General features: G+C 38.6%; 1 protein-coding gene across 9 annotated transcripts; it reads left to right on the top strand.

The window, feature by feature from the left end:
* The first annotated feature begins 1,444 nt into the window (after positions 1-1,444).
* Positions 1,445-65,391, top strand: ECT2 (epithelial cell transforming 2). Of its 9 annotated transcripts, none has more exons than XM_079922953.1 (26): positions 1,445-1,509; positions 5,149-5,300; positions 5,686-5,765; positions 5,878-5,970; positions 7,491-7,673; positions 9,150-9,239; positions 10,092-10,199; positions 11,159-11,232; positions 11,947-12,077; positions 12,218-12,333; positions 12,434-12,496; positions 13,801-14,023; positions 18,259-18,395; positions 23,238-23,357; positions 31,359-31,427; positions 32,574-32,684; positions 33,332-33,428; positions 35,498-35,579; positions 38,307-38,385; positions 38,780-38,899; positions 48,568-48,706; positions 50,220-50,374; positions 59,877-59,984; positions 60,983-61,129; positions 62,591-62,858; positions 64,100-64,218. In XM_079922953.1, the coding sequence occupies exons 2-25, from the start codon at positions 5,171-5,173 to the stop codon at positions 62,855-62,857; spliced, it is 2,922 nt and encodes a 973-aa protein (XP_079779079.1). In that variant the 5' UTR covers positions 1,445-1,509; positions 5,149-5,170; the 3' UTR covers position 62,858; positions 64,100-64,218. The 9 variants fall into 9 exon arrangements, with proteins under 9 accessions (XP_079779079.1, XP_079779078.1, XP_079779080.1 ...); XM_079922952.1 differs by having other exon boundaries at positions 1,458-1,564; XM_079922954.1 differs by having other exon boundaries at positions 1,458-1,564; positions 5,689-5,765.
* Positions 65,392-135,329: the final 69,938 nt, after the last annotated feature.

Genomic DNA, 135,329 nt, shown 5'->3' on the forward strand with positions numbered 1-135,329 from the left:
TTAGAAGACTGTATTGCCCGTTTATTTGCTAGTCAGACTGCCATATAACCCTTAAAAGGAATCAAGTATAGCTTTCGTTAGGCTAGCATACAATTTGTGTAGTCATACTGTGTAGGCAATCAATAGATTTGGGTGCAAAGCCTAACAGGGAGCAATGCACAGAGGAAACAGGTTGCTTTCTTCACTAGCTTAATGTATTTTCAGTGAGGAGACCTTTTGGAATGCTGGGCACACCCTAGTTTAAGTATGCAAGCACATTCCAAAGTGAAATTTCAATTACTGTTTTTCTTTGCTTTCTCCCTAACGGTTATCATAGCATTAAATGAAGGGCAGACTGTAAATATTCTTCAATTATTAACAGGGAAACCAATAATTACCAGACTGGTTCACTCATTTTGTGGAATGCATTACAAACTTTTCAGGCATTCTAAGGTAGCCTGACAAAGTTAGGAAAAATTCCAAATCCTGACGACCTGTTTGAGACGTTCAGAAGTGTTCCATTCCAAAGTACAAGTTCTCCTCCTCTTGTTGAAATTTAAGGTTTCAGCAGCGGATTCTCCTTTCTTCCTTTATTTAAACCAGCGATCAGGTGGGAACTATGCAAAACTCACCTTCGGGAGGTGTCTTTTTAAGAGGTTGTGTGACAGGATATTATATTTAGAAAACGAAGAAAATAAAAGATTTTCATAACAATCGTAATTATAGGAAAACCGATAAATTCTTGGCTAGACTTCAGAGGAAAGCAGCAAAAGACCTCGGGGAAGGGGGGGAGGGGCGGGTGCAGCAGCTAACAATTTACTTTGGCTCCAGAAGAGTCTAGAATCTCGTGACATATTTTTACATTTGTTCAAATGCAAGCTTATATATGTTTTTAAAAAGGCTTAGAAACACTAAGAATTTATTCTAATCATCCGTGAAATTCCCTAGACCAGAGCACAGTGCTTTACATACGTCAGGATTTAAATAAGAGGCTGCTGATTTGAAGTCCATCTGGAGAGACTCCGAGTTCCCGTGTCCTGGGCCCCGCTGCGCCAACAAAACCACCAAACCCCAAACCCCTTAACCCAACTTTAAATTCCTAAAGCTCAGGCAGAAAAATCTTACAGCTCACAGGAATCACTGGAGAAAAATTCATCTGTCAAGGCACTGATTACGTTTAAAGGATTTGGTGGCGGGGAAAAAAAAAAGCCGAGGGGACGAAGAATCCACTCAAACTTTCCTTAGGAAACGGGATGTTTACTGAGTAAACAAGCGGTAGTCACAGACACACCTGCTACTCCCACAGAACCCCAGGAGCCATTACCACCACCTCCTGGTAACATCCGGGCACTTCTCTACAAATTCGGGACGTTCTGACGTCGGAGCCGTTGGGTTTATTTGAAACACACGCACAACCAATCGGTTGGCACCTGCGGGGAGGTGGGCGGAGAGCGGCGGCCAATCACCGCCCCTCTGCGGGTCACTTTTTGAATTGGCTGCGGCCGCCGGAGGCGAGGAATGGCGGTAAAAGTGAGAAGGGTCGGTTCTTGAAAAGGTGGAACTTCCAGGGCGTCTTTTGAGAGTGGTGAGGGCTCTGTGGGTGCGGGTGGCGGAGGTGGGAGAGGGCCGGCGTCCCTGGAGCAGTGGGCCGCTCTGCTTGTGTCCCACGGCCCCGCCCCGGTGACCGCGAATTCCGGAGCTCCCAGCCTTGGCTTCCCGGCTCTGGGAACCACACCGCCGCGTTCCCAACATCGGGGCCGGGATGCGGAGTGGGAGCCCGAGGTCCGCCTGGCTGCTGTGCGTCGTCACCGCTCACCTGGTTGAATATTTCTTCCGAAAGAGTTTCTGGGCAAAGTGGGGAGTTGTCGGGAAAGGGGTCTTGGCAAACCGCAGTGGGCTCTGCGGCTCTGGGGGCCGGCAGCTGCGCCCTTTGGGGGCTTATCTCAGATTACTTAGTGGTTTCACCCTTGGATTCTTCTTGGCGTCTTCTCTTTAGTTTTTAGTATTTAAGATAAAACGCCCGCTCATTCCAGCGCCCCACCCCGCGTACAGACGGGTATGGCTTAACGGTTAAAAGCGCAGCCTCTGGAATCAGACCGGATTTGAACCCTTGTTTTGCCACTAACAACACTCTGACCTGGGGGGGAATTAATCTCTCCGCTCTAGGTTTCTTTACCTGTAAGAGGAATATGATAATAGTACCTGCCTCTTAGGATTGTTGCAAAGATTAAATGAATACAAGTAAAAGGTTTAGAACAATGTCTAAAAGTTTAGAATAATGCCGCATATTAAGCGTTAAATAAATATTGTTAGTCACAGTGTTATGTAATGTTAGCAGTGTTATTGTAACACCACCAACATACCCAGGAAGGCGTTTAGCTCCTCCACCCTGAAAGATGATTGCCTAAAAAAATAAGTAAAAGAAAACTTGTTTAAATGACAAATTTTATCTTTGTGATGAAAAAAGGCATGAGTTATATTTAGTTAGAAGCTCCTTGAGTATGTTCTCAGATGAGAAGTAATCTGTATGGGTTTATGAACACTGATCCTTTTGTGTTTGTTATAAAAACTTACAGAATACATAAATGTGAAAAAGTGATTAGTGTATTTCAGTTTGTAATCAGACTGTTGATATGTGATGAGTTTAGCATGCAGCTTTTTTCTAAATTTTAAAACTGTTTTGGCAGTAAATTGATCACATACAGTGTCATCAGTCAATTTTAATTTTTAATCACCTACCTTTTTTTTTTTTGGCTGCGTGGGATCTTAGTTGTGGCATGCAGGATATTCGTTGCCCCAGGATCTTCGTTGTGCAGGATCTTCGTTGGGGTCACATGGGATCTTTAGTTGCGGCATGCGAACTCTTAGCTGCAACATATGGGATCTAGTTCCCTGACCAGGGATCGAACCTGGGCCCCCTGCATTGGGAGCGCAGTCTTAGCCCCTGGACCACCAGGGAAGTCCCAATCACCTACCTGTTTTGATGGTCTTTAAACAGAGAGGCATAGGTGAAAAATGTAAACTCATGGTGTTTTTGATTTATTAAAGTCTCCCTTCTCCTACATTCCTTAAGGCAGATTAATTCATCTCTTGGTTTTTCTTTTTTTTTTTTTAAGGATATTAATTAATTTATTTTTGCTGTGTTGGGTCTTCGTTTCTGTGTGAGGGCTTTCTCTAGTTGTGGCAAGCGGGGGCCACTCTTCATCGCGGTGCGCGGGCCTCTCACTATCGTGGTCTCTCCCCTTGCGGAGCACAGGCTCCAGATGCACAGGCTCAGTAGTTGTGGCTCATGGGCCCAGTCGCTCCGCGGCACGCGGGATCCTCCCAGACCAGGGCCTGAACCCGTGTCCCCTGCAGGCAGACTCTCAACCACTGCACCACCAGGGAAGCCCCGGTTTTTCTTTTTAACATTCTTTTAAGGGGACTTTAAATGAAAGCCTGTTTAGATAGAGCCTTTCTTTTTCACTGGAAACATTTAAGTGTGAGACTTAACAAAAAAAATAAGGGCTGGATAGCATTTATCATTGATTCTAGGTAAAGGCTCTTATTAACAACTATTGGAGCACTCCTTTGGAGAGCCTTAGAATAATGATTGCCGTGGATGTTTGGTAAGACAATGAGAAATGTCCACATTGTGAGTATATATGAGAATGAATAATCGTCACTCATTTAGAGACATCATCTATTCAGTTTTTATCACAATTGGATTTGAGTTGTGCTATTATTTCTTTTCCTGATGTGGAAGCTGAGGCTTAACCTACTAAGTGCAGAGCTGAGACAGGAAGCTGAGTTGCTTGTCTTTGAAGTGTGCACCTAATAATTGCGCTTAGGTCTGTTGTTATTAGTATGTACATATTTACACTATTTGACATCACCATGCCGAAATGCTGCTAATGATACCTGAAACTATTACTTTGCTAAAAATCTGGTGGAAGTTATTTGTATATTTTATTATTCTGAAAAAGTAGGAAAGAGATCAGGCATAGACCTCCAGATAAGATTGGGCTTTCTCTTTATATTTGCCCAATATTCTGGAAATTTACTTCAAGATAATAAACTTATGTAAAAACCCCAATTTAAATTGATGAAGATCTATTCAACTTTTTCTTTGTTCCCTGCTTGCTTAACTTTTCAACTCTTTAAGTCCTGGAAATTTAAAAACAAAGATTTTCTTTAATAGTCCAGAGTCTTATTGACATGTGTTAATTGTCTCGTGAAATCTTTTAGACATTTGTAAAGTAATATAAAAATACAAGTAAGGGAGCAGTCCAGTTATACATGAGAGGTTTGGAGGAATCTACAGAGGATAAGTCAAGAGTGGTGGGTCAGGGGTTGAAAGACATGATAGGTGGAGAATTGAGCACTATTAAATACAAGTAGGTGTGGAGTAAATTATGATCTGTATTTGAAAAATGCTGGGAAATGCTTTGTGGCTGGAGCATACAGTCAATGTGGACTGGGGGAAATACAGGAGATGAGGCTAAATAGGTAGGCTAGGACTAAAGTGTAAAGTGGATGGTGAATTTGAACTTGATCTGATAGGGAGCGGTGCTCATGGAAGTTCTAAGTAGCGAAATAATGTGGTCACATTTGTTTTTAGGAGCATACCCTGAAAACCATGTGGAAAGTGACCGCTGAAGAAACTGGTGATAAAGTTGTTTGGAACTGTTGTATTTGACCAAGTGGCCACTGTGACATTGGCCACAGAAAGGGGGGCTGGGTCCCAGAGATACAGAGATGCTTTGGGGCAGGGCGAATGAGGCAGATGAAAGAGTATGGCTGGATCGTGTTTTTGACTGGGATTATTTGGGGGATGATGGTATTATAAATGAACACAGGAAGAGAAATAGTGTGGTTGAGGGCAAAGGTATGGAGTGGAGAGGTAGCATAGTATTTATGAGTACCTTTGTGAGTACTTTTTGACTGTCAGGTAATATCTGAGTACTTTCGGTACATTGTTATTTTTACTGTGTCCCTGTGAGTCAGTTATTAGTATCTTTATTTTACAGAAGAGCAAACTGAGGCTCAGAGAAGTTGAGTGACTTTGTTTGGTTCAGTATTAAAAAAAAAAAGGGTAGTGATACTTTTTATAAGTTCTAGGTATAATGCTTGTTTTTGCCCAGTAATTGTTTGTTTCATGTAATTTTATTCAAATTTTGTTTTTTTCAGCCATTGCAGAAGAGTACAAATAATGGCTGAAAATAGTGCATTAACATCCACTACTGGGAGTACAAGCTTGGCAGACTCTTCCATTTTTGATTCTAAAGTTACTGAAACTTCTAAGGAAAACTTATTTATTGGATCTACTTCATATGTTGAAGGTAAACATGTTATCTGCTTTAAAATATCAAATCACTATTTTAATCCTAAACTTACTGACTAGTAACTTTCTTATGATTTAACTGTAAAACTGTTAAGCTAGGCTACAGGTATTCAGTAAAAATTTGTTAACAGAAACTCTTTACACTAGATTTTTATTATTGTTTGGATAAATGCTTCCCAAATTTGAAGGTGAAAGCATCTTGTTGGATATTGCTTTTTCCGTATGTGAGGGCAGTCTAGCTGCAACATTGTTCTCCTGGTCAGGAGAAGAGCCAGTTCTTCCTTTTTCACTGTATAAATGGATCTTTCCTAAAGTTGCATGTGCTGTTGATTTTGATGTTAGTGAATAAAAATGTTTTACTTAAACATTTTTAATTTTAATAGAAGAAATGCCTCAGATTGAAACAAGAATAATATTAGTTCAAGAAGCTGGAAAACAAGAAGAACTTATAAAAGCCTTAAAGGTATGGGAATTTAGTTTTTAGATTTTTGGGTTTTTTTAAATATTTTTCTTCCATCTGTGTATAAATAAATTTATAGTTTTCTTAACCTCATACTTAAGTCTCTTTTCCACAGACTATTAAAATAATGGAAGTCCCTGTTATAAAGATAAAAGAAAGTTGTCCTGGAAAATCGGATGAAAAATTTATAAAAAGTATTGTTAATATGGTAGGTCAAGCATTTCATTGCATGTGGCATGCTGCACTTCCTTTGATTGTATTTGTAGAGTCCACTCATGGTGATTGGACCTAAATTAGGCACAAGTTATACTCTGAGCACTCTGAAGCTAGATTAATAGAAACTATTACATTTATTTTAAAATTTGGGTGTTTCCGAAACCCAAAAATGTAATGTTTCATAAATAATGAAATCCTTATAAAGTAATTTGGCATTGTTAGATTTAAATGACCTTCCATTTATGTATTTATGAAGATGACACTTTAAACTCTTTAGCTTCTTTTTTCTCAATAATTTTATATTTATTCTAAATTCTTGCTTTATTTCCAGAATTACAAATCACAATAATTGACAGTCATCAGGGAATTTACCTCAGCATGTGAAATATATCTAACTCTCTATACCAGTTATACTAGATTGTGAGGGCCTCCATGTCAAAATACCACAGACTGGGCAACTTAAACAATGTGAGAAATGTATTTTCTCACTTTCCTGGAGACTAAAAGTCCAAGATCAAGGTGTCAGCAGGTTTGATTTCTCTTGAGGCCTCTCTCCTTGGTTTGTAGATGGCTGCCACCTTCTTCATATATCTTCACACAGCCTTCTGTGCATGCACATCTCTGCTCTTTCGTGTGTCCAAATTTCCTCCTCTTATAATGACACCAATCCACCACTAAGCCAATCTGACTAGGATCCACCCTTGTGACTTCATTTAACCTTAATTACATGTTGAAAGGCCATATTTCCAGATAGTCACATTCTAAGGTATCCCTATAGGACCTCAGCATGAGTTTTGGATATACACAATTCAGCCCTACACATCAGCCTAGCAAATAAATCCCAAATAATTTACTGACCCATTTGAATTTTCTTTTAAATGGTTCTGTTCTTTAAAAACGGGAGGCATATAGATACCGAAATATCTTCATTCTTTTTCATAGATCTACAGTATAAAGTGTTAAACACTAACTTGCCTTTTTATATCCTGTGTTTGCCATGCTGCAACTGCCTACATATTTCATATATTTCTCTTACTTCCCTTGTATATACTGAAATCATTAACTCCATCCTTTTTGTAGATGTTGCATGTCATAGTATTTTTTCTATTTTTCTGAAAACAGTTTGTGCAGGAAGAACTATATGCGTGGCATCATTTTCTTGATCAGAATAAAGAGCAGTAGTGGATATCTTTCTAATGCATCTTACTATAAATACGTGTACTTAAAAATTCATCATCTTTATTTTGTATGCATACTAGATGCTTTATAATGACTACCTTTATAATAATCTTCAAAATTTAAGATCTTAATATGGATGGAGATACGTTTATATAAAAACATAAGTAAAGAAATATGACTGTCCACTATTAAGTATAATGCTTATTGTGTGATTTTAAACTTCTACAAATATAAAAATGTTGATATTGAATTGATTTTTAGGTCTTATTTAGAGAGACACATGAATTAATTTTATAATATTTTATTTCTAATAACTCCGTGAAAAAAATCAAGGAAATTAAAGTGCCATTTGTGAAGATGGAATCAGTTGAAGAATTTAAAAGTTTGGATTCTCCAGAATTTGAAAATGTATTCATAGTCATGGACTTCCAGGATTCTGTCTTTAATGAGTTATACAAGACTGACTGTAGAGTTATTGGACCACCAGTTGTATTAAACTATGCACAAAAAGGAGAGGTAAGAAAGAATATACGCTTATTATAACTTCTCAAGGTTACATTTTTATTAAAGAATTTTTATGCAGAAAAATTTCATTAATTGTTGAGAATGTGAATATTTAGGATAGGAATAGTAGTGGCTACTCTAATATAGTCCTGTAATTCTAAACAATATTATTTACATATATTTAGTCTCAATACCTGCAGTATCTTGGGAAGTAGTAGTTTGCTTAAACTTGAGTTCTAAAGATGTGTACATATACATAAACTTTAATTTTCCTTCACACAGAACTGGTACCACAATTCCATTTTTATCAGTTTCTGCATGATTTAAAATTAGGGAAATTACTTTAGCTATTTATTTATTTATTTATTCATTCATTCATTTATGACTGTGTTGGGTCTTCGTTGCTGCGTGCAGGCTTTCTCTATTTGCGGCGAGGGGGGCTACTCTTCGTTGCGGCGCGCGGGCTTCTCATTGTGGTGGCTCCTCTTGTTGCGGAGCACAGGCTCTAGGCACGCGGGCTTCAGTAGTTGTGGCACGTGGGCTCAGTAATTGTGGCTTGCTGGCTCTAGAGCGCAGGCTCAGTAGTTGTGGCGCACGGGCTTAGTTGCTCTGCGGCATGTGGGCTCTTCCCAGACCAGGGCTTGAACCCATGTCCCCTGCATTGGCAGGCAGATTCTTAACCACTGCACCACCAGGGAAGTCCTACTTTAGCTTTTTGTTTTTAAATAGCATTTCAATGTAAGAGTTGTAGTAAATACCTATTCTTTGGTTTTTATTGCTCTGTTTTGGCATTCTTAAGCTTGCCTTAACTTTAAATTGCTTGGGTCTTTGTGCTTCTTTTGTTATAGATACTAGTAATGAGCACATGATAATCTTTGATTCTCTGTTTTGATTCAGAAGTGTTGCTTTCAGAAACCACATAAACTTTTTAAAGGCCACAATTATGGAAAAGAACATTCCTGTATAATAGTGGAAATTAAATATATATTTTTAACCATTTTCTTTCATGTATAGATAGATAGATAAAACCATTTGTTAAATTGTTTATTATCTCCATTTTTTAGCTCAAAAATTGGAATCATATTTGGTTCAAGTGTATGTATTATTAGTATTTATTAGAAACTATTTTTGACTTCTTTTAACTTTAATTTGAAGCATTTACAGTAACGTATGGAAATCTTTCCATATAATACTTCATCTGTGTCAAAGTACATTTTGGAAATAAAGGTTTGGGTATGAATATTTATGTTTTATTTGCCAGTAGTAAAGTGTGTCTAGATGATATGTATCAAATACGATATGGGAATCATGGGAAATTTTTATTGTGAAACTGGGTTTTTGCTATTTGTTGCATATTGAAAGATGGAAGTATATCTTTGGATTGGGAAAGTTAATTGGCAAGAGAGGGAAATACGTTTAGCTTGAGAAAGATGTGTTCTATTTTTACTGTAAAGAAGCTCACAGATTTAAAATTGTTGTATCCTTCAGCCTTTGCCATTTTCATGTCGCCCACTCTATTGTACAAGCATGATGAATCTAGTACTATGTTTTACTGGATTCAGGAAGAAAGAAGAACTAGTAAGTATTTTAAAACATTCTATTCAAAGAATATTTTTTCTAGCAAAATAAATTTAAATTAGCTTTTTTTTTGGTAGTTATATCATGGTTTTATTTTTAAAACATTGAAGGAGAAATTACTATGAATATACTAGGTCTTAAACTTTGTGAAGAAATACTCTGAAGAGCCTTGTAAAGAAACAGATATTTCATCTAGGATAGCTGGTATGTGAATTAGAAAAATTTCATGACTGTCTAATCTGTTTAAACTGTCTTTTTGTTAAGTATCACATCAGCCACATTATTTGAAGTTTTTGTTTACGCATTGTGATTTTTTGTTATGCAGGTCCAGCCTTAAAGCATTCTCGTTGCTCTAGAGAATTCATAGAAACTTCTTTCTTTGACCCATAAAATTTTTTATGTTGGAGCTAATGGGGTATTACTCTAATTTTGTGGGAAGAATCTTGGTGTGATGGCAACCTGGTTTTAAAAAAATAATGTACTGGGACACACAGTTTTTCCAGGCATGAGCCCGATACATCCCCCTTTGCTTGGCAAAGCAATAATGCTATTCTTTTCTACTTCACCCCCCTCCAAAAAGTAATATATTTACTTTCTTACTTGTGTAAAAGCCAGTTGTTAATTAACTTAGTTTTGTGTGATCATCTTTACTAGCTTATCTCTGTATAATTTTGCCTGTGCCAGTAAGGCAAATGAACCTTTAATTTTTTTGACATAAAATTTATCTTTATAAAAATTCACATATGTACCTTATAAATAGGAAGTATTCAGTAAATGCTAAATGAATTATAAACATAGTTTAAAATTTTGTTCAAATTAATGATAAAGTCAATGTTTACATTTTCTTTTGAGGTCAGATTGGTGACATTGGTTCATCACATGGGTGGAGTTATTCGAAAAGACTTTAATTCAAAAGTTACACATTTGGTGGCAAATTGTACACAAGGAGAAAAATTCAGGGTATGTAGACTTCGGTATTTTTGTATATTTCAATATAGCACTGTTTGAGGATGGATTTAACAGTAGTGCTCTTATCCTGTCTATTTCCCCCATAATTTATTGAGGATCAGAAATTCAATTTTTGCTCTAGGAACATTTAGTAAAAATTTTAAATCATAGGAGTGTGGCCCCTGAGGTTTGAAGGAGGCAGTGGAACTTGAGTTAGGTCTTAAAAGATGATGGGGATTGTGGAGGTTGGTAGGTGGATAACAGTTTAGGCAGATGAATAATATTAGCAAAGATTACTATGAGCAGTGGTGAATAAGGAAGTCAGAAGGTCATGAGGGCAGATATTTCTCTCTTATCTAAAGCAGAACTTTGTTCTTATAAAATGGTTCCAAGATTTAACTTGTGAAAATTATAAAAGAATGGGAGAAAATACTTTCATTGGGATTAAAGTCTTAGTTTAAGATTGCACTTGAATATGTTAGGAAGAGTTTATCACTTTGTTCCCACCCTCCATCAGTGTATTTATGTAGCAAATGGTAATTTTAGGGTATTGTTGAATTCCTGGGAGGTATACTTACAATTCATATCTAAGGTTTTAATGACTTAATCGGAAATTTTCTCTTACTCTTACTGCTGTCTTGGGGGTTAGTACTTCCAAGGAGGTAAACACAAAGAGAAATAGAAATGTAATAAAGATGAACTTAATTAACTTCACAGATGTATTTATTTAAAATACAGTGAAACAGTTTGGACATCATGGAACTTGTTTCAAAGTTATTTTAACCTAAATTGTATGATGGAAAGATAGTTTTTTCTGTTAATTTTTCTTTACATTTTGTTACAAAGCAGATGAACAATGATCTAAGACTGTGTAAAATGTATGTATATAATTGCTTATAACTTGCATGAATGCAGTTATTTAAGGTAAAAATTCACCATATAATTAATGATAAACATGTTTATGTTTTTAGATAGCTGTGAGCCTGGGTACTCCAATTATGAAACCAGAATGGATATATAAAGCTTGGGAAAGGCGGAATGAACAGTAAGTGTTTAGAAATTCAGTGGTTAATTATGTGAATCAGTCACGTTGTGTCATGAAGATAAACCCACATGCCCAAAATTCATAGATTAGTATATAAAAAATTAAGTCAGTCTTTGTGAAGCTTAGGGAATAAAGTCTAGGAGGAGCAAAGTTTTGTTTATAAAAAATTGAAAATGGCAAGACATCTATGATATCTTTGAACTTCACTTTGTGAAATAATTTAATAACCATTAAGAACATTCTAAAATTATCAGGTAATAGCTTAATGCATCTGGATGTTTGGGATGTGCCATATTTTTTCTTATTTTCTGTTTGTCTGGTTACATTTTAAGTGGTGATTGCATTTCGTAACCTTGTTAAGCTTTACAATCTCATAATTCCTTGCTATTGTACTTCATTATTACTTAAGATTTTATGAAACTATAGAACTCCTGGAATGCATATAAAATTTCATGTACAGAGCAGAGATTTGCATCTTGTAAAGATTACCCGTGATTAAACTTTGTGAGATGTTGTTACTTCTGGGATGACTGAGGACACGTCAATTTTTTTTCTAACTGAGGTTTTTATGAACATTTCAGGACCAAATGTAAAATATTTTCAGTAAATAGGTTATGCTAAAACCTTGAGAATTACCGTAGATTTATAAATTAATCTGCCTAACTTATTGAATTTCAGTTGAGCTGGTTTTAGAAGAGTGTGTTTTGTTTTTAGGGATTTCTGTGCATCATTTGATGAATTTAGAAATGAATTTAAAGTTCCTCCATTTCAAGATTGCATTTTAAGTTTCCTGGGATTTTCAGATGAAGAGAAAACCAATATGGAAGAAATGACTGAAATGCAAGGTAGAATTTAGCATAATTTAGAAGTTATATGTATTTTATTGCTTACTCCTGCTGATCAGGAGGTGAATATGCCTCTTTAAAAATTTGGGCCTGGGGCTAAATAGTTGGGCTTATGTATGCTTGTATGCTTTCCTCTTTAGGAGGAAACTATTTACCTGTTGGAGATGAAAGATGCACTCACCTTATAGTTGAAGAAAATATAGTAAAAGAACTTCCATTTGAACCTTCAAAGAAACTTTATGTTGTCAAGCAAGAGGCAAGTAATTCTAGAATGAGATTGGTTTTTAAAAAGCATTGGTAATATTGATAGCTTATCTGATGAGATAAATTCTTAATTAAAATGTTCTTTCCCCTAGTGGTTCTGGGGAAGCATTCAGATGGATGCCCGAGCTGGAGAAACTATGTATTTATATGAAAAGGTATGCTTTTTGTCCCTTTTGTCATTTATTCTGTGAATTTGATTGTATAAAGATGACACTTTTTTATCCCAAAAGAGCATAGTATAATTAGCACACAGGTCATCTTTTTTGTCATATTTAGGGGTTTCAGAATAATTAAACAGTTGGATATTGAGTAATAGTCTATGTAGATTTTCATTCTGTGCAAATTCTTGGTAATACCATCATGAACAGTAACATCCCTATCTTCAAAAACTTAGAACCTTAAAGGAAAGAGAGACGTGCAGAAATGTGCTCTAATTGAGTAATGTATGTATTCTAACTAGCTTCACTCTGAGAGACTCAGGCGCAATTGAAAGAGCAAATAAATATGAGCCAGCTTCCTAGGCTAACCTGTTAAGGACATTCATGTTAGATAGCAGGTGGGAGAGGGAATGAAAACTTGAAAGTACATTAAAATAGCAAGTAGTTTAGTATGGCTTTGGAAAAGAGTGTGGGAAAGAAGGCCAACAGATAAAGCTGACTAGATAGGCAGAATCAAGTTTTTAATATGTTAAAGGGTTTGGATTTGTCCTGTACATATTGGAACCACTGAAGAATATTAAGGGGAGAGATGGCATTTTAAAAATGACTGTAGTAGAAGGAATATAGGCAAGGAAAAATCCAGCCTGGATGCTGGATCTTGGTGAAAAGTAGTATCATTCACCAAAATGTGACATGAAGGTATAGAAGCAGGCTTTAAGGAAAATTTACTTCAGTTCGAGATTTAATAATTTTGAATGGAATATTTGAAAGTGAAGGTGTGGATTTATTGTGTTTCTATAAAATCTAAATATGTACTCTGTTGTGTTCTCTTTGGACTCTTTTATTCTCAATGTAAGGTTCCTGACATAAAGTTTAAAAAATATGCCTTAGATTTCAGAAGAGAACTCCTAAAATCAAGTGGTATTCGACAAATATTGGCGAGCACTATGTCCAAGCATTGTGCTAAATGCCAGAGATACGGTGAATGAAATATGAATGGTCTCTGTCTTCCTGGAGTTTATGGCCTAATGGGGAGTAGACAATAAAGACGCTTACAGATGAATATGTAATAGTAATAGTGCTATGGAGAAAAAGCATTAGGTGTTAAGGGTTAGATAATTACAATGCTCCTTTGATTATTATGTTTCATGAGGCTTCTGAATTACATGGAAGAGTATATAGATGTACAGTTCTTGTGCAAAACCCCGATTTTGTCAGACTCGTAAATATATTTTTCTTTTGTTCCTGTCTCAGTAAAGAACCACTGAAGTAAAATCGAGCTTTTGTGCTTTTGATTGCAGGCTAATACACCTGAGCTCAAGAAATCAGTATCACTGCTTTCTCTAAATACCCCAAACAGCAATCGCAAAAGACGTCGTTTAAAGGAGACACTTGCTCAGCTTTCAAGAGAGACAGACATGTCACCTTTCCCTCCCCGTAAGCGCCCGTCAGCTGAACATTCCCTTTCTATAGGGTCACTCCTAGATATCTCCAACACACCAGAATCTAGCATTAACTACGGAGGTAATTCACATTTTAAAAAATTGATGTTTAAATTTAGTGGAATAGAATAATTATTAGAATATAGATAGATAAATTCCTACTACAGTGAATATGAAAGGCTCTTTGTTTTACATTAATTAATTAATTTAAGTTTGGCTGCGTTGGGTCTTCGTTGCTGCACGCGGGCTTTCTTTAGTTGTGGCGAGCGGGGGCTACTCTTCGTTTCGGTGTGCGGGGGCTACTCTTCATTTCGGTGTGCGGGCTTCTCCTTGCGGTGGCTTCTCTTGTTGCGGAGCACAGGCTCTAGGCACGCGGACTTCAGTACTTGTGGCACACGGGTTCAGTAGTTGTCGCTCTCGGGCTGTAGAGCGCAGGGTCAGTAGTTGTGGCACACAGGCTTAGTTGCTCCGCGGCATGTGGGATCTTCCTGGACCAGGGCTCGAACCTGTCTCCCCTGCATTGGCAGGCGGATTCTTAACCACTGAGCCACCAGGGAAGTCCCAGAAAGGCTCTGTTTTTAATGACCTTTGTTCTGTCTGAGGAGAAAAGGCACACGAAAATGCTTACATTTAATAGTTGCTTGCTATATACTAACTGTTTATGTGTTTTGTATATTTATAAGATAGGTTTTATTGTCCCTGTTTTACAGATGACTAGATTGAGGTTAGAGAAGGAAAACTTGTCTGGGGTCACACACCTAGAAATTGATAGAACTGTTCAAAGAGCAGGTTCTTAACACACAGGAATCATAGAAGATGTCACATAGATTATAGAGAAAATAGGTACAGTGAAGTCAGAGGAAGGTGAATTTACTTTGTTCTCAGCTGATATAGGAAGCCACCTATAATTAGCTCTTCTCTCTTGATCTTCAGTTTTTCCCCTCTGTTTTTTTTAGTCTGCACACAAATTTGTTGTGTTTTCTAATTTATGAAACAATCAAAACCTTCCCTGGACTCTGTAATACTTTCCACTTACTGTCCCATTTCCCTCTTCCCTTTCATATAGGTACTCTTGAAGGAATCACCTTGATCCATTGTCTCATTTCCTTGCTTTTTATTTTCCTTTCAATTCATTCCAATTGAATTTCATTCATTCCAGTTGCTCTTGCTGGGGGTGCTGACAGTTTTTGTGTAATCAGCAGCATTCAACACATTAGCAGCTACTCCTTCCTGGACACATTTTTTAATTTTGGCTTTTGCATATCATTCGTTTCACATTCTCCTTGACCTAACTTCTCTCTCTAACTCTAAATGTGGAATATTATTCCTGAGTCGTTTCTTCTCCATTGAATTCTTCCTAAATTTTCTCATTTAATTCCATGGCTTTTCTATATGCTGTTGACTCCCAAATTTGAGGTTTTCCCTGTCCAACAATATACTTGACACCTCCTTGTTCATGTCTAATACACATCCTAAACTTAACATAATCAAATTAGAACTCTTGATTCTCTCTGCCACTCCAACTCTGTTCCTTTGTTACACTTCCTTTATCAACCTTTTCTGTAAAAATGGTCTCTCTTAGACAATTGCAGTGGTCCCCAAGTGGTCTCCCTGTACTCATTTTTGCCTTTCTACATGCAGACTAACCAGTCTCTAAAAACGTATAAATTAGTTCATGCCACTCCTCTGCATGAAGTCATTCAATGGCTTTGTATTACCGTAGCTTTCAGGTTCCTATGTAATCTTTCTTCACCTACTTCTAACCTCATGTGCTTTTGTCCTCCACTAATCCTCTCTGGGTGTCAGTCATGATATCTTTATTATTATTCAGATTTTTCTACTACAACCATACCTCAGGAACTTTATATTTGCTCTCCCTGTCTTAAATCTTATCGGGGTTCTCTTTAAAGTTAAGTCTCTGTCCCACTACTCCTTCCTACCAACCCGTTACCTGGTTGTTGCCTTCAGTAGTAGTTATCACTGTTAGAAATTGTTTGTTTACTGCTTTATTTTACTTGCTTCACCAGAATGTAAGCTGGAAGAGAACAAGAACCTTGTCTAGCTTCTCTGCTTTATTCCCAGTGCCTAGGATAGAGTAGGTACTCACTAAATATTCATGGAAGGAATTGAAAGTCAATTTAAGGTAGGCCCAGAAAACTGAGGTGGATTTGAGATTATAAGAGGAGCAAGAATACAGGTAACAGCGTACAAAATGAGTTTTTAGGGAAAAGTGAATAGGTCAGTTTGATTGGAGGATGGAGGAGTAAGAGTCACATTAGAAAAAGGTTAATTGGGGCCTAATATTAGAGAACTTTGAGATCAGACTGGCATGTCTGATCTGTATATTGTCATCAGCAAGGAACTTTAGAAACTTGAGCAGCAGTGATTCATTGAGTAAGTAATTTGTAGTGGATTATTCTTACATTATTACTTACATTGAGATTATTCTTACATTATTACTTACATTGAGTAAGTAATTTGTAGTGGATTATTCTGAAGCATGATTAGAAGTAAGGCAGTTTAGAGATAGCCTGACCATGAAGTAATCTCTAGAGACTTGGGCCGCAAGGTAATAAGGCCCTAAACCAGGGTTGATGATGTTTGGAAAGAAAAGTAAGAAGCACTGGGGAAATATTGATAGAATGGAGTGATGGGGAGGAAGAGGAGAAGATGGCAAAGTATTAAATGGAAGAAATTCTTCCTTAGCAAAAATAGAAAGTTTATATTTTGGAGGAAAGAGTGTAGTTTGAGAGAAAATCCAGGTTAAATTGAGGTAGAAATGTCCAGTAGGCATTTGGAAAAGCTGAACCAGGTGCTTGGGTGGGGGATTATGATTAGATATGTAGATCTAAGAATTTACTGGTTCTGTGATCATGGTGGACCTAATGGGCATGAGATGGTAAGAGATGAACATAAAGGACTGAAGCTTGAATATGAAGTTGAGGGGACAGAAGAAAATGAACCACTAAAGAAAACAGACATGACAACTGTTATGTATTAGGTATTCTGAATAATAGAATACCCAGTTTGTAGATCACTGCTTAGACACAATAATTAAATTAGATCAGTGTATGTCAGTTTTTTTCCCCCTAAAGTATACCGTAATGGCAGAGACTCCTGGGTCTGGTGAGTGTAGCCCAAAATAATATATGGCAAGTGGGAAATTCTTTGAAGTCTGTTTTTTTGTTTTTTTTTAAACATTCAGAACTCCACAGTATGCATGATTGTTTAAATTAATGCTTAAGATTATTTATCATTGAGTAAATTTGATATGCTGGGACTATATATTGTCTTCTTTCATGTCATTCTATTATGTGTTATACATTCCTTTTCCTATTGAGAACTTGCTATTAGGAGATTCTGTATATAATGTTTAAGTATTCTAACCATATTGATAGTAAGAAAATGTATTTTAAGCTTTCATGAAATTTCATTAAAAATTTTTTCTTGAGATACATATAAAATATACTAATGCATCCTCCCTCCAATTTGGGTTAGACTGAATATCTTATGTTAAGATACTTTAACAGAGAATTTAGTTAATGTTGGGTTTGTTTTTTTTTTTTTTAAGGGAGTCTTTCTCCATATATATATGAAAAGTTTTCCATTATTTTGACTGTGTAATCGTAACAACCTTTTCCTTCTTTTTTAACTTAAATATCTTTATATATTGCTGTAAAGATTCAGATTTCCTAAATGGAAATATTCTGCCATATTTGCTTTAGTATTCATTCATTCATTCTCTCTCTCTCTCTCTCTTTTTTTACATACACGTGTATTTTTTATATCTGTGCTGTTTTGAGAGAAAGTTGGAGATATGATGTGCCTCTACCTCTAAATACTTAATTGTGTATTTCCCAAAATACAGGAACATTTCTTACATAAGTACAGTATAAGTATTATAATTAGGAAATTAACATTTAATACTATGATCTACTCTATAGACCTTCAAATTTTACCAGTTATTCCACTAATGTCCTAATGTGCTTTTAAGCAAAAGAAAAAAGTTTTTTCTGGCTTAGGATCCAATCCATGATCACAGGTTGTTGTGTTATCTTTCTCTAGTTTCTTCTTATCTGGAACAGTTCTTTTTTTCAATCAATCTTTGTTTTTAATGACCTCGATAATTTTGAAGAGTACATGACCATTATTTTTTTCTGCCCTTATTCTAGGAGGAAATTCTACTTTAATGAAAATGTGTATGGTGGTATATTTATAGGAGTAGATATCTTTCCCTTTTTTCCTATTAAATTTGTACAGTGTTTGGTACTTACATCTGACTTCCATTTTAAATCTTTCCTCCTTTATACCTTTTAGAAACACCAAAGTCTTGTACTAAGTCATCTAAAAATTCTACTCCAGTTCCTTCAAAGCAGTCAGCCAGGTGGCAAGTTGCAAGAGAGCTCTATCAGACTGAAAGTAATTACGTAAATATATTGGCCACAATTATTCAGGTAAGAGTTGGGAAAAATGTTCTCTGTTCCAGTGTTTATAAGTAAAAAAAATCTAAGTGGTATTATTTTTTATAAGAAAATTATATAAGCATAGAATTTGAACAGATATTAAAAATGAAAATGTATGACAAAAACTGCTCTTAGGGAAATGACATAACTGTAAGAGTAGCGTTTTATTCATGCAGAAATAGCATCTTTTTTTAATAGTGACTTTAAAGAGAGAAGGATCCTCAATAGACAGTCTCAGAGGGGACTGTTTAATTCAGAATTTAGCAGCTTCCATGTCAAGATACTGCATTTATATTTGGAAGTGGTAGCTTTTTCTGATAATGTGTATTCTAGAGTCACTGCTTTATTTAGTACTGTATATATATGGAAAAGCAATTAGCAATGAAGCATAACAATATGGTTGTCATTTTTTTTAGTAATCCTTTACTGTGTCGAGTTTTCTTAAATTACGCAGTAGTCAAATGTTGATTCATTGCTTACTAATATTAAAACGTACTATGAAGTTATTTCTGAAGAAAAACAATTCTAATGAATCCTTGTAGGTTGAAATTGAAGAAGATATTAAGGAATAAATCAAAATTCAAGGTTCTGAAAGACACAATAATAGGACATTATTTTGGAATCTGTAGAAAGAAGGAATAACTTTGTGGTAATGAAGGAAATAGTTTGTCAGGAAAATAAGGTTGATACCACCAAGCTTGACTTTGAATAGAAAAATATAGGGAGTTTCTGATTTGGGTTTAATTTTTAACTGATCTCTATTTGAAATCTTAATATATCTCATTAAGGTCCAATATAATGGCCTTTAGTTGCTTGTACCATTGATAAAATGCATGAATAAGAAATGAAAAGACTTCTTTCTTGGTATTCACAGAGAGATTATTCTTCACAGTTAATTTGTTTAGCAGTAGTCAGGGTTTTATGAGGCCCTCTGCTATATTAAACTTCACTTGTTTTAAGTCAGCTCTGCTCTTCTTCCTCAAGGGAAATCATCCTAGATGAGTTTCTTGTTGAAGTTTTTATAGTCAGCCAAAATGTGGTTGAGTAGCAGAAAATCCCTTTGGCATATACTGTTCATGTACTTTGGTAGCATTTATTACCTAGAAATGTAAATCCTTTCAGGCTGTGGTAAAGGCACTGGAGTTTCAGAATTTTAATTTGCATATCAATTAAATTCACTAAAACTTCTTTTTCAAAAGCACTTGTAATTATTACACTGTAGACAGACTTTCATACCACTGTGCTTAGTATAAACTCACCTAAGTTTATTTAAAAGATTGTGGTCTAAATTCATGATAGTGTTCTTTTTAAGCTTTTTTTTTTAGGACTAATGTGTCTTTTTTTTTTTTTTTTTTTTAGTTTGGATTTGGAATAGCTTAATTTTAACTTAGCTCCCAAATTAAGTGACTATCCAGCAGCTTGATGTATTCCAAATAATACTTAGGTACCTATTAATATAAAGTTTTGTGACAAGTGTTAAAGAGGGTTCCTGTTTTAAAGGAACTTAGACTGGAAGAGGAGTTAAAACATACACACCTATTATAATACCAAGTGGAAGGTTATGAACTTCATGAGGGAGGTTTAGTTAAGGTATTTGGAGATTTGTATGGTGAGAATTTTGCTCCTCTTCCAGCTTAGGGAAGGTTTGGTCTGGAATTTTCAGTGGTTGAACATTGGGAGAAGTATCATAAAGAAGATACAAATTGAAGTGAGTGTTAAAGCATAATTATGATTGGTGCATGCAAAGAGTATGGAAGGAAGTGTATTTGAGATTATTCCAACAGTACAAACTGAAGATATGTATCATTCAAGGTATTACAGAGTAGTCTAGGGGGATTAGAGTTGAGGGTGGGTTAAGTGGACTGGGATAGGGGTTGGAGTATGGATACAGTGAGAGTTAAGACTGCTTATGCCAGACTGGAGACGGCCTTTGTACAGTGTGTCACGTGTAATTATAGAAGAATTTTTGATGGGAGGAGGGATGATATCACTTGACTTGTATTTTAGAAGGGAACTTGGTTCACTTTGAAGGAGGTATTGAAGAAGGGGAAATTGTGGAGGCAAGGAAATCTACTTGGAGGTTATTTTGGCAGTCTTGGTTAGAGATTTTGAGAACCTGAACTTCTTAAGACAGTATCAGTGAGAATGAAAAGAGGATAGATTTGAGAAATATTGGAAAGGTAGAATCAATAGTATTTTGGCTAACTAATTTTATATGAGTGATTAAAACAAATAGTAGAACTGTTTTAAGGTATTGTGTCTTAAGAATACTGAGAAGTTTTAATGAATCTTGATGTATTTTGGTGTCTGAATATTTTTGTTTAGGAATTGCTTATAAATGGTTACAGATATCTTTGCATCCTCTATTGTGTTTTTTCCCAATTCCATTTCTTTCCCCTCTCTCAGCAATAACTGTAATCTGGAATTTTGTGCTTATCATTTTCCTTATAGATCTATCACATATGTGTAGAACATCAAATGTAACAGTATATATTTTCTAGTGAATTGCTTTTTTCACTTGATAGAAATGTTCTTGAAACACATCTGTGTCACTGCATGTAGTAGTAATTCATTTTCCTGTATGAATATTTCAACTTTAACTTTTATTTTTAATAGACATTGAGATTTGTTTTAGTGTTTCGTTGCTGACATTGAAATTTGTTTTAGTGTTCCGTTGCTGTTTGTTTTTACTATTACTAGTAGTGCTGCTGTGAATATTCTTATTCATGGCTCCTTGAGAACATATTCCGGGCAAAAACCTGGAATTTCTGGATCATTGGTTAAACACACTTAATTTTACTGGAAGTTGTTAGTATGTTGGAAACTAGGTTTTGTGTTGGTCTCCTGTTCCCACTGAGGCTTTTATAGGTGAAGCTTAACTTTCATCAGTTTAGGCAAATGTCTTTGGGGCAAAAGGTGATTTAGTACTCAACTTTCTACTTTCACTTAGATTTTGGCCTCCGAAGGTACCTCACTTTCTTGTCAGCTTATTGCTGTATTTAGAAAGAGGTTTTTCTTCAGTATTTTGTTTTCAGCAGGTAGCTTTCACCATACTTACAGAAATGGAAAGCCTGAATATATATATATATGTGTATATATATATTTATATGTGTGTGTGTGTGTATATATATACACACATTTTTTTAAGGGGGGATAAACTGTTGTAGAATTGTAGTCGTTCTTAAAAATAGGAACAATTCATAATCTTAATGAAGTTTCTTACTATTTAGAATGTACTTTCTTCCCCCCTTCCTTCAATCCCCTCCTGCCCTTTGTGCTGTTGTCATTCATTTTACTTCCACATATGTTAAGAACACAATAATACATTATTATTTTTACTTTGAATAGTCAATGAACATTTTATTTTTTTATTTTTATTTTTTTTTAGTCAATGAACATTTTAAAATTTAAGTCAAATTTTATTAATTATAGAGTAAAATTGACTCTTTCTTTGATGTACATTTCCATGAATTTTAACACATGTGAAAATTTGTTTAACCACCACTACAATGAGGATACAGAATATTTCCATACCCCAAAAAAACTCCTGGTACTATTCCTTTATGTCACACCCTTTTCTCCTTCCACCTCCTGGTAACCACTGATCTATTCTCCATTTTTATAATTCTGTGGTTTTTGAAAATGTCATAAAATGGAATCATATAATACAGTAGTCCCCAACCTTTTTGGCACCAGGGGCCGGTTTTCTGGAAGACAATTATTCCACATATGGTGGGGGTGCGGGGGATGGTTTCGGGATGATTCAAGGGCATTACATTATTGTGCACTTTATTTCTATTATTATTACATTGTAATATATAATGAAAAAATTATACAACTCACCATAATGCAGAATTAGTGGGAGCCCTGAGCTTGTTTTTTTTTTTTTTTTTTTTTCCTGAGCTTCTTTTCACTTGCCACTTCTGACAGGGTTTTGATATGAGTCTGCAAGCAATTGATTTATTATGGTCTCTGTGCAGTCACACCTCTCTGCTAATGATAATCTATATTTGCAGCCGCTCCCCTGTGCTAGCATCACTGCCTCAGCTCCACCTTAGATCAACATGGTTATAGACAGGTCTTCTAGCTTCACATCCAGTCTTTTCCCCCTAAACCAAGTTTTTTGCTATCATTTAAAAACATTTAGTACTTACATTAAGTGTATGACTGCTTATTGCTTTGTTCCTTACTTACTTGAATAAAAAAAGTAGAAATTACTGTGAATCCTACTAACAATTTTAATGATTTATAGAATTGTGATAAACTTTTACTAGATTCTAATGTAACATTTTATTTTATTTTTTTAAATTTATTTATTTATTTATTTTTGGCTGTGTTGGGTCTTCGTTTCTGTGCAAGGGCTTTCTCTAGTTGCGGCAAGCAGGGGCCACTCTTCATCGTGGTGCGCAGGCCTCTCACTATCGCGGCCTCTCTTGTTGCGGAGCACAGGCTCCAGACACTCAGAGGCTCAGTAGTTGTGGCTCACTGGCCTAGTTGCTCCATGGCATGTGGGATCTTCCCAGAGCAGGGCTCAAACCCGTGTCCCCTGCATTGGCAGGCAGATTCTCAACCACTGCGCCACCAGGGAAGCCCTAATGTAACATTTTATTACAAGATTGTATATACACACAGAGATGAATAAATAAATAGGATAAAACAGACTAGAAAATGTTATGAGAAAAGGTCTCAAATTTAGGGAGAAGTATTTTTTTTCAACTTTTTTTTCTTTTCCATTAACATCATAGCTCTCCTTTATCACTGTCTGTATGTTAGATTTTTAATTTTTTTTCCTTTTTCCACAATCGACCTAAACTAATCTTTTTTACCTTTTAGCTATTTCAAGTGCCTTTGGAAGAGGAAGGACAACGAGGTGGGCCTATCCTTGCACCAGAAGAGATTAAGACTATTTTTGGTAGTATTCCAGATATCTTTGATGTGCACACTAAGATAAAGGTAAATTTGTATGTGTTAGTGTAGTAGTAATTCTTTTTTCATTGTATATATTTAGTACAATTTTTCAGGTGCTTCTGACTAGCTAAATAAGTTTTGTATTTAAAATTGCTTAATCCCTCATTTATTCCTTTGAATCATTTGTCCCTTTGCTCCAGTGCCTTATTAATATTTGCTGTTTGCCTGTGTTTTGATTTTGATTAATTTGAAAATAAGGAATTTAGACCTTATGAAGTCTTTTCTATAGAGACATGTTTGCTAGTACTATTTTTCTTATTTTCCTGCTGTTTTTCATCCTAAGTTGTATGTTTTTGTTTTGCTTTGGTTTATTTGAAAAACTGTGAAGTTGGAAGGGACTCGAGATCATTTCTTTCATTTCTCTCTATCTTTATGGTCAGATAAATGCCAAAACCGTGTAAGACAATGCTATCCTCTTTTTAATGATTTTCTCTTGATAAAGGGTCCATGAATTCCAGGTATCAATCTCTCATAGTAAAGTAATTTTGGGGCAGGTTTAGCTGAACCCTTAAAAGTAGTTTAGCATTATTTCCTCTTAGTTTACCTATGTGATGCCTGAGCAAAATTTATCAGTTTTCCTCTCAAAACAACCCATATTAATGTCTCTTCCAGCTTTGTGCAGTGGCAGTATCATACCCAATGAGGTTTATCTGAGGCGTGCTATTATTGCTCATTGAAAACTTTTCCCTAAATGTTTATTCTATATTACAATAAAAAGATCAATCTGAATTACAGAATGTTTTCAAACAAAAACATTAACTAACTTTTGATTTTACTGCACGTTGTGGACAAAAATATAAAAGACTTATAAGTTAATAAAAATGCAATTTATCAAATGCTTGTATTGTATATTTTATCAATATTCTTGACCATATTTCACTTATTTCTAGATTTACAAGTAATTTTGAAGGAGAGTCTGTCTTTTCTTAAAAAGCTATAGAATCGGGCTTCCCTGGTGGCGCAGTGGTTGAGAGTCCGCCTGCTGATGCAGGGAACACGGGTTTGTGCCCTGGTCCGGGAGGATCCCGCATGCTGCAGAGCAGCTGGGCCCGTGAGCCATGGCCACTGAGCCTGCACGTCCGGAGCCTGTGCTCCGCAACGGGAGAGGCCACAGCAGTGAGAGGCCCGCGTACCGCAAAAAAAAAAAAACTATAGAATCTCAGGCTAGTTTCTCATTATTTCCAGTTAGGATTCTGAATATTTGAAGAGTAAAATTTTCTTGGAATGGTTTTTTTTTTTTTTTTTTTCATAAACACTGAGAGGCATAAAGGTAGAGTGGAAAGGCAAGCAGGTTTTCATCTTGGTGTTTTACTACTAATTTGTGGATCACTTTGTGTTAGTCATTTAGCCAGTTTGGGTGTGCAAGTTCCCATCCAATATAAAATGTTACATACTTTTATGTGTATAGGATCATAATCTCAATTCAGAAAATCATGTTCTCTGATTGACTGGATCTTTTTAAAAAAAAATTTCTTTTTTACTAGATGAAAGAGTCTTTAAATTCTATAGTGCTTTACAGTTTTCAAAAGTTTCATATACATAATGTCATCTAATCCCATAATAACCCTCTTTTTCCACACTACCCTTAAATTGCCCTCCTTGCTTCCATCTTCCCACCAGTAACCACTAGTTTGTTCTCTATATCTGTGAGTCTGCTTTTTTGTTTCATTCACTAGTGAGTCACTGGAGCTTTGAAAACGATGGTCACCCTTTAGTTTTCTAATGTGTAACATAATTTTTTAAGCTTTTATAAACTTGGATTACCAGTATTTCAACTAGTAGTTGTTTTTTAGCTGATTACAGGTTTGTCATACGTTTAAAATTTTAAAGCCTATGTTTTTTCCTACAGTGACGGCAATGTGTGCTGTCAAACATTTATTTGTAAAATAAAGGAAAAAGGAGTAGAAAAAACCTATAATCCCATAACCCAAATACTCCTAAAATTTTGTTGTATTTTCTTTCTGGTTTTTTTATGCATAACATTTTTTTCTTCTTTTGAATGTAGCCTACCATTTATCAAGTATTGTCACATCTATTGAACATTACCAAGAAGTTGATATTATAATTGTCCACTTTTACAGATGTGAAACTGCTACATACAGAGATTAAATAATTTTTATAAAGTCAGTCATATAATAAATGCTGGACACTGAATTTGAACCCTTTTTTGTCTCAGTCTGTTCTCCTAGACCCTAATGTTGTCTTGCCCCCACTTCTAATGAGATAAAATTGACATATAGCATTGTATTAGTTTTTGGTGTACAACATAATGGATTGATATATGTATTGCAAAATGGTCAGCACAATAAGTTTAGTTAACATCTGCCACCACACATAGTTGTTTTTTTTTCCTTTGTGATGAGAACTTTTAAGATCTACTCCCTTAGCAACTTTCAGATATACAAAACAGTATTGTTAACTATAGTCACTATGCTCTACATTACAGCCTAAGGACTTATTTTTCTTATAACTGGAAGTTTGCACCTTTTGACCACCTTTACGCATTTCACCCACTCCTCCCCCTGCCTCTGGCAACTACCAATCTGTTTTCTGTATCTATGAGGTTTTTTTTTTAAATATTCCACATGTAAGTGAGATCATATAGTATTTGTTTTCTCTGACTTATCTCACGTAGCATAATGCCTTCAAGGTCCATCCATGTTGTCACAGATTGCAGGATAACCTTCTTTTCATGGCTGAATAATATTTCATTGTATATACCACATTTTCTTTATCCATTGATTCATTTATGGACACTTAGTTTCTTTCCATGTCCTGACTATTACTAATGCTGTATTGCTTCTTGATTATCATGCTGTAGATTTATTCTTTTAATATGTAAATGAATAAACCGTGTAAATGTGGCTTAAGTTTGTACAGTTTTTCATATCATCTTATTGGTATGGTATTCCTGAGAAGCACTGGTATCTATTTTATAGCATTGCATAGTGGTTTCAGATATGGACTGTGGAATAAAGTAGATTTGGGTTTGAAGTAAGGTAACTTTAATTGCTTCAGTTTTCTTATCTGTAAAATGGGGATAGTAGTATCTGAATCATGGGTGGTTGTGAAATTTTTATTCTCAGTTTTTACATTTTTATGTCACTAAGCATAGTGCCTAACACTGAGCATTCAATAAATAACAATAGCAATTCATATTACCAATAAACTAAATTCAGAAGGCAAGTAAACTAATGTTTAGATGTTTTGTGAAGGACTAAAATCATTTTTTACCCACTGTGTTTACAACCACTGTCTGGCACTTAGATTTCTATCAGTAGATATTTGCTGAACATTGGTCATGCTACTTTTAAATGTCCAAATTAGGACTGGAACTTAGTGTATTTTGTCATCCTAGATATCATGTGGATACCTTTAGCCTTATTCTTAATTTGCCTCCAACTTTTAGCATGCTAATATTTAGATTAAGTTGAGAATTTTTGAGATTGTTATGAACACCTCTTTTCCTATGTGTGAATTTTTCCTTTTCAGGGCTAATCACCATTGGTCCTTCTGCAAATGCCTGCTTTTGTATGGAACTATGATGAAACCAAAGAGAAAGGAAAGGGTTGGAGGGAGAATGTTTTCTTTCTGTGTTTGTTATTTGTTAATTTAGTGTAAGTCCTAAGGTACCTTGTACTTGTTTCAGGAACGGGTGTATACTGGGAAATCTGCTAATTTGGAGTATTGTGAGCTAAGCAAAAGAGAAACCTATCTTGTATAAAAATAGATGGTAACAGGACAGAAGAAATCTTAGCGAGGAAGAAGAGAAGGAAGGAGCTTAGCTTTCTTAATCCCATCTGCTTACAACTTCCTCTACTTTTGCAATACACTTTGGGAGCTATGCTCTATGTCTTAGAACTATAGAGTTCTCCTTTCTTATGGCCAGGAGGTAACTTTGGGAGCATCCGATGGAGAATTGTGTAATGGACAAGGAGGAGACATGTCCCAGGGTCTGTCCGAAACTGAGTCAAGCATATTCCTACAGAAACATTGTAAGAAATGGTGGCACTATGAATAATGCTGTTTGGGGCTCGCCTGCCCACCTGACTCCCCGTTTCTGATGGGGAGAACTGTGGTATAGATCAAGTAGAATGACATAGAATCAGGAGTCAGACAAGCCTGAGTATGAATACTCGTTCACAACTGTGTGATTTGGGACAAATTAATGTCTCTAAGCCTTAGTTTCTTTACTTAGTCCCTGAGCTAACAGTTGATTAGGGCAGAGATCTTTATTTAATCAACAAGCATGAGGATTTAAAGGTTAACCAGAAACAGTAGACTATTTTTCGGATCCCCTAGAGATTATTTTGCTCTTTGGTAACAGTATTCTTATATAAGTATATGCAGCCATCCTGTAATTTTTTACACTTTAAAAATGTACCACTAGATTATATTGGCAGTGCTATAAGGTGGTTTTTTTTTTTGCATCACAGTTTTCCAGATATCTCCCTTATTTATGTTAAATACATAGGAAAATATAGTTAATAATAGCTTATTGAGCACTACTATAGGGTTAGGGTTAGGGTTTCTTCTAAGTGCTAATCAAGTATTAACTAATTTAATCCTTTATGAGATAGGAGTCATTACTATCCTCATTTTTCATAATAGAAAATTGAGGCACTTTAAGGTTAAGTAACTTGCCTAACAGCACAAAACTAACAGGCTCTAGAACCAGTATTTAAAACTAACTAGTCAGTGCCAGAATTCACTACATTATATTGTTCCAAGATTAGTCTTATTTATAATCTTTTTCTTTTGTTTCTTTCAAGTGCAGTTTTAAACAGTTAAATCTTTGTTCTTGACACTGTGAGCTGTTAAATTATTCTTGGCTTGAGTTCACCTTTTTGCTATTGGAAGTAAATTTTTTCCCTTTTGGCTTTTCTGAATCTCCAGAATATAGGGTAGTGGTTCTTAAATTATTTGGTCTCAGGGTCCCTTTTCATTCTTAAAAATGACTGAGGAACTTATGTTTATATGGTTTTGTTATTTTTGGGTTTTTTTGGCGGTACACGGGCCTCTCACTGTTGTGGCCTCTCCCGTTGCGGAGCACAGGCTCTGGACGCACAGGCTCAGCGGCCATGGCTTACGGGCCCAGCTGCTCCGCAGCATGTGGGATCTTCCCGGACCGGGGCACGAACCCGTGTCCTCTGCATCAGCAGGCGGACTCTCATCCACTGCGCCACCAGGGAAGCCCTATATGGGTTTTATCTATTGGTATTAACTGTTTTTGAAATTAAAACAAAAATCTAATAGTATTTTTAAAGATGCATCAGTTTTTTTTAACAGCTTTATTGAGGTACATTTTACATCTTTAAATTCAACCTTTTTAAAATATATGATTCAATGATTTTAATAACTTTACCACGTCATGCAACCACCACCATAAATCCATTTTAGAGCATTTCACCTTCCCCATTAAGATCCTTCATACCCATTTGTAGTAAACCCCATTCCTAGGCCCTGGTCCAGGCAACCACTAATCTACTTTCTTATGAATTTGCCTTTTCTAGAAACTTCATATAAATATGAATATATAATATGTGGTGTCTTATGTCTGGCTTCTTTCACTTAGCATATTTTTGAATTTCATCTATGATTTAGTACGTTAGTAGTTTGTTCCTTTGTGTGGCCAGATAATAGTCTATTATAGGGCTATCCTACATTTCTTTATCCATTCACCAACTGATGGAAATTTAGCTTGTTTTCAGTTTTTGGCTGTTATGAATAATGCTGATACGAACATTATGTGCAAATCTTCGTTTGAGCATGCTTTCATTCTCTTCCGTAGATACTTAGGAGTAGTAGAATTGTTAGGTCATATTGGTAGACTTATATTTAAAATTTTTGAGAAACTGCCAGGTTTTTACATCATTTTATATTCTCACCAGTAATCTATAAGAGTTCAGATTTCTACACATTCTTGCCAATACTTATCCTTTTTCTTTTATAGCCATTCTGGGATGTGAAGTTATTTTGATTTACATTTCCCTAATGATTAATGATGTTGAGCATCTTTTCATGTTCTTGTTAACCATTCATATATTACCTTTGTGAAATGTGTGCTTAGATCTGGTGCCCATTTTTTGGTTGGGTTGTTTGTTGTCTTACTGAGTTGTAAGAGTTCTCTGTAAACTATAGATACAAGTCCTTTATCAGCTATGTGTTTTGCAGAAATTTCCTCCCACCCTGTCATTGCTTGTCATTTCATTTATTTAGTGGTGTCTTTTGAAGTACCAAAATTTTTAATTTTGATGAAGTTCTATTTATCCATTTTTGAAAATGTAATGTGCTTTTGGTGTCATATCTAAGAAATTTTTTCCTAACCCAAGGTTTTGAAGATTTTCTCCTATATTTTCTTCTAGAGGTTGTATTGTTTTAGCTCTTACAATTAGGTCTAGAACCTATCTTGAGTTCATTTTTGGCTGAGGTGAGGGTTTAAGTTCATCTTTTTTAGTGTGGATATCCAATTTTTAAAACATACATTAATAAATTTAAAGTAATAATGACTCATTATATGATAGATAAATAACGTGTTCTTTTTAAAAAATAACTAATTTCCAAAACAAATAGTGAGGAGCGATGTTGATTTATGTTTTTTTTTCTGTCTGGCTTAATAGAATACTATTTCTCCTGCCTACTTCTTAATTCATTCTGTTGCAGTATCACACATCATATATATAGCCTCTAGAAAACTCTTATGAGAGAATTAGAATAAAAAAGTCAAATAATGCCTTAGTAGTGTAGTAAAAATAGTTTAATCTCGTGGATCCCACTAAAAAAGTGTGTTTTGGGGGGGTCTGCATATAACACTTTGAAAAGCTCTTGTATAAGTTTATTGATTAATTTCTACTTTAAAGTCACTTTTAGGATTTCAATTAGGGCATGTCATTTCTTGGTATCTCATTTTATCATCTGATTTGTGTTTTGTTTTATTATCCTAGAAAGCTTTTAGGGTGTCTTCTAAATTTTTGAAAATATATAGTATTTTAGGATGATGATTGAGAAATTTTATAGGCCAGGGATTAGCAAACTGTAGTCAGTGGACCAAATCCAGCCAATTTAGGATTTTGGTAAAGTTTTGCTTGTTTTGGTAAGGGAAGTTTTATTGATACACAGCCACACACAATCATTTATGTATTATCTATGGCTCCTTCCACTCTACAAGGACAGAGTTGAGGACGTGTGACAGAAACCATGTGGCCTGCAAGCCTTAAAATACTTACCTTCTGGCCCTTTAAGTAAAGTTTGCTGACCCCTTTATAGATTACAGTTTCTAATGGCTGATGTTTCAGCAGCAAGATCGAAAGTAGTTTTCTATAATTAATTAATTCTATAATTAATCACACCATCAGCTTTATAGTTAATAATTAGAAAAGATACTGAACTACCACATCATACTGGGAAGTTAGACTTAGTCTTCTTTTTTTTTTTTAAATAAATTTATTTATTTGTTTTTGCCTGCATTGGGTCTTTGCTGCCGTGCACGGGCTTTTTCCTAGTTGCGGGAAGTGGGGGCTACTCTTCATTGCAGTGCGCGGGCTTCTCATTGCAGTGGCTTCTCTTATTGCGGAGCATGGGCCCTAGGTGCGTGGGCTTCAGTAATTGTGGTGCGTGGGCTCAGTAGTTGCGGCTCACGGGCTTAGTTGCTCCACAGCATGCGGGATCTTACCGGACCAGGGCTCGAACCCTTGTCCCCTGCATTGGCAGGTGGATTTTTAACCACTGCGCCACCCAGGGAAGTCCCTAGACTTAAATCTTATTGACTTGACATTCTTTATATTTTCTTAATTATTTTTCAAAGGATATTTTCCTCATAGTCAAAAAGTTAATTTCTTGTTGAGGAGAAAGAATGTTATTAATTGTTATACACATCAAATTAAGATACATTGTAAAGTGCATCTTTCAAACGAATATCTTAAATATAAAAAGATGTTAAAGAGATTGTCAAAATCAATCTCCTTGTCCCATTTTGTGTTTTTTCAGGATGATCTTGAAGACCTTATTGTTAATTGGGATGAGAGCAAAAGTATTGGTGATATCTTTCTTAAATATGTAAGTATTTTATTTCCTTTTTAAGTTTTCAGATTAAAGTATCATCTCAACAAGGACTGACAGGGAATGAAAGTTACCTGTTTAAATGTGAGAGCTTTTTAAACACTTTGACATAGTTGTGTTTGTAAAATATATTGCAAGTGTTCTTCTCTTCTGAAACATGCCTTCTCTATACAGTCTAACACTTTCTTGATAGCTCAAGGTCATCATTAGGAACACTAATTGTTGTATTGTGCTACAAACATTTTACTATATATATGTTATTTGCCTCTTATAAATAGCCACAGATTAATGATTTTTTTGGAATTTTCAGTAATCGAGTTTTAGTCATTTCTTTCCTTAGTTGATAGCAGTTTTTACTGTCTTTGTGTCTGCATAAAAGTTTCTAATGAACTGTTTCTTCTCTAAGATAAGAACAACATAGTTTATCAAATAAAGTATATTAATTTTGGATGAGATGCTGTGAATAGGATTTATAAATTTCTTTCAGTCTCTTTGGATATGATTTGTAAGTTTCACTGCCTTGGATTCTTGCCCATTTACTTTTGTTTTCCGAGGTCTCCTAACTTTGATCTTTACCCTATATCCCTTAGATGTTTTTTTTCTGGTTGGTTGAGAATTCCAAATATGCAAATTATCGTCCCATATCTTTTTGATACCTGTTAGTCTCAATTAGTCAAGACATTTTCCTTTTTTTTGTTTTCATTTTACCTAAAAATTACCCAGTACAGTTGGTCTTTTAATGGTGGTTTGGATCCTTCAGTAGATAATAGCATGTTCTTGGATTCTGTGTAGATCAACTATAATTACTATATTCTGAACTTATAGAAGTTTTAAAACTTTGTCATGTTTATATCAATACTATAAGCTTTAATATACTTCTTTTTCTTTTTGAGTCTTTATTTGCTTTTTAGGCTTTAGGCTCTGGGTACCAATTGATGCATTTTGTTTAGCAGTTAACACAGTAGTTAGTGAAAAGTTTATAAAATAAATTCCTGTATTTAACTTGAGAAGAAACTTACTTTAAACTTTTATTTTGGGTCCAGTGTGTCAGATTTTGACTATTGATTATTCAACTTTAAGTTTCATTGACTAAGGGTAACATCCATTACCAATTAATGTGTTGTTTTTTTTAATTATTGCTAGTCAAAAGATTTGGTAAAAACGTACCCTCCATTTGTGAACTTCTTTGAAATGAGCAAGGAAACAATTATTAAATGTGAAAAACAGAAACCAAGATTTCATGCTTTTCTGAAGGTAATGTGCATTTCTTTCAAATAAAAATCTAATGAGTTCATTAAAATTATACCTTTAGTAAAAATGTATCCATGTAAGAACACCTTAATGTTATCTGTTAACTTTAGCTTTACCTGAGAGTGGCAGTGATGTTTGGCTTCACAAGTTTTGACATGCTACAAGCAGGATCCAAGAGGCAGCTGAATGAATATGAATGTTGTCTGTGGTTTTTTTTTTTTTAATTTATTCATGTTTTAGTTCTCAAACACCTCTAAAAAATTTCCAATGAGTTTTGTTTTGCTTTTAATGATTTTTTTTTCTTACCAGTGCCTTACTTTGTTTATCCAAATGGTATCAGCATAATTAATATTTTAAATTTGTTTTTTTTCTTTTGAATGGTGTAGATGTAAGAGAAACTCAAATGAAATGTATAAGAGTGCTTAGAGAACTCACTCTCTGTTTAAGGTGTTAATCCTTGGCTTGCCAGGAGGCCATTTCAGGCCTTGGGGGATTATTTAGCCACAGTAATCTGCCAGAGAACAACTGCCACCCTACTTCTGTTAGTTCTTATCAGGGCACAAATGATAAAAGTGTAATCTAGTAAATGTAATGTCTAATCTTTGCAGAAAACCTTTTAAATAATTATTGAATAAATTAATTCCTTTCAGATAAACCAAGCTAAACCAGAATGTGGGCGGCAAAGCCTTGTTGAACTTCTCATCCGACCAGTACAGAGGTTACCCAGTGTTGCATTACTTTTAAATGGTACTTGTCTGATCTGTTTCCAGACAATTTTGGATGTTTCTATGCAATTGTTTTGTTCTAAAAAATTTGAAAAATTTCTCATTTTCAAAATTCTCTTAGGTTTCAACTTTAAAGCTTATATCTTTTACATAGGAAATATCTTTATGGATAATCTGAATAATCACTGGTGCTACAAAAATTCACTCTGGCCTAAAATGCTTTATTTGTTGTGATATCAATTATATTGACTAGTATTGTACTTTTTGTCTGTCTACTAAAAGTCGTTTTATATTTCATGGTGCATCACTAATTTCACGATCAGTTTACATCCACACGAAATTCACCCACAAAATTACAAGATCAGAGATGATTAATATGTCTCAAGTGATTTAGTCTTTTTCTGAATCTTAGTAAAAGTTCTTTCTGCTTCATTTTATGCTTTTTTTTCTTACATTGTGCAGAACACTCTTGAAACATAACATCCGTTTATTCTAAAACTTAAACTACAGATATAAATGAAAGGGATTTTTATAGCAGAGTTAATTTTTATGAATAAATATGAATAAATTATGCCTGCATGAAAAGAAAGGCATATTTATATGCTTTTATATTACCTGACTAAAGTAGTGAATAGTTTTAGGACAGTCAATTTTTTTTTTATTACTTTTAATTATTATTATTTTTTTTGCGGTACGCGGGCCTCTCACTGTTGTGGCCTCTCCAGTTGCGGAGCACAGGCTCCAGACGCACAGGCTCAGCGGCCATGGCTCACGGGCCCAGCTGCTCCGCGGCATGTGGGATCCTCCCGGACCGGGGCACGAACCCATGTCCCCTGCATTGGCAGGTGGACTCTCAACCACTGCGCCACCAGGGAAGCCCAATTTTTATATTTTTTAAATTTAAGTATGAAAATTAAATTACAAATAGGAATAAGTATAATAAAGCATTTTGGTCCCCAAACCTTAACTACAGTAGTGTGTGTAGCAGATAAGGAGGCTAAGTTTGTGACTGTTTAATCTATTGTCTTTAAAGTATATTGGTTAAACTATGAGTTATGGTTGTAACTACAAAAATTGATCATTTTTATTCTCTTTGAGGTTATCTAATGTAGTTTAGAATTACTAACATATAAGATGATTTCCCCAGTCTTTAAAAGCTATCCTGTTTTACAGATTATAAGAAGAATATATGAACACATGAACTTTTAACTTTACAAAGCAGGGTATTTTTTAAATTTATCTTCATTATTGTTTCCTTAAGTACTTATAGGAATTCCATCAAATGTTGTCATGACTAAAATGAACTTGATTTCTAAGCCTTTCTTCTATCATTCCACTTAAAAGATTAGGTGGGCCTGGTATTGGGGAACAAACAGTTAGATGGAACATTATAAGCAACTTGGGTAAGAAGAGTCAAAGTGTAAGCATCTCATGAACCTACAAACTAAACAAAACCATCTCTTGAGGACACCAACTGCTTTCTGTGATGGAGCCATGGACCCCGCTATGAAATATGGCATATGTAATGATTTCTTAGCTAATTGAGAATCATGTGTTTTCCTTCAGCACTATGGAGAGAGTTTGAAGAATCTAGGAGTCCTCAAGCTTTACTAGAAGGGAATTGAAATAGTGTAAGAAAATCTGTTACATATTCTGGAAATTTAGTCAATGAAAAAACATGGCAACTTTAATACATTTAAGAAGAGAGCTCTTAAAAGGGAACATTGCATAAAACATTTTTTTTTTTTTTTTTTTTTTTGCGATACGCGGGCCTCTCACTGTTGTGGCCTCTCCCATTGCGGAGCACAGGCTCCGGACGTGCAGGCTCAGTGGCCATGGCTCACAGGGCTCAGCCGCTCCGCAGCATGTGGTATCTTCCTGGACCGGGGCACGAACCCGTGTCCCCTGCATCGGCAGGCGGACTCTCAACCACTGCAACACCAGGGAAGCCTGCATAAAACAAGTAAAAGTTAGATATTATTTTTTAAAAATTAATCAACCTGTATCTATCAAAATGGACAGCATTTTTAAGTCATAGTTGGAGAACCAATGAATTTTTTTAATCATAGAGAAAACATTTTATCATTACAGATCTTAAGAAGCATACAGCTGAAGAAAATCCTGACAAAAGCACTCTAGAAAAAGCTATTGGATCACTAAAGGAAGTAATGACGTAAGTACATTATTTCAATTTTTTATTGCTCCTTAGATTTAGAATGGAATTGGTAGAACAACTAGAATCATAAATGGTGAGAAAAATATCAGTAGCATAATTCTGTAATAGTATCTAAATTATTTTATAGTAGTGTAGTCACACATTAAAATGTTAGAAGTACTGTTAAGCATACAATAATTAATTTAAAACATATTTCTGAAGGTATTGAACTATTATGCAGAGAGTAACAATGGTTTAGAAATTTGAAAATTGTAAAAAATACACTAGTAGACATTTTCTTCATATACCTCCAGTCTTAGCTTGTTTTTGTCTTCATATTCTTATAAACTACCCAAATGGAAATTGGGAATTTGACCATGATGTAAAGAAGAAGTTTATAATACTTTTTTCACATTAGCTTTGACTTTTTGTTTCTTACTTTGAATTCTATGGAATTAAATTGATACCGTTTGTTGGAGATGTATTAGAAGTATAAACTCAAAGAAATTTACTAGGGAACTTGATTGTTAAACTTAAGCTGTTTACTGTAGGTTTAACTTGAAGACATAGTATTGATCAGAAATGATTTTTTCCTGACTAATATGATCAAAATTGAAAACTCTGTTGCTGTTAATTGTTTTGCTTCATGAAGGGCAAGGGCATTTCACTTCTTTGAGCTTTACATAATAAACATATTCAATAGATTTAAATGATTTCTGAGATTCCATGAGGTGCTTCTATGTGAAATAGCGTTTCTTAAAAATACTTGCAAAGGAGCTCCTAGAGAGAAAGATTACTATCTCTAGTGAAAGGATCCAGCAGTGGCATAATGCTCAAATTAATGAATACCAGCTTCTGTTGCTGCTGAAAGCATTATGCATATTTTGGCTTTTGCTTATGTTTGTATATTATATGTTAATCAGCCAGCCTTCATGCTTTTGCTTTGTTATTTTGCGATCAGGATAATAGTGTTTTTCAACACTTTGTGGTTTAACGTACTCACACGTTATTTAACTTGATCCTTTCTACAAACTACGAATTAAGCAGTGAGTGTTAACGTATTTTCATAAAAGAAAAAAGCTTTTAGTTTTGTTGATTTTTTTTCTATTCTCTATTTCATTCATTTTCACTCTGATCTTTATGATTTCTTTTTTCCTGCTTGCTTTAGATTTAGCTTGCTCTTTTTTCCTCCCCAGTGTCTTACAGTAGAAGGTTAGGAAACTGATCTGAGATCTTTTTCTTTTTCTTTTGCTGTACGCGGGCCTCTCACTGTTGCGGCCTTTCCCGTTGTGGAGCACAGGCTCCGGACGCACAGGCTCAGCGGCCATGGCTCACAGGCCTAGCCGCTCCGCGGCATGTGGGATCTTCCCGGACTGGGGCACGAACCCGTGTCCCCTGCATCGGCAGGCAGACTCTCAACCACTGCGCCACCAGGGAAGCCCCGAGATCAATTTTTTAATTGTACACTTTTTTTTTTCACTTCTTTAAATTTATTTATTTATTTGTTTTTGGCTGCACTGGGTCTTCATTGTTGTCTTCTTTGCTGTGCGGGGGCTTTCTCTAGTTGCGGTGAGCAGGGGCTACTCTTCATTGCGGTGTGCGGGCTTCTCATTGTGGTGGCTTCTCCTGTTGTGGAGCACAGGCTCTAGACGTGCAGGCTTCAGTAGTCGTGGCACGTGGGCTCTAGAGCGCAGGCTCAGAAGCTGTGGCGCACAGGCTTAGTTGCTCCGTGGCATGTGGGATCTTCCTGAACCAGGGCTCAAACCCATGTCTCCTGCATTGGCAGGCAGATTCTCAACCACTGCGCCACCAGGGAAGCCCCTAATTGTACACTTTTATAGCTATAAATTTCCCTTTAAGCATTGCTTTAGTCATATTCCATAAATTTTGTGTTTTTGTTTATCTGAAAGTATTTTCTAATTTCCCTTGTGATTACTTCTTGACCCATTGGTTGTGTAGGAGTGTTTTGGCTAATTCCCACATATTTGTGAATTTTCAAAGTTTCCTTTTGTTATCAGTTTCTGATTTTACTTCATTGTTTATGGAAAATATACTTTGTATTATTTCAGTCCTTTCAAACTTTTTGAGGCCTATTTTATGGCTTAACCTGGAGAATGTTCCATGTACACTTGAGGAGAATATATTGTGCTCTTTTTCATCATTTTACTTTCAGTCTATTTATGTCTTTGTATGTAAAGTGTATCTTTTGTATACAGTATATAATTGGCCTTGCATTGTTTCCTGTCTCACAGGAATTGACTTCCAGTGACTTGAGAACCCTGTTTCGTTATACTTTGATTGTTTTTATTTTTTTAGTTGTTTCAGGCAGAGTATATTTTTTTCCTCCTTATTCCATCTTGTCCATTAGTCTTAATTTTTATTTCAGTGAAATGATTAGCATATGACTTAGGAATGATTTGCATAAAACCTTACCTGAACTTACACTTAGATTATGAGAACCTGAAGTTTATACCATTGTAACGTATTTTAGGAAGTGAGTGAGTATAGTGAGTATAATTTTTAAAAAAGACACAATATTGTAAGGACTAAAGCAAAATATACTTCTCTGAAGGGTTGTATGAAATTTTTTTTAATGTAGTGGGATACTTTTAGGGAATATTTTAACTGATACAGGTATCAAAATTAAGATAGACTCACATGGAAGGATTTTTGTTTGTGACACGAGATGTATGTATATACAGTTTTTATAGTCTTGTTCTAAAAGTAACCTTATTAATTTTTCAGCCATATTAATGAGGATAAGAGAAAAACAGAAGCTCAAAAGCAAATTTTCGATGTTGTTTATGAAGTAGATGGATGTCCAGTAGGTATTCATTTTTGATGATTGTCAACTTATTTTCTTTTTCTTGTTAACAGTTGACCCTTGAACAACTGGGTGTTAAGGGCATCCGCCCCACCAGTGCAGTAGAAAATCTGCATGTAACTTTATAGTTGGCCCTTTGTTTCTTTGGTTCTGTATTCATGGATTCAACCAATCATGGATCGTGTAGTACTGTAGTACTTATTTATTGAAAAAAAAAAAAACTGTATAAGTGGACCAACACAGTTCAAACCTGTGTTGTTAAAGGCTCAACTGTATTTAGATTCTGCAGTTATAATATAAACAGAATCTCAGCACAACTTTCTTTTAAATTATAACTTTTACAAATTATTTGCTATAAAGTAATCTTTTTTATTAATATTTTCAATCTATTCAGGCTAATCTTTTATCTTCTCACCGAAGCTTAGTTCAGCGAGTTGAAACAATTTCTCTAGGTGAGCACCCCTGTGACAGAGGAGAACAAGTAACCCTCTTCCTCTTCAATGACTGCCTAGAGGTAAAGTTGTCCTTAATACAGTATAATAACACTGCTGTTTTGTGTGACTTCACTGAATGTTTAAAACCAAACTTTGATTTAATTACAGTAACTTTAAATTAATTTAATTAAGTGATTAAAGTAAATAGCTTAAAGTGAACTTAATCACATTTTTTTGATGAGACTGGTTGTTGACTTAATACTATTAATTGAATGCTTTTAGGAGAAGGCCTAATATTAAGAAATGTGATGATTTTTTATGACTTCAGATCCAAGTCACAATGAAAATTTAGTTTATTTCCATGCAAATAAATGCTTAGGTGAAGAATTTTAGGAACTTCTTATATCTATGTATATTTCTTCAAGATTTACAAAATAATTATGAGTTCTTTTTGAAATTTAAGTAGATTTTTCTAGCAAAGAAATCAGTATTTTGTTGAAGAAGGAGATAAGTGGATTATTTAATACAATGAATTTATAATCCCCTGATTTCTTCCTTAAGTCTCCAGGTTTTAGAGTGAGTTAAGGTCAGTTTATCAGATGCGGTGCAATGATTCTAATTCTAAAATTCTTATCTATCCAAGTTAAATTTTTTCCCCATATTACTCCTACAGGCAGATTGAATTATATTTATGTGCTTTTTCAACCCCTTTCTTTCATTCTTTTATTTGTGTATTTTTAATCAACTAAACAGTCTAATTGGGGGATATAAAGGAATGTATTTTCCTTCATCTCAAAAAATAGAACACATTCTATCTTCTAATGATAAAGTCATTAACCAGGAGACTCATTTGACATTTGTGTTATTGGGTAACTTTTTGTTGCATTCATTGAAGTGATTTTGATGAGTTGCCTTTTTCTTTAAAATTTATACTTCTTCCTTTTATTCCTTTCTACTTCATTTCTTATCTAGTGCTACCCTCTTGTATCATGCACATTAGTATTTTTTTTTTAACATCTTTATTAGAGTCTAATTTTTTTTTTTTTTTGCGGTACGCGGGCCTCTCACTGTTGTGGCCTCTCCCGTTGCGGACCACAGGCCCAGCGGCCATAGCTCACGGGCCAAGCCACTCCGCAGCATGTGGGATCCTTTCGGACCCGGGCACGAACCCGTGTCCCCTGCATTGGCAGGCGGACTCTCAACCACTGCGCCACCAGGGAAGCCCTGGAGTATAATTGATTTACAATGGTGTGTTAGTTTCTGCTTTATAACAAAATGAATCAGCTATACATATACATATATCCCGATATCTCCTCCCGCTTGCATCTCCCTCCCACCATCCCTATCCCACCCCACTAGGTGGTCACAAAGCACCAAGCTGATCTCCCTATGCTATGTGGCTTCTTTCCACTAGCTATCTGTTTTACATTTGGTAGTGTATATATGTTCATGCCAGTCTCTCACTTCATCCCAGCTTACCCTTCCCCCTTTCCGTGTCCGCAAGTCCATTCTCTACGTCTGCTTCTTTATTCCTGTCCTGCCCCTAGGTTCTTCAGAACCTTTTTTTTTTTGTTTTCCATATATATGTGTTACCATATGGTGTTTGTTTTTATCTTTCTGACTTAACTTCACTCTGTATGACAGACTCTAGGTCCATCCACCTCACTACAAATAACTCAGTTTTGTTCTTTTTATGGCTGAGTAATATTCCATTGTATATATGTGCCACATCTTCTTTATCCATTCATCTGTTGATGGACAGACACTTAGGTTGCTTCCATGTCCTGGCTATTATAAATAGAGCTGGAATGAACATTGTGGCACATGACTCTTTGTTTTTTAGGGTTTTTGAGTTTTTTTTTTTAATTTTTCAATTTTATTTTATTTATTTTTTTATACAGCAGGTTCTTATTAGTTACCCATTTTATACATATTAGTGTATATATGTCAATCCCAATCTCCCAATTCATCACACCACCATTCTCCCCCTTGGTGTCCATAACATTTCTTCTCTACATATTTGTTTCTATTTCTGCCCTGCAAACTGGTTCATCTGTACCATTTTTCTAGGCTCCACATATATGCATTAATATACAATATTTTTCTCTTTCTTACTTACTTCACTCTGTATGACAGTCTCTAGATCCATCCACATCTCTACAATGACCCAATTTTGTTCCTTTTTATGGCTGAGTAACATTCCATTGTATATATGTACCACATCTTCTTCATCCATTCATCTGTCAATGGGCATTTGTGTGTATTGAAGAATCCTTGCATTCCTGGGATAAACCCCACTTGATCATGGTGTATGATCCTTTTAATGTGCTGTTGGATTCTGTTTGCTAGTATTTTGTTGAGGAATTTTGAATCTATGTTCATCAGTGATATTGGCCTGTAGTTTTCTTTCTTTGTGACATCTTTGTCTAGTTTTGGTATCATGGTGATGGTGGTCTCGTAGAATGAGTTTGGGTGTGTTCCTCCCTCTGCTATATTTTGGAAGAGTTTGAGAAGGATAGGTGTTAGCTCTTCTCTAAACGTTTGATAGAATTCACCTGTGAAGCCATCTGATCCTAGGCTTTTGTTTGTTGGAATATTTTTTATTTTATTTTATTATTTTTTGTTGTTGTTGGAATATTTTTAATCATAGTTTCAAATGCAGTGCTTGTGATTGGTCTGTTCATATTTTCTATTTCTTCCTGGTTCAGTCTTGGAAGGTTGTGCATTTCTAAGAATTTGTCCATTTCTTCCAGGTTGTCCATTTTATTGGCATATAGTTGCTTGCAATAGTTTCTCATAATCCTTTGTATTTTCTGCATTGTCAGTTGTTACTTTTCCTATTTCTTTTCTAATTCTATTGATTTGAGTCTTCTCCCTTTTTTTCTTGATGAGCCTGACTAATGGTTTATCAATATGGTTTATTTTCTCAAAGAACCAGCTTTTAGTTTTATTGATCTTTGCTATTGTTTCCTTCATTTCTTTTACATTTATTTCTGATCTGATCTTTATGACTTCTTTCCTTCTGCTAACTTTGGGGTTTTTTTGTTCTTCTTTCTCTAATTGCTTTAGGTGTAAGGTTAGGTTGTTTATTTGAGATGTTTCTTGTTTCTTGAGGTAGGATTGTATTGCTATAAAGTTCCCTCTTAGAACTGCTTCTGCTGCATCCCATGGGTTTTGGGTCATCGTGTTTTCCTTGTCATTTGTTTCTAGGTTTTTGTTTTGTTTTGTTTTGTTTTTTTTGTGGTACATGGGCCTCTCACTGCTATGGCCTCTCCCGTTGTGGAGCACAGGCTCCGGACGCGCAGGCTCAGCAGCCATGGCTCACGGTCCCAGCCGCTCCGTGGCATGTGGGATCCTCCCAGACCAGGGCACGAACCCCCATCCCCTGCATCAGCAGGCGAACTCTCAACCACTGCGCCACCAGGGAAGCTCTCTAGGTATTTTTTGATTTCCTCTTTGATTTCTTCAATGATCTCTTGGTTCTCACTAGTGTACTGTTTAGCCTCCATATGTTTGTATTTTTTCCTGTAATTGATATCTAGTCTGATAGCGTTGTGGTTAGAAAAGAAACTTGATATGATTTCAGTTTTCTTAAATTTACCAAAGCTTGATTTGTGACCCAAGATATGATCTCTCCTGGGGAATGTTCTATAAGCACTTGAGAAGAAAGTGTATTCTATTGTTTTTGGATAGAATGTCCTATAACTATCAATTAAGTCCGTCTTGTTTAATGTATCATTTAAAGCTTGTGTTTCCTTATTTATTTTCATTTTGGATGATCTGTCCATTGTTGAAAGTGGGGAATTAAAGTCCCCTAATATGAATTTGTTACTGTCGATTTCTCCTTTTATGGCTGTTAGCATTTGCCTTATGTGCTCCTATGTTGGATGCATAAATATTTACAATTGTTATATCTTCTTAGATTGATCCCTTGATCATTATGTAGTGTCCATATTTGTCTCTTGTAATAGTCTTTGTTTTAAAGTCTGTTTTGTCTGATATGAGAATTGCTACTCCAGCTTTTTTTTTTTTTTTTTTTTTTGTGATACGCGGGCCTCTCACTGCTGCAGCCTCTTCCGTCACGGAGCACAGGCTCCGGACGTGCAGGTGCAGCGGCCATGGCTCATGGGCCCAGCCACTCCGCGGCACGCGGGACCCTCCCGGACTGGGGCACGAACCCGTATCCCCTGCATTGGCAGGCAGACTCCCAACCACTGCGCCACCAGGGAAGCCCTCCAGCTTTCTTTTGATTTCCTTTTGCTTGGAATATCTTTTTCCATCCCTTCACTTTCAGTCTGTATGTGTCCCTAGGTCTGGAGTGGGTCCCTTGTAGACAGCATATGTACGGGTCTTGTTTTTGTATCCGTTCACCCAGTCTGTGTCTTTTGGTTGGAACACTTAATCCATTTACATTTAAGGTAGTTATCGATATGTATGTTCCTATTACCATTTTCTTAATTGTTTTGGGTTTGTTATTGTAGTTCTTTTCCTTCTTTTGTTTTTCCTGCCTAGAGAAGTTCCTTTAGCATTTGTTGTAAAGCTGGTTTGGTGGTGCCGAATTCTCTTAGCTTTTGCTTGTCTGTAAAGGTTTTAATTTCTCCATCGAATCTGAATGAGATCCTTGCTGGGTAGAGTAATCTTGGTGGTAGGTTTTTCCCTTTCATCACTTTAAATATTTCCTGCTACTCCCATCTGGCTTGCAGAGTTTCTGCTGAAGGATCAGCTGTTAACCTTATGGGGATTCCCTTGTATGTTATTTGTTGTTTTTCCCTTGCTGCTTTTAATATTTTTTCTTTGTATTTAATTTTTAGTAGTTTGATTAATTTGTGTCTTGGCGTGTTTCTCCTTGGATTTATCCTGTATGGGACTCTCTTTGCTTCCTGGATTTGATTGACTATTTCCTTTCCCATATTAGGGAAGTTTTCAAGTATAATCTCTTCAAATATTTTCTCAGTCCCTTTCTTTTTCTCTTCATCTTCTGGGACCCCTATAATTCGAATGTTGGTATGTTTAATGTTGTCCCAGAGGTCTCTGAGACAGTCCTCAGTTCTTTTCATTCTTTTTTTCTTTATTCTGCTCTGCGGTAGTTATTTCCACTATGGTATCTTCCAAGTCACTTATCCGTTCTTCTTTCTCAGTTATTCTGCTATTGATTCCTTCTAGAGAATTTTTAATTTCATTTATTGTGCTGTTCATCATTGTTTGTTTGCTCTTTAGTTCTTCTAGGTCCGTGTTAAACACTTCTTGTATTTCCTCCATTCTATTTCCAAGATTTTGGATCATCTTTACCATCATTACTCTGAATTTGTTTTCAGGTACACTGCCTATTTCCTCTTCATTTGTTTGGTCTGGTGGGTTTTTACCTTGCTCCTTCATCTGCTGTGTGTTTCTCTGTCTTCTCATTGTTCTTAACTTACTGTGTTTGGGGTTTCCTTTTCGCAGGCTGCAGGTTCGTAGTTCCCATTGATTTTGGTGTCTGGCCCAGTGGCTAAAGTTGGTTCAGTGGGTTGTGTAGGCTTCCTGGTGGAGGGGACTGGTGCCTGTGTTCTGGTGGATGAGGCTGGATCTTGTCTTTCTGGTGGACATGACTGCATCCGGTGGTGTGTTTTGTGGTTTTGTGGTGTCTGTGACCTTATTATGATTTTAGGCAGCCTCTCTGCTCATGGGTAGCATTGTGTTCCTGTCTTGTTAGTTGTTTGGGATAAGGTATCCAGCACTGTAGCTTGCTGGTTGTTGAGTGGAGCTGGGTCTTAGCTTTGAGATGCAGATCTCTGGGAGAGCTTTCGCCGTTTGATATTACATGGAGTCGGGAGTTCTCTGGTAGACCAGTATCCTGAACTTGGCTCTCCCACGTCAGAGGCACAGGCCTGACACCTGGCTGGAGCACCAAGACCCTGTTAGCCACATGGCTCAGAAGAAAAGGGAGAAACAAAGACATAAAGAAAGAAAGAAAAATAAATAAAATGAAGTTATTAAAATAAAAAATAAAAACGTCATTAAAAATAAAAAAATAAGAAGTAATTTAAAAAAAGAAAAGAAAGAGAGAAGAGAACGACCAAAGCAAAAAACAGATCCACCAATGATCACAAGCGCCAAAAACTATACTAAAAAAAAAAAGCAGACAGACAGAGCCTTAGGACAAATGGTAAAAGCAACGCTATACAGACAGAATCACACAAAGAAGCACACACATACACATTCACAAAAAGAGAAAAAGGGGGAAAAAATCTATGTATTAAAAAAAAAAATAGGAAGAGAGCAACCAAAGCAATAAACAAATCTACCAATGATAATAAACTCTAAATACTAAACTAAGATAAACATAAGACCAGACACAAATGAGATGCAGAAAGCAAACCCCAAGTCTACAGTTGCTCCCAAAGTCCACCTCCTCAATTTGGAATGATTCGTTGTCTATTCAGGTATTCCACAGATGCAGGGTACATCAGGGCGACTGTGGAGATTTCATCCGCTGCTCCTGAAGCTGCAGGGAGAGATTTCCTTTCTCTTTGTTCCCACAGCTCCTGGGGTTCAGCTTTAGATTTGGCCGTGACTCTGCATGTAGGTCGCCTGAGCGCATCTGTTCCCACCCAGACAGGACGGGGTTAAAGGAGCAGCTGATTAGGGGGCTCTGGCTCACTCAGGCTGGGGGGAGGGAGGGGTATAGAATGTGGGGCCGAGCCTGCGGCGGCAGAGGCCCACATGACGTTGCAACAGCCTGAGGTGCGCCATGTGTTCTCCCGGGGAAGTTGTCCCTGGATCACAGGACCCTGGCAGTGGCGGGCAGCACAGGCTCCCAGGAGGGGAGGTGTGAGTAGTGACCTGTGCTTGCACACAGGCTTCTTGGTGGCTGCAGCAGCAGCCTTGGTGTCTCATGCCCGTCTCTCGTGTCCGTGCTGATAGCCGCGACTTGCACCCGTCTCTGGACCTCATTTAGGCGGTGCTCTGAATCCCCTCTCCTCATGCACCCCAAAACAATGATCTCTTGCCTTTTTGGCAGCTCCATATTTTTACCCGGACTCTCTCCCGACTAGCTGTGGTGCACTAGCCCCTTCAGAGTGTGTTCACGCTGCCAACCCCATTCCTCTCCCTGGGATCTGACCGAAGCCCAAGCCTCAGCTCCCAGCCCCCGCCCGCCCCGGCAGCTGAGTAGACAATCCTCTTGGGCTGGTGAGTGCTTGTCGGCACCGATCCTCTGTGTGGGAATCTCTCCACTTTGCCCTCTGCACCCCTGTTGCTGCGCTCTCCTCCATGGCACTGAAGTTTCCCCCCAACCCACCCCCCTGTCCCCACCAGTGAACGGGCTTCGTAATGTGTGGAAACCTTTCCTCCTTCACAGCTCCCTCCCACTGGTTCAGGTCCCATCCCTATCCTTTTGTCTCTGTTTATTCTTTTTTCTTTTGCCCTACCCAGGTACGTGGGGGAGTTTCTTGCCTTTTGGGAGGTCTGAGGTCTTCTGCCAGCGTTCAGTAGGTGTTCTGTAGGAGTTGTTCCACATGCAGATGTATTTCTGATGTATTTGTGGGGAGGAAGATGATCTCCGTGTCTTACTCCTCCGCCATCTTGAAGGTCTCCTGCACATTAGTTTTTAAAGTATAAATACAACGGAATCTTAGAGAACAAGCCAGGTACAGTTACAGGTGCAATAAAATCTCACCAAAAATTTACTTGTGTTAAAGAGTTTTGTTGTTGTGAGGTTAGTGGAAAATGGTATTTTCATTTGGTCAGTACTGTCACAAAACACAGAAGTAAAGGCAGTGAAAATACTGTACACAATTGACCTTACCCTGAACTGAGAAAGTTATAAAAAATCATGAGGCAGATAATTCTGAACTACTTGTCTCCCCTGTAATGAGAGCTTTAGCCTGCTCTGCTTTTGAGAACAGGGACTAGGTAGAGTCAATTTTTGATCATATTTTATTTGAATCTGCAGTATCATGCTCACTGAGTACCATGTAGCTGCTTAGTAGTTCTGTTTGTTTGCTTTCATTAAAGCTTTTGTAAGTTTTTCCTGTTGACGTTCATAGGTCAGCTGGCTCCATTCATCTAATAGGTTAGGTTATCTGTACTTCCTTTGCTAATCCATTCTGGTCTTTATCCTCTTAATCCTTAGATAGTTGAGACTTACTTTAAATTTTACATCCCCTTCAATTTTTGTGAAGTCTTCTACAACTGGCTCATTGACTTACCTTCCATTTTAATTCCTGCCATTGGTCATTCCTTGTAGCCTCCAAGTCTGTTATCTGATACCCTGGTTTCTCACTTCCTTCATCTTCCTGAATTCAGTGACTTTTTGTTCTACTCTCTCTTAGTCTCCATGTCAGAATCACATTAACTGTAACATTTCTATTTCTAACATTAAATTTGAACTCCAAATTTATAATTTGGACTTTTAGATTTATAAACTCTTATTCTTTAGCTTGTTTAAAAAAAAAAAAACAAAACTTTGAGCAAATTTGGAATGAAGAGAATGATAAAAGTTAGAAGCATTTAAAATAGATAAGATCTAAACTGACTTCACTTAAACATGACAGGTGATGTATCTATATTTTGAGTTTTTACCTTGATGGACTAGCATTTGTATCATCAATATTAGCACTTGTCATTGTTTTTCCTTTTTAAAAATGAAACTTAAAATTATTTATTTTGCTTAGCTAAATTAAAAGTATATTCAAATAGTACAGTGGAAATAATTATTTAAAGAATCAGCTTTTTTCATATATTAATGTAAATGGGCCTTTAATATTTGATATGTATCATAGATCTGTGTCATATTTCTGCATCAATGTGAATATGATACTGACTGCCTTTTGATCTTTTCTCATTAGCCAACACAAGCTATCAACAGTACATTTTTCAGCCTTACTTTGTCATATTCATGATGATGACCAGTCAATCTCAATTCATTAAGTAACTTAATCTAAATCATTTTGTGTTAATGTCTTTCAGTTGATGATTATAACCCTCAAAGAAATGTTCTTTTAAAAAGGCAAAATAATATACTAGGATTTCATGGAAATGAAAACAATAAATTTAAAGACCTTATAAAATTCACAGAACTCAAATACATCATGAGTCCCAGGGTCCTTTCTGATTTTGCTCCTGTCTTCTCCAGCATTACTTTACCTGTCTTCCTTTGCATGAGTTCCCAGTTTAGGTAAAGTTATATCTTAACATAGCACCTTGACTTTATAATTTGTATCAATTTTTAATGTATTATTTAGTTACTCTAATTTTCCTGTTTGTCAATAGTATGTAGGTATCATGAGAGCCAGAACCATTTCTGTATTATTCACTCCTTTATCCTCAGTGCCTTGCAAAGCATCTGAGATAATTGTGTATTCTGCTCTTACACTGAAATCAATTATCTTTTGAACCCAAGGCAGCAATCCCAGAGCAACTATTCCCCTTTCCGAATTCAAGGCCTTTTATTGAAGGTTCCTTCATCCTTTGATCCTGTTACTTCTCACAGTGCTTCTAAGTTCTTTCACACCTCTGGGGTCTTTTCCATATATCCTGTTTTCCTGACTTTTGAGCTCTTCTCATATAAACATGAGCATTCCTGCTACATAGTTACATGTATGAATTTGTCACATAGTAACTATGCTTATCAGATAATAATTTTGGAATGACTGGTAGTTAAATAAGCTGCATATAGATTTATGTGATTAGTGCCATTTAACTTTTAAGCATTTGGTGTTTGTTTTTATGTTACTCACGATGACTTTTTTTTTTTTTCTATAATCAGATAGCAAGAAAACGACACAAGGTTATTGGCACTTTTAGGAGTCCTCATGGCCAGACCCGACCCCCAGCTTCTCTTAAGCATATTCATCTAATGCCTCTTTCTCAGATTAAGAAGGTGCTAGACATACGAGAGACAGAAGGTATGGTCATTGGATAAACTATTGGCTAGATAAAAATAGTTTATATTCATTGAAAGTTTGATTCCCTTATATATATTTTTTAAGCTGGTATATTATCTTTAAATATTGTTGGTTAGTTCTGGCAAAGTAATTGTTCTTATACTTCAACTACATCTCTAGGAACTGGGAGGTTTTTAGTTCAAATGAAAATACTATCTCAGTCTGAAGGATATCTTCATCTCTTAAGGGACAGAGAGCTTTTAAGTGGTTACATGTCAAAATAGAGCCCATTCCCACACTAAAACTTATTTTTATTCCTTCAGAATCCAAAGACAATTGTAGTCTATTACCTGTGCCCCACAGCTTATAACCTTCCCTGTTGCCAATGGCTGTATTGTTAGGGATACACTTAGGATATGACAGGAATAGATGTGCATGAGTAAGTACACCTAAAGTAACTATGGTAGACTCAACATGGGCTCAAATGTGTATTAAGGAAAGCTTTTACTCTATACTTTGGGAGTGTTAGAGAGGATTCTTTGAAGGCCTGAAATTGGGAAAAGTTTATACCTACTGGCGCAGTATCAGTTTTTAAAATAGTACCTAGTGATGTGCATGCCTGGCAATATTTTGCTTGTTTAGGCATATATTTTTACAGTGTAAACTGGTTCCATTACTGATCCCATCCTCAAATGATGGAAAGCTTTTAATTTAAGAGAAACAATAAAAAAACCCTTGAATGGCAACTTACATTGCTATCTTTACTCAATTGTCAAATTCTGGATTTATTAAAGGTTACATAGAACATTCACTTAAATGATCTCTATATTTTTGGATTATAATTAGGGAAGACTTCATTGTTTAAAATAGGTTCTGTTTTAGCATCTTGGTCATAAAACATTTTGTAACAATTTGAGTATTTTATTTATTTGAACTTGATTTAAATAGGTTGAATTATTGAATTATTCTTACAATGTCACTTTATTTTAAAACTTAAATTCTAGAATTCTAAGAAATGATATAATCTAATTTTTTAAAACTCCATCAAAGAAAATATGAAATGTCATGGAAAATACTGCTTACTTAACAATATCATTGTTGGTTCCTCACATGGTACATACTATTATAATTCTTTCCAGTGTTTCAACTTAATATGATGCTATTCTTTGTCCAGTTAAAAACAGAGGGGAGGGCTTCCCTGGTGGCACAGTGGTTGAGAGTCCGCCAGCCGATGCAGGGGACACGGGTTTGTGCCCTGGTCTGGGAAGATGCCACGTGCTGCGGAGCGGCTAGGCCCGTGAGCTGTGGCCCCTGAGCCTGTGCGTCCAGAGCCTATGCTCCGCAACGGGAGAGGCCGCAACAGTGAGAGGCCCGTGTAACGCAAAAAAAAAAAAAAAAAAAAAAAAGCAGAGGGGACAGAAAAGGTAGAGAAGAGATAATTTTTTGGAGTTTCATTGCTCTGAGGGAACTTGTGTTAAGTCTGTCATTTTCCAAGGAGTAACATTTAATGTTTGTGATTATTCTGGAACCCTAGATTGCCATAATGCTTTTGCCTTGCTTGTGAGGCCACCTACAGAGCAGGCAAATGTGCTGCTCAGTTTCCAGATGACATCAGAGGAACCTCCAAAAGAAAACTGGCTAAAGATGCTGTGTCGACATGTAGCCAACACCATTTGTAAAGCAGATGCTGTAAGTTCTTAAACCACTATTATAATGAAAGTTTAAACTCCATGGTAATATACAGACTAAACGTCTACGTTTCTAATGACTTGTTAATTATGGATGAAGGAGAGTTTGTGTTGTGTTTATTGAGGAAAACTGATTTAAAAGTTGCTTTGGAGGAAATTTTTAAAAATATAGACACATGAAACATTTCTTTGAGTCCCTAGCTTACAGACAGGGCCTCATATATAAGGCCTCATAGCCTTACAGCTCCTTTGACTCTGCTGTAGTGAAGCTTTTGGGACTTATAATGTATTTTCATTAGTGCTCTTTGACTTGGCTATCTGTGAGAGAGTATTTTGTTCTATTGTTCTTTTATCTTATTGAGATCAATAGGTGAATTGTAGCAAGTTGTTTTTCCTGTCAGGCAAGTTGCCAATGCAGTTTTCTTAGTCCAGTCTCTTAAAATCAAATGCCATTATGAATATATAACCATTTTTATCCTGTACAGATTAAAGTGAAGATATATGAGAAAATCAAATTCTTGAAGTTAAATGACTCACCAGAAATCAGGTAGCTTGTAGTAGATCTTGGATGAAATCTAGGTCCATTAAAAGATAATTTGGGGGCTTCCCTGGTGGCGCAGTGGTTGAGAGTCCACCTGCTGATGCAGGGGACACGGGTTCGTACCCCTGTCCAGGAAGATCCCACATGCCGCGGAGCGGCTAGGCCCGTGAGCCATGGCCGCTGAGCCTGCACGTCCGGAGCCTGTGCTCCGCAAACGGGAGAGGCCACAACAGTGAGAGGCCCACATACCGCAAAAAAAAAAGAAAAAAAAGATAATTTGATTTCTTCATTATATATGGGAGAGACATGTGATAGATATAGATCCCTTCATCTTTGCACAAATGACATAGATGGAGGAGAATGTATAGACAGATAACCTTTTTCAGTATAGTACTTGGACATTTCCTGTGGGAATAAAACATACAGTTTATTATAGTTAAATCTGATCTTAAAGACATTGAGGTATAATTATTATTGCTTATAAAGTAAATACTTTATTAAAAGTATTTACCTAACTGTTTAGAAAAATTAACAGACTTTTAAATTTTATGTTTTTTAATTGAAGTATAGTTGATTTACAGCATTGTGTTACTTTCTGGTGTACAGCAAAGTGATTCAGTCATACATATATATATACACACATATTCTTTTTCATTATGGTTTATTATAGGATACTGAATATAGTTCCCTGTGCTATACAGTAGGACCTTGTTGTTTATCTATTTTATATATAGTAGTTTGTATCTGCTGATCCCAAACTCCTAGTTTATCCCTCTCCCACCCCTGTTCCCCTTTGGTAACCATAAGTTTTTACATTTTCTATGTCTGTGAGTCTGTTTCTTTTTCGTAAATAAGTTCATTTATGTCCTATTTTAGATTCCACATATAAGTGGTATCATATGGTATTTGTCTTTTCTCTTTGTGATTTACTTCATTTAGTATGATAATCTCTAGGTCCATCCATGTTGCTGCATGGCATACTTTCATTCTTTTTCATGGCTGAGGGGTAGTCAGTCCATTTTTTTAAACTTTTTTTCTTTTTAAATTAATTAATTATTTATTTTTGGCTGCATTGGGTCTTTGCTGCTGCGCACGGGCTTTTTTCCTAGCTGTGGCGAATGGGGGCTACTCTTCGTTGCTGTGCGCAGGCTTCTCGTTGTGGTGGCTTCTCGTTGCAGAGCATGGGCTCTAGGCACGTGGGCTTCAGTAGTTGTAGCTCGCCACCAGAGAAGTCCCTATTCCATTTTGTATATATACCACATCTTCTTTATCCATTCATCTGTCAGTGGACATTTAGGTTGCTTCCATGTCTCAGCAATTGTAAATTGTGCTGCTGTGGACATTGGGGTGCATGTATTTTTGAATTATAGTTTTCTCTGGATATATACCCAGGAGTGGGATTCCTAGGTCATACGATAACTCTATTTTTAGTTTTTTTAAGGAACCTCCATACTGTTTTCATAGTGGCTGCACCAGTTTACGTTCCAACCAACAGTGTAGGAGGGTTCCCTTTTTCTCCACACCCTCTCTGGGATTTGTTATTTGTAGAGTTTTTAATGATGGCCATTCTGACTGGTGTGAGGGGTACCTCATTGTAGGTTTGATTTTCATTTCTCTAATAATTAGTGATGTTGAGCATCTTTCCATGTGCCTCTTGGCCATCTGTATGTCTTCTTTGGAGAAATGTTTATTTAGGTCTTCTGCCCAGTTATTGATTGGGTTGTTTTCTTGTTATAGAGTTGTATGAACTATTTGTATATTTTGGAAGTTAATCCCTTGTTGATTGAATCGTTTGCAAATATTTTCTCCCCTTTTGTAGGTTGTCTTTTCTTTATATGGTTTCCTTCCTGTGCAAACGCTTATAAGTTTGATTAGGTCCAATTTGTTTATTTTTGCCTTTATTTCTATTGCCTTGGAAGACGGACCTAAGAAAACGTTGGTACAATTTATGTCAGAATGTTTTGCCTGTGTTCTCTTCTAGGAGTTTTATGGTGTCTTGTCTTATATTTAATTCTTTACCATTTTGAGTTTATTTTTATGTATGGCGTGAGGGTGTCTTCTCACTTCATTGATTTACATACAGCTGTCCAGCTTTCCCAGCACCAGTTGCTGAAGAGAGTGTCTTTTCTCCATTGTATATTCTTGCCTCCTTTGTCAAAGGTTAATTGACTGTAGGTATGTTGGTTTATTTCTGGTCTCTCTGTTCTGTTCCATTGATCCATATGTCTGTTTGGGGGCCAATACAACACTGTTTTGATTACTGTAGCTTTGTAGTATTCTCTCAAGTCTGAGAGGGTTATGCCTCCAGCCTTGTTATTTTTCCTCAGGATTGCTTTGGTAATTCTGTTTTTTTTATGGTTCCATATAAATATGAGAACTATTTGTTTTAGTTCTGTGAAAAATGTCATGAGTAACTTGATAGGGATTGCATTAAATCTGTAGATTGCTTTGGGTAGTATGGCTGTTTTAACAATATTAATTCTTCCAATCAAGAGCATGATTTCATTTCTTTGAATCATCTTCAGTTTCCTTTAACAATTTTCTAGTGTTCTCAGCATATAAATCTTTGACCTCCTTGGTCAGGTTTATTCCTAAATATTTTGTGTGTGTATGATGTAGTTTTAAAAGGGATTTTTTCTTTTTTTTTTTTTTAACTTTCTGATATTTCATTGTTAGTGTAAAGAAATACAACAGATTTCTGTATGTTAATCTTGTATCATTACCTTGCTGAATTTATCAGTTCTAATAGTTTTTGTGTGGAGTCTATAGGGTTTTCTATATTTAGTGTCATGTCATCTGCATGTAATGACAGTTTTACCTCTTTTCCAATTTTGATACCTTTTATTCCTTTTTCTTGTCCATTGCTGTGGCTCAGACTTCCAATCCTATATTGAATAGAAGTGGTGAGAGTGGGCACCCTTGTCTTGTTCCAGATTTTCGCGGGGAGGCTTTCAGCTTTTCAACATTGAGTATTATCTTGGCTGGGGGTTTGTCAAAACAGCTTTTATTATGTTGCAATATGTTCCCTCTATACCCGCTTTGGTAAGAGTTTTTATCATGAATGGACATTGAATTTTATCAGATGCTTTTCCTGCATCTATTGAGATGATCATGTGTTTTTTGTCTTTTCTTTTGTTGATGTGGTGTTATCACACTGATATTTGTATGTCGAACCATCTTTGTGACCCTGGGATGAATCCAACTTGATTGTGGTATATGATCTTGTTTTTATGTGTTGTTGGATTTGGTTTGCTAATATTTTGTTGAGAATTTTTTCACTTATATTCATCAAAGATATTGGCCTTTAATTTTCTTTTTTGGTATTGTTTTTGGTTTTGGTATCAGGGTGATGGTGGCTTTTAGAACGCCTTTGGGAGTGTCCCCTTTTCAATCTTTTGGTGGAAGAGCTTGGGGAGGGTTTTTATAAGTTCTTCTTTGTATGCTTGGCAGAATTCCTCAGTGAAGCCATGTGGTCCTGACTTCGGTTTGCAGGGAGTTTTTTCATTACATATTGTATTTCACTTCTAGTGAATGGTCTGTTCAAATTTTCTTTCTTCTTCATTCAGTTTTGGTGGGTTGTATGTTTCTAGAAAATTGTACATTTTTTCTAGGTTGTTGAATTTGTTGGCATATAATTGTTCATAGTATTGTCTTGTGGTTTTTTAAATTTCTGTTGTACTGGTTGTTATTTCTCCTCTTTCATTTCTTATTTTATTTGGTTTCTCTGTTCTTGATGAGCCTGAAGAGAGGTTTGTTGATTTTGTTTACCATTTCAAAGAACCAGCTCTTTTCTTTTGTTTTTTAATCTATATTTTATTTATTTTCTCTCTGATCTTTATTATTTCCTTCCTTATAAGAACTTCTTTTGCTGCATGCCATAGATTTTGTATGGTTGTGTTTTTATGTCATATGTTTCAAGGTATCTTCTGATTTCCTCTTTGATCGCATCATCAACCCATTGGTTTTTGTAGCATGTTTTTTAGTCTCCATGTAATCATTTTTTTCTCATTTCTCTTTTTGTGGTTGATTTCTAGTTTCACACCTTTGTGGTCAGAAAAGATGCTTGAAATAATTTCTATCCTCTTAAATTTGTTCAGGCTTGTTTTTTGTCCTAGTATGTGGTTTGTCCTAGAGATTATTCCATGTGCACTTAAAAAGAATGTGTATTCTGGTTTTTTGGGATGTAATGTCCTGAAAATAGCAATTAAGTCTAACTGTTCTGTTGTATCATTTAGGATCTCTCTTGCCTTACTGATTTTTATATCTGGAAGATCTGTCCATTGGTGTGAGTGAGGTGTTAAAGTCTCTTACTATTGTATTCCTGTCAATTTCTCCCTTTATGTCTGTTACCATTTGCTTTTTGTATTTAGGTGCTCCTATACTGCATATGTTAACAAGTGTTATGTTAACGAGTGTAATAGCCTCTTCTTGTATTGACCCTTTTATCATTATAGAGTGTCCTTTATTATCTTTATTACATTAGTTTTAGAGTCTGTTTTTGTCTGATAGGAGTATTGCTAGACCCACTTTCTTGTCATTTCTGTTTGCATGAAATATCTTTTTCCATCTCATCACTTTCAATCTATGTGTGTCCTTCGCCCTAAAGTGGGTCCCTTGTAGGCAGCATATTGTAAGCTTCTGTTTTTTTATTCAACCTTCCACTCTGTGTCTTTTTATTAGAGAATTTAGTCCATTGACATTTTAGGTAATTATTGGTAGATATGTATTTATTGCCATTTTAAACCTTGTTTTCCAGTTGATTTTGTATTTCTTCTTTGTTCCTTTCTTTTTGTTTTTCATTTTGTAGTTTGATGGTTTTCTTTTGTATTACGCTTTTGTTCTGTTCTTTTTGGTTTTTGTGAATCTGTTGTATATTTTTCATACTCACCTCCCCCACATTTTATGATTTTGATGTCTTCTTTTACATCTTCATGTTTATTCTTTAGGTGTTCATTGTAGTTATCATTGCTTTCACAAAAATTTATTTTTTTAATCTGTATACTGGCTTATTTAAGTGATTTACTTTCCAGTTGAGATATTTCTCTTTCCTCTAGATTCTTGCTTCTTTTCTATTTAAAGAAGACCTTTCAATACTCCTATTAAGATAGGTTTAATATTACTGTATTCTTTTAGTTTTTGCTTGTCTGAGAAATTCTTTATCTCTCCTTCTATCCTAAGTGATAATCTTGCTGGCTAGAGTATCCTGGGTTGCAGCTTCTTCCCTTTCAAGACTTTGAATATATCTTGCCACTCCCTTCTGGTCTTCAATGTTTCTGTAGAGAAATCAGCTGATAGCCTTATGTGGTTTCCCTTGTAATTAACGCTTTGTTTTTCTCTTGCTGCCTTTAGAATCCTCATATCTTTTAACTTCTGTCATTTTAATTATAATATGTCTTGGTGTAGGTCTGTTTGGGTTCTTCTTGTTTGGGGCCCTCTGTGCTTCCTGTACCTGGGTATCTGTTTCCTTCTTTATATTTGGGAAGTCATCAGCCATAATTTCTTCAAATACATTTTTTTTTTTTTTCCAGTACGCGGGCCTCTCACTGTTGTGGCCTCTCCCGTTGCGGAGCACAGGCTCCGGACGCGCAGGCTCGGTGGCCATGGCTCACGGGCCCAGCCGCTCCGTGGCATGTGGGATCTTCCTGGACTGGGGCACGAACCCATGTCCGCTGCATCGGCAGGCAGACTCTCAAACACTACGCCACCAGGGAAGCTCCAAATAAATTTTTGATCCCCTTTTCTCTTTGTTTTCCTTCTGGGATCCCTATTATGCATAGATCTGGATACTTTATATTATCCCATAGGTCTCGTTTATTGCTTTCCTTTTTTTTTTTTCATTTGTGTTTCTGTCTGCTGTTCTGATTGGGTGATTTCCATTATTCTATCTTCCAGATCACTTATAAGTTCTTTTGCATTATCCAGTTTGTTGTTGATTGCCTCGAGTTCAGCTTTTGTTTTGGGAAATGATTTTTCTAATTTAATTGCCTCCTTTTTATAGTTTTTAGTTCCTTTTTACAGTAATGTGCATTTCTATTGATAGACTTGCTTAATTACTTCAGTATTTTCATTACCTCCTTTTTGGACTCGGATCTGCTAGACTGCAGATGTCTGTTTCATTGTTCTTTCAGGGGAATTCTCTTGGTCTTTTAATTGGGAGTGTTTCCTCTGCTTCATTTTACTTCTGTTTCTCTGACTCTGAATTAAGGAGAAATAGTTATCTGCTGTGGTCTTGAAGGGCTGTTTTTTGTGTTTCCCTGTGTAGCCCTCGTGAGTGTAATATTTTTGTTCAAGGGCTGTTTTTATTATGGATGTCTGCCACATTTTTCTTTAGTGTGTGTTAGCTGTTATCCCCTTGATAGGGGGTATGATTGTTACCGTGATGACCAGAGCCTGCACTGATGTTGAGTGTGGCCTCCTCTTTGCTCTTTGGTTGTCACAGCTCTGTCAGGGGCAGGGTCTGCACCCCAGTTGTTGGAGTAGATGCCACCAGCTCTGTTTCTGGACTGGTGTGAGGTAGTTGGGCTTGAATGCCCCTGCTGGGAGAGGAACCCCTGATTATTCCTCTGCAGAAGCTGTCTACTGGGAAGTCGCTCTGTGGTTTTGCTTGTTACCTGTCGTGTTGGCTCACCAATGTATACTGTCTTTGGCACTGCCCTCAGTCCCACCTCAACCATGGGAATTCAGACAGTAAGCTGGGGTATCTCTCAGGTGCTGTGCTCACAAAGCCACTAGCATAGATCTTTTGACATGGAACCACTGAGTTCAAGCACTGGTATACCATGGTCGTGCACCTGGACTGGGTCAAGCATCTGGACCCACCGTAGGAGCTACTGAGTCAGCCCAGACCCCGGCCCCGGCTCTGTGTGTGAGCGCCAGCAGAGCCTGCTATCGCCAGACCTGCCCCAGCCACAGGAGCGCCAATAATCTACGCCGATGTCCTGCAGGCACTGGGTTTACAAAACTGTCTCAGATGCACAAATCCGCAGATATCACAGCTGCTGGAACACTCAGATTTCAACCCTGCTTCTGAAGTTGTGCGGCCGCTGGCCATAGGCTAGGGTTTCAGCCCTGCCTCCATGTGTGGGCAGCTCACCCAAGCTTGCTCGCTCCCAAATCACAGAGGCAGAGCCTCACCCTCTGAGCACACCGAGAATGAGGCTGCTGTTCCAGGCCCCGCCCCTCCCTTTGAGCTTGCGGGTTAACAATGGGACATCAGTGACAGATCTGGACTCCTTCTTGTGCATGCCCCTGTTTGCAGCTGTGGACCACACCAGCCCCTTCAGGCTGTCTCCATGCAGCCAATGCCAGTCTTCTCAGGTCTGTCCTCTGAAGCCCAAGTTTTAGCACTAGCCCCTGTGTGTACCAGCAGATGTGGGTCCTAGGCTGGGGATTGCAGTGAGATGGCCAGGGCCTTCTGTGCAGGTCTATGTTCTTCTTGTTGCACACTGGCTGCAGCACTCTCCTCCAAGTTTCTGAAGCTCCCTTTCTCTCCCCACTGATCTCCCCTGCTGGTAAAGCGGCTTCCCATGGTGAGGGAACCTTTCCTCTTTCACAGCACCCTCCCAGGGGCACAGATCCCATCCCAATTCCCGTTTTCTTTCTTTCACCCTACCTGTTAGGTGGTCATCTTTCTTGGTTTTATGAGATCTTCTGCTGGCATTTAGCAGGTATACTATAAGAATTATTCCACATGTAGATGTATTTGTGGTATATTTGTGGGAAGAGGTGAGTTCCACTTCCTTCTATTCCACCACCTCCTCTGGCCCTTGATTTGTTCTTTAAAAATTTCTGTGGGGGGCTTCCCTGGTGGCGCAGTGGTTGAGAGTCCGCCTGCCGATGCAGGGGACGCGGGTTCGTGCCCCGGTCCGGGAAGATCCCACATGCCGCAGAGCGGCTGGGCCCGTGAGCCATGGCCGTTGAGCCTGCGCGTCCGGAGCCTGTGCTCCACAATGGGAGAGGCCACAACAGTGAGAGGCCCGCGTACCGCCCAAAAAAAAAAAAAAAAAAAATTTCTGTGGGCCAAGAATATGTTGTTATAAATAAAGGATTGTTCCACAAAAAGGTTCATAGAAGGAAATACAGTGCTAGTGTGTACAACAGAGTGCTGATGAGAAAAGAGATGCAGACAGCTTTTTGTAAAGCCAAAAAACTGCTCATTATAAGGAAGAATTTTTTCTCATAGTTCTAGATATCCATATATAAAATGGATTTCTGCAGTATAGTGATTGCCTATTATAGAGATTACTCCTGCATTTATCACAATGCCTGACTACATGGCTTATGCAGTCCTTTCTAAATGTATAACCATGATTCTGAAATGTAAACGGTTAATGGAAAAATTTCCTTAAAATAAAATCTATTGAATTACTAGCCACAGGATGGCTGATAATTCTAGAACTGAAATATAAACAGTTAATGAAGATATTTCATAAAGTAAAATTAACCACAAGATGGCAGCAAACATTTAACTATATCCTGATTTATACTGTGTTAAACCACAGAATTCTTCCCAGTTGTGAAATTTTGTTACTAAGAAATGTTTGTAAATTCAGATATTAGGCAACTTCAGTTGAGCTCTTTCCTACATTTCAAATATTATGCATAGTAAATTTTTTAAAAGCCCTGAGTCGGTGTCTTATCATTTGAGAACTTTTGCCATGTTGAAGAGGAAATATTTCTATACTCATACACACACACACACACACACACACACACACACACACTGTAAAAAATATAAAAATCTGATTCTTTGAATCAGTTTTTGTTCTTCTGTTATATATACTTTTTGAGGCCTTAAATAAATTTCAGAGTAGAACTTATATCAAACCCATCAGAAATCTTGAGTAGCTTCATTTATATATGCTCCCTATGTGAGCATATAAGTTCTTAAAGGTTTGATTTTAGGAACAGTTGTGTATCTTTATTTTGTTTATTTTAAAATAAAAATATTAATTTTCAACAGGAGAATCTTATTTACACTGCTGATCCAGAATCCTTTGAAGTAAATACGAAAGATATGGACAGTACATTGAGTAGAGCATCTAGAGCAATAAAAAAGACTTCAAAAAAGGTGAGTCTTAGTGAAATTATTATTCAGCATATCTCCAAAATGTATTTTTCAGAGTATATTAAAATAGTATTGCCATAGCCATCAGGTAGTGTATAAAATAAAGCTGTTTTTGGTTCTAGGCAATGGCCTACAGAGATAATAGTTTAGCTCAGTGAATTCTTTGGCACAGTAATTATAACAAATTGTTATCCTTCCCATTATAGTTACTATGATACTTCTGATGGTGTTTTAGGTATAGATACGTGTGCATTCATGTTAGAAATTGCATTTAACATGAATTGCATTCATGTTAAAAATCAGATATTTTTCAGCAAAGGGCACACAGTAGAGTCAGGAAACCTGGGATCTATTCCTTACCATAAGTGTGTTTCAGACTTCTAATGATGAAGATAGCTTTGTTACTTACCTTATAGTATTGAAGTTGTTGAGGACTACACAAGAATGTTGGTAATAGGGCTTTTTAAAAGTAGAACTAGACTTTTAATTTTACAGGTAAAATTTTGCAACTGTAGTCTACTTGCTAGGTTTATAAGTCTTGGTTGTTGTTTTCCTTGCCTTTGAGGGGAGGCTTTATACTTTAATCATCATTGAATCTCTGCATTTAACATGTATGATGTATAGTAGATAAACATGTTAACAATGATGATTCAAGTAAACTCCTACACTTTTTCAATTAAAGAAATTGAGTTTAAGTGACTTTGGATCAAAGATCTCACAACTAAATTGTAGCAGAATCAGATAACACCCAGGTTTCTTCTCTCATGCCAAATTTTCCCTCCCACTTTCTCCTGCTGGACTAGTGTAGGTGCTCTATGAAACCAAGATGGAGTAATCTACAATGTACTACATTTTCTCACTGCTTTGTCCAAAGAGATTCTAATTTTGCTATATACTTTTTATAGAAAAACTTTTGGTGTGAATTTGGCTTTGTTTACATATAATTGTTCTAATCAGTTAGATTTGTCTAGGTTTTTTAATTAATTGTAATTTAACTCTAGGTTACAAGAGCATTCTCTTTCTCCAAAACTCCAAAAAGAGCTCTACGAAGGGCTCTTATGACATCCCAAAGTTCAGTGGAGGGAAGAAGTCCTTCTAGCAATGATAAGCATGTAATGAGTCGTCTGTCTAGCACATCTTCATTAGCAGTAAGTGATTTTGATTTAATGGGCTAAATGACTCCAAATTTATGAAGTTGGTGTGGAATTTGTTAACTTTTTAAAGATGGAAATATTAATATCTCCATCAATTTTTTGGATATATCTAAGCATCTGACCTCTTTACTGGGTTAGGTAACTGAGAAAACCTCACTTAATGAACTAGAGACTTACTTAATGTGTAGTTTGATATGAAATTTTATTGGGATTGAGTTGTAGGTCTCTAAGAAACATGTTTCAATCTGGCCTATCACTTTACTGATGTAAATAGCTATGGTTCTATTTATAGATTGGCTCCAGTAATATAGCAGAGACTGAGTTTTATTTCTTTCATTATTTCTGTGATGAATATATAATCTCTGAAGCTGTGAATATCAAAGGATGATATGGGTTCTAAATTCATGTATATATTTTTAAATGTTTCCTGAGCAATCCAAATTCCCAACAGTGTCAGAATTTTAGTCATTTAATTAATATTAAGGGCATTTCTAACATTTATTATTATCACTAAATAGTGATGTATCTGTCCTTTGTAAAAATTATTAACCTTACCTACTAAGGTTAAGAAAAGCAAGTGACTGTCACTTCTTAGCTGTATGTCCTTCAGCAAGTTTCCTATTCTCTCTTATCCCCATTTTTGCAGATGAGAGAAAAGAGGTTAATAGTACTTACCTATGGTGTTATTGTAGAGAGTAAATACACACACACACTCACGTATAATGTGATTTTGTACTCAAAGGCAGTTTGAGTAATGGTTAAGAGCATGAACTCTGGAACTCACATGTTCAAATCCCGGTTCTGCTATTTGCTAGCTGTGTGACTTTTGTCAGCTTATTAGAGATCTTCCTGTTTCAATTTCACTGTCTGTAAAATGAATCTAAAGTAGTAGTTGTAAGGATTAAATAAGTTAATATACACAAAGGGAGTGCTTTGGTGTTTTATAAATGGTTACCTTTAATTGTTAAAGTTTACACAGAAAAGGCACATAATGCTTAATAACTTATTTTTTTATAAAGCTAGTTAAGTCGTTAGTTAATATACATCAAAGGTTACAGCTAATATGAGTATGTTTATACAGAACTTTTAATCAAGATTAACCTTCCAGTGAGAGAGAAATTGTACTTAGTTGATGATATAAATTTTTGCAAAGAAATTTGATTAATGAAAAATATATTGAAATTGACAAAATTTAGCATTCATTTACTAAAATTGGACTGTAAGCTTTCTGAAGTCCAAAGTACTATCCCTTGTTTATTTCCTGCATTTATAGTAACTATTATAAACATTGCTTTTCAAATGAAGATAATTGGATTTAATAGAAGAATTTTGGAAAATTAATATATATTATTTATGGTTTTGTCAATTTTATGTAGACAACATAAATAAGAAGTACCTAAAATATCTTTAAGACGTTCATGTCCTCTTCTCAATTGCCTATTTCTGTTCTAACAGATTACCCATTCTGTTTCCACAAGCACTATAATTGGATTTACTAAGCATGGTTATGTTCAGCGCTCAAACTCTACTGGTGGGCGCTCTCAAAACTCCTGGTTTCGATCTATACGTCATTCTGCCTCACGAGCTAGTTTTTCAGAGATGCTAGAAGGAAATACTGAGTTTTCAAATTTCAAAAAAAGTTCTATCCAAGTCATCTTTGACATTTGTGAAGAATTAGGAGATATGCCAACCAGTAATGGAAACAAGCCTCGTGAAGTTTAATGTGAGCTTATTAGCTATTTGAAGTTTGCATTTGTGAAAAAAGAAAGTATTTTTCTCCACTGAATTACTTATTAGGTGGGTGGGGACTTTTGAATTCACGACTTTATAACTGCTTTGAATTCACAACATAGGCTTAATAGAGTTTCTTTGCTTATTGGCACATAAAGATATGTTTGCAAGGTAATTTACTTATAAGTCCAGAAAAAATCAGTCCCATTAGAGATTTTCTTATTTATGAAAATGATTATTTAAAAAATAGTAGTAATTGTCCTGTGAAGTGGATTTATATTACAGATCTGATTCTTAATCTTAGATTTATGACATTTATGTAAAATTTATGCTTTTAATATGGCAAATCGTAAAGGTTTTACCTGAGGAAAATGTAAACTATTATACTATCTACTTAAATCATTTCTTTGCTATCACTTGAATGGTAATACTTTACCAACCTAGCTCTTTAAACACTTCATTTTATTTACTACCTAGTTGATGAGAACTTATAGCTAGCTACCTTGCTGGCTCTAAGTTTAGTTGCAGTTAGCCATTAATATCTGCTAAAATAAAACAGTACCTTTATAATTTGTTTTGATTTACACTCCCTCTTGAGTGTTTGGTATTCATGTCTATGTTTCTTTGTTATTAAAAATCTGATGATATTTAACTTTGACACTCTGAAACAATAAGTTTAGACAGCTTAGTATATTAATAATCTCTATTATCAGAAGCACTGCTGTTTTGCTCAACTTTTACATGGAGCAAAATCATACATACACACAAACACAGACATATAAATATGGGTTGCATACATAATATAAAAACTCTTTCATAGTTTATGACTTTTAATTTAGAAAATTATTTCCCACGAAGTAATTTTACTCCTCTTAATTCTGCTTTATGATTAAGTTAAGAAGAAACCACTAGGGTTTGTCTTTTTAAGCTCAAAACTTATACTCTAATTTATAATTTTAAAAAAACCTGAAACACTAAGCATATATCTGTTTCAACTGAGTTCATATGTAGTAAACTAGTCTATCCATTTGTTTCTTGTTTTCAGAATGCTAAAATAGTTTTAATTATGTGTTCTCCTCGCCCTTCCCCCTAATTTTATTTAAAGAGTTTAGATTTTTCAGATGTCTTGTTATGATAATTTGTAAAATGTAAAAATGACATGTATGATACTAAACTATATATTACAATTTTTAAAAGAAAAAATCTTAAATACACAATATTTTGTCTTCACAGGGCATCCCATCTCCTTCCCTTGTCAGCCTTCCTTCCTTCTTTGAAAGGAGAAGTCATACTTTAAGTAGATCTACAACTCATTTGATATGAAGCTTAAAAAAATCTTAATTTGTAGAAACTTTTAAACAACCTCATATTCAAATAAGAAACTGACTTAAATGGTACTTGTTGTTAGCACTTGGTGAACGCTGGAAAGAAGGTAACACTAAACTATGCCATTTTATTTTCTTCTTGAAAGAGTAAGATTAACCTCTTACATTTTTTGAGTTAATTCATGTAAAAAATTATATTGATTTTGATGTAATTTTTCTTTGTTGAATGCAATTGAAGACCAATCATTTAAGTTATTCATGATATTAGTAACTTTGCCACGTGATGCAGTAAATAAATTTTATTGGCTGACGCCAAATACTGCTGTGAATCTCTTTGTATAGTGTCCATGAATGAATTTTTGGAAATAAATATCTGTGTATCTCAATTTGTTCAGAAATTAAGTGATACCACAGTACTTACTAGATAAAAACCTGCATAGATCTCTGAATAGTGGGTTCTTGGTCCACATGTGCTATTTAAAGTAGTTATTTAACTGCTCCTTTTGCAGTTTATTTTATAAATAAAGATACAGCATGTGGATTTTAAAAGATTTGCCGCTATTAACAAGAATAACAGTTAAAGGAGATGGTTTCAAAATATGCTTGCAAATTGAGATAAGGGCAGAAAGATTAGAAAATAATGTATATTTTGCACAAACATGATACTGGTGTATACTTGTAGCTGTTTAAGGGACAATATACTTATGATGATTTTAGCCACTAGCAAATCTTGATTTAGTTTGATAGTGTGTGGAATTTTATTTTGAAGGATAAGACCATGGGGAAATTGTGGTAAAGATTGTTTATATTCTTTATGAAATAATTCTAAAGTTGGCTAACCTGCTGTAAAATACATAGATATGTGTATGGTCAAATTTTTATCATGGCCTCATAATTAAGTGTAAAACTGAAATACATTTATTTGCTTTTGTAAAATACTTTTCAAACCCTGATGTTATCTTTCACAGTAGTCTTTTTTTTTAAGTCAGTAATACAAATTAATCAAGTTCCTATGAATAAATGCATTTTTATTTCCTACCTGTTGAGGGAGTACTGCAAATGTTTAATTGTCACTTAACAATTTTCAGTTACCAGTTATAATAGTTTAACTGACTATATAGATTTTTTTCTATGCCACATATGTACCACTTTTAAATAGTAAATGGTCCTTTATTGCTATATTTTAAAAGCAGTTGTATTAGGAAGAACTTTGTAAATAAATACTTAAAACTCAAGTATATTTTATGTTTCATGTTTTAAACAGTTCTTTCAGACAAATTTTCATAAGCCAGTATGAATGCTTATATCAGCCTTTGCTCTGTTGTATATTTGCTTGCATATTTATTGCTTATTGCTTATTGCTTATTTAATACTTATTGCTATTAGTATTTGTAAGCATTATGTATACTGGGCAATGTGTAAGTTAGGAGTCGTTAATCTAGAATCTACTTTGCAGAATGGAGGTAGTGAATCCTATGATAGTTTATATAAAGTTTGTGTTTATGTGCATGTATGCATTTTTTCTGGCAGAAAATACACAACTTTTATCATTGTATTGGGATGGAGGGAGCTGTGGTTGCCTCCAAAGATGTGGGTTTTCCAGGGAGAGGAAGTGATGTGAGAAAAGGCATGAACTTGGAAATGTATTGGATGTTCACTGGCAAAGTGTAGCAGGTAGTTAATTTTAACTTTAAAGGGAGCTTTAAAGTCAATGTGGGAAGGTACTATTACCCAGGAGTGTGGATGCAGGAAGATGTGAGCAAATTGGAACTCATTACTGCAACAGAATACCACAATTCTCACAGACATACTTCTAGAGGAATGTAACTTATTAATACTGATACAGGAAGAAATAGAACACATATAAATGTTCCTATAAACACTATAGAAATGGAATCCACATTTAAAATTATTCCTAGAAAAAAATCACCAGGCCCAGATGGCTTCACTGGATAATGCTATTCAATATTTAATGAAGAATTAATACCAATCTTACACAAATACTTAAAGAGAATAGAGGAAGGAAACGTCCCGTCTCATTTTATGAGTTCTGGATAACTTTGGACATTTTAAGAAATGTTAATCCTATTTGTGAAAATACATGCAATATTTCAAAATGTTAACAAATGAAATATTGTAATATATAAGAAGAATAGTATATCATAACCAAGTTGGGTTTATGCCAGGCACACAAGGTTATTCTAATTTTAGATAATTTATCAGTATATTTTCCTAATAGGTTAAGGGAGAAAAATTATATTACTCTGTAGTTGCAGGGAAAACATCCGATAAATTTGTCTCTTGTGATCAGACTTTTTGCAGATTAGGAGTAGAATGGAACATCCTTAAACTTATAAAAGATTATCTACCAAAAAAACTATAACAAACATCATACTTAATGATGAAACCTTGGCAACATATTCTTTGTGATCAGAAAGGAGTGGGGTGCCTACTTCACCTTTAATCAACATTTTAATGTAGTCCCTCCCAGTGCAGTATTGTAAGAAAAAGAAATGGTATAAAAATTAGAAAGGAAAAACCAATACTGCTGTTATTCACAGATGATATGATTGTGTAGATAGGAAATCCTAAAGAATCTACAGATAAGTTACTAAATTAAATTCTGATACAAAATCAGTATACAAGTATGAATTATATTAACACCAGCCACAAACAGGTTGAAAATGCTTTTTCTTAAAACATACCTGTTACAATAGCATAAAAACCACTGAAGTACTTAAGAATAAATCTAATAAAAGATGTACAAGATCTTACAGAGAAGACCATGGGACTTTATTTACGTTAATTAAAGACCTTAATAGAGAGATTATACCATAGTCATAGATTGGTTACTTTACTTTTGAAAAATAGTCATGGATTGGTCATGGATTGGTTACTTTACTTTTGAAAAATGTCATAGTCATGGATTGGTTACTTTACTTTTGAAAAATGTCATGGATTGGTCATGGATTGGTTACTTTACTTTTGAAAAATAGTCATGGATTGGTCATGGATTGGTTACTTTACTTTTGAAAAATGTCATAGTCATGGATTGGTTACTTTACTTTTGAAAAATGTTTCCCCCAAATTGAATTATAGATTCAAACAAAGCCAGTCAAAATACAAAGTGTGTGTGTTTGTGTGTGTGTAAAATAACAAACTGTTTTAAAAATTTATATGGAAATACAAGAGTTATGAATAACCACTCAGTTGAGGAAGCTTTATTAGAAACAAGGTTTATTATAAAGTTGTAGCAATCAAGACGTTGAGGTGTTGGAAGTTTTGGTGTACTGAACACAAATAGATTAATGGATTATAATCGAAAATACATAAACAGACAAAAGTAGCACTTTAAAACATTGGGGAAAAGACAGTCTGTTCAATAAATGGTGCAGAGAAAAATGGGTATCTCTATTAAAAAAAGAAGGGAAGGAAATTAATTTTTTCACATGCTATGTACAAAAATGAATTTTAAGGGAATTGTAGACCTAAATATGAAAGGTAAAACTATAAAGATTTTACTAGGTAATATAGGAGAGTATGTTTAATCTGTTGGGTTGGAAAAGATTAGTTAAACTTGTTACTTTGTTTAAGCTAATTATAGTGGGAAAGATTGATAAATCTACATTAAAATCAAGAACTTCTAGTCATGAAAAGACATCATTAAGAGAGTGAGAGTCACAGAGTAGATGTTTGCAATTTATGCAGTTGACAAACGACTCATATCCAGAATATGTAAATAACTGAAAAATCTGAAAAATCAGACATCTCTATAGAAAAAAAGGCATTTTACAAGTGAGAAACCCAAATGGCTAATAAGTTTATTAAGAGATGTTCCTCATTCATAATGCAGAAAATGCAAGTAAGATACCATTGCACATGCACCATATTTGCTTAGCACAAATGGGAAGCAGAGAAGTCTCTTCCACTGCTTGTAGGAGTGTAAATTGTATAATCATTTTACAAAATGCTTGGGCATTAAGCAGTAAGGTTTAAGATATGCATACCTTAAAACCAAACAGTTGTAATCCCAGATATTTATTTCAGGAAAAATAGGCACACGAATACCAGAATCCATGTACAAAAGAATGTTCATAGCTACATTATACATAATAGCCTGAAAATGAAAAATCAGAAATTTATATCAGCATTATAATGGATGAATATACTGTATTATAGTCATGCATTGAATGAACTCCTGAACATGCAATGACCTGGATAAATCTTGAGAGTATTGAGTGAAAGAAAACAGATATAAAAATAACTATTTTTTAAATTCTATTTATATAAAGTTTAAAAATCGACAAAGTGATACTTTATTGTGTAAGGTTGTACAGTTATCTGGTAAAAGTTTAAAGGCAAACAAGAAAATTGTTACTCTAAAAGCCAACATAGTATAACCTCCATGGGGGAAAATGAGGAAGGGGCACATGGGAATTTAGGTACTCTGGCAGCATTCTGTTTCTTAACCTTTATGTTATATACTTGTTCACTTCATAGTAATTTATTGTTTTATTTAGCTTTTTAAGAAGACCAATAATGTTGACAAACATCTTTCAAGGTTGAGAGAGCAAATATAAAATGTTAGGTGTGATATAATACACTGACACGTGCATATTATATTATGAATAACTTTCTGCCAGTCAAATTGCAGACTTAGTTGAAATTGATAAATTCTGAAGAAAATACAAAAAAAAAAGACTCAGTAAGAAAAAAAAAAATCCTGGTTGGTTCTATAATTATTAAAGAATAGATTCCAAAGTTAAAATTCTTTCTTACAGAGAAAATGCTTGGCCTAGATAGTTTCAGAGTAAGTACACCCCAAATTCAAGAAACAGATTGAAGAGAGAACATTTTCCATTTATTTATTTATTTTTGAATATTTATTTACCTATTTGTTTTTGGCTGCGCTGGGTCTTAGTTGCGGCACGCAGGATTTTTCATTCTGGCACACAGGCTCTTCATTGCAGCACACGGGCTTCTCTCTAGTTGTGATGAGCATGTGGGCACCAGAGTGCACGGGCTCAGTAGTTGCGGCACACGGGCTTAGTAGTTGTAGTGCGGGCTTAGTTGCCGTGTGGCACGTGGGATCTTAGTTCCCTGACCAGGGATCGAACCCATGTTCCCAGCATTGTAAGGTGGATTCTTAACCACCTGGACCACCAGGGAAATCCCAACATTTTCCATTTTCTAATGAGTTTTTAACATAACCTTGATATCAGAACAAAGAGAAAAGGAAAGGAAAATTATAGTCTAATCTCATTTAAGACTATCAATGGAAAAATTCTAAAATTGCTAATACTCTATTAGCAATGTGAATTCAGCATTGCATAAAAAAGATTATGCATCATTACTAAGTTGAGTTTATCTCTGGAATGCAAGGTTGATTTAACAATGCAAAATCAGTTTTTAAATACAAAATGTAATTCACCACATTAACAGATAAAGGGGAAAATCATAGGATCATCTCAGTAATAAATAAAAAACATCTGAAATTTTTTTTTTTTTTTTTTTTTTTTTTTGCTGTACGCGGGCCTCTCACTGTTGTGGCCTCTCCCGTTGCGGAGCACAGCCTCCGGACGCGCAGGCTCAGCGGCCATGGCTCACGGGCCCAGCCGCTCCGCGGCATGTGGGATCTTCCCAGACCAGGGCACAAACCCTTGTCCCCAGCATCGCAGGCAGACTCTCAACCACTGCACCACCAGGGAAACCCTGAAAAATTTAATGCATAAAAAAGCACTTCCTTAAGGTAGTAAAGGACTTTCACCAAGAAAGAGTACAGCACACATCTTACTTAATGATGAAACTTTAAAAGCATTTCCTTCAAGATCAGAATACAAGGATGTCATTATATTGGAGGTTCTAGCCAGTGCACTGACAATTTAAAAAAAAAGAAAGAAAGGTCTAAGAATTCAAGAGGAGGGACTTCTCTGGTGGCGCAGTGGATAAGACTCCGCGCTCCCAATGCATGGGGCCCAGGTTCAATCCCTCGTCAGGGAACTAGATCCCACATGCATGCCACAACTAAGAGTTCGCATGCCACAACTAAGTAGCCCTGGAGCCGCAACTAAGGAACCCGTCTGCTGCAACAAAAGGAGCCCACATGGGGCAACTAAGACCTGGTGCAACCAAATAAATAAATATTTAAAAAATAATAATAAAAAGAATTCAAGAGGAAAAAATATATTCTTATTCACAGGGGAGTTATTGTCTGCATAGGCCCATCTTCCCTCCCCACCTTCACAAAGAATATGCAGATAAATTGGTGGAATTAATAAGAGTTTAGTAAGGTTCTGGAAACAAGTAAAAATCAATTTTATTTCTATGTACCAGCAAAAATCAAAAGCTATGATAAAAAACAAGTAATTTGCAAGATTTTTATGCAGAAAATTAAAACTTTATTAGAAGTCATTAATCTAACAGTACAGAGTATATTCTTAGATAGTAATTCCCCAAATTGTCCATCCTCAGTAAGAATTTTTAATTTATTAAACTGGCTTATTCTAAAATAGACTTGGTAGAGCAAATAGCCAGTAAAGTTAAGATATTCGTGAGGAGGCACAAGGTGAGAGCATTTGATTTACAAGATACCAAGACTTAAAAACAAAATGATATTTGGTGCAAGGATAGGTAAATTGACGTATTGATGAATTGATTTATTGTACAGAAGTCAGTTTGTCATTAGGTAGTAAAGTTGTACAAGACCACACCTATATCCATTCTTACTTAGGGAAGCCGTTGCACACGTGTGTCTGCTGGTGTACAGGTGTGAGAATGCCTACAGCAGCATTGCTTATAGTATTCCCAAATTGGAAACAACCCAATGTCAACAGTAGAATGGATATGTAAATTATAGGATAGTCATACAATTTAATGACGTACAGTGATGACATGAATGCATTTTGTCTACATCCAATAACAATTTCAGGAACATATTGAGTGAAAAAGCAAGTCAGAAAAATAGATACAGCATTATTCTGTCTATATAAAGTTCAACAACAATATAACTTCAAAAACAAGAAGGACAGTTATTTAGGGATAGATAGCTGGTAACATTTTAAAGAAAAACAAGGGCATAATAAATAGCACAAAATTCTGGATAACAGTTACCTCTTGGGAGGGTGGGTTTAGGGAGAGAGATTATGGTCAGAGAGGAGCACAAAGGGAGACTCTAAGGTACTGGTAACTTAATATGGCATGGTTTATGCATGGGTGTTTATTTTGTTATTCTCATAATATTCATTTTAAATTTTAAGTTGTATTATATATTTCACAATAGAAGTTTTTAAAGAGGAAAAAACATCCTCAAAATAAAATAGCAATAGAGGGAAATCATCTAAATGTAATACTGTGTAAGAACTGACAGCAAATATCATGTTACATGAAATACACATACCATTGCATTAAATTAGAAAAGATAGATTTACCCTCCCCCACAACTGTTTATTCGGTTTTTAAAGCTTTAGCTAATTCAAAATACAAAAAAATTAAGTGATTGGTATACATCATAAAAAAGAATAGGGAAATTATTAATGATGTGGCTGTATACTCCAAAGATTTCCCTAAAAATGTTAGAATTAATATTTGGCTGGTTACATGATATGTAATACAGAAATCAAAAGCTTTTCTTCAAGTTGGCAATATCCAGTTAGCATTTGAAGCAACAGATAAATTCTCCTTACAATAGTGACAGACTTTATAAAATACCTTGGAATAAATTTAATAAGAAAGGAACAGACCCTGTGTAAATACAGACCCTTATTAAATAAAGGGCATAAAGCAATCTTGAATGATCATAGAGACTTCTTTTTCGTGGATGGGAATACCTAATACTTAAAATAGGTCTAAATTAATATCTAAATTCACTGCATTTCCATTTAGAATCTTGTTTATAAATTTTTTATTGAGATATGATTGGCATATAACATTATATTAGTTTCAGTTATAAATATGATTCAATATTTGTATATACTGCAAGATGATCACTACAATATGTCTAGTTAACATTCATCACCACACATTGTTACCCATTTGTTTTCTTGCGATGAGAACTTTTAAGATCTAGTCTCTTAGCAACTTTCAAATATACAATACAGTATTACTAATTACAGTCACCAAGCTGTACATTACATCCCCATGACTTATTTAATACTGGAAGTTTGTACCTTTTGACCCATTTTGCCCACCCTCCACCCCACACTCCCCACCTCTGGCAACCACCAATCTGTTCTCTATGTCCATGAACTCGTGTTTTGGGGGTGTTTGTGTGTTGTGGGTTTTGTGTTTTTTTTAAGATTCCACATATAAGTGAGATCATAAAGTATCTGTCTTTGTGTGACTTACTTAAGTTAGCATAATGCCCTTAAGTAGTTCCCTCCATGTTGTCAGAATGGCAAGATTTCCTTTTTTTAATAAAATGGCTGAATAATATTCCATTTTGTTTGTGTGTGTTTGTGTCACATTTTTTAATCCATCTAATCACTGGACACTTGTTTCCATGTCTTGGCTTTTGTAAATAATGCTGCAATGAACATGGGGGTCATATATCTTTTCAAGTTAGTTTTTTCTCTGTCTTTGTGTAAATACCCAGAATGGATCATATGTAGTTCTATATGTTTAATTTTTTGAGGAACCTTCATGCTGTTTTCCACAACACCAGCCCCAATTTACATTTCCAACAACAGTGTACAAGCATCCTCTTTTCCACAACCTCACCAGCTCTTCTTTTATCTTTCTGATAATAGCCATACTAACAGGTATGAGGTGGTATTTCATTGTGGTTTAGATTTGCAATTCCCTTTTGATTAGTGATGTTGAGCACCTTTTCATGTTGCCTGTTGGCCATCTGTATGTCTAAAAATGTCTATTCAGATCTTCTGCCCATTTTTAAATTGGATTTTTTTTTTTTGGCTCTTGAGTTGAATGAGTTCTTTATATATTTGGATATTAGCCCCTTATCATATATATGATTGCAAATATTTTCTCCCATTCAGTAGGTTGCCTTTTCATTTTGTTGTTAGTTTCTTCTGCTGTGCAGAAGCCTTTAAATTTGATGTAGTCCCACTTGTTTTTTTTAAATAGGTTTTTGTTTATTTTTGTTTGTTTGTTTGTTTGGTTTAGAATAGTACAAAATGATTCTAATACTAATGTCTGTAGGGGAGAGTAGACGTCTGAGACTAGCCAAAGTTCTTTTGCAAGTTAGGGAGGACTTGCCTCCCAAAGTTTCTATAATTAAACCCACTTAGTACTGGAATGGTATAGACAACTAGATTAGATAAATAATATAGAAGATCCAGAAAAAAAAAGATCAGAATATATATGAGAAACTAATAAATGATAAGAGTGTCATTTCAGTTTGGATGTAAAGGATGGTTTATTTATGAATATACTGGCATAATGGGCTATCCGTTTGGAAGAAAACAAAGTTATATTTACAGCTTATATCGTTTTGAAAATAAGTTCCGTTTTTAAATATAAAAGCAATAAAATATAGGAAAATATCGTCATAACCTGTGTGTGGGGAAAAGAAACAAGACAAAAACGTCAAGATAGACATGTTTTACTTCATAAAGATAAGTTGTTTGTATATGGTGAAAAATTACATATACAGGTCTACCTTGGAGATATTGCAAGTTTGGTTCCAGACCACTGCAATAAACTAAGTATTGAAATAAGGCAAGTCACATAAATTTTTTGGTTTCCCAGTGCGTGTAAAAGTTGGTTCACACTATACTGTAGTCTGTTAAGTGTGCAATAGCATTATGTCTAAAACAAAAAGACAATGTACATACCTTAGTTAAATAATACTTTATTGCTAAAAAAATGCTAACCATCATCTGAGCCTTCAGCGAGTCTTTGTGCTGGAGGAGACTCTTGCCTCGAGTTGATGGCTGCTGACTGATCCAGGGTGTTGTTTGCTGAGGGCTGGGGTAGCTGGCAGTTTCTTAAAATAAGACAACAATGAAGTTTGCCCCTTTGATCGACTCTTTCTATAAGGAACGATTTCTCTGCAGCATGCAATGTTGTTTGATGGCATTTTACTTCAGAAGTTTCAAAATTGGAGTCAGTCCTCTCAAACCCTGTGCTGCTTTATCAACTAAGTTAGTGTAAATCCTCTGTTGTCATTTCAACAATCTTCACAGCATCTTTACCAGGAGTAGAGTCCATCACAAAAAAACACTTCTCTTTGTTCATCCATGAGAAGCAACTCTTCATCTGTTAAAGTTTTATCATGAGATTGCAGCAATTCAGTCCCATCTTATGGTTCCCCTTCTAATTCTACTTCTCTTGCTTTTTCTACTACATCTGCAGTTATTTCCTCCACTGAAGTCTTAAACTTAAAGTCATCCATGAGGGTTGGAGTCAGCTTTTTCGAAACTCCTGTTAACGTTGCTATTTTGTCCTCTTCCCATGACTCATGAATGTTCTTAATGGCATCTAGAATGGTGAATCCTTTCCAGAGGTTTTTCAACTGACTGCCCAGATCCATCAGAGGAATCACTATCTATATGGCAACTATAACCTTACAAAAATGTATTTCTTAAATAATAAGACTTGAAAGTCAAAATTACTCCTTGATCCGTGGGCTGCAGAATGGATGTTGTGTTAGCAGGCATAAAAACATCATTCATCTCATTGTACATCTCCATCAGAGCTCTTGGGTGACGAGGTGCATTGTCAATGAGCAGTCATATTTTGAAAGAAAGCTTTTTTTTCTGAGGAGCAGGTCTCAGTAAACCATGTTGTAAACAGATATGCTGTCATCAAGGCTTTGTTGTTCCATTTATAGAGCACAGGCAGAGTTGATTCAGCATAATTCTTAAGGGCCCTAGGATTCTTGGAATGGTAAATGAGCATTAAAGTCATCAGGTGTATTAGCCTGATGACTTCAACTTAAAGTCATCAGGTGTATTCAACTTCAACTTAAAGTCATCAGGTGTATTAGCCCCTAACAAGAGAGTCAGCCTGTCCTTTGATGCTTGGAAGCCAGGCATTGACCTCTCTAGCTATGAAAGTCCTAGATGGCATCTTCCAATATAAGGCTGTTTTGTCTACATTGAAAATCTGTTGAATACTTAGAGGCCATTGTAGGGTTATTAACTGGCATAATGTCAATATTCTTGTGTTTCAGAGAATAATGGCCTGAGGAGAGGGAGAGAGGTGGGGGAACAGCTGTTCAGTGCAGCAGTCTGAACTCATACAACATTTATAGACTAAGTTCACTATGAACATGGACTGTGGTGCCCCCAAAACAATTACAGTAGTAACATTGAAGATCACTGATCACAGATCACCATAACAAATATAATAATAATAATGAGAATGTTTGAAATGTTGCAAGAATTAGCAAAATGTGACACAGAGACACAAACTGAGCAAATGCTGTTGGAAAAATGGCGACAATAGACTTGCTGGATGCAAGGTTGTCACAACAATTAAATTTGTAAAAACTGCAGTGTCTGCAAAGCGCAATAAAGCCAAGTGTAATATAATAAGGTAGGTCTGTATTAAAACTAATGAGGGAAATGGAGTCAAGTTGGCGTACTAGGAGGACGTGGAATTCGCGTCTCCTCACAACTAGGGCACCTACCAGGCACTGGTGGAGGACCACGGACACCTAAGGGGACAGGAGGAACCCCCAGCGACTGGGTAGGACGTGGGGCATGAGGGGAGAGAAGGGGGAGGAGAACTGGAGGTGGGACGGGACTGGTGCCCCTGAGGGGTGGCTTGGGGAGGGGAAGGGATCCCACACCTAAAGGGGGAAATTGGGGAACCACTGGGAGGGCAGAGGATCAAAAGGGAGCATGGCCAGGTTCCCCCTGCCCACTGGGGCCCCCAGGAACCTGCTGAGATGCTGAGCCTGATCCTCTGCCCACCTAGGCCCCCTCCAGCTGTGCGGGTCCTGAGGGAGAGGGAGGGAGGGAAGGGGGAGCAAAAGTAAAGGTTGGACTAGGGGACCGGCACCCCTGTGGGGTGGCTGGGGGAGGGGAGGAGTTCCTACACCCAGCGGGACCCACCCACGGTTAGGGGTCCAGCAGCAATGGGGAGACCCTGGGGGAGATGGGGAGGGGCACGAGCGAATGGAAGAGAACAGGGCCAGTGCCTTCCCTGTCCACTTAGGCACCCGGAGGCTGTTGGGCTAATCCTCTGCCCTCGGAGCCTCCCTCCTGCCACGCAGAGCACAAGCCCCGTCCCTACACCCCAGCCAGGGACCCACCTCTACCCTTGGAGACCCCCTCCAACGCTCTGGGCCTAAACCCCACCCACACGCCCTCACTCAGGGCCCTACCTCCAAACTCCAGAACCCCACACTCCAGAGGCCCTCCTTCCACGTGCTGCCTCTCCGCTCCAGGCGGGTCCTAAGCAGAGGCCCCACCCCACACTCAAGCGTCACCAGCCCCCCAACCTAGGTTCTGCCCCACCCTAAACCCCACCCCCGCCTAAATTCCGCCCCCATAGCCAAGGCTTTTTTTTTTTTTTCCTCTTTTAGATGGGGTTCTGTTTTACCTTGTTGATTCATTGTTGTTGATACTTTTATATTTTTATTTTTCCTAATAAATTTTTTATATTTCTAATTTTATTCTTTATACTTAGTTCCTGATCACTCCTTTTGGCTTGTTCCACCCCCCCCCCCCTTTTCTCTTTTTCTTTTTTCTGTCGCGGTTTTAATTTGCCTTGTTTCAGTTGTTTCAATTATACTTTTATTTTTCCTAATATATATTTTTCTTTTTTTTAACATCTTTATTAGAGTATAATTGCTTTACAATGGTGTGTTAGTTTCTGCTTTATAACAAAGTGAATCAGTTATACATATACATATGTCCCCATATCTCTTCCCTTCCTAATATATTTTTTATCTTTCTAATTTTACTTTGTTTTTTATTCTTTGATATTGTACTTCTCCTTTTTTTTTTCTTTCTTCCCTTTTTTTTTTTTTTTTTTTTTAAACTGCCCCACAAAACTTGTGGGATCTCAGTTCCCAGGCTGGAGGCCGGGCATGAGCTCCAAATACAAACCGCTGGACCAACAGAGAACCTCAGACCACAGGGAATATCAGTCAGAGTGAGCCCTCCTGGAGGTCCTCATCTCATCACCAAGACCCAGCTCTATCCAACTGCCTGCAAACTCCAGTGCTGGACATCTCAGGCCAAACAACCAGTAAGACTGGAATACAGCACCACCCATCAAAAAAAAAAAAAAAAATGAAACAACAAAATATGTTACAGACAAAGGAGCAAGTTAAAAACCTACAAGATCAAATAAATGAAGACGCAATAGGCAACCTACCTGAAAAAGAACCCAGAGTAGTGATAGTAAAGATGATCCAAAATCTCAGAAACAGAATGAGAAAATACAAGAAACATTTAACAAGGACTAGAAGAACTAAAGAGGAAACAAACAGTAATGAACAACACAATTACTGAAGTTAAAAATACTCTAGAAGGAATCAATAACAGAACAACTGAGGCAGAAGAATGGGTAAGTGAGCTGGAAGATAAAATGGTGGAAATAACTGCCAGGGAGCAGAATAAAGAAAAACAATGAAAAGAATTGAGGACAGTCTCAGAGACGTCTGGGACAACATTAAATGCACCAACAGTCGAATTGTAGGGGTCCCAGAAGAAGAAGAGGAAAAGAAAGGGTCTGAGAAAATAAGAGATTATAGTCAAAAACTTCCCTAACAGGGGAAAGGAAATAGTCAATCAAGTCCAGGAAGCACAGAGAGTCCCATACAGGATAAACCCAAAGAGAAGCACTCTGAGACACATATTAATCAAACTATCAAATATTAAATACAAAGAAAAAATATTAAAAGCAGCAAGGGAAAAGCAACAAATAGCATACAACGGAATCCCCATAAGGTTAACAGCTGGTCTTTCAGCAGAAACTCTGCAAGCCAGAAGGGAGTGGCAGGACATATTTAAAGTGATGAAAGGGAAAAACCTACAACCAAGATTACTCTACCCAGCAAGGATCTCATTCAGATTAGATGAAGAAATTAAAACCTTTACAGACAAGCAAAAGTTGAGAATTCATCCCCACCAAACCAGCTTTACAACAAATGCTAAAGGAACTTCTCTAGGCAGGAAAAACAAGAGAAGGAAAAGACCTACAAAAATAAACCCAAAATAATTAAGAAAATGGTAATAGGAACATACATATCAATAATTACCTTAAATGTAAATGGATTAAATGCTCCAACCAAAAGACATAGACTGGCTGAATGGATACAAAAACAAGACCCATACATATGCTGTCTACAAGAGATGCACTCCAGACCTAGGGACACATACAGACTGAAACTGAGGGGATGGAAAAAGATATTCCATGCAAAAGGAAATCAAAAGAAAGCTGGAGGGGCTTCCGTGGTGGCACAGTGGTTAAGAATCCGCCTGCCAATGCAGGGGACACAGGTTCAAGCCCTGGTCTGGGAAGATCCCACATGCGCGGAGCAACTAAGCCACAACTACTGAGCCTGCATTCTAGAGCCTGCGAGCCACAACAACTGAAACCCATGCGCCTAGAGCCCATGCTCGGCAACAAGAGAAGCCACCGCAATGAGAAGCCCGCGCACCACAACAAAGAGTAGCCCCAACTCACCACAGCTACAGAAAGCCTGCACAGAGCAACGTAGACCCAATGCAGCCAAAAATGAATAAACTTATTAAAAAACAAAACAAAACGCTGGAGTAGCAACTCTCATAGCAGACAAAATAGACTTTAAAATAAAGACTGTTACAAGAGACAAAGAAGGACACTACATTATGATCCAAGAGATCAGTCCAAGAAGAAGATACAACAGTTGTAAATATGCACCAACATAGGAGCACCCCAATACATAAGGCAAATGCTAACAGCTATAAAAGGGGAAATTGACAGTAACACAATAATAGTAGGGGACTTTAACACCCCACATTCACCAATGGACAGATCATCCAAAATGAAAATAAATAAGAAAACACAAGCTTTATGTTTTTAAATTTTTTTTCTTTTTTAATTTATTTATTTTTGGCTGCATTGGGTCTTCGTTGCTGCACACGGGCTTTCTCTAGTTGCAATGTGTGGCGGCTGCCCTTCGTTACATTGCGCAGGCTTCTCACTGCAGTGGCTTCTCTTGTTGCAGAGCATGGGCTCTAGGTGTGTGGGCTTCAGTAGTTGTGGCACGTGGGCTCAGTAGTTGTGGCTCGTGGGCTCTAGAGCACAGGCTCAGTAGTTGTGGTGCACGGGCTTAGTTGCTCCACGGCATGTGGGATCTTCCCAGACCAGGGCTCGAACACGTGTCCCCTGCATTGGCAGGCGGATTCTTAACCACTGCACCACTGGGGAAGCACAGAAAACAAGCTTTAAATGACACATTAAACAAGATGGACTTAATTGATATTTATAGGACATTCCATCCAAAAACAGAATACTTTCTTCTCAAGTGCTCATGGAATATTCTCCCGGATAGATCATACCTTGGGTCACAAATCAAGCCTTGGTAAGTTTAAGAAAATTGAAATCATATCAAGTATCTTTTCCAACCACAACACCTTAAGACTAGGTATCAATTACAGGAAAAAAAACTGTAAAAAATACAAACACATGGAGGCTAAACAATATGCTACTAAATAACCAAGAGATCACTAAAGAAATAAAAAAATACCTAGAAACAAATGACAATGAAAGCACGACGACCCAAAACCTATGGGATGCAGCAAAAGCAGTTCTAAGAGGGAACTTTATAGCAATACAATCCTACCTCAAGAAACAAGAAGCATCTCAAATAAGCAACCTAAACTTACACCTAAAGCAATTAGAGAAAGAAGAACAAAAAATACCCAAAGTGAGAAGGAAAGAAATCATAAAGATCAAATCAGAAGTAAATGAAAAAGAAATGGAAACAATAGCAAACATCAATAAAACTAAAAGCTGGTTCTTTGAGGAGGTAAACAAAATTGATAAACCATTAGCCAGACTCATCAAGAAAAAAAGGGAGAAGACTCAAATCAACAGAATTAGAAATGAAAAAGGAGAAGTAACAACTGACACTGCAGAAATACAAAGGATCATGAGAGATTACTACAAGCAACTATATGCCAATAAAATGGACAACCTGGAAGAAATGGACAAATTCTTAAAAAGTACAACCTTCCGAGACTGAACCAGGAAGAAATAGAAAATATAAACAGACCAATCACAAGCACTGAAATTGAAACTGTGATTAAAAATCTTCCAACAAACAAAAGCCCAGGACCAGATGGCTTCACAGGCAAATTCCATCAAATATTTAGAGAGGAGCTAACACCTATCCTTCTCAAACTCTTCCAAAATATAGCAGAGGGAGGAACACTCCCAAACTCATTCTATGAGGCCACCGTCACCCTGATACCAAAACCAGACAAGGGTGTCACAAAAACAAACTACAGGCCAATATCGCTGATGAATATAGATGCGAAAATCCTCAACAAAGTACTAGCAAACAGAATCCAACAGCACATTAAAGGGATCATATGCCATGATCAAGTGGTGTTTATCCCAGGAATGCAAGGATCTTTCAATATATGCAAATGAATCAATGTGATACACCATATTAACAAATTGAAGGATAAAAACCATATGATAATAAATGCAGAAAAAGTTTTTTTTTTTTTTGCGGTACGCGGGCCTCTCATTGTTGTGGCCTCTCCTGTCATGGAGCACAGGCTCCAGACGTGCAGGCTCAGCGGCCATGGCTCACGGGCCCAGCCGCTCCGCGGCATATGGTATCTTCCCGGACCAGGGCACGAACCCGTGTACCCTGCATCGGCAGGCGGACTCTCAACCACTGCACCACCAGGGAAGCCCCCAGAAAAAGCTTTTGACAAAATTCAACACCCATTTATGATAAAAACCCTCCAGAAAGTAGACATAAAGGGAACCTACCACAACATAATAAAGGCCATATATGACAAACCCACAGCCAACATCATTCTCAATGATGAAAAACTGAAACAATTTCCTCTAAGACCAGGAACAAGACAAGGCTGTTCCCTCTCACTGCTATTATTCAACATAGTTTTGGAAGTTTTAGCCACAGCAATCAGAGAAGAAAAAGAAGTAAAAGGAATCCAAATCGGAAAAGAAGAAGTAAAATTGTCACTGTTTGCAGATGACATGATACTCTACATAGAGAATCCTAAAGATGCTACCACAAAACTACTAGAGCTAATCAGTGAATTTGGTAGAGTAGCAGGATACAAAATTAATGCACAGAAATTTCTTGCATTCCTATACACTAATGATGAAATGTCTGAAAGAGAAATTAAGGAAACACTCCATTTACCATTGCAACAAAAAGAATAAAATACCTAGGAATAAACCTACCTAAGGAGACAAAAGATCTGTATGCAGAAAACTGCAAGACACTGATGAAAGAAATTAAAGATGATACAAACAGATGGAGAGATATACCATGTTCTTGGATTGGAAGAATCAACATTGTGAAAATGACTGTACTATGCAAAGCAATCTACAGATTCAATGCAATCCCTATCAAACTACCAGTGGCATTTTTCCCAGAACTAGAACAATAAATTTCACAATTTGTATGGAAACACAAAAGACCCCGAATAGCCAAAGCAATCTTGAGAAAGATAAACGGAGCTGGAGGAATCAGGCTCCTGACTTCAGACGATACTACAAAGCTACAGTAGTCCAGACAGTATGGTACTGGCACAAAACCATAAATATGGATGAATGGAACAGGATAGAAAGCCCAGAGATAAACCCAAACATATATGGTCACCTTATCTTTGATAAAGGAAACAAAAATATACAATGGAGTAAAGACAGCCTCTTCAATAAATGGTGCTGGGAAAACTGTACAGCTACATGGAAAAGAATGAAATTAGAACACTCCATAACACCATACAGAAAAATAAACTCAAAATGGATTAAAGACCAAATGTAAGGCCAGAGACTATAAAACTATTAGAGGAAAACATAGGCAGAACACTCTATGACATAAATCACAGCAAGATCCTTTTTGACCCAGCTCCTAGAGAAATGGAAATAAAAACAAAAATAAACAAATGGGAGCTAATGAAGCTTAAATCCTTTTGTACAGCAATGGAAACCATAAACAAGATGAAAGGACAACCCTCAGAATGGGAGAAGATATTTGCAAATGAAGCAACTGACAAAGGATTAATTTCCAAAACATACAAGCAGCTCATGCAGCTCAATATCAGAAAAGCAAACAACCCAATCCAAAAATGGGCAGAAGACCTAAATAGACATTTCTCCAAAGAAGATATACAGACGGCCAACAAACACATGAAAGGATGCTCAACCTCACTAATCATTAGAGAAATGCAAATCAAAACTACAATGAGGTATCACGTCACACCATTCAGAATGGCCATCATCAAAAAATCTACAAACAATAAATGCTGGAGAGGGTGTGGAGAAAAGGGAACCTTCTTGCACTGTTGGTGGGAATTTAAATTGATACAGCCACTATGGAGAACAGTATGGAGGTCCTTAAAAAACTAAAAATAGAACTACCATACGATCCAGCAATCCCACTACTGGGCATATATGCTGAGAAAACCATAATTCAAAAAGAGTCATGTACCAAAATGTTCATTGCAGCTCTATTTACAATAGCCAGGACATGGATGCAACCTAAGTGTCCATCATCGGATGAATGGATAAAGAATATGTGGCACATGTATACAATGGAATATTGCTCAGCCATAAAATGAAATGAAATTGAGTTATTTGTAGTGAGGTGGATGGATCTAGAGACTGTCATACAGAGTGAAGTAAGTCAGAAAGAGAAAAACAAATACAGTGTGCTAACACATATATATGAAATCTAAAAAAAAAAAAAAGGTTCTGAAGAACCTAGGGGCAGGACAGGAATAAGGATGCAGACGTAGAGAATGGACTTGAGGACACGGGGAAGGGGAAGGGGAAGCTGGGATGAAGTGAGAGAGTGGCATGGACATATATACACTACCAAATGTAAAATAGATAGCTAGTGGGAAGCAGCTGCATGGCACAGCGAGATCAGCTCGGTGCTCTGCGACCATCTAGAGGGATGGGATAAGGAGGGTGGGAGAGAAACGCTAGAGGAATGGGATTTGGGGATATACGTTTGCATACAGCTGATTCACTTTGTTATACAGCAGAAACTAAGACAACACTGTAAAGCAATTATACTCCAATAAAGATGTTAAAAAAAAAAAAAACTAATGATGCACTATTTTCAAAGGTATGTGGAAACAGTGCTTTTATGGAGCACTTGTGGTGTAAACTTTTGGTGCATAGTTCTATCAGAATCTTTAAACAAACCAAACGCATCTTTTGATAGAGTCAGACTCCTTCCAGAAATTGATCATAAGTAAATAGGCATGCATAGCTGTATTACAGGATTGTCAGTACAAATGTTTTATGTCCTTTAATTGGGCATTGGTTATGTAAATTGTGATACATTCATGCAATGGAATACTACACAGTCATTAAAAATGATGTTTTAGATATAGATTTATGGACATGGAAAAATGTTTATTACCTATTATATGAAAAAAGGTTATAAAATGGTATATAGAATATGATCATGTTTTTGCTAGAAGTATTACATATGATTAGGAAAATGTCTAGAAAGAGACATAGCAAAATAATAGTATCTATGAATGAAACAAAGTGATTTTTTAAAGTTATTTCTTCTCTATTGTCTAAATTTTCAAATAATGAACAGATGATCTGTCTATCTATCACATAGGTAGAACAGATCATCCATCTATGCAACTATCTGTCATCTTTCTATATATCTCTGGTGGGGGAAGGAGCAAATTCTATGTTGTTATATTTTCTGACTCTCTTACTGCTCTTCCAGTCACCCTGTAACTCACTGCTATTTGGCTTTTGCACTTACTTTGCTGCTGAAACTTGTTTGCCAAGGTCACCTGTGACTTTCCATTTGTCAAATCTAATGTATACATTTCAGTTCTTATCAGTCGGACCTCTGGTTCTGTTCTTGTAAACCATCCCCTCCTTTTAAAAACTTTTTCCTCCTTTGGATTCTGTGTCATCTGGTATTTTTTTTTCTTCTCACTTATTGAACTAGATCTCAGTATAGTTCCTTGAATATATAGAGAATCATCGTCCACCCCTTATATATAGATGTTCCCCATTTGTTCCTCATTTCTTTGTATTTTATGATGCATACTATACTATTTTATGTATATCTCTATATCTATATCGTATCTATATCTATATCTATTTATGAAACTGCTCACAAGACATCATCCCCTGGATGATTTAAAACCATCTCACATTTCGTATACTCACATCTGAAGTCTCTTCTTCCTTTACCCCTCCGGTACTGTTTCTCTTTCTTCTCTACAGCTTTCTGTGAAAGGCCACCCTACCACCTGAATCAGACACCTGGAATCATCCTAGGCCTAGTCTTGTCTCTTCTCCTCATTCCTCATAGCCATGCTGCTGATCCCACATCCTTAAGGTCTTATGAATGAGTCCATTTCCTCGTCTCCATTCCCACTGCCAGGCTGTATTTCAGGCACACATGACTTTCTCCAGAATTTATGTAGTAGTCTTTAGTCTTAGCCTGGGTTCCACAAAAGCAGAATCTGAGAACAAGGCTTGTGCTCAGGTTTACTTGGGTAGTTCATCCTGGGGAGTAGGAATGAAGAAACAGAGGAGGGAAAGCCAACACAGTCTGCTTTACCAAGCTGGCCACCACCACAAACCACTCTTGCTCAGTCGTGTAGAACTTTTCCATCTGTTATGTGAAAGGAGGAAGCTGAGCATTGATTTCTCAGCTTCCATTCCAGTTTTCAAGCGCGGTGCCATGGACACAGGGTGGTCTCATGCTCATCAAGTCCCCAGCAATTCCAGGCTGCACTTGGCATGAATGCCCAGCAGCGATTTTGACATCCCAGAGCCTCAGGAATCCCTGGTGCAGAAAGTGAGAGGTAAGTAGCACACACTCCATACTCCAGCAGCAGCTTCCAGAAAAAGTGGTGGGTCTGAGAGGGTTTGAAGTGGCCCAGAGGAAGTGTCTGATTCACCTTCTAACTGATATTCCTGTCCTCCTTTTGAAATCCATCCTTTAGAGCAGAGTAACCTTCCTAAAACAAAATGATTATTTTATTGTCCTGCTTAAAATGTTTCAATGTCTCTCCTAGAGAATTCCAGAAAAATATATGTTCCTTGGCATATCGTAAAGGCCCTCTCTTTATGACCTAGCTCCTTCTTACCTCCCACTTCCCCAAATAAACCCTTCCCAGAACATGTCTGACTCTTATTCCAGCTCCTTATCTGTAATATCCTGTACCTTCTCCCGAGAATGCCCTTCCTCTCCTTTCTTGCTTAACTATTCTTTCCTTCAAGAAACCCTACTTGTCACTCTACTATACTTCCCAGGCTGGATTAGTCCCCCTCCTAACTGTTCCAGCAGCACCCTGTGTTTTCCTTCATCATAGAACTTATATTCTGTTACGTTTTGGCGGGGGTCTAATTTATCTGTTAAACTAGATTGTCAATTCCTAGCACATAATAAGTGCTAAATAACTGTTAAAATGGTCCCAAAATCTATGGGAAAGCTGCATATCAGGGAAAGTGAACCAACTGCATTACTGAAATGAAGAATAACCACATTCATGTATGTCTAAATACCTTTGATGTTTTAGTTCCTCTCAGAAGGTGTTAATCTAACGTGTGTCTGTTAGACGTGCCTTAGCGAGAATGCAGATTTTAAGCATTGCATGAAGGAGTAGTAGGTGAAGAGATGAGAGAGGTGGCCGCTCTGATATGCTGGAATGGTCCAAAGAGCAGTCTTGTTATTACCGATGGAAACACCACTTCGTGGCTCACCTGCCTGCAAGAAGTGAAAACTGATAACCAGTGTAACAATTTGCTAGAGGAAGCAGTTCAGCCCCGCAGATACGTTGCACCCACACGCTGGATCTGGCAAAGCTGTCACATGAGTCTGGATGAAATTGGGCTGTGCGCCAGGATAATTTTTGTAGAGTTCAAAAATGTGACAAAAGGCACTAATACTGTACCTCCCCAAGAACTGAGTCTTGCCGTCAGGAGGTGTGGCATTGCTATAACCCTGGAAAGCGTGGCAAAGACTCAGGAAAATATCATAGGTTGAGAGATTATTTTTCACTTCCCAAGAAATCTGCCAGGCTGAATTCATTTGCAAAAGGATAGATTCGGCTTGATTTGTTTAGCTTTTGTAGTTCAGCTTTCGTAGAATTAATTTGGGCCAAATATAACTCTATTTTTTAAATGAATAATTCTTTACTTGATTAGAAAAATAATAAAATGCTTATAACTATTTCCGGTTTTAGTGTTTCTAATGGTTGCCTTTCTAACTTCAAATAATACGAAACGGTGCTGTTTCTTCAACTGTAAACTTCAGGCATTATTTATTAGCTGAACTTCTGAGAAGCTGAAAGGTATTGTGTCTACTTAAGCTATACTTTCTCTCCTCCTCTTCCACCTCCAATTTAAAACAGCTGTTATTTTTGTTTTATTTTTAATTTTACCATGACAGCATCTCATAACTCCCAATGATGTTAGATAACATTAAACATTTATTTAGTGCTTACTGTATGCCAGGATCTGTTCTAAACACTTTATATAAAGTCATTTATCCTAAATTGGACCTATGAAATAGAGTATTATTCCCATTTTTCAGACATAGAAACTGAGGCACAGAGCAATTTCTTGCATAACTTGTGAAAGGTTACCAGTTAATAAGTGGTAAAGCTGGGATGGCTCTATTAACTGTGCTATTAATTATTATGCTCTACAGTTTCCCTTGGAGGAAACTATTAGAATCATGTGTCTACTGACCCCCCTGCATCTAACAGCTCTTTTTCCCTTTTCACTCTCCACAGACATCCTGTTCACCTTCTAGAGTGGGAGTATCATTCTTCCTTCTTTTCGCTCTCGGTCTCTTCTCCCTCAGAGCACACCCTCTCTTCTGTCTGCCTGTAGGTCCCTGAAGCGAAAGGCAGCCCCTTCGAGTCCTGGGCACTGAGGGTGGGAGAGGTCGTGCTGATGGTGGGCGTGCTCTCATGTGCACTGTCCAGGCTCCAGTGCGAGGGGTGTCCTGGGGCAGGGGGCCTCATGGAGGCCAGTGCGGGATCGCCATGTGGGTGGAGAGCATTAAGCTGTCTGCTCTGAAAAAAGTTTTAAATTTTATGTTGTCAAAATTGATAACATTTTCCTCTGTTATGTAACATTTTAAAGTTTTCCAGGTTCAGTTTATAGATGAATTCAAAGGTTAAACTTTGATAAGCAGCATTCACATTATTATGACCAAGTGAATACCGTCCAGTGTAGAGACAAGTAAGTCATGTGTTAGGATTCAAAACTCGATGTTTCAACTTTGGTACCAATCAAAGCCAAATGATCCTTGTATCCAGTTCCAATGGATTTCCATTTCTTATCAGCAAGCCCTCTTCCAGATGCTCAAAGTCAGGTCACATTTTGGTTTACATAGTTCTGAGTACCTTCTTTCCTTCCTTCCTCTCTCCCTCCCTCCCTTCCTTCCTCACAAAAAAACAAAACAGAACAAAAACATTTTTAATGTTCCTTTAAAAAGGTACCATATAGTGTCAGAGTCATTTCTTGCCCCACTTCTCCCCCCATCCCCTCCCCTATCCCAGGAAAAGGGAAGAGGGGGACCCACAGCTGACTGAGTCAAGACACTGCCCCCTGGCTGAATCGGGATTGCAAATGGAAGTTATCTTCTGATACAAATAGTTACAAAATGCACATGCCTTCTAGACAGCAGTTTTGCAGTTCTCATTCTCATCTGTCTAATAGAAACAAATTTAGAATGTACAGGATTATAAAACCACAAATCAATACATCACAACTGAATCATCCATACCCAAACGACTCACCGCTTGTCTGGATCCCCCCCCTTCCTTCACTACTCAGTGTCTCCACCTCTCATTCTGTACACCTCTCTCTCTCTCTCTTTCCGTCATTTTCGTTCCCCTCTACTCTCTGGCTCTTCTTGCCCTTTTCTCTCTTTCTGCCTTACGCTGCCGGTCCTGCCTCTCACTCTGCAGACTTGTTCCCCTCTTGTCGATCTTTCTCCCCGACCTTTCTGATGGGACATGACTTTCTTGTAAGGTTCCTTCCCCTCACCCGCTGCCACCCCCCAGAGTGTTGTTTATAGAGGAATTTTAATCTCTTTTCAGCCCCCTATCTTCTGGTCTTCATCCTTACCTCTGACCTTGAATTCGTTGTCTCTCTGGGTTCTGCATCAAGATTAACAGTCTTTTTTCCTCTGCTTTTCTTCCTTCTATGAATTCTAAGTCTCTGCTTCCTCCGTTGATTTTATCCTTCAACAGCCTTTTATTCTCTTTCCATCTTCTAGGAATGTGTTCAAACCTCTCCTCTATTGATGTTTTCCCTTCTGTCTGTCCACTTTTATTACATTATTTCTTCACTCTTTCTTGTTGAAGTCTTTATTGGGTAATCATTTGTGATTAAGCTGCATTTTTAACTAGAAATCCTACTTGGCCCACATTATAAATGTAATAGTCAAAGTGACTATATCTATATATCTATATCTGTATGTAAAATCTTGCACGTGTACAAATAGGACTGTTAGACAAAAACAGCATTGTTTCTTTAAAACTAAATGCCTTTGATATAGATGAACGTTTACTTAGAAATACCTAAGAATTAAAGATGATTTCAGAATAGTATTCTTCACCTCCCACCTACCCCAGGCTAGTAATACGGAGAAAACTTTGTTATTGGATCAACCATTAATTAGACTCCTTATCAGCTCAATCACATGTATAGCACAATAATAACTGATGTTCATATGGATGGCCTTCAGGCAATGTAAGATGCCAAGGCACCTTCATAATTACCAGAACAAAGTTAAATTATGTTCAAGATTAATTTTAGTGCAAATTATTTTTATTATTTGTGATAAGTATATTTATTGCTCCACCAGATTACAGAAAGAACTTGAGGTGGTTTGCATAAAAGCACGCTACACAAAAAGATAAAAGAAAACCATGGGGAAGAGAGTAGGAATGGTAAGTGGAAGCTAGGATTGAGGTTGGCACTCAAAGTGCCTGCAGAGTGTCTGGTGTATTGTTAGAAGAGCACCACACGTTTTATTCAGGATGCTCGAACAGCTGAACAAAAACCAGTTCCACTGCCAGCAGGACTAGTTCTTTGATTTCCAGTGAGCATAATACAAACACTTCGCTGTAGAGGACAGCTACTGCTGGAACGGGGCTGGGGCAAATTACTTCCTGTGGGCTGTGGTTAAGAAGTTATGCTTGGTGTAGAGTGTGATGTTCTCCATAACTTCTTCACAGTAACGGTAGCAGTATGACACATATGGGAGCTTTAGTAAATACGACAAATGGAATTCAATAGGGTACAATTATAAGCAACTTTATTCTCCCGCTCCCACACTACCATCATTTAATACCTGTTGATTTCCCCCACTCTTTGTGTGAAATTTAGGACATGTCCCTCAGGTTTTCTTAGCATTCTCAAAAGATGAAATGTTTCCGCTCACTTCTGGTCACCAGAATAGTCTCCATTTCGTTTTTATTATGTTCAGGCCATGAAAATAATGAAAACTCTGAATTTCATTTGAAGTTGAACTTTTCTTCTCCTTCCAGGCTGGGCTGGAAGTCTGTGGTGATAAAGGAGGGCAAGGTCTTACTTCTTACTTCCTTCTAGGTTTTGAAATGTTCTCTCTCTCTTTCCTTACTACTCCCTCCCTTCCTACCACTGTGACTAAGTTGTCCCGGATTCCTCTGCTTTGGGGAAGAGTGGGGAAGTCGGCATCAGGAAGCCTCTTATCAATACTTAGCAGGTTGTGCTGTACCCTCACTAGGAGGACAAGAGTACCCAGAGCCCCCTGCCACCTGGGCTTTTTCCAGGCTCTTCTCCCCCAGGTGGTGGATCCTTTAGGGGGTGCCAGACACCAGTCTCCTGTGCCCTCCACATTCCAGAAAACACATATCAAGTTCTTGAAATGTTCTCCTTAAAGCCCCTTTCTCCAAGCTGAGGTAAAGCTGAAGGAAATATCCTTCTTCCTCCCAAGGGAGGGGCGAGTGAAAAATGTCACAGCACTGCAAGTTTTCTTTCCCTCCTCTTCTACAAAACCTTCTTATACCCATGACATATGGGGTTCAACTAAAGGTTGAAACAACTGCTTTCTGACACCTCCTTTGTCATCTATTGTTTGGCTCTCAGCTTCTTGGTGGCCTCTGCTGAAACTGATTCAAAACAGAGTCCCATTTTAATATCTTGCTACATTTTTAATAAAGCTTGGAAGGAAAAGTGGATGGGAAATATTGTTAAAGTGCTTTTCTGCTTAGAGGACCAAAACAGTGTGTTTCAGGTGTGAGGTACTCTGCTAGTCCAGGTAGATGGCATTTTATTCTATTATCTACTTTCCCCATTTAACTATAAAATTGGTAGATATTTATTTTCAATAGATTAGAAGCATTGATAAACAAAAATTGTTAAAATTACTCTGTCCCATCTTTCAGGGATAGTTACTATTAACCTTGGTTACTATCCTTTTATAGTTTTCTTATAATGGATAATCCTTGCCATCTGAATCTCACTATACAAATCATTGTTTAAATGACTTGTAACATTTTTTCCCAAAATTCACCATCTGAAAGGAAGACTTGTTATAACAAATCCACATTATTACAGCAGCAAAACTGTTTGATCTGTGCACAAATTCAGGAGAGAAAATAGAATGTTGCAGTAGATTCTCAGCTCTTCTTTTGGCAATACTGAATCTTGTCTTACACAGTTTAAACATGTTGTGCCTTATCTCATCAGACTCCCCACATTATTACATGAAAATGTTTTCTAAGAATGCTGGAAAGCCTAAGAAGAAAGTAGATGAGCCCACGAATTGGAGGAAACTATTGACAAAGGTGACTGAACTGCAAAGCAAATTTTTAATGTTGATGAAATGGGGCTATTTTGAAAACAAATGCTATCTTGTACGTTCATTTCAGAAAAAGGAGACAAAAGTCCTAGAACATAAACCATCCCCAAAAGGTTAACACTGCTTTAAAGTGAATTTGTTTCTAAGCTAAAACCTCCGTTGGCGTATCACATAAAAAAACCCAGTACCTTTTAGGGACTATTGAGTAAATTGTCTGTTATGTGATAATCAACTCGTAAAGATTGGGTGACCAAGGCAGTATTCAGTCATTACATGAGGATTTAACTGTCTCTATTCATCAAAGGGTGCACAAAGATGGAAAACTTGCAAACAGTGCTTTTTTGATAATAGACAATGCTCCCAGATGTCCTTCTAGTGTGGACAGTTACAGAGATAATATCACAGTGGTCTTTATGCTTCCCAGCATTATGTCTTATTGTAGCCTCTGAGAGTCCTGCAGCCTTCAAGGCATATTGTTTACAGATGGTGATGCACTATGTGGCACTTATGTGCTGATATATAGTCTGGTGATGCAGGCAACACTGCTTCGATTAAGGATTTATGGAAGAGTTTTGACATTCAGAAGGTCTTCAAATTTATCAACTGGGTTTGGCATGTATCGTAACAAACGATGAATGGAGTATGGAAAAAAACTGGTCCCGCAATTGTTGCTGACCTCCAAGGTTTCAAGGAAGTGATTAACACAAAGCAAAAATCCTAAATCTTGTGCGGGAGGCTAGATTTAGTGAAGTGGATGGTACAAAGAACTTACAACCAAGAAACTTGTTCAACCTGATGTTCATTCTAGGTCAAAGGAAGAGAAAGAAGGGGAGCCATAAATACCTGTTGCTGGATCTTTAGAAAACTTGGAATTATGCAGATAAAATATTTGTTTTTGCAAGTTTTTGTTTGTTTGCTAGTTTTGGTTCTTGGCTATCTGCTATTTCAGATAATGGTTTATAGCCACCCACTTCTAGAGACTCAAGTGCCAAAAAGAGATGGCTGTCCACAAGATCCTTGGATTTGAACATAGGTGCATCTCAGGTGTGTGCTGTTTCACCTGCTCTCTGCTAGCTCACTCCCTCACCACACCCATCCCTGAGTAGCATCACTGTCTACCTACCTGAGGCTCCGTCTTCCTCTCCATAAATCCCTCCTTATTTGGTAAGTAATCATTTTTAAAATGTTTCATGTTTGCTTATTTAAGTTCTATCTATATTCATTTCATAACTTTAAATATATAGTAGTTTTTAGTTTACATTATAGTATACGCTTGTTGTACAGAAGAAAAGCTAATTTCTACTGTATTGTTGCCTATTACATGAAAATATATCCACTAAAAAGCCCATTAAATAATTATGTGTTTGACATTTTACCTAATAGATTTATGCAGAAATCCTTGGGGTTATTATTATATAGGTGTTTATATCATGAGTGTGCCCCTCCTACCATCTCGTTGGATTTCTTCTTTATGTCTTTGGATGTAGAATATCTTTTTTGGTAGGTGCCAGTCTTTTCTTGTCAATGGTTGTTCAGCAGTTAGTTGTGATTTTGGTGTTCTCACAAAAGGAATTGAACTCAAGGTCTTTCTACTCCACCATCTTGTCTCCCTATATAGGTGTTTAAGAATATCTAGTTAAATTTTGGAAAATTGGTTGGGGTTTGGGGATGGTCTTGAAACAGATATAAGGCCCATTCACCACTCCGTCCAAATTTGATATCCAACGTATCAAACCAAGAAAAGGATTAGATTCAAATCACAAGCAATGCCTGTATATAAATTTGTTATGAAAAATGGGTTACTCTCTTACTGATTTAAACCTGCTTTTTCACAATATATTGTGACCATATCTCTAGGTAATTTAATGGTATATGTTGAAATTTGTAAAAATAGATGACTTTCCCTGTGTATGTAATGGATAAGCCAAGCCTCAGAATGTCTGCCACACCCATACCTCCCTTCTGAAGGTTTTCTATATCCATGGCCCCTGCTGAGGGAGCAGAACCATATCGTTTCTTACAAACAGGGAGCTGTTTCTTGTCACCTGACTCCACCTCTCTGGCCACAAATGATTGGAGCAGGGGAGGGTACTTCCTCAAGGATTGCAAACTCAAAAGCCAACAGAGGCCAGGCAGGTGAGCAGGCAGATGTGTGAGACAATAGGGAGAGTTCACTGGAGACAGCAAGGAACTGGGGATGGCATGTCCTATCTTCAGGGAGAGGATGATACTCAGCTCTTGCCAACCGTTGTCATCCAGGAATAAAGACTAAGGATAGTCCAGATCTTTAGATTTTCAAGAAAAGCTAAAAATTCCTATTTTAGATAAAATTCCCTGAAGCGAAAAATGATTTTAATTTGTGTTTCTTTAATTTCCGGTTAGGCTCAACTTCTTTTGGTATGTATGTTTTTCTTTTTCTAGTAAATAAACTGAGCTCTTGATAATTATCGAAGGGCAAAGAGATTGAGATTTTAATCTTCTAACAGGTACTTAGAGCCATTCTGTGTTTCTAGTGAAATGTGGAGACCTGTGCTTTCATAGTCCCTGAGAAGGGTCACTGCCGATGGTTGTGGAGATTATGTTCCAGTTGGCCATGAGAGGCGAGTCAAGACTGAAGAACAGCCTTATACTTATCAAGGCACATGCCCTGGCATGGAGCTCCATCAGGCTGGAGGAAGGGGAACTTGCTTGTAACTTTTTAGGCTGTATTTCTAATAATTTGCTTAAAAGCGTGTTTTGTTCTAATGACTTAATTTATTTAGGGATGGGAATACTGTTCTCCCTACCTCTCCCACCTCCCATAGCTGAGTCATCTGAGAAAGGGGACTTTTCCAGATTTCTGCAGGGGCCTCACCACCCTACCCTAAGGTACTCAGACAGGGTGTGAATTGGTGGAGCAGAGAACGAAACCACTATTACTGATGACAGTGTATTGCATCCCATAGGGATGTTGGGACAAAATACAAGATGAAAACTAATGCCATAGTGTATGGCAGTAATAATCTCAGCCTTGAACATTGTTCTTTTGTCAGATATTTTATAAATACCCATAAAACCTCCTTCCCTAGACATACCAGGTCATAGAGCAATCATGGAGCATCCTTTAGAGAGCCCCTATGTGTTGCGAACTCCCCAGGGATGCCTCTTCCAGAGAGGGATGCTATTTATCCATCTTCTACTTATAACAGTTGAGTTTGTTCCCGTTTTGTGCAGAAGCCCAGTATTTCCAAAATAACGAATACAGATACATTGTCCATTTTGTGAATTACATAATTTAAAATATTGGAATAATTCATATTAATATGAAACATATCATTGATGGCAAACATTCCATGTATTGGAATGAACATGTTTTTAAAAATCAAAAGACCAGAATTCAAATCTCAGCTCTACCACCTACTGCCTATGTTATCCTGAGTAAGTTTCTTTTGTAATTTTATCTGTATTCCCATTTAATTTGAAAAATGAGGATAATAATGTTTTCTTATTTTGGCTGTTGTCAGGAATAATTAAAATTATGCATGCAAAGACAATAGCCCCCAAACGTTAATTAATTCCATTCCCTCATATGTGTAATAAACATATCAATACCTTCAAATGGTGACCAACTTATGAAAGCTTCATTGGTTAAGATCATAACCATGATCCACCAGAAATAAATATTGGGAGTCACAAGGGAGTAACAGGTACTTGTATAATATATTTTCATTTTTATTAATATTCTCACTCAGATCATCGTGTGTCATAAAGTCCTCGTTTCTCTTAAAGTCATGAGGCATTCGTCCTGTAATAATTTGCCTGACTAGACATATGTAATTTTGTTTTTCCTAAGGGGTAAGGAACTTTTCAGATCTTTCATCCTCACCAAGTACCTAGGGCACAAGGCATGGGTTAGGCCAGAGGCCTCATTTTACAGATGAGGAGATTCAGTGATTTATTCCTAACTGAGACCGATCTCATAAATCCTCATAATGTGGGCAAGGGCATAGGACTTTCAGCAGCTTGGCCAGAAGAGAATCTGATAGGCTTGTGTATTATGTGAAAAATGTGACTAACATTTTTGCTACAGTGCTCTAAAGCCTTTATCACATTAAACTATGAATTAACACTAGGGATGCTCATTAGGCAGTGTTCACCTCTTCTTCTCAGTATACATTTAAGGGGTTAAAAAAATAAAATTTACATGATTACTCCACAAATTTCCTAGGACAGCTTTTTTTTTTTTTTAACTTCACAGATTTGAATTACTAAATTTTTTGTTCTCTCTGAACCTCAATAGTCTCTCCTGGGAGTAAAAGAGCTAATATAACCCATGTTTCCCCACTTTGCTTTCTCTAACGGAATAGGTGAATGATTAAAGAGATAATGAATGTGAGAAGAGCTTCCTGGAGGAAAGATATTTCATAAGCATGAAGTGAAGACTTGGCTGACTCATGAATTCTATCAGCTCAGAGATATGGATAAATCTTTTGGTATGAACCCTCGCTACTTAGTCTCCCCACCTCACAAACACCTTAAAAGTGGATTCTGGAAAGTTTCCAAAATGTCAAACTGATCCTACTTACAGCAAAATTCATCATACAGTTTGTAATTAACACCAAGTATTTATGAAATTCAATGATTCATCTCTCAATGTTTTTGCTGATTGGGAAGCAGATTAGTACTCAGGTCTAGCATGGAGTTGGAAGGCCTATGTAAGGTAGCCAAACCTGCTTACTTGGCTTTTTATGGTCTTTTAGAATAAAAAGTGCTGTCGCAGAACCACTCCCTTTAAAACAAATTGATGTTTTTATTTTCTGAAGCTTTTCTAGGAGAATGGAAGTGAATTGGTAAAATTTTAAAAAGCCAAAAGCAAAAGATAAAAACTCACAGCTGGAAGAATTGAATGACTACTATATCCAGCTGTTTTCCAAGGACCTAGAGTATGCTGGGGATGTCAAGATGTTATTGTAGATGTGGCTGGAAGCTCCTCATTATGCTTCTGGCTCTGTGGGGTTAAATGGAAAACAATTTCAGAAGAACAAATAAAGAAATGATTTTCCAACCCAACTTTTGTGTTAAATGAGAGCCATAGCATTTTGTTAGATTAGAAAATCAGTCAAGAGACACAGTACAGTTATGCACATTTAAGATTGTTATGTATTCTTGATGAATTGGCTTTTAAAAAATCATTATAAAATGTCCTTCCCCTGTATGAACTTCCTTAGCTTGGCTTCCTCTGTCAGTGCTCTTCTATCTGCTTTTTGTAACAAATAATTTTTTGAAATGTCTTGTCTGTTGCTGGTTTTCATAACCTCTTTATTGTTGCAGATTTAGAAATTATCAGATGGCATCTCCAATCATTGGGATAAAGCTGGACTTTTTAATGGTGCTGGACAACTGGGTAATCATTTGGAAGAAGTTAAAATTAGATCCACGTCTCACATTATACCCAAGAAGAAGCTCCAAAGGAGTGAGGGATCTAAATGTAAAAAATACAAACATACAAGTATGTGAAGAAAACATGGATAAATTCCTCTTTAACATTATTAAAGACACAGGGGCTGTAACTGTGACTCAAAATCCAGGGTCAATAAAAGCAAAGATTAAGAAATCTGACTACATAAAAGTTTAATAAAAAAAGATTTGTGACCAAAAAAAAAAAAAGCCAACCACATATCATAAACAAAACCAAAGGAAAAACTAGGAGAAAATATCTGTAACATATACCACAGACAAAGATTATATATATATATATATATATATATATATATATATATATATATATATAAATACATATATATATATATAATCTTTGTCTGTGGTATATGTATATATGAGAGAGGAAGAGAGAACTTGTAGAAATTGAGAAACAAAGGACCAAAAGCTATTAGAAAAATGGGAAAAAATCATGAGTAGACACAAAAATATATAAGGAGCATTCGAACATATGGAAAGATGTTCAGATTCACTTATAATTAGAGAAATGTACATTCAAACAATACTGAAGTATAATTTCTCACTATCAAACTGGCAAAAATAAAAAACTATGTCAACATGTTTTGTTGGTGACGCTGTGAGGACACAGACACTCCCTAGTAAGTACCTGGTGAGAATGTGCACCAGTACAGCTCTTCTAGAGGGAAAGTTGGTGATACTTAAAAGAACTATGTATGCACTTGGTCTTTGACCCAGAAAATCCCACTTCTAGGGCTCTACCAGGAGTAATGATACTCTAGTAGCCATGAGAAAGCATAAGAAAACAAACAAATTGAACACCTGTGAAATGTATCATGTATTCAAAGAGTACATTATATATATACACAGACACACATATGAAGCACAGATTAAAGAATAATAAAACAAATATTCACTTCTTACCATTAAGCTTAAATAGTACCAACACCTCAGAAGTTCCTATGGTCCCTTCCTCAATTTTATCCTCCATATTCTTCTACCAAAGGTAACCGCTTCTCTTAATAGTGTGTGAATAATTTCCCTCTTCTTTTTTTATGGTTTTACCACATGGATATATATTTTTCCTAAATAATGTACTGTTTAGTAAACAATGAATTCATATGGTATATGGTATATTAGCTGGATCCAGCTCTGCAAAGTTACAATCAAGGTGTTTGGAGCCGAGCCATCTCAAGGCTCAACTTGGGGAGGATCTGCTAACAAGCTCAGTCACATGGCTGTTGGCAGGACTTTGGTACTCCTTGGTTGGTGACATCAGTTCTTTATCATGTGAGCTTCTCTGTAGGCCAGCACATAACATGGTGGCTGGCTTCCCTCTGAGCGAATAAGGGAGAGAGGAAGAGAGAGGAAGCAAGAAGGAAGTCACTATCTTTTTTTGCCACCTAATCTTGGAAGTACTTTTTGCCATATTCCATTTGTTAGAAGCAAGTCACTAGCCCACACTCAAGGCAAGGGGATGACACCAGGGCCTGAACAGGAAGTGGAAGTCATTGGGGCCCATGGTTGGGGCTGCCTTTCCCACAAACAACGAATAGCAACATGGAGGGCAAGAAGAAGAGCAGGATTGGAAGCTGGAAGGATAAGCAGTTCCATTTTGGACATATTGAGTATAAAGTGCTGGTGAATATTTAGGTGAAGAGGTCCATCTGGAACTGAGATGTTGTGCCTGAGGCTCAGGTATAGAATCAGAACAAGAGGTAAAGATTTAGGTATCTTCAGCCTGCCAGTGGCAATTAAAACCAGAGGCTAGAAGCAAGTAACACTCAGGGAAAACATGCAGGCTGAAGTGGGGACCACCAATATTTAAGACACATGCAGATAAAGAGAAGCTTACAAAAGAGATAGAAACAGGATGATCAGAGAGGCAGAAGGAGAATCAAGATCTAGGCACAACAGAAGCCAAGGATGAGAGCTTTTGAAGAAGAGGGGAGAAGTCATCAGTGGCAACAGCCACAGGGCCGTCTGTTAAGATGAGTACCAGGAAGTATTCACTGAATTGGAAATTAAGAGGTCACTGGAGGCCTTGGTAAGGCTAGTTTTGATGGAATGGTGGTAATGGAAGACAGATTCTTTGGTTGAGAACTGAATATGAGCTGAGGAAGTAGGGAAACTGAATGAGTTTAGACTACTCTCTTTAAAAGGCTAGAAGGAAGTTATATACTACCTCTGTTACTGAACCAAACTTGGGTCCCCTTGCCCACTGTGCAGCAAAGCCAATCTACTGACACAGGGCGGTGGTGAAGGAAAGTATAGCATTTATTGCAGGGTGCCAAGCAAGGAGATTGGGCAGCTGGTGCTCAAAACACCTGAACTCCCTGATGGCTTTCTGGAAAGAGTTTTTAAAAGGCAAGATTTGGGGTGAGGGTTGCAGCTCGTGGACTTTCTTCTGATTGGTTGGTGGTAACGTAACAGAGTGATGTTTTAGAAATCTTGATCATCAACATTCTGGTTCCAACCAGTCTGGGGTCTACCTGCTTGTGGTCAGCAAGTAGTCACCTGGGTATGGGTGGGGGGCGGGTCTCAGTTTCTGCAGAGTAACTCAAAGTTATGCATCACATTGTTGTGTATATCCCTTGAGGATGAACTAGGACTCTGTTTTATACCTGAGCTCTTATTTAAGCTATCATTACTTTTCTTGCTTGACTGCTTTACCTTTGTTTCTGTGTTCCCTCACTTCCCTAATTAGTAACCTCTTCAGTCCACTCTTCGGAAATCGGGGAAGGCCTAGGAGACTAAAGCCTTTTTCTACAAAAAAAAAAAAAAGACTAAAGCCTTTTTCTAGTGTCATCCCCTTGCCTTGAGTGTGGGTGGGAGACATAGAGGGGTTTTTGTAGCTGGGAGGTCCCTGCAGCATCCTGCTCGGTATTGATCCCCCCTTTTCTTTGATCCTCTTCAATCCTGAGGGGGACAGGAGTGGGACAAGAAAGGGAATAAAATTTTGGATAAAGAGGCTTCCATAAACTCAGCAGGAGAACTCAGTTTTAGAGGGCCTTGGTTTTGGGGGGGGACTCAGTTTCACTCTTGTGTGAGTGTGTTATTTGAGATAGATGAGAAATTCTCATTCTGCCAATTACCATCCAATAAAAAGGCTAGATTTTAAAACATTTTCTGTTAACTCCTTATATGTAAAAGATGACTCTAGGGTTTCCCTGGTGGCACAGTGGTTGAGAGTCCGCCTGCCGATGCAGGGGGCACAGGTTCGTGCCCCGGTCCGGGAAAATCCCACATGCCGCGGAGCGGCTGGGCCCGTGAGCCATGGCCGCTGAGCCTGCGTGTCCGGAGCCTGTGCTCCACAATGGGAGAGGCCATAACAGTGAGAGGCCCGCGTACAGCAAGAAAAAAAAAAAAAAAAAAAAGATGGCTCTATATTTCTTGAACAGGTACTTGTTCCTATACTCTTTATAAATGGTAGAATATTTCCACAATTGCTGACTATATGAAATGCATTTCCCATCATCAATCTCATAAATATTCAGCTATTGTACTTTTCCCCAAACAGCCAGAGTTTTATTCATTATATTGAATTGCAATCTCACCCTTCCTTTCTGCTCCTTTGTAAAGAGAAAGATAATATTTCGGCAGTTTTTGCAACGCCTCAGCATTGAGTGAATATAAATATAAGCATGATTGATTTTCTGAACTTGCTTTTTTTCCATGTTCCAGTGTTTTATGCATTATAGGTGGGATGACTGACAAATCAGGTCTGATTGCTAATTGGAAAGCAAAACATATTAAAAGCATAGCACATATATCCAGTTTGCTCTCAGTGCAAACCCTGAAAATGTGATGCTTCTAGTGCTCTAGTGCATGCTATCTAATTACCTGCTCTTTCGCTTTGATTCAGCCATTCAGGAATTACGCTAGCAGTGTCTGGCAGGTCAGGGGTGATTGCTAATTAAATGGTGGAATTCACTTTGCCTAACCTTGACTCGTCTTTCTTCCCCTTCCCCACTCTGCAGTGACACTCTTCCTCAAAAAGCATTAGTCTCGGGCTTCCCTGGTGGCGCAGCGGTTGAGAGTCCGCCTCCCAATACAGGCGGACGCGGGTTCCTGCCCCGGTCCGGGAGGATCCTGCGTGCTGCGGAGCGGCTGGGCCCGTGAGCCATGGCCGCTGAGCCTGCGCGTCCGGAGCCTGTGCTCCGCAATGGGATAGGCCACAGCAGTGAGAGGCCCGCGTACCAAAAAAAAAAAAAAAAAAAGCATTACGTCTCTTCACGTGTAGGCCAGAAAATGAAGGGTGGTGCTCTTATCCCTGTTTGAAGCCCAAATTCTCAAGGTAATTTTACTTCAAGGATTGGTGAAATAGGAATTCTGTTCTCTCCTCTTTCTAAGTCCTGGTATAAAGATGTCTTTTTGTGTCAGTGCCCTTAATGGCAAGGCAAGACCCCTGTGGTTTCTATTCTTCCAGCATCACCTCAGCAATCAACTAGTGGCCCTGAAAGGAGAGGCCATCTTTGCCTTTGTGTTTGAAATGAGAGTTCACGATTCACACCAGGAAATCAGTGGGCACGTGCAGGCTGAAAAGGAAGAATTGATTTCCTTTTATCCTCCCACTAATCTGAATGTCACCTCAGAAATGCCCAGGATTTAATTGATCTGTGACAACTTCGTGGCAACCACAGCCCCTTATTGAATGATGAAGCATATTAAGGAGTTTGGAGGCACTAGCAACACTGAGAGGTAAGGATCTGCTTCTCCTCCTGGGACCTCATCACTAAGCATTTGAATAGAATTTGATTCTTATAAGTGCTTTAAAATAGTTTCTCTCTGTTTATCTGAAGGTGGCTTAGAAGCATCATGGGAGACTGAACCATATAAAATTGCCAAAACCTGTGTGTTTTTCCACTTTGAAGACGGCATTTTCATATGGTTCAGCTTAATATTAGCTTCTGTCGGAGAAATGCAAGATTGAAGCCCGGATAGATGAAATGAATTCTTAGTTCCCATCCAGAACTTTTGCCCTTATACCTAATGGATTAGTAAAGTCACTGGTCTATTCATGAACAAAACATCTGTGGCCTATCTTTTCTTGTCTTGAGCATTGAGACAAGAATGCCAAGGGTTGGGTATGTACTAGCTCTGCTTAATTACACAGTAGGCAAATTAGGCACGCCTGTAAGGCCCTGCAAAACAGGATGTTATATAGTTTGTAATTTAGTTTAAAAATATTCAACATAGAAAGTGTAATACATATGTGTGTGTTTAGTTAGTTTAACCTACCTCTACGGGCAGATTGCTGATGTTTGAAGTACCTTAATCCAAAATACACACTGCAAGGGAGGTTAGTTAAGCATCTGAAAGACTCTACTCAGGTAGCTACTGTAAATGTTTGACTCTCTGCCATTTCAACTAGCACTAGAGGGTTTATTAGGTAGCCTGAGGGATGCTAGCAATAATTTTAAAGGAGTGAAATAAGTACTATTCAAGATAAATATATTGGCTAGGAATGTGGCACAGGCACCGCTGCCCTTGCATGAAGGAAGCAAAGGAATCTATGGTGCTCTTGACCTAGGGCTCTGATTCCTATTAGAGAAGGTTGGCTGAATCCTGTTACGGGGTATGGTTGCATTTGCCTTGAGTGAATCTTTCATGAAAGGTGCCTGTTGCAGTGCTTTTAAGGACAGAGAAAAGGGAAATTCGTGGACTTTTGATACTGGATATATAACTGTACGTGATTGGGTTTGTTTTCAGAAAAAAAACATTCTGACAGCAGTGTAGAGGCTGCATGGGGGTGATCTGGGACTGGAGAGAGAGCAAGAGAGGGAGGCCATGGTAGTTGTAGAAGGATGAAGGCCTCAACTAAGGTTGCGGCCGTGTAAGTGGAATAGAGAAGATAGACTTGAACGATTTATAAGAGAAAAATAAATGGATTTAATGAATAATTCGGTATGGGGGGAGGGCACGTAGGTGAAGAGGTGGTCATAAAGACAACCTCCAGTGTGTCTGATTGGCATGGTGCCATTCACTAAAACAGAGAATCAAAGGTAAGGAGGAGGCTGGGGGCCAGTAGAGAATAGCTATTTTTGAAAAAGATAAATGTGAGATGCTTGTAAGACATTCAGGTGGAGCAGTCCAATAGGTAAGTATATAATATGTATGCCCACATATACATATATACATATTTATTGTCTGGGGCTCAGGAGGAAGACCTGGGCTGGAGATGGGTATTTAATGCATTCAACAAACACCTATTAATTTTTTTTTTTTGCGGTACGCGGGCCTCTCACTGTTCTGGCCTCTCCCGTTGCGGAGCACAGGCTCCGGACGCGCAGGCTCAGCGGCCGTGGCTCACGGGCCCAGCCGCTCCGCGGCATGTGGGATCTTCCCGGACCGGGGCACGAACCCGTGTCCCCTGCATCGGCAGGCGGACTCTCACTGCACCACCAGGGAAGCCCAAACATCTATTAATTATTTTCTGTACTTCAGGCCAAGATTAGTGGGATCCTTGCTTTCATTATGATTAGAGTATTTGGTAGACACAGTATAATGGACCTATTTGAAGTCTTGGGGATGAGGTTACCTAGGAAGAGTGTGGTTAAAAGTGCAGAAACAGAATCCCAGGAATGATTAATATTTAAGATGCAGGAGAAAGGATGAATGATATGGAAGATTTTATATGAATAAAAATGAGGAGGATTGGCCAAACAGGAGGAAAATGAGAAGAGAAGAAAATTATACCAAGGAAGTCAAGGGATATAAAAGTTTCAAGGAGGGAACGGTGAACAGAGTCCCATACTGCAGAAATCTAACAAATAAGGAATGGAAATATCCATGCTACGTGACTCTTTGGAGGTGCAAGTGTGAGATCATTTTCCTGTAGTAAGGGGAATAGTGGATTGAAGGCTGAGTACTGAAGAAAGAATGAGAAGTGATAGAGTAGAAAAGAATCTTTAAAAAGCTTGGCCAGAGAGGGGTACTAGAAATTTTGGAGCAGGGGGTTTTGGAGAGAGAAAGTGTCCAGAGCTCTGCTTCCTGCTCTGTCTGATATAGGACAGAAGTCTATAAAAATGACTTACACAAATGGGAATTCCCTGGTGGTCCAGTGGTTAAGTCTCTGCGCTTTCACTGCTGAGGGCCTGGGTTCGACCCCTGGTGGGGGAACTAAGATCCCACAAGTGGCATGGTAAAACAAAACGAAACAAAACAAAACAGAAACTTGCACATCAATGAAGTAGGGCAAAATAACCCCCAAAATGAAATGCTAAAAATAGTAAAGGAGACAAAATAAATTATTAAAAATGAGCAAACTTTGTTCATTTTGAAGAAAACAAATGCCCTGGTAGCTACATAGTTTAGGATACAACCTGAGGAGTGCTGGGTTCTCTAACACAAACCTGTCACGTGAGCATCAAGCAGACAGAAGGTGTCCCATGAACCCTCTGGCTGGAGTGAAGGGGAAGAGGTGCTATGATCACAGAGGCCTCTTGCGTCTGCTAGAGCTCTGAGAGGCCGCTTTATATGGGACATGGTTCCAGGAATGATGTTCCATTACAAGTGAGTCAGCATTTCTGGGACTGTCCCAGTTTTACTGGAAGTAAGTACCACCTATCTTTCTGAGCAATTACTTTCAAGAAATAGGATGGGAAAAAATTTCAAAGCTCTGACCTCTTCAAATTTCCTCTTCATTTTTTCAAATTCTCTGTAGAGTTGTTCAGAGTTGAGAATTGTTTTCATTAGAAAGTGCATGTAGAGTCTACTGGCAATTAAAAGCAGCCAAATCTAGCCCCGGGACCAAAGATGAGATGCTACCTACTAGTCTGGAGCCAAAAACAGGGCTTTGAGGTCAGATAGACTTGGGCATAAGTTCCAACTCTAAAATTCATTAGCTGTGTGACCTAGGGCAAGTCACTTAGCCTCTCTGAGTCTCAGTTTCCTCAGCTGCGTAATCAGGGATAATAAAAGCAAGTTTTACAGGAATGTTGTAAAATAATATGTGTTAAGTGTTTTGGAAGAAGTAGTTTGCTCAGTAGCCTATATATATATATATGTGTGTGTGTGTGTGTGTGTGTGTGTGTGTGTGTGTGTGTGTGTGCATGTATAAATCCACTTGACCTGATTGGTTAAATTTGAACAACATTTGTTCAGCATCTATGATAAGCAAAGTACTCTGTCCACATACACTGCAAAAAGGTAAGGCAGGGCCAGTATAAAAGATGGTAAATGACTCTTTGTTTCTATTTACACCAATAGGTCAAGAAAGAATGGAGTGAAATTGATACAGGAGGGATTTAGATTAAAGTGCAGCAGAATACAATTTCAAACCACAGTGAAATGCCATTATAAAGAGAGTCAATAAGAAATCTTTAGTGAAGATTTGAAAGGAAAGAGTAGTTACTTTGAGATGATTTAAGGGCTAGAAAACAATGATGTCATTTTGGTTTCATGCTATCTTTATTATTTTATACTCTGAGACGCCTGAGCTACTTCCACATTTTGAGGTAGCCAGTATGTTTACAAATGGAGAAATGTTAAAATAGGGCTAAAAACCATAGAGTATTAAAAATATGTGTATACCTATTTATCTATGATCAATTAATTCTGTTAAGACAAAAATACAGTGCAATATAAATAAGGTTTTCACAAGATAGTCACAAGATTTATAAAAACTTATTTCAAAGTCCATTACAGGTACTATGAAGAACATCTTTCAATCTTGCCAGTGTATCCTTGGGAAGATACCACAGCCCACATTTGTCTGGACTACATTGGCCTTAGTGCATATGAGTTTTGGGCCATAAACTCTTAGTAATGGACTCTGTCCAGCACCTCTGAAAGCTTAATCCCTGACATAACATAGATGCTCAAGAAAAGTCTGTTGAACTAATCAGTGAATTCTTTTGCACTGATTACCACCAAGGAAGCTTGCTGAAGATCTTTAAAACTGGTTGCTGCTAGATTGGTTAAAAGCTTGAGATTTCATTCATTGTGCAAGGGGAAAGAACACATTACCTGTGCTGGGCTTCTGCATTCTTTTTTTTTTTTTTTTTTTTTTTTTTGCGGTACGCGGGCCTCTCCCTGTTCTGGCCTCTCCCGTTGCGGAGCACAGGCTCTGGACGCGCAGGCTCAGCGGCCATGGCTCACGGGCCCAGCCGCTCCGCGGCATGTGGGATCTTCCTGGACCGGGGCATGAACCCGTGTCCCCTGCATCGGCAGGGGGACTCTCAACCACTGCGCCACCAGGGAAGCCCTCTGCATTCTTTTTATAGGTGACTGCCTTTTAATCAGAGAGTGCTCGGTGCAGAGCAGAAGAGGGGAAGTGGAAGTGGACAAAGGAGCTCCTTCAGCTCCAGTTTACTTAGGCTGTTACTGATCAGAGCACTTAAGGATTTTGGATTTTTATAAAGCACAAATGACACAGCATCAACCTGCAGTACGCGAATAGAAGTCAATTCTATCAGCAGCGGCATCTGGGCACTCCTAACTCTCCTAGAAATTAAGAGAAACCCACCTGTTTTTAAATGAAAGGCTTCTTTCTAATCCCTGTTCCTAATAACTCAAAGGTGCACTGACTGCAGAGACCCAGTTGCCATCTTCACATTTCAAGTATCTAGGATAGACTATGCCAACAGACCTCAAGCCAGGGCTTGCTGTCATTGCTAGGCTTCCTTCTCACGGCAATGTATTCATTTCTGACAGAGAGAAAGCTGGGTAGAGCATTTAAATCTTCCTTAAGTTGACGCAGCTTAGCAGGCTCAGCTTTGGAGCCCTCTGAATCCTGAGGCCCTGGTTTTCCCGTTCTAGATTGGATAATGCTTCTGTTAATTCCCCCCAGGTAGGTAATTAATTCTTGCTGGTGTGCTAGAGAGAAGGTGAAGGCTGATGCTTTAGTTTTGAGTCTTTAAAAGACTCCAGTCTCCTTTACCCATGGGAATGTTTAAATACTCCTGGGCACAAGAGATAGGAGTAGCAGCAGTAGTAACAGTAACAGTAGTAACAGTAATGCTGCTGCACTTCCCACTACTGAACCCATTATAATTTTGAATTTAGCAGTTACCTATCTACAAAAATCTGTGGATTTTAAAAATTATGGCTAGCCTACCCGTCACCCTCCCTAAAATGAAAGAAAAAAGCAGACTCACCGCACTGAGGAAATTTAATTTAGTGAAGCTTTATTGTGTTTGATCCCATATTAGGCATTTTGGCTGGAAGAGTATATAGAGGATTCTAGATTACGATCTTTGTTCTTAAGCTCAAAATCTAGAGTGGAGGCAAACTTGCACCCAAGTAACAGAGCCTGGCAGGTCTTAGTGCCAAAGTTCTGCTGCCCCCTTCTCCCTCCCTTTTCTCCTTCCCTCCATCCCTGCCTTCAGCCACCATTCGTTGAGCACCTATTTGTGTCAGGCCCAAGGCCAGGTGCTGGGGTGTTGCTTTGCGACCTTGGGAACTTCGCCGGGTGAAGTCTGAAACTGGCCCCAGTACAAGGAGGGCAAGGAAAGACTGAAGAAGGAAGCAGCCGCCCACTGCAGACTGGTAGGTGGCAGGTTTAATAAGCAGGCTTGGGCTGCCTCTGGACGAGCAGATCTCCACACCCACTCGCCAGAATCTTAAAAGTTTATACAGTGGCTTTACCTGGGTTCAGTCACGTACACTGTCCAGGTGGTTTCAACACTACATTGCTCTCTCCAGGCTGCATCGCTGAAAATGGCTCTGGTTGTGAAAAAGGGGGACAGAACATACATCCCAAGGACAGGGGAGGGCGTGAGGAGCCTTTGATCGCCTGGGTTCAGCTTACAGGTCAACTGGTGGTCAGGTCCTCTCGATGCCCTCTTTCAACACTCCTCCCCTTGTGCCCGGCTCTTACAATTTCACATACTGTCCTCTTCTGCAAGGCGCCCTGAGCGATCAGCAAGGGGTTTCACTAGCATGGAGGTGGCTCATTTGGCGGCCGTTTGGCTGCACTGGAGGCAGACACCACAGTGACAATACAGGCACGTGCAAGAGGAAACACAGATTAAGATAATAATTCCCCAGTAACAGTTCTTTCCACCTAGAGCCCCATGATGGGAACCACTGATTGACTGAGTCCCCTAGGCTGGGGGTCAGATCACTCTGGGCCTTCACTTGTGTCCTCATATTTAATAAAGATGATACCTGAGCAGACTCATCAGGTATGAACACGCAACATTCTGCTTGGACAACGGCACAGGTGCCTCCTTGCAACGAAGTAATAATGTTCAAGGCCCTTCTGTTTTGGAGGACAGCCTTTCTCATTAGAGACATTTCAGTGTTCAGTAAGGACCAGCTTTGCTGGCTATTAATGAAGTGTTACTGGGTGAATTAATAAGGGCTTCTATGTGTGCTATGTGTGGAAGGAATAAAGGTGGTGGCCAAATGATTGTACCAGTGGAAAACAGAACATGCCCATCTGGCCCTGAGGAGAGGTAGGTGGGCAGTTTCTGTTACCATGGGGTGGATTCTCCCCTGTGCCCAGGGAAAACCCAGGGTGCAACGGTCCAACCAGTCAGGTGGAAGCCATGGCCAAAGATTTGTGCCACACACCCATTGGGCCCCATCTGGGGCTACCTAATAAATACCTGGGTAGCATGACCAGTCAGTGCCAAACCAGTAATCAGGTGCCCATTCCATTACCCAACACCACAGGAGAAGCAGAAGTCTAAGGTCAAAAAGACAGTTAGGGACTTCCCTGTGGTTAACAATCCGCCTGCCAATGCAGGGGACACGGGTTCGAGCCCTGGTCCGGGAAGATCCCACATGCTGCGGAGCAACTAAGCCCGTGAGCCATGGCCGCTGAGCCTGCACTCTAGAGCCCATGAGTCACAATTACTGAAGCCTGTGTGCCACAACGACTGAAGCCTCTGTGCCTAGAGCCCATGCTCTGCAACAAGAGAAGCCACTGCAATAAGCCTGTGCACTGCAACGAAGAGTAGCCCCCACTCGCCTCAACTAGAGAAAGCCTGCACGGGGCAATGAAGGCTGAATGCAGCCAAAAATAAACAAACAAACAAATAAATAATGTGATTAATTAATTATAAATAAAAACTCTTCCCTGAAAACCAAAAAAAAAAGATAGTTAGTAGGAACTTGGATGGGAGCCTCTTTCCTTTCTATAAGAATTACACTATGGCCTGATCCTTGGATGTAAATGTGGCTGCAGCTTTAGGAATTTGACCTGGTTGTGCACACCATACATACCGGCCAGGAGAAGCAACACTGTCAGGCTTGAGGAGATGGATGGGGATGCGATATGCCAGACCAGGACCCCCAATAGTATGTGTTCAATTCTAGGTGTAGTGCATTTCGACAGGCCTGGCCTGCACCAGGACAACGGGATCCCAGCAGAGTCTGAGTAGGTCTCTCACCCAGTGGTGCCTAACAAGTCACCCCATCCCACTGCAAATCCCAGTAGACAGCGCCTTTCCCAGTCATGGGGCTTGGTATTCTCAGCAGCAGAGCACATCCGAGGTGAGAATCAGGGCAATGGCTGTTTCCAGCAACTTCCATACCTTTACAGTGTTGAGTGCCTCGGCAGGGGTCCCCAGCCTGGTGTATGAGGCAGCAGGTCCTCCTGGTTGATCATTCAAATGTATTAAAGCGTGAGATAGTGCTTTAGCCCAGCTGGCCAAAGTGGTTTTACCTGTAATTTAATCTGCTGCTTTAATATTCTGTTCTTCCTTTCTACTGACCCTGCTGCTTGTAGGTTACAGAGGGGATGAAAGCTCCGTCTAATGTTATGTTCTTTGCCCTTTGCATATCATGACCTTTGAAACGTGACCCCCAATTGTTGTTGATTCGCTAATGGTATCCATACATGGTACTCAGTTTCTCTAAACCCCTTATAGTGGCAGCCTGGTTTGTGCAGCGGCAGGGGAAAGCTTGGGTCAGGCTAGACACAGTGTCCACACAGATCCAGGCATATTTAGAACCCTCACCCAGAGGGAGGGGGCCAATATAATCAACTGGCCAATCCCTCACCAGTTGGGAACTCCAGTGGACGGCCCTAGACTCCTTTGGCAGTGGCCTTGGGCCTTGTTTAGAACACATAGGGCATGCCATTACTGCATTAATCAAGCCAGTGTATTTCAAAGGCAACACAGCATCCTTGGCAGTATGCCATCCCACCCAATCTGCTGTATCTACCGAAGGGTCAGTTGCTAGGGCTTGTACCCAAGCTAGGACATCAGCTTCCTGATTGCCAGTGGGTGTCAGTACTTTATGAACGGGGACGTGGAAGACAGTGAGGACAGTTTAGGCCCTTGGAGGCGAACCCAAATGTCTTCCCACATATCCCAACCCCCAAGGGCTTCTTCATGGCTATCCACCCCTCACTTTCCCATTGTGCAAACCATAGGGTTAATCTCTTTAGAACAGCCCAGCCATCAGTGAAAAGAGTTAACAGTCAGGGCTCACGAGTGATCACCAGTTTATTCCTGTTTCAGCCAGATGGCGTCAGTGTTGGGCTGAACAGTGACTGCAGTCCATCTGCAGAAGCTGTTTGCCCTACTAGACCCATCTGTATACGAGGCATCAGTGGGAATTTCCCCCAGTCCCTCCCTAACAGGCCGCAGGGGCTGCCACCGGAATAGGCCCATACTCTACAGGGCCAAGTAGCCCCCGTATTTCTAGAGACAGTGGGCTGGCAGACAGGATGTTCCTCTGTTGCAAATAGGCATGCCTCTTAGACTGGGAGTTTGAGCCATGGCAGAGGTGGGTCATTGGAAGATATTCTCAACTTTCCCCTTGCTAGGAAGGGACATCCTTACACATGATACGCTGTTCCTTTGGGAGAGGCTGTACTTGAAGGAACACTGTGTACCCTGTCAGGAGCTGTGCCCCATGGTGGCTTATCAGGTTCCTGCCCCCTTCCAGAGCTGGGACCCTCTCTTTTGTGGTCTCTGCCATAGTGCCCAACCCATACCTTCCAGATTCACAGACACATCTACCTCAAATGGTGGCCCTGCCTGGGAGATGATGCCCAGCTCTGTTTCACAAGTCTTTCTCTCTTCTCAATGGCAGCTTGCTGCCCTGATCCTCAGTCTCTCCCATGCCCTTTCTTTACTAGGCAGTAGAAGGGATAGAGGCACTGTGCCAGGTGGGAAATAAAAGTCCTCCCAAACCCCTAAACTCCTACAAAAGCTTGTACTTCTTGTGTTCTTAGGGGCCATTTAGGCTTGCACCTTATCAATCACACCTTCTGGGACAAGACACATGTTATCTGACACAAATGACTCCCAAAAACTTTGCAGTGGTGTCTGTGCCTTGAATTTTCTGTGGGTTCACTGCCCACAGATGTTCCAGTGAAGTCTGCAGAGTGTTCTGCAGTACAGGCAAATCTTCATGTTAACAGTTTAGCATCAATGTAATGGGCTCATTTTACTGATGTGGGGAAAGAGAACAGGGACAGATCTCAAGCTACCGTCCCATGCCATTTGGTAGGGCTGTGTTGGTAATCTTGGGGAAGTTCCTTAAAGTCCCTTGCTGCCCCTCCCGTGTGAAGGCAAATTGATCTGGTGACTCAGCGGCCAGGAGCACACCGAGAAAAGCATTTGCTAAGTCTAGTGCAGCATGGTCCACTCCTAAGGTGGCGGCCAGGTATCTAAGATGGTGCAGTGCTGGGTACAGCCACATGGATGGCTTCTTCAATTCTTGGGGGGCTTGCTGAATTCTTGGTAGTCCATGGTCATCCTCCATGAGCCATCTGGCTTTTTTACTGGCCATACTGGGCTGTTGAAAGCACTAGGGGCAGGGCGCACAATACCCACTCAGTGCAGTTCTTGGATAGTTTCTCCTATTTCCTTATGCTGTGTCCTCGGCACTTTATATCGTTTGACAATTATTACTCTTCAAGGGGGCAGTAGACTGGTTCTCAGCTGGCATTTCCCCTCAACACTGGTTTGATTACTTTAACCTGGATGTGGAATTCACTGATAGAGGTTTGCAAAATTCGACCTTGTAGGATATCAATGCCCAATACGTTCTCTAGTACTGAAGAGAAAAAAACCTCGTATTCTAGTGCAAGAGAACACCTGATTTCCAGTGCCAAAGGGACCTTTCTGACCATAACCATTTGCCCTCCATAACCATCAATGGCTGCTTCTGAGGGTTACCATGATATTAGAGTACATTTGGTTCCAATGTCAACCAGAGCCATCACCTTTTGCTTATTTCTGGGGAACAGTGAACGTGAGCTCAACATGAGGCCTCCAAGGGCCCTCACCTGGAGGCAATCTTGGCTTGTATCATGTATCCAGAGCGTGAATCCCCGAAGCCTCTGCGGGACCAGGCAGGGCGTCAGGGATAGCAGGGGCAGGTGAGGCAGGTCTGAATTGTTGTTCACGTTTTAAAGCTTTCCATAGGCTGACCAAACAATGTTGTGTTGCATTATCTTTTCAGGTGGGGCCCCTGCAGCAGTGAGGTCAAACCACTTTTGCTTCTGGGTTACTTTTACCCAACCCTTTACAGGTGATTGGGATAGCCTTTTGGCTTTTTGAGTTCCCTCCATCTTGGGTCTTGCCCACAGCCCGGACCTGTTCCGGGGATTTGTCAGTCCCCCCCCCCCCCCACCCCAGACCAGCGATGAATTGCCCAACACCATAAATGTCTTCTGCACGACTGGGCTCGGCATGGATGTCGGCATCCCAAAGCAGGTACTGGGGTTGGATTGGAGTATCTTGACTTAAATTCCTGTAGTGAATGTGGCCAATTCAGGACCTTCAAAGACAGGGGTGCAGATAGCCTGTCTCATTCCCAAATCCCTAAGAATTTGTTGTACCTCCTCTATAGATTTCCAGGGTTGCACAGGCCCAGGGAGGTTCCCCCCACCCTCTCAATCATCGGGCCAAGCCTCCCTGTAGGCTAGAATAATCCAATCTATGAGGGAGTGAGTTCCTAGAACACCCTCCTCCCCCAACCTTAACACCAGGCAGGCACTGCTGGAAGACAGGGTGTGTGGTGATGTTGGTCATTTCTTCTGCCTGCTGCCCAATGACATTAGAGAAATGTCACTGTCCCCTATATAGCACAGCCCCACGAACCATGCCTGGATAGTTTCCCTGGCCTTTGGCTGGAACTTGGTAGCTAGAGCAATAAGCTCAGTGGGAGAACATTCTCTCATCATGAACGTTTCCTGAACTGGGGGATGCTGGCTGGCGTTGTTGTTGCTGTGCTTTTGGTTTCCTTTGTTTTAGGGGTTATACCGCTCGAGGTGTTTTGTGCGTTTCACTGTCAATCACCGCAACATCCTTGTTTTGCTCTCCTCACTTTTCCAGGGATTCTACCTCTTACCGTCCCAATCCGCTTTGTTACAAACACTCTGACCTTAATTCCCGGCAGCTTGCGCCCTCCTCACTTTACAGAACCCTCACCGCTAAGGCCTCCAAATTACTACCTGGCTCTCCCACCTCGCCTGCCTGCACTGAAGCTAGCAGAGCCGTGGACACTGCACGTCCTTCTCTATCCTCAGCTCTTCTTCCAATTTTCTAACCTGAGCCTCAGCCTCCAGTTGGGCGTCGGGGTCCAGCCCGTCTGCCCACAGTTAGAGGCCTGCCCACTGGGGCAGCCGTTTCTTTCCCTTCTCTGTGGCGGTTCGCCCTACGCAGTTCCTCAAACAAACACATTACAGCAGCCAGCGTTTTGGGGTTTCTCCCCTGACTCACTCGATGGCCCACAAGCATCTAACATACGGGCCACCCTTCCCCACATAGAAGTCAATGGCCAAGTCGGCTTCCCTGCCCCTAGGATGTCTCCTTCCCAAGGCCCATTTCTTCGGTCCCCTGGCTGCCTCAACAATTGTTGGTTCACAACCTTGAAATTTCCCCGGTGAAATCTGAAACTGGCCCCGTACACGGAGGGCAAGGAGAGACTAAAGAAAGAGGAGACCACTCCAGTTGGTAGGTAGCAGGTTTAACGAGCAAGGAAACTTGCGTAGGAGACTTGTCTCCCGCAGCTGCGGGTAGATCACCCCACCTGCCTGCCAGATTTTTTTTTTTTTTTTTTTTTGCGTTACGCGGGCCTCTCACTGTTGCGGCCTCTCCCGTTGCGGAGCACAGGCTCCGGACGCGCAGGCTCACCGGCCACGGCTCACGTGCCCAGCCGCTCAGCGGCATGTGGGATCTTCGCGGACCAAGGCTCAAATACGTGTCCGCTGCATTGGCAGGTGGACTCTCAACCACTGCGCCACCAGGGAAGCCCGCCTGCCAGATTTTAAAAGTTTCTGTAGAGGCCTTAACTGGGTTCAGTCACACCGTCAAGATGGTCTCCACACCACAGCGTTCTCTCAAGCCTGTGCCTCTGAAACCGGCTCCAGCTGTGGGAACCGTAGGCGAAACGTACAATCCAAGGACAGGGAGGGGCTGCGGAGCCTCCGGGCGCTCAGGTTCAGCTCCAGGTCAACCGGCAGTCGCATTCTTCCCGTGACCTCCGCCCACAGCAGGGCACAGGCCTGAATAAGGAGCTGGGCGTGTTCTGCAGAGATTCGCAGCCTCTGAGGGGAGCAAGAGGCAGAGGTGCAAATGCTGGTGAAGGAGACGCGAGGTGTGTACGTGTCTGTGCTCTGGAACCTCACAAACTTCGGCTTCCACACTCTTCCTCTGATTCCTCTTCCCGAATACCTTCTAAAGGTTCTTGGTAAGTCACCTCCATGTTTTAGCTTCTCTTTCTTTCGCTCAATAACTGTTACGGACTGTATATGGAGTACTGTCATAGACCACACTGCATATAGGAGTACTAGCAGAATTGAGAAGAGCAGATGTTTCTGCTTAATCTTTCTGAGGAAATTCTGAGATTGAAAGCTAAGGTAGTTAAAGGCTGGACATGGTTTAGTTTTCCAGAGATCAGGAAGAGTTCTGGGATCTTGGACGACCTGGTTGCTGGAGGAATTGCAAAAGGGTTAATGCCAGGAATTAGGCACCTTAAAAGTCAGCACAGCTGGGCTTCCCTGGTGGCAGGGGACACGGGTTCGTGCCCCGGTCCGGGAAGATCCCACATGCCGCGGCGCGGTGGGCCCGTGAGCCATGGCCGCTGAGCCTGCGCGTCTGGAGCCTGTGCTCCGCAACGGGAGAGGCCCGCGTAGCGCAAAAAAAAAAAAAAAAAAAAAAAAAAAAAAAAAAAAGGCAGCACAGCTGATAAAAGTTTATTTAGAGATTTGGAGAATGAAAGGGTCTGAGTAAATTAATTGTGGATGAGGTGAAAGATGCTTATCAGTGTGGTAGTGATTCACCACTTACTACTAACAATAAATCAAGTTCTTTTCAGGGGGCAGTTTTTACATAAAAATTTTTTCCAGCTTTATTGAGGTATAATTGCCAGTTAAAAAATGTGTATATTTAAGGTGTACAACTTGATGATGTGATATACATATACATTGTGAAAGAATCACCACAATCAATTTAATTAACATATCCATCATCTTGAATAGTTACTAGTTTCTTTTTCTGGTGAGAGCATTTAAGATCTACCCTCTTAACAAATTTCAAGTATTCAATACAGAATTATTAACTATAGTCACATTGTTGTACATGAGATCTCCAGAAGAAATTCATCGCGCATAACTGAAACTTTGTACCCTCTGACCAACCTTTCCCCATCTCCCTCTCCCCTCAGCCCCTAGTAACCACCATTTACACTCTCTGCTTCTGTGAGTTTGATGAGTATTTTATATGCCACATATAAGCAAGATCATACTGTATTTGTCTTTCTGTGTCTGGCTTATTTCACTTAACATTGTGTCCCCCAGGTTCATCCATGTTGCTGCAAGTGGCAGGATTTCCTTCTTTTATCTGGCTGAATAGTATTTCATTGTATGGAATGTAGGCCACATTTTTTTATCCACTCATCTGTTCATGGACACTTAGGTTGTTTCCACATTTTGGCTATTATGAATAATGTTGTAATGAACATGAAAGTGCAGATATTTTTTCAAGATACTGATTTCATTTATTTGGGTATATACCCAGTAGTGGGCTTGCTGCATCCTGTGGTAGTTCTATTTTTAATTTTTTGAGGAACCTCCATACCGTTTTCTATAATGGATGTATCAATTTATATTCCCACCAACAGTGCAAGTGTTTTTTTTCCATATGCTCACCAACTCCTGTTATATTTTATCTTTCTGATGATAACCATTCTAACAGGTTTGAGGTGGTATCTCATTGTGGTTTTGATTTGCATTTCTCTGGTTATTAGTGAAGTTGAGCACCTTTTCATGTATCTTTTGGTCATATGTATGTCTTCTTTTGAGAAATGTCTATTCTGATCCTTCATTTTTTAAAAAATTGAAGTATAGTTGCTGTACAATATTATATAAGTTACAGGTATACAGTATAGTGATTCACAATTTTTAAAGGTTATACTCCATGTATACTTATTATAAAATATTGACAATATCCCCCATGTTGTACAATATATCCTTGTAGCTTATTTTATATCTAATAGTTTGTTCATCTTTTAAATTGGGTTGTTTGGGGTTCTTTTTGCTACTGAGTTTTATGAGTTCCTAATATATTATGGATATTAACCCCTTATCAGATATATGGTTTATAAATATTTCCTTCTGTTCTGTAAGTTTCCTTTTCATTCTGTTGATGGTTTCCTTTGCTGTGCGAAGCTTTTTAGCTTGATGAAATTCCATTTATCTATTTTTGTTTTTGTTGTTTGTGTTTTTGGTGTCATATCCAAAAAATTGTTGCCCTGACCAATGTCAAACTTTTTTTCCCTGTTTTCTTCTATGAGTTTTATGGTTTCATGTCTTACTTTTAAGTCTTTAATCCATTTTAAGTTGATTTGTTTATGTTGTGTAAGATAAAGGTCTAATTTCATTCTTTTGCATGTAGCTATCCAGTTTTTCCAGCACTGTTTATTGAAGAGACTATCCTTTCCCCATTGTGTGTTCTTGCCACGCTTGTCAACAATCAGTTGACTATAGGTTTATTTCTGAGCTCTCTATTCTATTGCTCTTCACGTGTGTTTTCCTGCCAGAACCATAATCTTTCAGTTACTGTAGCTTTGCAATATATTTTGAAATGGCTCCAACTTTGTTTTCTTGCTCAAGATGCTTTGGCTATTTGGGGTCTTTTATAGTTCCATGTGAATTTTAGGATTGTTATTTTCAATTTCTGTAGAGAATGAGATTGGTGTTTTGATAGGGATTGCATTGACTCTGTGGATCACTTTGGGTAATGGACAATTTTAACAATATTACTTTTTCCAATCCAGTAACAGAGGATGTCTTTCCACTTATCTGTGTCTCTTTTAATTCCCTTCATCAATGTTGTATCAAGTTCAAATTCTTTAACCTAGATTTTAAGATCCTCTGTGGTTTGGTCTTTGATGCCTCTCTAACTTGATTTCCTACAATTTTCTAATTGGCTGTCCATGCTTTGGCTGAACTGAACTGCCCCCTGAATACATTTTCTCAATTCAATGCTTTTTCTTATGCTAGAGGAACGCCTCTATGAGGAAGCCTTTCTCTACCCTCTTCCACGTCTTACTGTTTATCTAAGTCCACACCTTCCTATCTATCCTTCATGCTCCATCCCTCTGCCTCCATGAAATGCTAATTTATCATCAGCAAGAAGCCATCTCCCTTTTTTTTGAAAATTTATTGCACCTAATTTGAATCTCTTTCAAGCTTGAGTGACAATTTCCTTTTTATGTCCTCATCCATAATGGACCATAGGCACATAAAGACAGGGACCATATCCTAACCATTTTTGTATCCCTTATAGTCCGTGTCTTGCATAAAAACTCAAGAAATATTTGGTCAATGAATACATACTCTAAGGATTTTAAATTGGGGAGTTTGGATATTTTGGGCCATTATCTTAAACTCTCAGTTGTTCATTTCATTTCCTAAAACTCCTAAAACCGATTCTCATCTTCTGGTGTCTTTTTCCCATCAGTTCCTTCCCACCTAGGCTCCTTGGAGCTAACTCTGACCATTTCTTCCCTTTTTTTTTTTTTTTTTAATTTTTTTTTTTTGCGGTACGCGGGCCTCTCACTGTTGTGGCCTCTCCCATTGTGGAGCACAGACTCCGGACGGGCAGGCTCAGCGGCCATGGCTCATGGGCCCAGCCGCTCCGCGGCATGTGGGATCTTCCCGGACCGGGGCACGAACCTGTGTCCCCTGCATCGGCAGGCGGACTCTCAACCACTTCGCCACCAGGGAAGCCCATGACCATTTCTTCTTATCACCTCCATATCTAGTCAGTTTCTATATCTTGTTAATTTTTCATTTATTGGGATCTGTCTTTGTCTGATGTTTTCCAACGGCCTGCTTAATGAACCTCTTGACTGTAGTCTTTCACTTTCTAGTCTCCCTTCCTACCACCCCACAAAGCCATTCTTACTCCTCTAATGAGTAATGGTAATAATAGCTAATATTTATTGAGCACTTGAGAAGCACTAGGCGTGGCATTTACATACTGTGTCTCATTCTATTTTCCTATGAGAGAGTGTTATGGATTGAATGTTTATGTCTTCTCAAAATTCATATGTCCTATCCCCAATGTGACTTTATTTGGAGATAGAGCCTTTAAAGAGGTAATTAAGGTTAAATGAAGTCTTAAGGGTGGGACTTTGATCTGGTAGCATTAGTGTCTGTATAAGAAGAGGCATTAGAGAGCTTGCTTGCTGTCCCTCCATGCCCACACACCGAGGAAAGGTGATGTGGAGATGCAGTGAGAACATGGCCATCTGCAAGCCAGATAAAGAGCCCTCCCCGGAAACTGACTATACTAGCAACTTGATCTTGGACTTCTAACCTCCAGAACTGTCAGAAAACTGTTGTTTAAGCCACCTAGTCTACGTTTATAATGGCAACCTGAGCAGATGAACATACGTAGATTACAGTATTAATCCATTTTCCTTATTTATGAATGAGGATAATGAGGTTTAGAGTAGCTAAATGACTTACAGCTTGTAGATTGTACAGTGAGGATTTTAATCCATCTTTCCCCAATTCCAAATCCCTGTTCTTAACCACTACGCTGTATTTTTCATGCTTTCATATTTTTCAACGGTGTGCTACAAAATGGGCTTTCTGAGGGGGGGGGAAAGAAAGGCTGATTTATAGTGCTTGGCAATTTCTGAGGTGCAAATACTCCCATATTTCAACTACCAATGGTTTAGCAACTAGTTCTGAATATTTTATTAATTGGCTCTTGCAAGCCAACACACACTGCCTCTGGCACACCATTGGTTGCTCCCTTGCTCAAAAACCTCTTGAGGGGGAAACAAAACCCTATAAAAAGTAAAACTCCCTGAAGACAGGAACAATGCTTCTCTTTTTAATGAGTGCAGTACGTTTCCCATAAGCATTTGTTGAATATTAGCTACTTAAAAGATTTCATGTTTATTATTTCAACCAGCTAATGGGCCGTGGGGTAGGTATTATTATTATTATCATTTTAAAGATTAGACAGATGAGGTTTAGTAGAGTAAGTACCTCGACATCTTTCCATTCTGATCCTGGGGCAAGGATTTTGTCTCCCCTGTGGTTTCAACAAAAGCAGAGTTTTAGGTAAGAGCACTTAAATACTAGATGGTTGATGGCTTGCATCATCCTGAGAATTCTGGCTCCCAAATCTGTGAAATGACAGCCATTCCTGTTAAAATGGTTAAATCTGTTTTACCTCGATGATCTAAATGTGTGTGTGTGTGTGTGCGCGCGCACGCGCACGTACTCATACCGAGAGCAAAATAATAGTGGTTTTCTTAAATCCACCTGGAAATATTAAATCTAGAAACAGAGCAAGAGATGTTTTTCTTGGCTCTACTCGAAGGGTTAAAAACATACTCTTCAGTATCCCAAAGGAGCCAGATGCAGGGGGCCATCTCCTTTTAAGGAGAAAATAAAAGATACTGTTAATTGGAACAACCCTTGATGCTACTCCAGGGATTTGCCTGCATTCTCTCACCCAACCTGAGAAAGATTTCTGTGCCAGACATGGGGAATCTGGAGTGAAGACATTCAAACCTGATTAATTTATAGACCTGCATTAAAGTATGTATCTTAGGGAACCAGAACCAGGTCTAGAAGAGGAAGTGCTGGGCCTCAAAAACGAACTCCAAGAGGAACAGCTCAGCTCAAAGGGCTGTATGCAGTGAGTGGGAAGTCTGATGCAGGAGGTAACTACTACATGTGTATTACATTTGAAAATACCATTGAACTCTCTTGAATCTACCTAATAAATGGAAGTTTACTAAAAAGGCTCAAGGATAAAGCTGGGAAAGACATAGTAGTGATGTCTCAAATCCAGTCATAATGTCTTCTTTTTTTTTTTTAACATGGATTTTTTTTCTTTAATTAATTAATTTTTGGCTGTGTTGGGTCTTCGTTGCTGCGCGTGGGCTTTCTCTAGCTGTGGCGAGCAGGGGCTGCTCTTCGTGGTGGTGCGTGGGCTTCTCATTGCAGTGGCTTCTCTTGTTGCGGAGCTTGGGCTCTAGGCGCACAGGCTTGAGTAGTTGTGGCACGTGGCTCAGTAGTTGTGGCTCGCAGGCTCTAGAGCGCAGGCTCAGTAGCTGTGACACACGGGCTTGGTTGCTCCGCGGCATGTGGGATCTTCCCGGACTAGGGCTCGAACCCGTGTCCCCTCCCTGCATTGGCAGGCGGATTCTTAACCACTGTGCCTACCAGAGAAGTCCCCATAATGTCTTCTTAATATCTTTGTGTGAAGTAGAAAAAGGTACCCTTTCCCCAAGACAGTTTACTGACATTTTGTCTGGAAATTTTCACAGTGCATGGACATATGTATGATAAACAGGATATGAATGTCATCCCCTAGAGTAGTACGGTGCATAATCTATACACCCACACATTGTGGTAATAAAGGGATTATCCAAAGTGTATAAAAATATGATGGTGTGGAGGACAAGGAATCGATCAGTGAGGGATACAAATTTAGTCAAATGAAGAAAGGATTCTTATCTAGAATCTATAGTAAGATGTAATATTTATATAATCTCCTTCATATTCTGAGTGGCATGAAAAAGCTAAAATCTAATTAACCTTTAATGTACTGATCTGAAGGTTATTCTATCAATTTTAAATGGATCAGGGTGAAGCAGGGAGGGCAAATGCCTGGCCCAGGCTGTTGAGTGGGTGGCACAGGTACAATTTAAATGGAACTTTCTCCAGTTCTCTGTTGGAAGGATGAGTTTTTTTCTTTTTTCCCTAGCCATCTAGGTTAAAATTTAAATTTTAAAGCAAAGCTTTAATACAAGTGGAAAGTGGCAAAGACTAAACATACAAATAGATTTGAAGAAGATTTAGATAAATACATAGATGACAGACCCATAATGGTAACCAAGGGAGATAAGGATGCCCGAGGAGCATCCCTAAGTATTGCACAGGGTATCACCAAGAATGGCTCCTAAGGGGGCCACTGTCAGAGTTGGTAAACTGGGTCGGGGTGGGGCGGATACCTGTTTCCTATCCCATGGGTCACCCTAAATTTCTTATTAATGTTTGCCCACTGCCTTCCTTCTTTCCTTCCTTCCTTCTTTTCATTATCCATTTTAAAATCTCCTACAGACAGAGGCTATTCCAGCAAAAGAACAGAACTGGGGCTGTATTTCCAACTGCCTCAGAACCACAGAATGTTCAATGGAAAAGCTCTTTTCCTATCTGTTTCTTGGAACATCTATGATAATCCTTGCTCCTGCAGTTGGGGTCTCCTTATTGGATGGTAAAAGTAGAAAGGGAAGACCTATTGAAATCCCAGTTTCAATTTCAGCTTCCGGAATTTTCTTCCTTCATTAATTGATTACTTTATTGAGTCATTCTTTCACCAGAAGTAGCAAATAGTTTTGTGTGCAAACTATTTGACTAGGGTCCATAAAGACGAACAAATCATGGTTCCCAGTCTAAAAGTGTTAATACTGATAATAATGATGATGATGACAGGCTAATAAAAATAACAACCACAACATGTCAGACACTAAACTAATTTCATTACATATGGATATTAATCCTACTCACAATGATTATGTGAAATGGTTATTATTATCTCCTTTTTGTAGATCCAGAAACTGGAGCATAGAGAGGGGATGTGACTTTTCTCATTACAAAGCTAGTGAGGAAAGGGATACAACATAAAAACTGTGAAAGAAGGAAGAAAGTAAGGAGGACTGAAAGAGAGGAGCACATTCTGAACTGGAAGCTCACAATGAAAGAGATGGGCTCTGGCTTCAAAATGATATCTCAGCTGGGTCTTGAAGAATGGGCAGAGAATGGTAGGTAGAAAGTGAATATTCCAGGTGGAGATAATGTGTCATAGGTATTTGTTGCTTTTGGTTGCCGGGCCTCTATTATTTGTTCTTCTGGCACTAACGCTCTGACTTACTTTTTTTTTTTTTTTTTTGGTACGTGGGCCTCTCACTGTTGTGGCCTCTCCCGTTGCGGAGCACGGGCTCCGGACGCGCAGGCTCAGTGGCCATGGCTCACGGGCCCAGCTGCTCCGTGGCATGTGGGATCTTCCCAGACCGGGGCACGAACCCGTGTCCCCTGCATTGGCAGGTGGACACTCAACCACTGCGCCACCAGGGAAGCCCATGCTCTGACTTACTTTTGAAGAATTCTCTTCTCCCATTGAATAGTGTTTGTAAAATGATCTATCAAGGTGCTCTGATTGCCTCCAGCCAAAGCCAGTTCCATTCGATGCTCTCTGGAGTTGGAATGTGAGTAGAGCGGCAAAAAACAAAACAAAACAAAAAACTCAAAAATCTGGGGCTCACTTATTCACTTTGTCTGTGCCTCGAAGAGATTGTCCAACAGCTCCCACTACTGAGCAACCCCCTGAACAACTCTGGTTCCTGTCCTTTCTGTGCTTTGCTCTTCAGAGTCTGTGAACTTCCACACATCCTTCCAGCCCATCCCCTTGCGCCCAAGGTAGCCAAAGTCAGTTTCTGTGGCTTGCAACAAAGAACTCAAAGTGGCAAGAATAAAGGCATGTGTGGGGTACCTTGCAGGGTGCCGGACCATCCAGATTGTCAGCAGTGCAGAATGCATGAAAGCGTAGTGAGAGCTACATCTGGAAAGGGAATTCGGAGCCTGGTTGTATGAGGTTGAATGCCAGGTTGAGAAGACTGAACTTCACTTGGTGAAAAATGGAGAACTATTGGAGCATCTAAGCTGGGGCAATACGATTGTATCTCTCCTTCAAGAGTAATGTGATGACAGTGTGCTTATTCAAATTGTCGAATGTGGATAATGGAGGCAGGGTGATTAGGTAGGAAACTCTTGCAGTGGTCCAGGTGGGGGGTCATGAAGGCCTGGAGTCATGATGTAGAGGTGGCAATGCAAAGGTGTGCATGTAAGAAAGAGCTTCTTGTTCTTCTAGACAAGAACCAAGATGAGAGAATGCGGATTTGTAACCGAGTCAGTGGGGAGCACATCCTATAGGCATATAGAGCTGATGAATGCTGTTGCGTTGTACCTTAAGCATCCCAGAGAAGGAGGTTGGGCTCATAAAGAGGGATGCAGAAACTCAGTCTGGAGAGTAAGTCAGTTGGATTTGGACCAAATGAATATCTTGAGTTGTTATGTTGAAGCTTTGACCAGTCCCTTGACAAATAATTTTTGATTGAGGCAGCAAATAAGAAAAGTTCCCATTTGGAAGATTTGGTATTTCTGTGGTTTCTTCTGTAAAAAAATTAAAATAAAATCCCTATTTTATTTTAGTGTTTCATAAAAAGTTGCAAAAGTGAAAGCATTATTGAGCAATAAAAGGTACGTTTGTGTGTATTCATAAGAAGTGGGCTAGAGGCCAAGTCCCATAAATGTGTTCGACTTGAACCTCAGTACTGAACAATTACAAGAACACTGGAGGTTCCTGTTTCACTCAGAGGATATAATAGAGGCAGCCTTTGCAGCCCTTCCAGGCTAATCAACTTTTGAAGACCGAATTGGGGAGCCTGCCCCTTTAAGTGTTGAAAGTAAGCAAAATTGTGATATTAGCAAATATCGCCTTGGAGCCCAATTCTCTCTATTTTCCTCCCTGGCTTAGAAAATACCTGTGTCTCCATGCATCCCCTTGTGTTTCCAGCCAGTACCATTGGCTCTGAGCCTATCTCAGTTGGCAACATCCGATGCTTATCAGGTTTGGAGACACCACTTTCAAGTGACATTTTGTTGTGCAGGCACTACAGCAAGTGGTTTTCCATTGTGAAAACTAGACCCTTGATATCCATAGATATAAGATTTCCTTATAGAAAGCAAGGAATGGTACCCTGTTCAACTGGCTGCGATACTACTTTCCCTGTTCTCAGGGCCCAGTGAGGAAGGAGGAGGGACATTTTGGGGGAAGTAGGTTGGGAAACCTTATCCTTCCCCATGAAATAACACTACAGAGGCAACTATTCATTTCATATGAGAGCAGGGTTAGCTCTGCCTTCCACAGTAGGTATTACCTGAAACATGCAAGGGGCTTGGAGGCCAAAGATTTTGCCGTATAGTCACTTGACTCCTTCTTAGTCCCTATCACTTAGGAACTTTATGGCCAAACAGGACTGAAGGCCCTCTTCAAGGCAGAAACTCTCAGGAAGAAAATGCCTCAATATTAAACCTTCCTCCCTTTTGTATAAGTCAAGGATGGTTGAATCTGTTTTTTTATGGCTTCTGCAACAATTTTTCATAAATTTGGTGGCTTAAAAACAACACAAACTTATGATTGTTCAGAACTAAGCGAAAAGCAAGGAGTCAGCAGGGCTGCATGTCTTTCTGGAGGCCCTGGAGAATTTTTCTTGCCTTTTCTAGCCTCTACAGGCATCCCACATTGCTTGGTTTGTGTCTCCTTCCATCTCCTAAGCCAGCAATGGCTAGCAGAGTCTTTCTCACATAGCATCACTCTGACACTAAGTCTTCTGCTTCCTGCTTCCACTTTCAAGGACCTTTGTGATTATGTTGGGTCCACATAGATAATCCAGGAAAAATCCCCCTCTTTTAAGGTCAGCTGATTAGCAACCTTAATTCCATCGGCAACTTTAATTCCCCCTTGCCATGTAGCATAACATATTCACTTGGTTATCTTTGGGAGTAATATCATTCTGCCTATCCCAGTAAGGAAGTATTTTAAAATCTTTCCCCTTCTCTTCTGTGTTCTGGTTACTCTTAAAAGTTTTTAAAGTTCTTAAAATGCATTCAAACTAGTTCACAGGCTTCAGAAGTAGCACAGCAAAACATTTTTTTCAAATGACTTCAGGGTGGAAGGCCCTGTGCTAGGAGCTATTGGAGGTCCAAAGGAGAGTATGTGGGGTTAGACTGCCTTTAAGGAATTTTTACACCCTCCTTGAGTGGATGAGATAGACACACACAGAGAACAGCAGAACAGGATTTGAGAACTGCCGATGACTGGTTTAGCCAATTGGCTGAAGCGTGGGGCCACCGGCGTTCAGAAGAGGGAGCGTCGCTCTGAATCCCATTGACCGAATGTTTCCCCTCCTGACCTACAGTCGCTCCTTCCAATGGAAAATTTCAATAAGACTTCACGGGAGCAAGTTTTCTCTACTGTTTTTTATTACAGCAAGTATCTTCCAGCACAGGGGGGAGAGATGGGGAGAAGAAGGAAAGAACAAATGCTAAGTATCTGCACAAGTTGACCCCAGACAGCTATAACTTACATGATCCTCTCCTTATACTACATAATGCTGGAGAGATTTCTTCCCTTTCCTCCTAAAGCAGCCAGTTCCTTCAGACTGATAACAAGAGTTGGCAGAAATCTGAAAGAGTGCAGCTCACTTGCACAGCTGCTGCGGTAAATGAGAGAGAGAATCATTTCATGAAGAAATAGGAGGGAAAGTTGGAGGATTTACTAGAAACCTGTAAATGTGACCACTAGAAAGTAAACAGCTATCAATAATTTCCACCAGAAATATTTGGGGTCTTTTCAGCTGCCCTCATCTTTGAGTCTTGATATAGTTGGTGAGGAGATCATTGAAGAGGGGATGGTAAGTGTCTTTGGGGATAGCCCATGTAACCACTTTAAAATTGGGGGTTTTTAGGACTTGCTCCTGTCCCTCCTTTATTTGTAGAACAGTATACCTGGTAATGCAGGAAATGTGCTGAGATGACAGCTGAGCTTGACTGTTATGGTGATGGGAGCACCTTGCCCCCAGACCTGCCTTCCTTGGCCAGTCTCCTGCAGCAACACCTTCTCCAGAATAACAGGATGCAGGAATGCCTTTTCTCCTCCTGACGCAGCAGCTCCTTCCTTAATCTACCCAAAGGTACATCCTCTATAACTGAAAATATGGAAGCATGCAGACATTTCACCCCTCCTAAGGAACACCAAATGAATGTACACACATGGCTTTACTTCAACATTAAAAACATTTTGTGGTGTGGCATTGTAATATGTGAAAATGGAATGATTTCTGAAAAGGAATTCCTCTTCATCCAGAGTGCTTCAGTTTGAGAATTTTTCATTCCAAGTAAATAACCCTGCTAAAGGATGAAAAAGCAGCTTTGGAGACTTGACCTCCAATGATGTTGAGGAGAGTCAATAGAATAAAGCAAGCAGAAGAGGTAATCTCGTAGGTGGCTCCCTTTCCTTTCCACTGTGACCACATAGCCTCATAAAGAACGTTAAAGGCTGAAGGGCTGCCCCCTGATTAATACCTGTGGTCCAGAGGGAGAGCCTCATTTTAAGTCTGTTTAAGTCCTTGGCTTCCTTTGAATCTTTCCTGACTTCTTCCTATGATAGCTTCCTGGTGATGCTTGAAGCCAAAAACATATTTCCTTCGTTATTCAGAGTGTAAACTGTATTTAGGAAGTCGGGTGCATTACCTAAACCATGGCTGTGTATGTGATGATTTCCTCTTCTATAACTACTATTACTGAGCTAAGGTTTGGCTGTTCGCTGCTTGAAAGCCAATACTCAAGAGACAAGTGTTAGCTGGAAAGGAAAGGTTACTTAATTCAGGAGGCTGGCAACCTGGGGAGAAGGCAGACTTGTGTCCAGGAACCAACTCCAAAGATTCTGCTTGCCCATGAAAGTTGTTAAAGGCGGATCGTTTGGGGAGGGGGTCAGAATCTTCATTATCTTCCACTGTGTGCAGACTTTCTTCTGATTGATTGGTGGTGAGGTAACAGGGTGGTGTTCCAGGAATCTTGTGCTCAGCCTGAAGTTGCCATCCTCTACTTGGGTGGGACACTGAAAGGATTTGAACCCGGGGTGGGGAGGGTGGAGGGTACAGGTCCTGTTCCATTTCACTAGCAATACTGCCCATTATAGAACTGTCAGTCAAAGACAAATTAAAGTATGATGCGCTTTTGTCATAGAAAAGTAGGCCTATAATCACAGACCTGCCCAGAGGGGAGGACATTTAAAGGTAACCATTCTCTCTTTTAAAGACCGTATTCCTTGCACATGCTGGACAGACCCAGCCTCTACTTGAGTATTTCCTGCAATGGAAATCTCACAACCTCATGTCTAGACTAGGGGCCACCAGATAGTAAATATTTTAGGCTTTGCAGGCCCTAGGGTTTTTTCTTTTTTTCTTTTTTTTTTTGGCTGCCCCACGAGGCTTGTGGGATCTTGACCAGGGATGGAACCTGTGCCCTTGGAAGTGAAAGCATGGAGTCCTAAGCACCGGACCACCAGGGAATTCCTCATCCTTGGGTTTTGTTGCAACTGTTCAACTCTGCCTTTGCTTGTGAAAGCAGCTATGGACAATATGTAAACAAATGGGTGTGGATGTGTTACAATAAAACTTTATTTGTAAAAACAGATGGTGGCCTGAATTTGGCCCAAAGACATAATTTGTCTACCCCCAGAGGGAGCATTCTTTTGTGGGACAGCCCTAGGTGTTAGAAAGTTCTACCTTGAGGCAAAATCTGTCTCCCTTTAAATTAGTCACAACTCTTTATCTCCTTTACCATGCATTACTCTGTTTAAAAAAAATTTGATTGATTTGCCATAACTCTGCCTTCTGTATTTAAGTTATTTATAACATATAACTTCTCCAACCTGAATCCTTTTGTTCTAAAAACAGTATGGTTTATTGATTTTTTTCATTCGTCTATTTATCAATCACTTATTGAATAGGGGTGGGGGATATAGAAATTAAACAAACAAACAAAAAACTTTGTCCACTAGGAGTTAACAGTCTTGTGGCAGAAGATAACAAGCAAATGGCCAAAAAAACAATGGTAGAGATATTCACTGGGGTCTATGGGAGCACATCAGAGTAGCACCCACCCAGATAGAGAGTCGGGACGATGGGGAGGCTTCCTCAAGGAAGTTGTGCTTTGAGCTGAGTTTTAAGCAGTCAGGTAGAAATTAGTGCATTCTGGGAGTCATATGTACAAAGGTCTGCAATTGAGAATGACTGCAGCTCTGTGTTTCAGAAACCATAGGTCATTTCCTATGACTGGAGTGCAGTGGATTGAGTGAGTGTCAGGTTGGGGATGAAGGTGGCAATGTAGGCAAGGGAGGGACCTTGTCTGTTGTCTTAAAGGGACTCAACCCAGGGAAATGTAATCCTGCTACTGTTGCTGAAAATATTTTAGCAAAGAGTTCTCTGAATTGGTAAAACAAACTTTTTTATAAGCAGGACATCCTGACCTTAAGTGCCTAGCCTATGCTCTGAAAATATTGTAAGTTTGAATAACTGTGACAGAACCTTACATTCATATATAGCATATATATTTATAGCATAATTTGTTGGATTTTTAGTTTGGTTCTGGAATGTTGAAAACAGACATCTACTGGCCCTGTCTAAAAACAAGTTGCAGGGAGTTGCCTGGAACTTATCAGAAGACTCCAAACTAGGTGTTGGATGCTTGCAGGTTCTCTGGTTCTATGCCATGCCAAACTATGTTGGGGTGTATGCAACACAGACACACAAGCTTTCCTGACACATTCTCTGACATCCCTGGAACCTCCTTATTACAGATTATACTTTTGACTTCTGTGGAATGGTGCCTTAGGTCTTCGCACCTGTTCCCTTTCTCTTCCAAGGAATCTTTTTCCTTTCACTTTACAACTGTGCAGTAAACTTGCACTAGTCCTGCAGTGCTCTGAATGGTTCCTCAGCTCTCCTGTCTTCCTTGTTCATTCGCTGACTTGCCGCTGGGTTCCCAAGGCTCCCTGTGCACACACTGGAAAAGAATTCAAGGCACTGCACCATTATTGTTTTACTTGTTTCTTCTCAACTAGACTCTCAAAAGCAGAGACCTCTTATTTCATTTTGTGTTTCCACAAGAAACACTTAACTTGGCACACAATAACAGTTGCTGAACCAATGTTTATTAAGTGAATAAATGAATGAATGAATAAAAGAACCAAGGATAGTTACTATATGTCCTCAGCCAGAGTCTTGATTAACCATAGCTAATGCTTTGGTTATTTGGGTATTACTATCAATACAGAGTGTGCAGGGAAGGGAGGACCACAGACAGCTAGCTCCTTTGGTGTAGAGCTATGCTGTCCAGCACCATAGCTGCTAAGACACTCATGGCTATTGGGCACTTGCAGTGTGGCTAGTCTAAAGTGAGATGGGCTGTCAGTGGAAAATACATACTGGATGTCAAAGACTTAGTATGAACAAAAAAAGTAAAATATCCTAATACTTTAAAAATACTGATAATATTTTAGAATTATAATATTTTGGACAGATTAGGTTAAATAAAATATATTATTAAAATGATTTTTACCTTTTTTTAGTTTTTTTAATGCAGCTATAAGAAAGTTGAAAATTACATGTGGTTCATGTTGTGACTTACATTGTTATTGGACAGAATTGGTATAAAGAGCAACTCCTCAGAGAAATGGTTGCTGCACCCTTCCGTCTTGGCAGTTTTTCAAGATGGTCTTGCCTTCAGATACTAGGTGCTGTTACCAGACCATATCTTTTCATTTTATCTTCAGAATATATATACAGCCCCGCTGCAGCCCTGAGAAGGCAGAAACCATGTGCTTAGCTAGTCCCTGCAGTACAGCTGCATAGCTGAGGACTCTGTGGTTTGAAATCTTGACTGACCCCCTTGAAAACTTCTCATGCCCTGGTGCGAACATTTATTCCCAATTCCAAGTAGGCCTTAGTCAGCCGGCGATTCTCAGTAAGCCTGGTCTGATTATTTCCTAAGACCCATGAAATCAAGGGAGACAGTGATGTGAAAGAGCACGGGACCCAATTTAGTTGCTGTCTTTGTGATTGTTAGTAACAAAATCTTATCTTTGCTCATGAGAATGGAGAAGAACAGAAGCAGAGTCCCAAATTATTTGTATTGGAATTTGCCTGTGTCATGTGATTTGGGGAAGGGGTAGCAAAGGAAAGTGGATTGCCCCTACTTAATTAATTTTAACTTAATTAATTTTAATTTTACTTAATTTTGCTGAGGCCAGAACTAACGCTGCATTCTATTTATTTATTTATTTTTGGCTGCGTTGGGTCTGTTGCTGTGTGTGGGCTTTTCTCTAGTTGCGGCGAGCGGAGGCTACTGTTAGTTGCGTTGCGTGGGCTTCTCATTGTGGTGTCTTCTCTTGTTGCAGAGCATAGGCTCTAGGCGCATGGGCTTCAGTGGTTGTGGCATGTGGGCTCAGTAGTTGTGACTCATGGGCTCTAGAGTGCAGGCTCAGTAGTTGTGGCTCACGGGCCTAGCTGCTCTGTGGCATGTGGGATCCTCCCGGACCAGGGTTGGAACCCATGTCCCCTGCATTGGCAGGCGAATTCTTAACCACTGCGCCACCAGGGATGTCCCGCCTGCATTCTCTTGACACACATGTTTTCTATGCCTCTGTTCTTTCCTCTATCAAGTATGTCCTTTGTGCTGTCTCCATTTGGAAATGTCCTACTTATTCCTCAAAATCCAACTCAAATACTATCTCTGTTAAACCTGACTGCTTGGGTCTCCTGATACAGAATTTTATTTGTACCCAAATTCCTTCACTTAACAAACAGTGCTTGTAATTTATCTACTTCTCTCCCCACTAGACAAATGCTCTTTGTGGGAAGGGACTATCTCTTTATCATTTTTGTATATCCCATACCTGTTGCCCTCTCACACTGTCTAGTGCATAGCAGAGTAAATGTTTGTGGAATAAATGAATGGATGAATGAATGAGTGAACTTATTAACTACAGAAGAGTAGTGATTGGTAAAAGAAGTGGGTGCCAAGACTTTTTTTCAAATACTGCTTGCCAAATTTACATGCAAATGAAGAGCAGAGTGTACATTTCATTTACACTTATATAATGACCACAATTAGAATAACAAACAAGAGGCTGTTTATATATCCAACTGGAATTCCTAAGGCTTCATATCCATCATAAAGCACTGTGTAGAAATGCTTTCATGAGCTCCTAGAAAAGCCACATGTGACATAATATACCCCAAGCTTTGCAGCCTCCCAGGGGAAAATCCCCACAGATCCCAACTGTCACCTGTGTACAAAGCCACCTAGGTGAAGTTGGAGTATGATATATGTAATAGGGATAGGGGTGCAATTCCATAAGTTTAGGTCAGCTGGGGCATGCTACCAATTTCTAATGCTCCATAGATTTTCTATGCTATAAAAGGCTAGGCAATCTAGCTGGATCAAGAGTGAAAAAAGTAATCAACACAGAGAAGAAAAATGAATGTTTCCTTTTTAATTTAGAAATTACTGCATTTTTATGTCCTGCATTTACCCAACTGGGGGATTTGAGTAACATCTGAAAAATTGTAATCCATGTCTTTCTTTTTTTCATTTTTTTTGCATTGGCGCAGCTATAGTTTTCCAGATGGTCACACATATAACACGATAATACAGGTAGGTGTGCACTGTGATGGCCCTACTATAGGCCATAATACTTAATAGCCAGGCTAGAGCCCAGACGCACTGATTCTAAAACTTTTGCATTTGTTTCTTTGCATATGAGCTTCAGCATCTTCACACTGTATTTCATGAATTTCTAGAAAAATAGAGAATTTGGTTGCTATAGAGATTCTTATCAATTTTACAGAAGTGTCTATAATACAAAGGAAAACAGACTGAGCTGAAAAAAAGTCCCTCCTGAGGAGTAAAGGCCATTCTGTTGTAGGAGAGTTTTATAGGGAAGGGAGGGTAGACATTTCCGCCAGGCTTACTGACATATAAACTACATAGGGCCAGAAAGCATTAAAAGAAGAATGTCATTTTAAAACAATTCGGGGGCTTCCCTGGTGGCGCAGTCGTTGAGAGTCCGCCTGCCGATGCAGGGGACACGGGTTCGTGCCCCGGTTCGGGAGGATCCCACATGCCGCGGAGCGGCTGGGCCCGTGAGCCATGGCCGCTGAGCCTGCGCGTCCGGAGCCTGTGCTCCGCAACGGGAGAGGCCACAGCAGTGAGAGGCCTGAGTACCGCAAAAAAACAAAAACAAAAAACCAAAAAAAACCAAACAGTTCGGGAAGAGCCTTGCTTTGTGCCATTTCTTATGAAACAGTCTGGGACCCTGGAACAAGATATCAGAATTTAATATCCCAGCTAGTTTATGAAAAGCACTGAGTAGCAGGCTTTTTGCTTTAACCTTTAAGAATTTCCAGAAGCTCATTGTCCAGACCATCTCACCCTCCTAGGTTAATGAGGTAGCTAACAGGCCACAGTAGAAAACAGCTGCCCAATCAAGTTATGACAAACAAGCAAAAAAAAAAAAAGAGGCCTGAAGTTACACAGGCTTTTATTGTCTTTCAAAGAATGTAAGAATGTACAGTGGCATCATCATTCTGTTTCTCCTTGTGATGGATTGCAAAATGAATCAGAAAAGGCACAACACGAATCTGCCCTCAGGACAATGCTTGTAATCAAAATAGGAAATGGTACAAATGTAAGCCATTCTCCTTGCAGTTTAAAGATTATAAATCCCTATTCACCTGTTATGATCCGGAGCCTACTTGTGATTTTTATAGTTCTTTATACGCACAGAATTTTGAAACCGCAATGTAAAGGGGCTACAGCTGTTCTTTTTCCGATTTGGATGTTTAATCTGCGCTTGGCGCGTGGCACCCTGGTCTCCGCTGCCTCTGCCCATCTGCAGCCTGAGCCTGCTGCTGACGCCTCGCACAGTTTAGCCCACCAGTCTCTTCCCCTCCCAGGGATTAAAACACAGCACTGACTCCTCCAAGGGGCTCTGAAAAAATTTAGGAGCACTTGTCAAAGGTTTTGTTCTTTCTCAGAGAATTGAACCATCCTCATGTTCGTTATTTAGTTTAAAATGGAAGTGGGAGGTACAGTAGGTTTGGACCCAGAAGACTTGGATTTTTATCTTCAGTGTGCCTCTTTTTAGGAGTTTGACCTTCTTTCTCTGAGACTTTGTTTTCTCATCCAGCAAGTAACTGCACTACCTATTGCATGGGGCTGTGTTGAAGATCAAAGGAGCTAACCAGCTTTTATTTGAAAATTTAATATTTGTTAAAGTGGTGTTCTGAGACCCGTTTCGACATGTATGGAGGGGAGAGTTCCCCACAGCAACAAACAGTGCTCCAGACGCCAGCTGGGTGTCCTCCAATTTAACTGAATTCTGACACTATGTACCTGGAGATGGAATCAGACTCCACAGGTGAAGCGTTCGGTCCTATGAGACTGCCCCCTACCCACCATATCTTCAGATGCCAGTCACAAGCCCGAGACTGATACCTTTACTTCTGACCAACTGGTTATGAATCAGAGTTTCTCAAGATTCCCTCCTTGGGTTTGATTAATTTGCTAGGGTGGCTTACAGAATTTACTAGGTTATGGGTTTATTATCAAAGGCTGTAACTCAGGAGGAGCCAGAAGGAAGAGATGCTTAGGGCAAGCTATGGGGAAAGGGTGTGGAGCTTCCATGCTCTCTCCAGGCTCACCACTCTCCCTGACCTTCACGTGTACATCAACCCCATAGCTCTTCTAATAACATCCATGTTGGGTTTTTCTGGAAGTTTCATTACATAGGCATGATTGATATAATCATTGGCCATTGAGTCAGCCTCCAGTCCCTTCCCCCTCCCAGAAAGTCAGGGGGTGGTGCTAAAAGTTCCAACCCTCTAATCACATAGTCGGTTCCATTGGCAACCAGCCCCCATCCTTTGGTGCTTTCCCTAAGTCACCTCATTAATATACCAAGAGACACTTCTATCACTCTCCACACTTAGGAAATTCCAAGCGTTTTGGGAGCTGTTAGGCAGGAAATGTGGATGCAGACCAAATATATATTTCTTATGAATCACAATATCACAAATGTAAAATGTTGTTAGTATTGATACTGGCAGTGCTGCGGTGGAAAAGCCACATGGGAGATAATAGTCATAGTGATTTGTGACCGTGTAGATTTCTTAAATACACTGAATACTTTGAGCTAGATTTTTCTTGTTTATAAAAGACTCTTAGCAGTGAATGAAGTCCCTTGGGAGACCCAGTTCTTCTAGTGCACTTGGGTGCCGTTGGGTGTAAGAAAAGATATTTCCTTAGCTGTGTCCTAGGGGACGACAGAGGTGATACACTCTCCAAGGTGCTCAGCTTATACCCTGGAAGAATCTTTGTTGGATATTTTGTTGTCACATACATTTTTCATTGTTTTTTCAAATTGAAGTTCTCCAGGGATGACCAAGATAAATATTCACATCCCCCAAATATTTACAGGTACAGTGTATGAAGTGTTATGCTTATTATCTCAACACTTCTCCATTTGAAGTGCTTTCTATTCATCACTGTAGTCGTATCTTGACAAAGACATCGAGGCTTTCCTATTAATACAATTTATCAAAAGGATCCTTTTCCTATGCTTTGAGGAGCCCATTTCCCTCTGAAGTGACCGTCCTTTCAAAGTTATTGTATTTTCTGTCTACTGTGACTCTTTGTCAAGGCAGGTACCTTGTTGGCAAGTAATTCAAGTTTTTGACTGTGCTGTGATGTCACAATTCCTGTTTTCTAGTCACTTTGTCTCTCCCTTGCAGTTGTGCCTTCTGCATAACCCATGGGGTCTTTCCACTCCAGCAGAACTTCTCATTCCCATGGTTACTGCTGACCAAGAGTCGAATACTCTTAACTGTGGGCATCTTTGAGTTGGATATCCTGACACTTCCACATTTGGGGCAGTGAAAGGCCCGCGTACCTCAAAAAAAAAAAAAATCCCATTTTTATGTAATATCACTTTAACAGAAATGTTCATTTTATGGAGGGAAAATGATAAAAATTTGAATGATTTTCAGGAGCCCCTTATACCCTTTTTATTGCATTTTGATGTGGCTTAATTCATTAACAAAGGGGGATGAGTTGGAACTGTGGCATGTTTTTATCTCCTATCATTATTCAACAAAAGAGAATATTTTTTCAATAAAAATTTTAGAGCAAATTTCCAATTTTCCTTTTCTGAAAAATACATTTTTAAAAATGGAGTAACCTTGGACTCAGTTCAGAATTGGAATTTTACAGGCACTCTTTCAACTTATTTGTTCCTGGAGCAGTACCAGGGAGGTAAGATCTACTATTAGTATTTCTGTTTCTATTTCGCAGATTAGGTGAGTGATAGAGAAACAATGTGGGTTGTCTTTGGTCACAGCACAGCTACTTCATCTGTAGGAACTAGGCTAAAAACCAATTGTGTTGAATTCTAAACTCAGTTGCTAAACATCCCCCTTCTCTTTCATCACCCCTATTTTTCTCCTCTATATAAGATTTTTGGAGAATTCACTCTCCTAGACAATTTTTTTTTTTTTTTTTTTTTTTTTTTTTGCAGTACGTAGGCCTCTCACTGCTGTGGCCTCTCCCGTTGCGGAGCACAGGCTCCGGACGCGCAGGCTCAGCGGCCATGGCTCACGGGCCCAGCCG

The sequence above is a fragment of the Stenella coeruleoalba genome, assembly GCF_951394435.1.
Source record: "Stenella coeruleoalba genome assembly, chromosome: 5".
Taxonomy (NCBI): Eukaryota; Metazoa; Chordata; class Mammalia; order Artiodactyla; family Delphinidae; genus Stenella; species Stenella coeruleoalba.

Excerpts from the sequence above, each read along its gene's own strand:
- ECT2 (XM_079922953.1), top strand. The coding sequence starts at position 5,171 with ATGGCTGAAAATAGTGCATTAACATCCACTACTGGGAGTACAAGCTTG. Across the intron at positions 5,301-5,685 it reads ATCTACTTCATATGTTGAAG|AAGAAATGCCTCAGATTGAA; the intron begins GTAAACATGTTA and ends TAATTTTAATAG. Across the intron at positions 9,240-10,091 it reads TCAGGAAGAAAGAAGAACTA|GTCAGATTGGTGACATTGGT; the intron begins GTAAGTATTTTA and ends TTTTCTTTTGAG.